At 33.2% G+C, this 142,782-nt stretch overlaps 13 protein-coding genes across 21 annotated transcripts; 7 read left to right on the top strand and 6 right to left on the bottom strand.

Annotated features, from left to right (window-relative positions):
• Positions 1-17,514: 17,514 nt before the first annotated feature.
• On the top strand, positions 17,515-20,885 carry LOC122603411 (serine carboxypeptidase-like 51). Its single transcript, XM_043776102.1, has 13 exons — positions 17,515-17,793; positions 17,943-18,037; positions 18,164-18,271; positions 18,610-18,850; positions 18,968-19,011; positions 19,171-19,238; positions 19,351-19,456; positions 19,568-19,779; positions 19,849-19,918; positions 20,001-20,051; positions 20,233-20,285; positions 20,379-20,511; positions 20,640-20,885. Exons 1-13 carry the CDS (start codon positions 17,652-17,654, stop codon positions 20,712-20,714), a joined length of 1,398 nt encoding a protein of 465 aa, XP_043632037.1. The 5' UTR covers positions 17,515-17,651; the 3' UTR covers positions 20,715-20,885.
• A 1,083-nt stretch (positions 20,886-21,968) lies between these two features.
• Positions 21,969-35,514, bottom strand: LOC122603249 (syndetin). The gene is made up of 25 exons (XM_043775907.1): positions 35,160-35,514; positions 31,793-31,960; positions 30,842-30,916; positions 30,465-30,543; positions 29,842-29,906; positions 29,571-29,660; positions 28,967-29,056; positions 28,753-28,839; positions 28,571-28,654; positions 28,140-28,259; positions 27,850-27,881; positions 27,618-27,750; positions 26,617-27,069; positions 25,995-26,470; positions 25,849-25,912; positions 25,654-25,756; positions 25,366-25,550; positions 25,059-25,184; positions 24,704-24,774; positions 24,441-24,503; positions 24,005-24,077; positions 23,689-23,808; positions 23,531-23,608; positions 23,382-23,432; positions 21,969-22,296 (listed from the first exon to the last, which is right to left on the bottom strand). The coding sequence occupies exons 1-25, from the start codon at positions 35,418-35,420 to the stop codon at positions 22,183-22,185; spliced, it is 3,261 nt and encodes a 1,086-aa protein (XP_043631842.1). The 5' UTR covers positions 35,421-35,514; the 3' UTR covers positions 21,969-22,182.
• An 8,443-nt stretch (positions 35,515-43,957) lies between these two features.
• Positions 43,958-48,665, top strand: LOC122603388 (aspartic proteinase 36-like). Of its 2 annotated transcripts, XM_043776074.1 has the most exons (10): positions 43,962-44,416; positions 45,320-45,449; positions 45,563-45,807; positions 45,889-46,116; positions 46,489-46,654; positions 46,818-46,891; positions 47,358-47,454; positions 47,569-47,635; positions 47,732-47,803; positions 48,228-48,665. In XM_043776074.1, the coding sequence occupies exons 1-10, from the start codon at positions 44,142-44,144 to the stop codon at positions 48,401-48,403; spliced, it is 1,530 nt and encodes a 509-aa protein (XP_043632009.1). In that variant the 5' UTR covers positions 43,962-44,141; the 3' UTR covers positions 48,404-48,665. The 2 variants fall into 2 exon arrangements, with proteins under 2 accessions (XP_043632008.1, XP_043632009.1); XM_043776073.1 differs by having other exon boundaries at positions 43,958-44,416; positions 47,569-47,803.
• Positions 48,666-56,039: 7,374 nt separating this feature from the next.
• On the top strand, positions 56,040-60,208 carry LOC122605716 (SRSF protein kinase 2-like). The gene is made up of 5 exons (XM_043778675.1): positions 56,040-56,495; positions 57,029-58,009; positions 58,531-58,578; positions 58,708-59,112; positions 59,875-60,208. Exons 1-4 carry the CDS (start codon positions 56,265-56,267, stop codon positions 59,101-59,103), a joined length of 1,656 nt encoding a protein of 551 aa, XP_043634610.1. The 5' UTR covers positions 56,040-56,264; the 3' UTR covers positions 59,104-59,112; positions 59,875-60,208.
• A 2,486-nt stretch (positions 60,209-62,694) lies between these two features.
• On the bottom strand, positions 62,695-66,935 carry LOC122605717 (magnesium transporter MRS2-11, chloroplastic). Its single transcript, XM_043778676.1, has 13 exons — positions 66,439-66,935; positions 65,825-65,897; positions 65,492-65,562; positions 65,034-65,119; positions 64,836-64,926; positions 64,673-64,741; positions 64,500-64,580; positions 64,242-64,404; positions 64,108-64,153; positions 63,957-64,037; positions 63,772-63,854; positions 63,462-63,505; positions 62,695-63,265 (listed from the first exon to the last, which is right to left on the bottom strand). The coding sequence occupies exons 1-13, from the start codon at positions 66,802-66,804 to the stop codon at positions 63,170-63,172; spliced, it is 1,350 nt and encodes a 449-aa protein (XP_043634611.1). The 5' UTR covers positions 66,805-66,935; the 3' UTR covers positions 62,695-63,169.
• A 1,769-nt stretch (positions 66,936-68,704) lies between these two features.
• LOC122603265 (protein saal1) lies at positions 68,705-75,842 on the top strand. 8 transcript variants are annotated; one of them, XR_006324436.1, is made up of 13 exons: positions 68,724-68,877; positions 68,984-69,277; positions 69,379-69,444; positions 69,664-69,803; positions 70,200-70,326; positions 70,430-70,584; positions 70,733-70,868; positions 71,436-71,520; positions 71,688-71,962; positions 72,137-72,273; positions 72,473-72,614; positions 72,776-72,900; positions 75,593-75,842. XR_006324436.1 is itself a non-coding variant. In XM_043775928.1 (12 exons), exons 1-11 carry the CDS (start codon positions 68,779-68,781, stop codon positions 72,570-72,572), a joined length of 1,614 nt encoding a protein of 537 aa, XP_043631863.1. In that variant the 5' UTR covers positions 68,724-68,778; the 3' UTR covers positions 72,573-72,614; positions 75,593-75,842. The 8 variants fall into 8 exon arrangements, 5 of the variants coding, with proteins under 5 accessions (XP_043631867.1, XP_043631866.1, XP_043631863.1 ...); XR_006324435.1 differs by having other exon boundaries at positions 72,764-72,900; XR_006324437.1 differs by having other exon boundaries at positions 72,764-72,900; positions 75,590-75,842.
• On the bottom strand, positions 73,013-77,295 carry LOC122603264 (putative phospholipid:diacylglycerol acyltransferase 2). Its single transcript, XM_043775926.1, has 5 exons — positions 76,767-77,295; positions 75,562-76,068; positions 74,632-74,971; positions 74,287-74,552; positions 73,013-73,876 (listed from the first exon to the last, which is right to left on the bottom strand). The coding sequence occupies exons 1-5, from the start codon at positions 77,216-77,218 to the stop codon at positions 73,390-73,392; spliced, it is 2,052 nt and encodes a 683-aa protein (XP_043631861.1). The 5' UTR covers positions 77,219-77,295; the 3' UTR covers positions 73,013-73,389.
• Positions 77,296-83,222: 5,927 nt separating this feature from the next.
• LOC122603631 (4-hydroxyphenylpyruvate dioxygenase) lies at positions 83,223-85,630 on the top strand. Its single transcript, XM_043776391.1, has 2 exons — positions 83,223-84,536; positions 85,293-85,630. The coding sequence occupies exons 1-2, from the start codon at positions 83,374-83,376 to the stop codon at positions 85,480-85,482; spliced, it is 1,353 nt and encodes a 450-aa protein (XP_043632326.1). The 5' UTR covers positions 83,223-83,373; the 3' UTR covers positions 85,483-85,630.
• Positions 85,631-86,124: 494 nt separating this feature from the next.
• On the bottom strand, positions 86,125-88,605 carry LOC122603714 (acyl-coenzyme A thioesterase 13). Its single transcript, XM_043776496.1, has 3 exons — positions 88,244-88,605; positions 87,970-88,116; positions 86,125-86,461 (listed from the first exon to the last, which is right to left on the bottom strand). The coding sequence occupies exons 1-3, from the start codon at positions 88,418-88,420 to the stop codon at positions 86,318-86,320; spliced, it is 468 nt and encodes a 155-aa protein (XP_043632431.1). The 5' UTR covers positions 88,421-88,605; the 3' UTR covers positions 86,125-86,317.
• Positions 88,606-89,263: 658 nt separating this feature from the next.
• On the bottom strand, positions 89,264-95,184 carry LOC122605205 (T-complex protein 1 subunit eta). The gene is made up of 14 exons (XM_043778106.1): positions 95,041-95,184; positions 94,615-94,875; positions 94,137-94,262; positions 93,831-94,034; positions 92,167-92,336; positions 91,946-92,081; positions 91,709-91,825; positions 91,441-91,560; positions 91,163-91,261; positions 90,980-91,069; positions 90,641-90,728; positions 90,435-90,523; positions 90,275-90,349; positions 89,264-89,634 (listed from the first exon to the last, which is right to left on the bottom strand). Exons 1-14 carry the CDS (start codon positions 95,053-95,055, stop codon positions 89,539-89,541), a joined length of 1,686 nt encoding a protein of 561 aa, XP_043634041.1. The 5' UTR covers positions 95,056-95,184; the 3' UTR covers positions 89,264-89,538.
• Positions 95,185-100,045: 4,861 nt separating this feature from the next.
• On the top strand, positions 100,046-103,495 carry LOC122605401 (BTB/POZ domain-containing protein At3g44820-like). Its single transcript, XM_043778348.1, has 5 exons — positions 100,046-100,301; positions 100,494-100,563; positions 100,710-101,316; positions 101,725-102,287; positions 102,689-103,495. Exons 1-5 carry the CDS (start codon positions 100,252-100,254, stop codon positions 103,076-103,078), a joined length of 1,680 nt encoding a protein of 559 aa, XP_043634283.1. The 5' UTR covers positions 100,046-100,251; the 3' UTR covers positions 103,079-103,495.
• A 7,255-nt stretch (positions 103,496-110,750) lies between these two features.
• LOC122603094 (AP-2 complex subunit alpha-2-like) lies at positions 110,751-123,446 on the top strand. The gene is made up of 27 exons (XM_043775708.1): positions 110,751-111,140; positions 117,006-117,137; positions 117,257-117,382; positions 117,547-117,609; positions 117,685-117,782; positions 117,871-118,078; positions 118,209-118,280; positions 118,373-118,465; positions 118,578-118,679; positions 118,816-118,913; positions 119,053-119,134; positions 119,270-119,358; positions 119,448-119,553; positions 119,658-119,723; positions 119,921-120,027; positions 120,111-120,215; positions 120,305-120,425; positions 120,525-120,701; positions 120,792-121,022; positions 121,098-121,178; positions 121,253-121,417; positions 121,487-121,573; positions 121,665-121,790; positions 121,907-121,987; positions 122,059-122,130; positions 122,213-122,292; positions 122,839-123,446. Exons 1-27 carry the CDS (start codon positions 111,009-111,011, stop codon positions 122,972-122,974), a joined length of 3,036 nt encoding a protein of 1,011 aa, XP_043631643.1. The 5' UTR covers positions 110,751-111,008; the 3' UTR covers positions 122,975-123,446.
• A 1,209-nt stretch (positions 123,447-124,655) lies between these two features.
• Positions 124,656-131,131, bottom strand: LOC122602662 (glucomannan 4-beta-mannosyltransferase 2). The gene is made up of 9 exons (XM_043775256.1): positions 130,517-131,131; positions 130,307-130,405; positions 129,246-129,498; positions 126,588-126,698; positions 126,362-126,498; positions 126,124-126,237; positions 125,825-126,024; positions 125,506-125,706; positions 124,656-125,278 (listed from the first exon to the last, which is right to left on the bottom strand). The coding sequence occupies exons 1-9, from the start codon at positions 130,847-130,849 to the stop codon at positions 125,116-125,118; spliced, it is 1,611 nt and encodes a 536-aa protein (XP_043631191.1). The 5' UTR covers positions 130,850-131,131; the 3' UTR covers positions 124,656-125,115.
• Positions 131,132-142,782: the final 11,651 nt, after the last annotated feature.

Below are 142,782 nucleotides of genomic sequence, written 5' to 3'. Positions count from 1 at the left end.
TTGATGTTAGAATGGTTAATTTGTGCAAGATTCATGACAACATATATACTGTGTGTATATATGCAAAACACCAAAAAATTCTTATTTGTTTGATTAATGCTTCATTATCCCTATATAGATATTACAAACAAAACAAGCCAGCCAGCTAGATCGATTGATATATAGAGACTGCAGAACAATTCCTAGCTAATTATTTGACTATATATAGTTTTTGCTGGTTTCATTGTTGCATACTATACGGAGTTTATAGATAGATATTTCTGCTTTTACAATATGTATGATGAACATAGTTCATTAATGGAAATAAATCAAGACAAAAATATATACCATTAATTACATATATATGTGTGTGTGCGCGCTCAAAAGAACAAATATTATTACTTGATTCATGAAACAAACAACACATGGTGCAATAATATTTCTTTGCATAATTCATAATTGTTTGTTTTTTAAATTCTATTTTTGTTACAAATGATGAATCCATGTGCTTCGGACTATGTTTTTAAAAATAAATTTATGTATAGTAGGAAACAACAAAAAAATACTGTAATTAACAAACGATATGATCGATCACATACAAATATATACTACTATAGTACTAGTATATTGATCATATACTATGACTACGCGTTTTCCTAGATGAAGATGATGAAGAAACCCTAATGGTAAATGATCTTAAAAATTCATCTACCTCATGGCGCTTTGTTTTTTCAACGAATTCCATGGTTCCATGATCATCCGACGACCTCCTTCTTCTCTTGTTAAGAGGTTTGAGTGGTGGTGGTGGTGGAAATTGTGGTGGGTGGATCTTGTGATCATCCGAGGTTGGAGTTTGACAATCATAATTACTAATGTCATCATAATCATAATCATCATCCTTTTGATGATCATGATCAGGTTTAGACATGGAATTATTGAGGAGGTTAAAATGTCCATGATTATGTTTCTTGGACATTTTTTTCTTCTTATCTTAATTATTAGCTAGCTAGCTAGATCGAGAAAATGAAATTATAGAGTGATGGAGAGGGTGAAAGAGAGAGCTTCTTTGACAATCTTCTTTGTATTACTCCGCATATAATATTATCGGGACACACATATGTTAGTTCTTATCATGTTATTTTCAGCATCCAATATATATGCATGGTTTAATGCTTAATTAATTGGATGCTCTCTTCTTTAATTTTCTTTTTAACCGCCGCCAACTAAAACATCAATATTATCATGTTCCCGATTAGGATTTTAAAGTGATTGACGACGACCTCAAGGTTGTTGATAACATCTTTAATTTCATATCAACAATCCTTTTTTATTCAATATTACGGTAAAACTACTAGCAATTTGTTTCAATAAAATAGAGGTTTTGATAGGTTGATATATTGAGTTTAGAGGTGTGAACGGGTCAAAACCCGGCCCGAAACAGGGTAACCCGTGACCCACGAATGCATGAAAAACGAAACCGTGACCCAGTCCGTGAAGATTCGGATCGGTTCAGGCGGGTCACAGGTTTTTTCACATTTTCTTTGTTTTTGACATCACCCGTTCCGACCCGGCCCAACCAACCTGAGACCCGAGAATTCAACAAAAACTTGACCCGTGGCCTGCCTGTTAGGCTTCGGATGAGTCACGGATTTACAGGTTATTTGGACGTCCCTGTATGAGTTTTAACCCAAGTGCCTTATATTAATACAAAAATTTGGAGGAAAACGGATTATAGCTTATTTTCTTCTTCTTCCGTATCACAGTACGTATGTTATTGTGAACTCTAACATGTAATTGAATTAAGTTATTTGATTTCAAATCAACTAGGATATCCATGACAACTAATTATAAAGTCGACATATGTAATTTGTTTCTAGACCGGTAAATTAACTACAACTACGTACTAAAAGTCAATACATTTATTATATTAATTATTGACTATCTATTACGGAGTATCATTTTAATATCAAAGTTAGTAATTTTGCATAAAACAGCTTATTTTAAAGTATATGAGCATATGGAAGCTTTCTTTGAAAGCTTTGAACAATAATTCTACACTGTAAAGAGACTTAATGTGAACATCTCCATCGATCTTTTGGTCTTGGCCGTTTTGGCATTAGCTAGGCATTTCTTTGGCTGGTAATCTGTTACAATAGTATTTTGGTGGCCGGGTCATCGATGATGATGCACAAGTACGTACATGACCACAATTATTATATAAGAAAACTTGAGTTGGATTTTTGAAAATTTAGCCTCATACATCAATTTCATAGTCCATCATTGAGTTTGGATAATTTATTTCATGGCCTCATTTTGATCACAGGCCCTCAAAAAGTTCGGTACGTATGACCCTGATACTTACTTAATGAAGAGTGTCTATTTCTTTTTTTTAATCATTAAATGACTGAATTATGGATAAATTAATTCAGTGTATGAAAGCTGCAAAAATACACCTAATTGTAAGTATATATATTCGATTTGTATTAGATTGGATATTGAATTGAGTTGATTGATTGATTGTGTATAATCATGTGTAGGATTTTTATGCTTGTATAAATAATATATTTTGTTGGTTGGTGATGGTGATGGGGTACGTGGGTAAAGGGTAGTGATGTCGGGTGGGTGGATATATAGATGTGTTTGTTTAGCTTATAGTATGACTGTAGTGGTAAGTGTATTGATCATGTACACTAGCTAGTGGTACGAGGGGAACAATTATAGAAGTGAAATATTCTCTCAACTATGTTATTAACTTTTATAGAGTATTATACAATTTGTTTGTGAGATTGTTTGAGATTGATGTATTTAAGGTCAAATATGTAACTTTAAATCAAAAGCTCAATCATTTCTGCTACAATATGATCCAATTATGTCTGCATATATACGGGCCGGAAAACGTATTTTTTGAATAGGAAATATTTTATTTATAACTATCAAGGTGTTGTAATGGAGAATTGATGGTGCAAAGCCAAAGATGCAAAACATGTTAGACTATCAAAACTTTTCATCATTTTTAATTAGTTACATTTTTTCACAATTGTTATATTCTGAAAAACAGTTGGACCCAGCCGGCCCAAGTTTATTTGTTTGTACCCTTATCACCTTACTCATAGTATTCTGTTTAAATCATATCCAAACACTCAAACATGGAGAGCACCACCACAAATACAATTAAAACATGCAATGAGCATCCAAGACTAAGCTGTTCCCCCTCGATCTAATAATAAAATCTCCCAATAAGAAGAATTAACCAAAGTATTTTTTTTTTATTTTTGTCTTGGTTGACATTGATATCAATTAAAATGGCTTCTTTTTTTTTTTTTTACCATAATTACTAAATCGTTAGTAAAATCATGTCATTTTTTATTTTACGTGATATACCTAATCACCTAAATAATTATGCGGATGACGTAGTGACTTACGTTAGCGATTAAACTTTCCGATAATATGCAAGTGCAATTCGGCCTTCGGTCGATTATAATGTTTTACAAAATAAATCATGTCATCGCCGATACTTAATATATGGAGGTTCGAATAATTAGCTCCTTTTTTTCTTTTTCTTTTTTCCTCTTAGATCGAGTTAAATTATCGTAATTTTTTAGAGTGCCTAGTCGGATTTTCTAGTTTCATGTCACATCTTTTCAGAAGTTACATTACTTTGAAAGTAAAATAAAAAGGATAAAATTGCATCTAAACTATATATGTACGGTAACATATACTTCGTGACACATCATCAAGCCTTTCGAAAACTACATCAAGTGTTATGTAAAGTGTCATAAAACTTGAGTGCCGATATATCTAGGCAACATTTAGTATGGTCAATGTTCTGTATAAGGAAAATGTCTAGCAACTTATAAACAGAAACCCATCCTTTTATATCTCGCTCTTACTGATCTGATTCCGGCCTGGAAAAACATCTTGAATTGAAGCTCCCAATTAAACATATATATATAGGTCTCAAAAGAACGTGTAGACTGCATGAGGTCAAGAGATCGATTGACCAATGCCAAGGATAAAGAACACGATGCTATATATATTGATCGATCATCATATCACACAAGAAAAGTAATAAATTAAGTTTGATCAACTATATATTAATTATTCATCCTATAATCAAAACATGTAATTTCCTTAGCCAGTTATCGATCATTCACCAAACGTGCAATTAAGTTTTTGCTCGATTTATATATCTCGATCTTCAATATTAGTAGTCACAAGCTAGTAAAATTAATGAAACCGTTACCAACTATATATATAGGAAATTATTATATGTATATATAATAAATTAAGGAAAGAGCATCAGAACCATAGAAGAGATAGTAAAAATTTATGTAAAATTAATCAGAGAATGGCTCAAGTAAATGATCATAGACTTCTTCTATCTATTTTTACAAACGAGCTAGCTAGTTTCATATATATACTACATATGATGAATTGATGATCATACCATGTATCAATCAACATGTACTCCCTCATAAACAAGAATTTACGAATTATATGTATACAAATGATCATATGCTATGACTACGCCTTTTTCTAGAGGAAGATGGTGAAGAAACCCTAAAGGTAAATAATCGGAAAAAATCATCTACCTCTTCTTGCCTGGTGTGTTCAAAGAATTCCACCGTAGTTATAAATCCATCATCGGCCGACGGCCTCCTTCTTCTCTTATGTAACAGCTTACGTGGCGGTGGTGGTGGAAACCGTGGTGGTTGGATCTTGTGATCATCAGAAGTTGGAGTTTGACAATAATTGTAATAATCAATATCTTTGTCTTTAGGTGTTTCCAACAACAGACGGTTTGACTTTGAAGAAGCTTCATGGTCATCATCTTCATCCTTTATTCTAAGATCACCAGTTGATTTTAGGCTCGAATGATTTTCATTTGACATGGCTACCCCTTGATGGATTGCCTGGAGAGAGATATATATTAGATAGCTTCCTTGGCAATCTACAAATTTGGGACACTTCTATTTGTTTATTCTTTTCTTATACTTCAATGTTAGATTTTAGTGTTCCTTTCAACTTTTGGCATCACTTTTTCTTCTTATTATTAGGCTTCTCCCTAAGCTAACCTCATTCACACCTCTTTCCCACATCTTTCCCACATTTTCTACAATGTCACATCAGCTTTTCTCTCTCTTCATCCACCTCTTTCACACTCACTCCCTATAACCCCTCTTCCACAACTTTTATTTATTTTATTTAATATTTACACAAAAAATAAATAATACAACATTTCTTTAAAATTATCAAAAAAAAAAACACGTTACATTTATTTTAAAAAAAAACAACACATTCCATTTATTAAAAAAAAACACATTACATTTATTAATTAAAAAAACACAATTCTAAAAAAAACTCAACGTTCACGTTGGTTTTCTGGCAAGTTCTAAATATGCTAGACTAGGACGCTTCTTAGACGGTTGTGTGTCGCCCTATCGCGTAACTCCCCTATCATACGTAAGTGAAGGTCAACACGTTCATCCCAAGAACGCGCTGGCGGCGTATCGGGAATTAGCTCAAGATCAAAAGGACTGATTGCACGCCCGTTATATTCAACGACCATGTTGTGCAACAACACACAAGAGTACATGGTGTGTTTAATTTTGTTAATACTTAATGTACGGGCACCTTGTTAAAGGATTCTCCATCGGCCTTGAAGTACCCCAAAAGCACGCTCCACGTCTTTTCTTGCAGACTCTCAGAAACGTTTGAATTTACTGGTCTTAGGATCCATGGGACATTTGAAAGACTTGACAAGTGTAGCTCATTCTGGATAGATACCGTCGGCTAGATAGTAACCCTTTGTAAACTCTTGGTCATTAGCAGTGAAATTAACCGCAGGAGCTTTATCTTGGAGAAGCTGGTCGAACAAGTCAGATTCATTAAGGACGTTGATATCGTTGTTCGAATCAGCGGGTTCAAAATAAGCATGTCAAATCCACAAATCATATGAAGCAACCACTTCAAGCATAATCGTTTGATGTCCTTTGTCACCACGAGTGTATTGGCCTTGTCATGCCGTTGGGCAGTTTCTCCAAGCCCAATGCATACAATCAACGCTTCCAAGCATACCCGGAAAACCATGCACCGCCTCGTGTTTAGCGGTCACGCGGTTAACATCTTCTTGTGTCGATTTTCTCAAAAACTCTGAGTGATATAACTAAACAACACATTTGCAGAAGCAATTCAACGAATCGGCAGACGTTTGGGTACCCATTTCGAGGTATTCATCTAACTGGTCGACAGTAGAAGCATATGCCAGTTGGCGTATAGCGGAAGTACATTTTAGAAAAATATTAAACCCCGGGCGACCCACGGCGTCGGTTGGATCATTGTGGAAGAATGCAAAGTGTTTTGGTAATGGTTCTATGACGTTAAAGGAATGTATATCTTGCACTATACGAAGAAACATTTCTTTGGGCATTCAAAAACGACTTCTAAAATAATCGGCAGGGTAAACGGGTTGCGGAGCAAAGTAATGATTATATAAACGTGTGGCAACTTCCATATGGTTTCTGAGTATGGTTCTTCTTGGTATTCTTGGTATATTTGCCATTCTCGAGCTCTCTGCTTCTTCTTCTTCATCTTCTAGGAAAGCAAAGAAAGTGTTTAACATTTCGGCATCTATTGTATACTTACGAATGTATGAAACTGAATCTTCGTCAGAACTCGACATATTTAGTGAAAATGTATAGAGTGTGTGTTGTTTTGTATAAATTTTTATGAGTGAAAAGAAGTGAGTGAAATGAGAATGGTTGAATAGAAGTTGGTTTTTATAGTGAAGGGTTTTTTTTTTTAAATTTACTAGCCGTTTGAAAAAAGAAAAAAAAACAAAACTAGCCGTTGGTCCACGCTCCTTCCTCGTCTATACTCTTCGATGGAACAAAATGATGGGACGAAGAGGGGCTTCGACGAGTTGCTATCTATGTCTTCATGGTAGATGAGGGGTCGACGACCCCTTAGTGATAGGCCTTAACGGTTATTAGTATTCCGTTATTTGATATTGCGTTTAAAAATTTTGTTATGTTTCAAATTACTTTTTTAAAATTGTGTTTTCTCAACGAAATTAAACACATATAATCGATTTTTTGTTAAACATACTTTTTATTATTTACATATACAAACACAATACCAAATAATCACTCAACATGCAATATTAAACATTAATTCTATCTGTGTAATTGGTCAATAATTTAATTTGTGAATTATCTTATGAAGAATTTAGCATATTTCTCTTATAATGATAACGACCTTATCTAAACCTACTTTATTAAATTTATAACCATTTTTATTTTTAGAAATGTTGAAATTTTTAATATGCGATATGACTCAAATACCTCATTTCTTTTTTCTAAATCATCCATTCTTTATTCATTAATTTAAGTATTTCTACTAAAATTCCTAAAATACCCTTAATTAAATAGATTACACTACCAATCCCCAACTCTTAAAATAGTTACACTACTCACTATATAAATTACATTTACATCAATAGCGTTCACTTTAATACATGATCTTTCAACTTTAATAAATGCATCCAACATATACCATCAGTTAACTTGTGAAAATCACCATCATATAAATTACATTTACATCAATAACGTTCACTTTAATACATGATTTTTCAACTTTAATAAATGCATCCAACATATACCATCAGTTAACTTGTGAAAATCACCATCTTATATACTATTAGCATAGTGTTTATGTAATGTGTCTGGAGTAAGTTTAGTCTATCAGTAGCATTTAGAGACTTTTTATGATGGTTCTCACAGTTGGTTTAATAGTTAAAAATATAACGTAATTTATTGCATTATTCTTTTTTGGGAAAAAAAAATATTAATGAAAAATGTTAGGAATTATTTATGTGAATTAAATGTGTTTGTATATGTTTAGGTAGTTTTTAAATAGTGAATTACTCGTGAATATTAGTAGAGAGATTAATTTAAATCTTTCAATTAGAAACTTCTATCACCCATCACCCAAAATTAAAAAAGAAACTCACTCAACTTACTATACTATAGTCAGAAATTAGATATATGTGGTTACCCTAAATATGCCTAGGTAGTTAAAGCGAAAAGGTTTCAATATAAGGAACTTTAGAAAGAAAAATAGTTTAAGAAAATTATTTCTTAATTAAGGATTATAGCTCAATAGTTGAACACCAGTTTTACATGGTAGAGGTTTCGAGTTTGAGACATTAGAAAAACACTTTAAGGAATTTCACAATTTCCTCCAGTGAAGCAGGTTTGACTCCTACGGATGGGGCAAAGGTTTTATCTCGGTTAAATGTCTTGCTTTTGGGCGGTTTAGTTGGGGGATTCTCCTTCTACTAGGTATTGAGGGTGAGGGGGCCCTTTAGCGTGGATCCGGTTAAGACAACGTAAGCTAGATCCCATGTGTATTAGCAAATGATCCTCACATTTAAAAAAAAAAAGTTAAGCATATCGTAAAATCATTTCAATTACATATTTACATAGAAAATGAGTAATTAATTAGTTATGCTCATTTATCAAATAATACTCGTACTAAAATAGTAAAACATCTTTTAGATAAGATCACTATAGATAATATATTTTAATGATCTAAAATAATTGCCTACGGGAAAAAAAAAAAACATATAGTTTTATTCAATGTTTAATGGTTTCATATTTTCGTTCAATCGTTCTAATCTTTGTGTAAAGTTTACATTTGAGATGACATAATCTTTGTTTTGGCCCAAAAAGCCTAACTTTAAGTATAAATTGTGCGATATTTAATAGGAAACTGACAAATACAGTATTACAGTACGCTTCAAAATATAATTATTAAAAGCTACTTCAGAATATTAAAGCTGCAATAAATCTACATTGATTTTAGGGTTAAAAGCTATTTTCAGACCACCATATTTGTTGGTTGAGGTGACTTTTCATGGGCTGTTCGATTAGACCAATAAAATACAGTAATATCCATTTAACTTATCGGCGAGTTTTTATCCATTAATAATTTTATGGATGAATAGAAACTATCACTATCTTTAACTTATTTGTTACTTTAACGAATTTGTTTATATTTTAAGCTTATTTTCATTTCGTTCGTTGCCGAAAAACGTAACGATATGTGAAATGTGTAATACGTATGAATAATAAATGATAAACGTCAGCATATGATAAATCTAAAAAAGTACAACACGAAAAAGAAGAAGTGGTGTAAAAATCTATTTAATAGGTATAAATCAACTCTTAAAATAATTACATTACCATCTTTTATATCAATTAACTTTACATCAATAACCTATACCATTTTTTGTCGTTCGTCACTGCCATCACCAGAGGCGGTTCTCTTTAGGGGCCCGTGGGGGTCCCGGGCCACCGCCGTTTTTCGTTTAGTAATACTAATATACCCGTATTTCGTCCAAAATAATCAATATCTATTAAGTCGGTCCCCAAAGATTATTTTTTATACGTTTAATAAATTTAATAGTCCAACAAAATTTACCTTTTTTTGGTTTTTATAACCCATAATTAACTTAGTCCATTCAAAATTCTATGTTTTAGCCTACAATTCACAATCCACGTAACAAGGTCTTCCTTCCATTTTTGAGTTTAAGACTCCAGGGAAAAATAAAATTTACCTTATTAGTTTTTATAATCCACAATTCACTTAGTCCAATCATAATTCTATGTTTTAGCCAACAATCTACAATCCACATAACAAGGTATTTTCTCACACAATCCACAATCCAATGTCTTTTCTCTTGGTATATTCATAAGTCTTTGTAGTTTTATGTTGGTTAGAAACTATGTATTAATAATTTGAATGAAAAACATAGATTATTAGTGTTATTTTTGTTTGACCCGACCCAATTAAGTATATTTCATGACCATAATATGATACGCGAAACATATCGATGGTAAAAAAAAATACCCCCCACCGTTAAAAATTTTGAGATTCGCCACTGGCCATTACCAATTCCACTATCGTCGTTGCATCGTGCAAACATATATATATCATTATCAAAAAGTTTGGTGGTAAATATTAGAAACAACAAAAGTTTACTATAAAGGATAGAAAGTAAAAAAATGGGTGGGTAAAGTTAAAAATTCAAGAGTTTGATGGTAAAGTTAGAAACATTAAAATAAAAGGTAGAAAGTTAAGAAAATATATATATTAACACTTAAATGGTAAATTTTAAAAACTTTAGAAGTTTACTATAGCTAGATTGTTCTAAATTGTTATATACAATAATAATTAGAAACTGAATAACTATATAGCACTATAAGTTATATTGCATTTGTTCACACTTTTAAGTCAGTGTGAACAAATTAAAAATTTTGTCACGCTTTTTAGTGTGTAAAAATATATTGAATTAAAAGTGTGTGGAAATTTCTTCACACTAAAAAAGTGTGTAGAAATAAAAGTTCACACTTCACACTTTTAGTGTGAACTTTCATAATTATTTTGTCACACTCCATTTGTATACGGTAACTAAAAAAGTTACCGTGAACAAATGAGGTGTGACAAAATAATTATGAAAGTTCACACTAAAAAGTGTGAACTTTTATTTTTACACACTTTTTAGTGTGGAGAAATTTCCATACACTTTTAATTCAATATATTTCTACACACTAAAAAGCGTGACAAAATTTTTAATTTGTTCACACTCATTTAAAAGTGTGAACAAATGCAATATTGTTTGTAGTGTAGTCCGCTCTTCTAATTTTCATATGCCAATTATTTATCATGTTTATTTGTTTTTTCTTCTTTTTAATTTGAAAATTTTGTTAGAAAAAAAAAATTAGGAACATTTTATTCTTGAAACAATGTGGTTGCATGGCATAGGATACCAATATTCCATGTTATTGCATACGAATTGCACCATTCGGGGAATAATTGAATGAAGACACAAATACAATCCCAAATGTGGCAATACTGACCCCCAACACTGTATATATGTCTGTATTATCATTGTATGTAAGTTCACATAAACTTCCAGATCGACTTGCATTATGCCCTTGTTTTTTGTTATATATGATAGTACAAGGGGAAAGTTGAAAATATGCTTGAGAATGTCGGGTCTATTAGTGACCAATCATATGGATTCCTGTTACGAAGTACTCACAAGTCTTTTAGCCAAGATTTAACCAACATTTCAAGTACCAAAGGTTTTTTCTGCTACACTTTGTTATTTATTTAAGTATATATATATCTATGGAAGTTTGAATTTGAAATTTTTTTTAAGAACATCAAGATGTTTGACCACTAGAACGGCATCTTGGTTTGGTGTTATTTGACAAGTATATATTCTTCATAATTTTGTTATTCCATAAATATAAATATATATATATATATATATATATATAATCAAATAAAAATAGTCTTAAAATAAGAATACTTAAAATAAGAATACGGTGAGAACACTTAAAAATTATATTTTGACGCATTAAAAGTCCATAAAACTGACATAGTGCAAAACTAATTATCATTATTTAAGTATTTAACAAAACATTGATCCGTCAAAATCGAAAAAATCATGTTTTTTGTTGGATGCATCATTTTGATGAATATGCATCCAAGATGGATGCACAAAACAAAAAACATGATTTGTTCAATTTTGATGCATCAATGTGTTGTTAAACATTTAAATAATTATAATTAGTTATGCACTATGTTAGTTTTATGAACTTTTAATGCATCAAAATCATATTTTCAAGTGTTCTCGCCGTTCTTGTTTTAATATATATAGGAACTAAATAAAGATAAAGAGCTTTTAGGCTATCTCTAACAAAAAGCCTTTTCTTAAGCTGTTTATTGAGGGGTCATGGAAACACTTTTGGGTTTGGACCATCTAAAAGATGTACCCTAATGGACTGATGAATAATTGCTCTTTCAGTCTTTTGGGCTTCATCAAAGCGTGTTGTTGATTGAAAAGGACAAAAGCTCCAAAACTAATACAAATTACAATGCCAATGCCATGCTAACAACCAAAGTGGTTTAGTATTGTAATTATCTTTTGCTACAAAAATGCCAATGTGAAATCCAATGTCAACGCCAGAGCCATGATCGATACTAACCAGTAATTAACCAATGGAAAATCAAATCCAAGCCAAATTTTTACTTCTGCTTGGATTTGTTTTGCATTGATTTTGAATTTTGCTTCGCATTAGTACGTCTTCGATTTTTTATGCATTCATATCAAACTCGTGGCATGCTCTACTTGGCGTTTTCGATTTTGAAACTTCTCTATGCGTGGCAGTAACATTGACAAACATGTATAACCAATGGTTCAATAACCATGTTGATCTAGACGGTTAAATCAGTAATCGGCTGGGATATTGGTCGATGCGCGAACCTTTGGAGGACAGGTACGATTCAGGAGAAAAGAGTATGAACCGCACTGTTTTTTGTTTGGATTGTTTTTAGTTTGACTAGTGACCGCATCGGGTTGATGCGGGTTTGCAGAAAAAAAACTTTTTTTAAATAAGAAATAACTTACCTTTTCAAATATATTTAAATTAGAATTGTTGCTCATTGGGTGATTATTATATTTTAAATGTTATTTTGAAATTTTAAGGTTGGCATTTTTGTTAAGTTATAATCATTTGATATTAATCTATTATGGATTATTATAAGTATTTTTTATTACTAACTAAACCAATTCAACTAAAAAACAAAGTTTTAAAATGTTATACTATATTTAAATTTATTGTTTACATTTAATCATAACAGTGTTTCATAAGTGTTTCACGCGTTTCATAGGTGTTTCACGCTTATGATTTAACAGGCATAAGCGTGAAAATGAAACACCAAATTTTGTGTACTTTTTCTTTTGCTGCTAGAGAGATCCAATAGGCAATATTGGGCTTAGTGACATAAGACGCAAATGGGCTATAAATCATATATATACTAAAAATTTATGTAAATGTATAAATGTTTTATGTGTGAAATGTACAAGTATTTTAAGCACATATTAATTTTAACCAAATTTTATTTTAACCCTTAAGATTTCTATTTTTTTATGTTTTATCCCACATCAAAGTTTTCGCTTTCATTTTCGTGACACTAAACTTTTAGGTTCTCATGTTTTTTCATCAAACAACTTTCACACAGTTACGGGTTTACCTTTAAACATTTGGTCTTTGATTATTTTCATTTAAGTACTTTATGCATGGAATGTACAATCTTTAACGTTATGCGTAGAATGTACAAGTTCTTATAGCACATAACAATTTTTACCATTTTTCATTTTAACCTCCTAAACCTTCTATCTTTTAACATTTGCCTCATATTAAAGTTTTCGTTTTTATTTTCTTGACGCTAAATTTTCGGGATTTCATCAACTAACTTTCACCATTTAGTTTTGACTATTTCTATTCGTCTTTTTATATACATAACGTTTTTAAATTTGCCCCACATCAAAATTTTCAATTTTATTCTATTGACACTGATTTTTTGGGTTCTCAAGTTTTCATTAAATAACTTTCACATGGTTACGATTTTACTTTTTAAACATTTGGTTTGACTATTTTCATCAATTTTTTTATATATAACTTTCTTAAATTTGTCTCACATCAAAGTTTTCATTTTTATTTTCTTGACACTAAATGTTTGGATTCTCATTTATAATATACTAAAAAGCTATATGAATGCACAAGTACGTTATGCATGAAATGTACAAGTTTTATATCTTTTAACTTTTGCCCACATTAAAGTTTTCGATTTTATTTTATTAACACTAAATTTTTGGGTTCTCATGTTTTCATCAAATAACTTTCACTTGGTTACAATTTTACTTTAACAGTTGGTTTTGACTATTTTTATTCGTCTTTTTATATACATAGCGTTTTTACATTTGCCCTACATAAAAGTTTTCGTTTTTATTTTATTGCCACTGAATTTTTGGGTTCTCATGTTTTCATTAAATAATCTTCACATGGTTATGATTTTACTTTTTTTCATGTAGAAAGTATATCCCGCGGCAACGCGCGGATACTATAACTCAGTTCAGCTATTTTTAACGATTCCTACTCTTAGTAAAAACTACGAGTATCATTTAAATATTGGATAAACACATGCCTAATATAATTAAATTCTTATTTGATTTTTATATAAAATTTGATGATATGTATCTAGTAGGATTTATAGTATTTGATACGTACCATACATACTTATTAAATTAACAAATTAGGATATAATAAATAATTTATGATATGTGTTGCATGCGATCTCTTAGACTTTCACCATTAAAATAAAGTTAACATTAATTTGAATTAGTATAGGATGATTAATTTATCTATCTTCTATTTATATAAATACATATACATATGCCTCCGTATCATTAAGGGATTTTTAGTACAACGGATTTTATAATCTACATTGTGTATGACAATTGCCACATAACAGGTGCTTCCCTGACCTCTTCTTCTTTTTTATTATTATTATTTTTTTTAAGCAAGGTGCTATACATTCTTAATCACATGTATTTGTTATGTTTAACTTTGTTTCCGTTAATCCTTTATTTTCTTGTAAGTTATTATACTTAAATTTATAGTGTTTATTCTATTTGAACTAACAATGAATTCTCCATTTATCAACATGCATGGTTATAAATATATAATATGACAAACAAAATTTTGTTTATATGTATATGTTATATATTCTCTTTTCTCTTTATATTACCTTTGATTATATTATCTTTCCAAGAGTATTACAAATACTATTAGTTCTTACAGTCTTACAGAGTAAATATATATGATATTAAACAACTGGATCTTCTTTGGTAGGTGGTTATTAAATCTATCTAAAATGTGAAAGTGAAATGATATACTAGCATATTAGGCAATAATGTGGTTTCATTTGTTTTATGCTTTATAAAATTCTAACAAAACATATTTGTTAAACTTTATCGACCAATAGCAACATAACTACTATATATTAAATGATACATATTTTTAATTTATATTCAAGATTCGATATATATATATATATATATATATTTCAATTTTACTTTTTATATAAATTATCATTATCATTATCCTTATCATAATATATATATATATATGGTAACACTCCAGTGAGAACACTTTTAAAATAAGAACGGTGAGAACACTTAAAAGCATCATTTTGATGCATTAAAAGTTCATAAAACCAACATATTGCATAACTAATTATCATTATTTAAATGTTTAACAACACATTGATCCGTCAAAATCGAAAAAATCACGTTTTGTGTTTTGTGCATTCATCTTGGATGCATATTCATCAAAATGATGCATCCAACAGAAAACGTGAATTTTTTATTTTGACGGATCAATGTATTGTTAAACACTTAAATAATGATAATTAGTTATGCACTATAACAGTTTTATGAACTTTTAATGCATTAAAATATAGTTTTTAAGTGTTCTCATTATATATATATATATATATGGGGGATGGGAATATAAGGCTGTCGGGTATCTAAGTTTAGGTGTGGAACACTCACATATTGTTTTTTTAATCTATAAAAATCATGGGGGCCCATGCATTTATTCATTAAACAACAAATAATAAAATATTAGTATGTGAGGGGTTCCACACCTAATCTTAGGTGCCGGACATCCTTAATTCCCTTTTCCCTATATATATATGAGGATGATAATATAAGGCTGTTAGGTACCTAAGTTTATGTGTGCAACACTCACATATTATTTTTTTAATCCATTAAATTCATGAGGGCTCAAACATTTATTCATTAATCAAGAATATTAAAAAATTTGTATATGAGGAGTTTCATACCTAAATTTATATAATTAATAATAGAAGTCTATAATGATATTCATTATTCGTTAATAATTAATCATGGCCAACTACGGCCCACCTTAAGCAAAGCATGTGATAATACTTTTGTCCTTGTCCGTAAAACAGGCCGAACAAATTAAGACGGGGTGTCACGTATGACGGGTTCATATATGGCATGTGACCATGGATCATTTAGTTTAGTTTATTACCCTCAAATCATGTTTTTCCTCCTTCTAACTTTTTCCATTTAATTATGAAAAATGATAATGACAGCTCTAAGGGCTGTCACTAACAATATATTACATGCTTAAAAACTTGTACATTATATATTAAAAACAGCCCCCTGATTTTTTTAACAGCAAGGCATAAATAATAATAATGCACCCAATTAGTTTTTACTGACAACCCTAAAAGCTGTCAGTAACAAAACCCATTAATTATATATAACCAACTCACACAATAAACACGGTGTTGCGTGTGACTAATTATCATACCCGCAAAAATAGTCTAAATTCACAATATTTTCCTTCTCTTTGTTTAAAAATAATTTATGGAAGAATTGACACGCTATATACGAGAACTACATTTTTTTTTGTAAAGTGTATACGAGAACTACATACATTGCTAAAAACTACTACTCCGTATTATTATTATTAGTATTTTAATGTAGTTACGTTTAAAGATTTTTACTCTTTTTTCGAACTTATTAGATAGGAGTATAATTTAGTGAAGGAATGCATGATGACTTTCTTACTGTAGATGGATTTCAGTATGGCTAATAAAATGTTAAAAAAACTCTATATGTTTATCATCAATCACAATCAGTATTATCTACAAGTCTACGAGTACATATAAATTGTATTGTTGTATAACATATATACGACTATATGAGTACAATGGAGTAACTTTCTCCTATCAGGGCTGACAAGTAAATTTTGACGTCTGTGTGCAGAATCAAGTTTTAAAATAGGGCCCATTTAACAAAAAAAAGATATATATATATACACACATATATTTTACGATAAATACACATACAAAATCAAGTTAGTACTTACCAGTTTTTTTTCATTCTTTGTTGAATTCTAGTATTTTTTTTATAAAAAAAATGCATTTACTCTTATTTTTAATATCTATAAATCCTTAAAATAATGACTTTAAAATAAATGTTTAAATTATTATAATACATAGTTAAGGGTTTTTTTTTTTTTAAAATGAGGGCCGTATTAAAGTCGGGACCTGTGCACGGGCCTATATAACACTTGTCAAGATCCTCCATCGTCTACTATCTACATATTACAATTATTATTATTTTATTATGTATAGATAATTTTCACTTTAAGATATTCCGGGTTAATAAAAATTATAAGCGAAGCAACAATGTACTAGTGCTGATTCTCTCTGATCCGTCCTTTTCTCGAACAAAACTTATCCCCAAATGCTTCCTTTTGTCTTTTCACATTTAAAATGATACTAATATAGAGCCGGCTACGTTTAACAGAATTATTCTTCATAACTTAAACGTAATCACTTTTAATATATACGGACTCTGATACATTGTATAGTATCCTTGGAAGCATATATATTTTTATCATTTTCCATCCTTAGAAGTTAAAATCTTTTAACATGTTGAACTAAAATCAAGGGAGTTTGGATTTGTTTACACGTTAGGTCAAAGATGTAATAAGAGTTACTACTAGTACAACCATACATGCTGTCAGCAAAGTTAAAAATTCATCCCATATTTTTTGTTCAATTCAGTTATATAACACTCGATCTAGAAAACCACGCCTCCAAAGTCCCGTCCTTATCATATTTCACTTATTATTCCATGCATATATAAATACTACATACATATACATAATTCACTTAAATTATTCTCCTAACAGACTCACTTGTTTTTTTACCAGATGGATAAAAACCATTTTACTGTTTTACTCTTTGTTTCTACAATATGCATTCTTTTAATTCCACATTTTCATGGAGGATTGGTCATGGCAAAAGGCACCCAAGATGGTTCAGAACATTGGGGTTATGTTGAAGTCAGACCCAGTAAGATTTCACTATTTTTTTTATATAGTTTTCATTATAAAGCGTATGATAAAAACTTACTAAATTAGGAAAGAAAGAATACCCATGTTACAAGATTGGATTTTTGGTTTTGGGTTGTCTTGAATTTGAAAATTCTTGTGTGAAAACAGGAGCCCATATGTTCTGGTGGTACTATAAAAGTCCTTATAGAATTGAAGATCCAAACAAGCCATGGCCAATTATTCTTTGGTTACAAGGTGGACCTGTAAGTAGTGCTTGTATACATACATACATATATACATTACCTATATACATACATTTTCTGGCTAATTAATGGTGTAAGATGCTTTAGTGTTGACTTTTGCTTTTATGGTCAATCATCGAAATGCAGGGTGCTTCAGGGGTTGGAATAGGAAACTTTGAAGAAGTAGGACCATTGGACACTTTGTTAAACCAAAGAAACTCAACATGGCTCAAAAGGGGAGATCTCTTATTTGTGGTATGAATTCTCTAATATATAGTTTTGGATTTTGCTAATCACAACTCTTCCAGCTATGGTTATGCTACTGACGTTGTGATTTGTACACCACCAATTTTTGATGATACCACTAAATGTGCTTTAAGCACATTTAATGTTGTATCGTTAGAATATGTGGCCTACAGATTGTTTCCCTATGCTAATACATTGTACAAAAAAAAAAAAATAACTGCCCTTAAAAATAATTATTAAAGTGTACATTACATTAATGTGTGTTAACCATAGGCCTAAAAATACTTCATTATTTTGGTTGAAATCTCTTCTCATTTATTTATATAAATATTTTTGTGGGAATTTAGGATAATCCAGTTGGAACTGGATACAGTTTTGTGGAGGATAAAGAGTTATTGGTGAAAACTGATGTAGAGGCTGCAAGAGATTTAACTACATTGTTGATTAAAATATTTAATAGAAATGAGACACTCCAAAGAAGCCCTCTCTACATTATTGCAGAGTCTTATGGAGGTAAATATGCAGTAACTCTTGGATTGACAGCTCTTAAAGCCATTAAAGCTGGAAGGTTGAAGCTCACTCTTGGAGGTATACTTTTAATATGAATCTTGGAAATTGGCATATGTCATTCAAGATAAAAATAACAAAAAAAATTTACAGAAAAGATTTCAACTTTTTTTTTTTTTCCTTTTTGTGGGTATCTAGGAATTGCATTGGGAAATAGTTGGATGTCACCATTTGATTTTGTGGTGAGTTATAAAACTATTTACTGTAATTTTTATAATTTTTTTTAGCCGCGGATAATGTCTACATCTTATCTTCCTCATACCTGCTTAAGGCGGGATTGGCTTTTTGCTCATGGTGGGATGGAGATTCTTTAAATACTTGAAATTGAATTTCTTTTTTAGGCTTCATGGGCTCCTCTGCTGAAAGATCTTTCAAGGATAGACACCAGTGGCTTAAAGAAGTCATATAGGTTCATTTTCTACTTGACCAACTGTGTAAATTATTTTGGTGAAGTATGTGTGTATGTTTTGCATTATTGTACTAGGATTTCTGTGATCTGACAAACCCATTTCAGGAAACAGTCTAGTTAAAAAAATAGAGCACCAAATGAGTAAAGGACAAATGAAAGAGGCCACTAAAACATGGGGTGATCTTGAAGGAGTGATCATGGACACTAGTAACTCTGTTGTATGTTTCTTTTCATACTTTTTTCAATAATGGACCTTCTCACATTTATTATTCTTTCCAATTTAAGTTGTTTATATACAATAATGAAAATAATTCTGTTTTTGATCATAGGATTTCTACAACTTCTTGTTGGATTCGGGGAGTGGTGGAGGGTCAAATATGATAACGACTGAACTATCGAGAAAAACCCCAACGAACATATACTCACGAAATCTTGATTCTTTGAGAGTTTCTCGAGTTTTGCCTGGTGGAGAGGGTGATCTAGACACTTTGATGAATGGTGTCATTAAAAAGAAATTGAAGATTATCCCAAAAGATGTAACGTGAGTCTTTGTCCCCTTTTACTATTTTTTTTAATGAAAAAGTTTCCGTAATGACTTTGGTTTTCTCAGATGGGGAGGGCAAGCAGATCTTGTTTTTGAGTACTTATCAGGCGATTTCATGAACCCAAGGATCAATGAGGTGAAATTTTTAAGAACTTATGACCATACTCTTAATTTGCGATGAGGTTTTCATTAACATTGCTTTCGTTATTCATGTATAGGTCGATCAACTCTTGAATGCCGGAGTTAATGTGACAGTGTATAATGGTCAAGTAAGAAGACTACTACTACTCTAATGCTTTTTAAATATTTTGAAATTGTACATAGATAAAAGTTAATACTTGGTAGCAAACTAGCAATGTTGGTTTCAACCATCAATGCACAAGTATAATTAACTTATATAGTAGATAATGCAATTGTGTTTATTAATTCTGTTGGTTGGCTGGTTTGCAGCTTGATCTTATATGTGCAACAAAGGGAGCTGAAGCATGGGTTGAAAAGCTCAAGTAAATTAGCCTCTGATATTTGGTTATTTATTTTAAAAATACTATATTACCCTTATAGATGGTTTCATTTTTCCAACTTTTTTGTTGATGTAGGTGGGAAGGGCTAAATACATTCTTGAGCATGGATAGAACTCCAATGTATTGTGGAGGTGACAAAAAAACAAGAGGCTTTGTCAAATCCTATAAAAACTTTCACTTTTATTGGATTCTTGAAGCTGGTCACTTTGTAAGTCCCAAAATTTTAAACCAACACCACCTTCACATTTCATATATATGCAGTGGAATCATAATGCTCAGAAACTTCCTAAAGTCCAAAACTATAATTCATATGACAATGTTTATTGTGGCATTTAGGTGCCGGTCGATCAACCATGTGTAACATTGGACATGGTGGGTAATATCACTCAGTCGCCGTTAACAACTTATTAACTGACGACAAGGGAAAGAAGAAGAAACGAATAAAGATAAGGACGTGAGAAGAAGCCATTAATTTAAAAGAAATTTAGAGCACAATTGTATTGTTAATTGAGATTTTTTTTCTTAATAGAACATTTGGATTTATTTTAATCATATAAATATCCCAAACATCATATTCTTAAAGTTCTATGTTCAACAAGCGATTGATCTGTACCGAAATTTAGATTCATCAACATCATAGTTGAATTTTCGGCATCGTGTGAATTAAATGAACAAAGGAAAAGTATAAACACAACATTGGATTGAAATTGTATAATACATTAACTATGACTAGTCTAAGTCCCGTTACTTGGTGGTTCAACTTTTTAATTAATACGAACCATAAAATCAGAAATAGTGATTTAAATAAATAAAAAGTACAAAATACCAGAATGTACAAATAGTTTGACTGCCACTGCACCTACACCTGACCCTGCCATTGCCAGTCATGTTTACTTGTTTCCTTCCAGATTCATATGGCACGTGACTTCCACGTTTACGGATGATATATGCTAAAAGATGTGGGTTTAGATATACGGTACCGACACAACCCTCAACAAAGTTATACTAGATTCGTTTTGTTCAATAATACTCAAGATTTGTTAAAATGAATTAGTTACCGATAATGAATAATAGGCCTATTTGATGTGCTTAAAAATAGGCTTAAAAATAAGATGATGACGCATTATATGATAAATGATAAAGCTTTAGAGACAAAAAACTCATGATACATGTATCAAACATCTAAAACATTAGACCTATCTTTATGTCTATTTTAAGTCTATCAATCATTTTCCATTAGTTACATTTTTTTTAAGGTTTTCGATCTTTGCATTATAATGTAGTAATAAATTTGTCAATTTGTAAGCATTTGTTAAAATGAATTAGTTACATTTTCTTAAGGTTTTCAATCTTTGCATCATAATGTAGTAATAACAGTAATAGATAAACCGTAAATTAGCCGTTATATCGCTTTCATCTTGAACTCAAGATTAGCTTTTTATCCAGAGTGTCTAAAACAGTAAAACCTGTATACACGATTGAAACCCTTTAGTCCTTTACACATGTCAACACAAATGAACAAAACAAAACCCACTGTCATGATAAAATGTAAAACCTGTATATTCCCTTCTTGTTACAGAAATTTGAATCAAAACCTACTCTTAAAGCAAAAATGACAATTACAACTTAACCAATTTTATAGCTCTAAATTGCGTTTAAACTGAATTTTGTAACAATATCGACGTATCACTTCATTTATTTCCGCTCAAAATTTATGTTAATCAATAACTCAAATTATATAAATTGTACATTTTGAACATATAAACTACTTAAATTGACAATTTAGCAAGCCCTAAAAAGGGAATCATATACTACGATCTTTGACTTGTGAGGTTCAATTTACAGAGAACAGATCAATAACAAGGGATTTACAAGCTAATTACATGCCTGCTGCTCCTATCTTTTCCAACACTTCCAATCTGCTTTTCCTTTTCCAACCTTGCATCGTAGCCACAAGGTTAATTAGCCCTGCTAATTGGCTTTTTGTATATTCCTGCATAATCATTCAGAACAATTTAATGGTTGCTTAGTGTAGATATAAAGAACCTTTTTTTTTTAGAATTTATCCATATATTGTTCTATTTATTAGGTGATTTAGGTCATTAGAATATGGTTTCGAGTCCTAATTAGATCATCCGGTAACCTGATAACTTGAAAAAGTGTTGACGTTAAGGTAATAGGTGGTAGGTGATATGTAACATTGCGTAGCATTTTTACTTTTGGTAGTTTTTAAAAATAGATGACCTCAAATACCCTCCTCTCTCTTTCATTTCTTGGTGATGCCACACGCCGTCAGAATCTTCTCTGGCCACCACCAGAGTATTCCTCAAATTAGTTTTTCAATAATATGCTCTTCTCGTGTTACCCCTCAAAGTCAATAGCTCCTTATCCCCCACCATCACAATTTGTACCCCGGACATATATAAAATAAACTTTTAGTAAGAGATTTTTGCAAATTGCAAGTATAGATATAACATACATAAATCATAACCAGAAGAGATGTTCCAAATCAAATGTTTAGTAAGAGACTTTTGCAGATAGTCAGTATTTTTTTATGTAAGCATAAATCATAATCCCTTTTGTTGGTAGGAGGTGTCGTCAGCATCTAAATATGTTCAATTGGTTAAGAAATTGTTCTAATGTCTGAAACTGAATCATTATAACTGTTCGTTTTTAAAAGGTCCAAATAGTCTATTCTATCATTTATATAAAAATTTTACAATTATATTCAAGAATTAAGAGAAACAAAGGCGAGTAAAAAAAATTATGGGAAGATCGAACTTAAGATTTCTTATAGGCTTTGTTCATATTTTTAAGCCACTAATATTAGATTATTAGTTAATATTATAATTTTTTATATAAACCTCTGTTTTCTAAGCTTTATTATTCAATTAATGTAATGTATTATACACAATTAATAGACACTCTTTCACAATACAATTAGTTGTTTTTTTTCATCACATGTGGTTTTAAATATAGGTATCAGCTATGATAACTGGCATTCTGATATAATTGTCCAATTTTGGAAATTTCGCAATTCAATAACTAGATAAGTAGCATTGAGCCAGAATATGTTACCGGATGAGCACGTGCCCAGTGCACATATTCAGTTTCTGGAAGATAATATGCCTGTAAGAAGAGCAGAGCAGACACAGTAAATCAATTAACTCCCGTCACAGGCAAAACTTTCACAAGTAAATATCTTAACCAAATCATCATTCAGTTACCTTGATAAACGTTTCGACGGTTTGCAACTTCGGCTTAACATTAACGGTGACAAAATGCTGAAGGCCATTGATCAAAACCTGGAATTGTAACAGAAACATGAATTTTGTAGGCTCTGACATCTCAACAAGAAAAAGCAAAATATAGTTTCAAAAAAGACCTGAAGATCCAATAGCATTAGGGCGCGGCCCTCATCAGAACACCGTTTCACTCTTGAGAGACCTTCAACGAGAACGTCAGAAATATTTTCAAGTCCGTACTCTGTTAAAAGATCTTGAACCTGGTTTACAAGAATATTCTTCAATGATACAGTTACCCTTTTGTAGAAATGGTTCCTTTAACCCCAGAATAAATACAACTTTACTGTTAGTTTCAGTTCAAATTTTTACCCTTGACCCTCTAGAAACCATTACAAATTTTATCAGTGTTTGGCTTTAGTTCAAAATGGGCATCATTAAGAAAGTTTGTAAGCTTACCTCCGTCCTAATACCTCCATGAGCTAGTCTTGTTTTGTAGTGCTTAAATTCTCCTAGTAACAGGTCAACATACCTATAATCACAATAGGTTAGCCCTCCAAAGAACAGTTTGTAAATTTACACAGAAAGATTGGCAGGTATCAAGGGAATAACATAGAAATACTCGCAAGATTAAGTAAATGCTTCAATTGGTAGGCTCGACTTGAAAAAACGAAAACCTTAATGCAGACAAACATCTAACTAAATTTCTTAATATAGATGACTAACCAGTTTCATTTTTCTTAAGATAATATCGAGCCAAATACAGAATACTGTAACAGAGTAACAGCACATATAAACTACTATTTTTATAATTTGCATTACAATTTTGACCAAGTAATTGTATCAATAAATATCAAACCATGGTCCTAATGGTGCTATTGCATAAGATGGTTACCCATTATGTTCCATTCCAAGTTCTTTAACCTCCCACTTAGCACTAGCAACTCGATCAGCATACCTGTCATTATGTCAAGGTTAAGCACACAGAATACAAAAGATTTAAGAACATAACTTGTATACAATTGATAACTGTTTTTTCTAGGTAAGAGAATGATTAAGTTGGTCGTATAAGCATTTAAAAAGCCAACAGTTGACTACAGAATACAAAGAACATAGTATAAAAGAAAACGAGCAAAAGATGTGACAAACATGTTTTACCCATTAATATGAAGAAGTGACTTTGCAGTCGTTCTATAAATTTGCTCTATGAGATCTGGCACAGAATCCACCTGTAAATGTTGAGGATTAGCATACTGAATATTCTGAAGTACAAACAAAAAGATTATTAAAATGCTACTTGATGTTTATCATATACATTTAACAAAACTCGAAAGAAAATTACGTTACTACAATACTTTCTGGGCTTGAAACAGAAATATTACAACTTCTGGTTTTGTTTTTCAGATTTTCATTGTTTGCTGAACCACAACCATATTGCTAAGTATTTAACTTAGCCATCAAACAAAACTAAATATACTATTAAATTAGAATATATAAAAACGTAACAGCATACCAACTGCAAATAAAATTCTTCAACCACTGTAGCATTATTAGTCAGGAGGACTGATTGAAGATGAGCCTTGGATTTATACAACAATCGAGCAACAAGAGATATAGTGTCAGCTCCTGCACATCTTTCCTGCAACATCACCAATGAAACTAACAACGGTTATATTAATAAGCCAGATAAAACTCATACTATATATAAGTACGAAGCATTTGGAACAATGTATAAGCATGCAACTCAATGACACAACAACAGATAATCAATCATTAGAATATGAGAGAAGTATGAACCAATACGCTGAACGCAAGATTACCTTCAAGCCTAAAGTGGTGCTGGACAAATGACTAGAATTTGAACTGGGTGGAGTGGGTGTGATGTCCATGTGAGAAAATTGCATGTTTGTAGTTGCATGTGAAGAGTAAGAGCCTGAAAGAGATGGTGGTTTTATCCATTGATTGCAATCTTGCATAATTCTGGATACTGCTGTTTTCAGACGATCTGGGAACCAAACAGAGTACAACTATAGATTATAATTTCATAAAGCATATAAAGTGAGCGCCTAAGAACCAACGATACAGAAAGAGGAGCCAAAAGAGTTTACAGTTGAGAGCATCACTATTTGTCTTCCCACTAGGATTAACGTTCTGATGACCAAAGCTTTCAAACACGTAATAGAAAAAGATTCCAAATAATTGGCATATCCCCTGTAAGAACTCAGATTGTTTAAACAATGTGCTGTAATTCAATGACTTAAGATGGAATGAGTAAATAACAAAGAAAGAAGCATAGAACATACCTTGAAAAACTCAACATTGATGATCTCTAATCTTTGCATCAGCCTTGCATATTTGTCCATCAGCCTAGTTTGCATATATGTTAAAGTCTGGCCAGTACACTTGAAACACTAGGTAGTTAAAAAATCTAAAGAGAAAAAAAATTCACCTTAGCACACAAACTGATGATCCTGTGTGTGCTGTCATATCTTCATCCATCCAAGATACAGAGGAAATTTTTAAGTGTTTAGGCTTAGCAATACGGCTTGGCAGTTGACTATCCTCATCAATAAAATCTGCAAGAAGATCTTCATTTTCATCTTCTGATGTATCAGGATGGCCATTAGTATGATTTGTATCACTGTTATGTGAAGAATCATTCTTGTGAAATACCCCATTGATTTTTTCTCTGGGAGAACCATCATATTCCTTAGGATCATGATTTAGAAAAAATGGATTCCCACTTCTAATCCAATGGGAGAATCCACCTTGCTTAGTACCAGTTTTTACTGAAGCAGGTGACTTGTGGCCAGTTTGACTTAGTAATGCAGCTCCATCACCAATAAGGCCTGCAAAACTCACTACCTGAATCGTCTCTGGTGGCATGGTGACCCAACTCTCTTTTTCCAAAACCATTTTCAGAGCCTGAAAGATGGAATACAATCTCATTCGTTCACAATAAAAAACTATGGCATTATATTTTAGGCTAATGTTATATATGTCAAAGTCTTCAGTGACACAAGTTGAAGGTTTATTCGTATAAAATAAAAAGACCCCATAAGCCAACTTACATGTATATTTTGTCTGTGAATAGCAAGATAATAATTTTCACAGATAACTCTAACTTTCTGCCTGAACTCAACTGCTTCCGAACCACAAAAAGCCTCACCAGCCAAGATAAAGATATTGAGATCTTCATATATTTTTAAAAACTGATGAATACTAGTAGAAGAAACTGCGGAAGAAGAGAGCAATACTGACAATCGGCTCATTGTAAGTTGCCAAAGATTCTTACGACCTCTCTGTAATGTCTGTGAAACAACTATTGTGGCATCACTTCGCAGCTGAAACCATGGGGAGCCACTGCTTGAAGCTCCACTGCCATCATCCCTTGATTCTGAACCAGATGGGTCACCAGGGACAAAGCTGCCACTTTCACTCTCATCAGAGTGTTGAACATTCTTGGAGGATCCTGTTTCATCACCTTGGTTCTGTGAATCAGGTAATAACTGACCCATCGAGATCTGACAAAGATATTGAAGAACCAGTTGTAATTAGTAAGCATCATGACTCCTGGAGAAGAACCAGTAGTATCTGAACCACAACCACCAACCAAATGATGCATCACAGACAGTTTGGTCCTTGACTAGGATAGGAATAACAAAATTCAAAAACTTAGGGTGCGTTTAGTTCAAGAAAACTCCCCAGTTTTCCATTTTCATTCTCCTAGAAAACATGGAAAACAATAAACGCGTTCAAATTGTATTATTCTAGAAAAGTTTTCCATGGAAACAGAAACATTGTTTTCCACTTTTCTATGGAAAACTAGAAAACACTTTTTTATTGTTTTCCACTTTTCCTTTTCCATTTTCTAAATTTTAAAAACCTCACATTGTTTTCCATTTTCTGATCTTGAACGCGTTTTCAAAATTTTAATTTGTTTTCTAGAGATGGAAAACTCCTTTCATTTTCTAGAAAATTAAAAATGGAAAACAAGAAAACATTTTCCGCAACTAAACGCGCCCTTAATATCTATCACCACAACTATTAATATAAAAATAAAAAAACACACCTTGCACTCTGAATGGAAGCTCATAATTGCATGATACGAGCCCATCAACTTGAAAAGGGCAGCTAGAGTTGCCAACAAACATTGCCTAAACTCAGATTCAGGTATCCGAGTGCAAAGATCACTGTATGTAAGCCTGAGATATAAAGATAAGTTTATAGCGATTAAAGTAAAGCCAGAATTAGGTAGGATAATTAGTATTAATTAAATTACATAAATTACAAGAAAACTACACCTGGTGCTTTGAATATCTGCCGCTTCTGGATCCTGCCACAGTCAATTAGTTTAAGAATCTTAGATCAACAAGAAAAATGAATAACAATAACCAAAACAATATAAAAGCAGCATTGCTGTTCAGATTCTCCCAAAAAATGCAACAATTCCTTTTCTGAAAGGTTTCTAGTATGTGCATTAACCACTGTAACATGATATTGGTGAGAGTGACTGTGGTTCACAAATTTATCACTTCTTATCAAAGAAATATTTAGTAAATCTATGATTCAAAGTTGCTGATAGTAAGTGTACCTCTAGCAGAATGTTTTTAAGGACTGCATGGGTTTCAGATATAACCTCCTGCATAAAGAAGCTTTGTATCTTTTCAGCAAGACCAGAAACATCACCAATCAATGCATAAGCGTCGACCACCTGCAAGGATGGAAACAAATTTTATATTGTGCAAAGTAAGAACAGAAAAGGGCATACAGATAGATACAAACATGAACTGAACTGGTAACCGAACTACTTTTCCTAATCAAAAATAAAGCAGTCTATAGAATTCAAATCAAGATACAGTGAACTATTTTGGTGTATGACCAGAGGCTTGCTCATGAGTCATAGCAAGTTTGGAAATGAGATTTAATTGAAGTTAGTAAAACAATAACATGACGTAACCAAATTACATATCAGTCCTATCTATCTGACAATCTGACAACATGGAAACGGCTCAACGTACTCACAGTCAAAAAACTTGTTTCCTTGAAGTCTTGACACACTCCTAATAAAAGTGAATCCAGCTTCTGTAGAGTTCTTCCCAGCCAAATCTGAATGTAATGTGTAATGTGTATATTGGAGCTGAAAGACTAATGACAATTGAAACAAGGAACAGTAAAAGGATACCAGCTATCTATAAATTTCTTACCTCCACACCACGACTCATCTCCTGTATAGCGAAAAGCTCAGATAAGCTATCTAGAAGTTGAAGATACTCAGACAGGACCTGGAATGCCTGTACAATGAACCAGTCCAGCATAAAGCTGCATTCTCGAATTGAGATATCATAACATGTAAAATATTCAGCCACGGAAATGGCTTAACTGCATGACACAAAAGGACTTCCAAAAAACTAGGTGCACCTTAAAGAAATTTTCTTCATTAACGAGGGTTTCAAGTTCTACTTGCATGTCCTTTGCACGAAGAAGTGTTGCTAGAACTTGAAGCATGTCCTGCAAAATTATTTTACATTTTTAGTGAAATGTAAAAATATCCTACAGTAGCTGTCTTAAAAGTTAAGCAATTTCAAATATTGTTCATTTCAACAATGTGTATGATCTCTTCATACTTGGAGCTTTGTAGCACTATAATATAGGACCCAATCTATTTTCACCCAAGCAACTTAAACTCATAATTATGAATCTAAACTAATCCCTTACAGTTCACAGTTTTATTTGAGAGGATTTGTGCATTGATATCTATGATAATGAGTAAATGTCTGTCTATGGTGACAACATAATTCGATCAAATGAATAAAGATGTAGGAAATAATGATGACATTTTTTCACTTTCTTAGTGCTCTCAGTTCATTCTCCAAAATATTGTTGCAGTTTAGCAAGGGCTGAAAGTTGGCCTAAAAGGTTTACAAATTACTTTTATAAAGCCTATAGTATGTCCACAACATGTGCAAGCAAATTAATTTGACAAAAAGTAACATCTTTAAGAGTCTAAGAGGACAGGGAATACCAGAAGAGTCTGTTTCCTTCTAGAACTCGTGTTAACAACAAGGTCTCTCGATACCTCATTCCTCGAAGAAGTGAGGTGTCTTCGTCCGTTCTGAGCAATTAAAAAATAAACATACATAATGAGTTCTGAGCAATAAAATGGCCAGCCTAGATCAACTTATTTACTTTACATGGCTAGATTAGTTCTAGGCTTCTAGCTATGTGTAGGTTTATGGTTTAGGAAAATTTAAACATATAGACAGATAAAAAAAACAATCAGATCACATACTTACCATGCAAATGACATTCGCAACCTTCAAGTCCTTCTCCAACTCGCCTACCAAATCCATTCCTTTCACTGGACGAAAAAATTTGTAATGCTTCATCACCATGTGAAATACTTTTACTCAGACTAGTCAAATGGCAGGTCAGTAGCTACTTAAGATACAGAGTCAGCCACAAGAACAATAATGGCAGTCTCATGGAATCAATATTTTCCTACCAACAACATGCATGATGTCCTTATAACCTGAATCCTGATAGTACAAAGATAGGGATCCCTAATGCCCTATACTTTTGCACTAACTTATCGGCTGCAATACTTCGCCACTAATTCCTGAATTACTAGGTACGGAATAATATTATGCAAAACTCAATGACTGATATGCCATGCAAGCTCAACATAATGGATACCTCTGTCTATAGAAGATAAGGTAATCACAAGTCACAAATGACTTTGGTTTCTAAAAGTTAAGGTTCAATTCCCCATAACCAATTTTTTTTAGTATTTTTTTGGAAAGACAAGTACTACACACATCCACATATTCATACTTTGTCCACCATTATAATATGTAAAATGCAGTTGTGATTAAACTCATTATTGTATCTATTGAACAAATTACAGCATTAATCTTACCCATTACTTCGTGGTGCTCCATCACTTGGCGTGACAGACTTTCTGTTACTTTATCCAACTGTAATAATCTAAGAGCAGCCTGTAAACAATTAATTGCAAATTAAAATGATGAACCTTTTACCACCTCTGAATAATGGAAAAATATTAAATCAATTTAAATAACCCCCAAACTCTATATTATTCTCCCTTCAATACGAGGACTAACAGAAAAAACATGTTACAATATATCAAGTAAGAGGATTCCACATTCTTCTACAGATTATGCAGTATGCTTCCACAATAAGAAAGCTATAAGATGCCTAATGAGAGAGAAGGAGGTACCAGGGGTAGGGGACAACAAACATAACTTGACACTCGAAGAAAAAATACCAGATTACCTTCCCCTCAAAATATGCAAGATCACTTTCTTCTGATGGAATATTCTCTAAAGTGTGTCGAACGGGATCAAACTCCTATGTACAAAATTCAATAGCATTAGCAATTGCAGAATACTTAACAGCAAAACTGAAATTTGTTATGCACAACTATTAAGAATAAACGCAACCACCCCAAAACAACATAGACAAGTATTCCCTCTGTCCCAAGAAAATTGTCCACAAGAGAAAAGCAAACAGCTTAGAAAAGTTCTATCAGATAGATGTTGCTCAAATGACAGTTTTACCCTTCTAGATTTATATAATTCTTCTTTGACTTTTATAATATAAACTTCAGTAATATGAGAATATCAATCAATAATACATAACCCTTTTTAGAAGTTGACAGTTATTTTGGGACAAACTAAAATAGTAAGGTGGGAAATTATTTTGGAATGGAGGGAGTAACTAAGGAGTACATATAAAAAAGAAAGGAATACATCCAGCACAATAGAGCCATCCATCCCATGGTAGTTGGTCTCTCTAAGAACAAATTCAACAAAGATGATAAGTACTCTAATCTAAGCATGACTAGAGGAATTACATGACACTTAAAAAACGGTCAAGTAACCAAGTCACATCACTACATATACATATGAAGTCGGGAAGATATATGACCTTGACTGGTAATTCCACATATTCAAAATTTGTGATTCACTGACCCAAATTTTAATGGGTATGCATATCAGGTGTGAAACTTTTCTACAAGTATTCTTCTAAAAAAACACATTAGCAAAACCAAAATTTATAATAGCAAGGGTAGCATGGTAATGGTATCATAACACTCGAGCATGAAGAAAGTGCTCTATTGCGCATACAGTAAAAGATGTCTTGTGATTCATTTGATTTGAATAAACATCATTTACATAGCATCAGTAAAAATTATGATACACACTGAAGGGATAAATGCCAAACCTCTTCATAAAATTCTTCCTCCAGTTTTTCTAGTACTTCACCACCAGGTTCGCTTCCATACATAGAACTGAGCTCCTCAGAGCTTGAAGATATATTCTGCCTCTGATGTGGAGGGATTGAAGCAAGTGCACGAGCTATGGCTGCTGCTGCTGCAGCACGTTCTGGAACCTGTCAAACAATTAGTTTACAACAAAATCATACTGCAAAATCCTAATGAAAACCCATACTGATATCAAGAAACCAAATCAACAAAGTTATTCCACAGAGCACTAAAAACAGAAACTGAACAAAGAAAGTATATTTTACCTGGGTAAACGCTTTACCCAAAAAAAAAGTATGAAATCTCAAGAGGAAAAGAAAAAATCAATCAACAAAAAAGCATCTGCACTCTGCAGATTACACATTAAAACTATCTTGAAAAGAAAACAAATTCATTAATATATACAATACTTACAAATTAAGTTTACATACCAATTTAAGCATAGCAAGAATAACCACAATATAGATATAATAAGACCCTCAATGACACCTCCGCTAGAGTGGACAATTTAACTGTAGTCAATCATGGAATTGGCATGTTATTCTCAAAGGACTACAAACTGTATTTCAATGCGACTATGATCCAGAATATTGATGTATTGCCTTCAACATTGTAGGGCCTTCAGATATAAGTCATTACACGGATATGAATTCTACCTCCCTACTTCCTTCATCCCTTTAATCTTCTCTTTTCCACCTGATTCTTTTGCGTACCCTTTTTATAGTATGGTAGATAGTCTAAATCTGGCAACAAGTTTCCATTACCAACAAAGTAACTTTTGATTCTTAGCTGAGGATTAATATAACTTGACTAGCTAATGAATTTTCAAAAATATAAATAAACTTGGCTAGCTATTGAAGTTTTCAAAATAGTGTATACTCTTCAACAGATCAGACTTTGGCATTCTTTTGGGGTTATGCTCTATAAGACAGTATATCCTCTAGCCGGGAATAAGACCCTACAAGCTAATAGATTATAAATAAATGAAAAGCAAGGTTATAACTGTTTACAGCTCTAACATCTCTGTTTCTGCTTCAGATATCATCCTGCAGGTTGAATGTTGGGTTTTTTTGTGTGGGCACACACTAAGGTACATTTTGTAAGGCAAGTGAGCAAGCTGTATGGCATGATCACAATACCATCTCTTTGAACTTATCAGAGATTCAGACACTAAAACAAGTAATCCCAAGCATTATATTATTCATTAATGATGATCATGATCCCTCTATTCATTAATACAGATCATGTCAACAATAAGCTAAAACTCAAATAAGTTAAGGCTTTCATATCCGGCTAAAAAACTCCAGTAATTTAAACATTGTCTACCTTATTAACCACTCCGACTAGTACACACCAGTTGGTAAGCTTCTATTCTGAAACCAAAATTACTTTTTTCTTGGTCTTTTAAACCACCAAGCTGAACTTCTCTTGGTCTTTTAAACCACCAAGCCAAACCAATCTATGTACTACATTTTGGATTACCGTCAAAACTTATAATGAGGAAAAGCCATAACATGATGCTTACACCATATTTTAGTTTATCATCAGCACTAGTTCAGAAGAGTTGAACCTAAACTTCAACCCTTCAGTTGAAAGTGAGAATCCTACTTGCGCAAAAACCTTTATATCCAGCAGTACCATCGCAACCCTATACCCGCTTTCTCCAAAAAACCATGATATAGTTTTGCAGTTAATTTACTACTTCTAATCAATTTCCAAAACAAATTCAGACCCGATTATCGAAACTTTGAACAATTACTAAGATTTTGACAATGTAAAGCCCAACTTCACTGAAGTTAAAACCTCTTCAGCAAGTTTCACTAACAAAACATACACATTTCCGGTTAGAAGATAGTTGTAAAAGGTGTGGGGCACACTCAATGCACAAAGACCTCAAATGCGGCCTTGGCAAGATGCGCAAATAAGCGCAGGCCCGAGAAAAAAAAAAGCACTTAAGTAAAAAAACCAAATGTCATTTAAATTACTAAATTCCATTCGAAAAACCATAAATCATTCAGCCTAAAACCTCATAACAAATTATTCATAATTTGAAAACAAAAAACTTCAAACCAAAAATTCATAATCAAGAAAAATTCAGTTAAAGAAGGTACCTTATGTTGAAATCATCGACGGAGCAGCATATAGAAAAATATAAAGAACATATACACTACCAAAAACGAAAACATACACAACCAGAAATAAGGATAAGAAACTCCTACGGAAACTGGTTTTCACACAGAAGTTAAAAACAGGTTTCTTTAGCCCTAAAAAGTAATAGAAACCCCTATGGAAACTGGTTTTCACATAAAAACCTCTCCCATACAAAGTCGGGTCAACAACATGTTTCTATATCCCATAAAACCGGTTTTCTTTCTTTTGTAGGTTTCTATGTCCCTTATAACCGGTTTCATTTCCCAACATTGTGCCTTTCACATTATGGACTTGGGCTTAGGGTATCTAAGCAACCTTATTTGGCCTCGCCTGCGCTTTGTGCCTAGGCGCATGAAGCGCTTACCTTTGATAACTATGGGATATAAGCCACCTACCCACCTCCACTAGTTTCAAAACAACATTAATAGGTAAATACAACATAAGAGCATCTGGTATGGAGGTGGATCACACCGTAATATGCGCCTGATTACAGCGTGATCCACTTTGGCTTCGGTATGGTGGCAGTGTAGTGATTTTTATTCCACTTATAAAATATTAGTATGATCCATTACACGTATAAAATCAAAAGATTCAGTTTGATGACAATGTTATACTGATGTGGTGATGTGATCACATTGTGATTAAGGCTCAACTCCTAATGCTCTAAGTATCATACACAATATTATTATATCAGAATAGTGTTAATGTGAGCTCACGATACAGTTTACAATAGGTTATTAAAATGACATATTAGCGTACACATATTCCTATTCCTAATATAATAATTTGTATGAACAAGAGGTGTAAAGCATCAAACTATTTACATACATAGACCAAATGACGGAATGCATACATGAGGTAGGTATAAACTAACATTTCCGCTAATAATATCATGATCTAACACTCTAAGATTTTAAGCTACTACGCATATTCCTATCATAATCTCTAAAAACATGAGCTGTAAAGCATCAAATTAGTTACATAAGCTATCGAAAATGACGGAATCACAAACATAAGGTATGTGTCAACTAACATTTCCACTAATAACCTCATGATCTGTTACTTTTAACTACTTCAACATTACCAGTTCACACTACAATATCAATTATCAAACAACTGATACAGATATATACATATATTAACATACATATAGTAAAAAAAAACTCTGTATATTACCTCGGGGCGATCGGAAGTAGCCGGAAGGAAGCCGAGAGATCTAGCGGACCGGACTGAGCTGAGAAACTTCTCACCGACCTTGGAGAAATCCATACCGTCGTCGTTTTCGCCGGTGGCGGAAGCTGGAGATAAAAGAAGAGAACCTAAAAAGAAAAACCTAGAAAGTTCGAAACCTTGAGGAGAGAAATCTCCGTGATTTGATAAAGCAAGTGGAATTAAAGCAAATGGAGATTGTATTGTTGAATAACTGTTTGGCTGCATCTCAAATTGGAGATCTGAAATCAAGGAATTGATTAAATTTAAATTGAAATTGAAATTGGAATAGGATCGCCATTTTCAGTTTTTATACGTAACAATTTAGAAGATCAGTTGTGAAGATTAATATGATGAGATCATCATTTGGTATGAGTGTACACATATGAGTTTGCTGTGTATGTGAGTGATTTAATTGACCTTGACTTGTATAGCTCTCTGAATCCGGGTATTGTTTTCTCTGCGTATTCCTTTTTTAACTGTTATAAATGTTGCACCAAATTGAACGTCATTTAACCCGGTGTGGTTATGGATTTGTCAAAATTTGGTATCGTCACACGGCTAGTGATCGTTTGTCATGTGGTTTTGCCAATGTCAAAATTAGAGTCTTATAATAAATATATCTAATTTTTATAGGCTATAATCCCTTTGTTTTTGACGTAAATAATCAAATTGATCATTATATATGTGGTTTCCCACCATTAGATAATAGCATGGCCATATATTTATGTTTTGCATTATCAACATTGACAAATTTGTCATGTGGTTTTGCCAATCCGTGTCAAAATGTATGGAATGATCGGCATATACATTTAAAAGGTGAGTAAGTGACGAAGGTGGTCATAGATGTCAACGTTCACTTGGATCGTTATCATAATGTTGATCTGACTAATGCATGCCGCATATATACAAATTGATTGTTTGATACCAAAATGTAGGAGGCGGTCATGCCACATGCCAATACGTGCCGATATTGCATGTTGATAATATCATGTCGATCATACCTTTCATCCTAACTGCATAACAATAACATTTATCGTGATATTTTTTATGAACTTTATTATTTTATGATAAAAATTTTACTTGTATCTTCACAAACACATCCACATCAATAGTCATTTTACTTGATATTAGATTTAGCTTTGTTGTTATCATAACAATATGTAAAACTTCAATTAACTTTTGAATTTCAATTATTTGTAGTACCGTTATCCATTATATATGGTTTCCGGCCTCAACTTGTTTGCTTATGAAATGTATTCACCTTTGTTTTTTTCAGACTAAAATATTCGTTAAATTAATGGAAAAAAACAATTGGTTTCTTTCTAAAAAAAGTCACGGATAATTTGAATCATGATAATCAATCTTAGTCATCTCTAAGTAGTAAGGTCTACTAAGAAGCAAACAAGTAAATAAGTAAAATATTTAGCTTCTAGTAAGGTGGAGACATTTTTATATGCTTAATAGTAAATTTGATTACTTCATGATTTAAATTCATATAATTAGTTGTTATCATTAAATTTTTAACAAACATGCTACTATAATTCATATTTACATAACAGGTTATATGAAGAAAGATTTCAATAGAACGTGATGAAATTTAATACATAATAGTAAAAAAAAAAATGGAACAGTGAAAGATTTCAATAAAGCATGGTGAAAATTAATAATAATTACTTGCCTAGAGGTAACAAATGACAATATATGATTACAAGAAATAATGATCTAGTAGTTTGAACAAAAGTTATTTATATGGTTTAGTGATTTTACTTATAGTGATTTGTTAGATCCATTTTGCTTTTAGTTATTTTTAAAAACCAACTTGCTAAGAAACATAACCCAAATGATCCATACATATATTTACATGAGTTGGAATTCTCCCTCTGGTTTGGATTTTTGTCTAATCAATTTATTAGGTTAATGATCTACAAGCGTCTCTTTAATCTCAAATTGTGGCAAAAGTATAAAGATGTAAACACACGTTATATTAGCAACGCCATTTTAATGCTTATTACTCGTCATAAGGTGATTCCTATATTTATTATTCTTTCCATACTGCAAACCCTAAGGTGGTGTTTGGTACAATGGAATGTAAAGGGTGGAAAGGGAATGAGAAAGACTTCTTATGTTTGGTTGTAATGGAGAATGAGAAAGAAAATCGAGAAGTGGGAATCGATTTCATTCCCTCCATTCTCTATAAATTGTAGAGAATAGATGAGAATGGAAAAAAAAAATTTGTTTTTTTGGTTTTAATGATGTTATTTGTATTAAATTTAATATTTATTTAAAATTTTGTATTTTTAATATATTCATTATCTGCTTATACCAAACGACGAAATCCATTCTCTTTCCAAATACTCATTTTGTTTCCCATTATATGTATTCTCTATTAGATTTTCATTCTCTTTGATTCACTCGTACCAAACACCCCCTAATGACCTAAGGTGGGTTTTCCTAGTATTTTGTGACATGTTTCGTTCTTTGTCTCTATGTTTTTCCCTTTCATTTTAAATGGTGCATATTTAGATACTGCTAATACGTCATGAGATACCTAATAATCTAATGTGTTTTTGCATGGGCCCTAAGTTACACACTCTCATTATGAGTCACCTTGGAACAAAACATGCCTTTAATTTATACGTTGTAGTTGTATATAAACAATTACAACTTGACATTCCATTTTAAATCGTCTTTTGTATTATTGATGAGTAATTTTACATATAACTTGACACTCCTAAATATGAACATATTCCCTTTGTGGATATTACGGACTGTATGCAATTTACAAAATTCAACGTGATACTTTTGTATTATTGATGAGTATTTTTACATATAACTCGAGAGTACCGTGCGTAACAGACACCCGAGGCTGACATTCCAATAGAGGACCTTTGACAAACTCAGCCAGTGTAACCTCTAAGAAGAAAAAAAAAAAGAGAAGAAGACGAGGAAGTCATGATAAGAAATGTGAACCCAAGATAAAATAAGTAAAGGGGAAAGTAAAAAGACACTTACCAGCGCCCCTAACACAAATTCTGGAATCAACTCCCTCGGGCCACTGCTTCAGAACACCAGCCCGATGCAGAACAACATCAGGATAATGGTCCAATTTGACCGGCATCTGCAGAAGACGGTGATACAGGGGTAACTCAAGGGCATGAGGGGGAACAACTTCCTTAAACTTAGTTGGCTTCTCACCAACCATCAACGTTTCATAGGCTTCAGGAATCACGGAGCACTCAATAAAAACGAACTCATTCTTCCACCCACGTACATCAGTGCTACCAGGAAGAAATATATCAACCTTGGGTTTCTTTTGAATCGTAACCCAATCACCAGCATCACATAAATCAAAACAGGTAGAAAATAGATCCACGGTTGGTTCGCCATCAAGGGCACGACAGAGGATCTCAAAACCAATAATACGGGCAACACCGTTGGGATGCATATAGGAGAACGGACAGTTGTAGTGGCTAAGGACATCAAGAAAAAAGAGGGACAAAGGGAATCTCATGTTCCCTCGGGTTAGGTGGGCAACATACAAACCCACATAACCCTGAGGCGGGTTTGCAACAGTTTGACCAGACGACGGTAACTGAACCGTCTTATCACAATCTGACAAATAGGTGGTGCAAAACCACCGTAACCCCTCAAAGGTGATAACGGAAGAAAGATCACTACGCCCTACCTTTGCCATTTTTACAATGATTTAAAAGGAAAATTACAGGAAAAGATACGAGTTACCTGGAGATGGCGAAAAAATTAGGGCAGAGCGAATGAAGCGATTAGGGAAATGACGGATCGGATTCGCAGGTAAATGTAAGGTATTTTCCTTTTGCTATTTTAATTTTTCATATTTGACCCTCGAGATGAGTCTAACAAAACAGTGAGTTGCTGCCTCTTTCCTTAGACTGTAGGGCTTGATGATATACCTATACGGAGCTCTAGCTCTGTATCCGAAGCGGGAGCAGAATACGAAGTCACCCTCGTACAAGTAAACCCATAACGGAGCCTGACCTCCGATTAATATGACTATCTCAGAACTCCGAAGGTAACGAATACCAAGCTCCGAGGAAATATACAATAAAGATCGGGTAAAGATCTTTTCCGCGATTAAATATATATTAAGCTCCGATATACTCAGACATAATTAGGTAACAAGATTACCACAAACCTCCTCAAGAATGAAACAAGATATTCATAAAGGAGAAAGAGATTTACCCTAGGTCTCTTACCCTCCTCTCCAAGTTATCTACCCTCTATATAAATAGAGGAGGAAGCCTCACGGCACATGATCATATTCATTCATCATCATACGAACAATATACAAAACCCTTACTTGTGATTTATTCAACCTCCGAATAAATCCCTAAATAAACCCTAAGTCGAACAAATCGGCTTAGCCACAAAACCATCTGGCGTAAAGCGGTCTCTCCGACCCTCTGACCGTAAGGGAATCGTCGATCAACACCCATAACCCAACTCACACATCCGGTTGAGCCATGGTGTGATTATTTGATCAAACAAAAATGTAGTTTAATTTAAATGTAATGTTTTAATTATGTACTTTGTTTGTTATGTTTTTCTTTTTATATTAATGTAATGTGTTTTTATTTAATGTAATGAAATGTTTTTTAATAAATAAAATTAAGTTTGTGTTTTTTATTTTGATATATTAAAATAAAATAAAAGTTGAGGAAGAGGTGAGGTTGGTAGTGAGTGAGGAAGATGTGTTTTAGGAGAGAGAAAAACTGATGTGAGGAAGAGCAAGGAAGGTGTCGTAGGTTGGCAGAGGCCTTAAACAACTCATTGACCTTAAAAAAAAAACTATCAATAATATCGTTAACAAACTTAAAATTTTGATTGGCGGGTCGACTTAACAACTTGAAACTCAACCTGGACTGATCCGAGAAATCATGTTGGTAGGTTAACGGGTTGAAAATCTCTTATAGTTTCAAGTCGGGTTTCAAGTCGAGTCAATTATTGACAGTGTGACTATTGTTTATAAACAACTTAATCATACATTTACAACATTTTAATGGACTAATGTATATAACCCCTATACATACACAATAGTTAATATTTATTAAAATTATTTATGGTAAATTTTTTCAATAATAATATTTTTAAACTATAAAAGGTCATAAAACCCTCTTTATGTATATCAAACCCATTCTATATATATTATACTTGAAATTGTACAAGTGTTTAAAGATTATCTTAAGTGTATGTTTGATTTCATACTAAACATCATTTTTGGTATATGAAAAGACGTATATTTTTTGCAATGCCTGTTATATGTACATGTTAATATGTAATTTTTAACGACCGGGTATTAAACTATGGCGGGTTGAAATTTGAGATCAGACACTTCAACCTGGACCCGACTCCAGTCAACCAGACTAATACATGGGTTGGCGAGTTCACATGCCCAACTTATTTTAATTTTCAAATAAAAATAGCAAATCAATTTTTTTGTGGTTTATAAAAGGTATGTAGATATGTAAATAACGATCATTGTTAGTAAAGCTGTCAATGAGTTCGAGTTGGCATGTTGATGGGTAAAAAACCTGTGACCCTGACCCAACCCATTAAAAATTTCATGTTAGAAGTTTCAACTCTTACCTACAACATGTCAACCCAAACCAACCCATCAACTTAAAAAAAAACTGGTTTCGCGGGTTAATAGGTCGAGTTTTGGGTTGTCGAGTCAAATAGGCTGGTGGGTTGACGGGTTGGCGAATTAAGATTAGGTCAAATAGGTCATATGAAATATGGGTTTGTGGGTTGATTTCAGGTCAAATGGGTTGATGGGTCGACCTGTCAAAAAAATATTATATAAACTTAAAAATATTTTCACGTTGGAAGGTCGACTTGTTAACCCAATAGATCAACCGCAACCTAACTCGAAAAATAAGGTTAGTGGGTTGGCGGCTCGAGATTTCACAACCCTAACTCAGTTATTTTCATGAGGGTTCCAGTTCTGGTTTCGGGTTGAGTCGAGTATTGACAGCCCAAATTGTTATGGTTGTCAATTGGGCCAATCTGTATCGAGTTGGCTTTAGGTCAAGTACTCAAGTGGGTTTGACGGGTCAAATAGGTTGTTTTCGGGTAACCTTGTCACCGACCGGGTAATAATCTAGTAAGATATTATGCAATGAGTGAATGACCAATGTTTATGTGTTCACTTAGAGCCTGATTTCTTTAGCGAAATAATATTACTTATTAAATAAAATATTTAGTGCCGTTTAAAAAAATAAATAAATAAATAAAATATTTAGTTTGTTTACCCAAAAAACAACCCACCAAGGCACCAAATAAAGTTAAAGATGTGTTGACAAAAAGCAAAAATGGGCACTTGGCTTTTTGGCAAAGTGCACAGTCAGAGGATATGGATTTGCATCCATAATTGTTTTTTTAGAACGTTTCCATAATTGTCTTATAAATCCTTTCAAACCATCCCATTCATAAGTATGTGAATCTCTTAAACAACTTTAAAGCTTTGATGAATTTAAATTGAATCTTTTGCTAATAATAATAATTATTATATGATATAAAGGGTATGCCACGTTTAATATTAATAGCGACTTCATTTTGGACCTATAGTAAGCATTTGCCATATTCTTATTCTAGATTATCGAAAAATGAAGAGTACTTCATTAGATTAGTAATAGTAAATACCAACTTTCAATTCTTCACGCAAGTTTATTGGTGAACTCTCATTGTTACACAACAACTAAGTAAAGAAATAATTTGATTGATACCTTTTTCTTTGTTAGAACTTAGAATAACCTATTAATATATTTTTATAAAAACTCAAATTCAAACAAAATTGAAACAATTCCTTTATTTCTTTGTTAGAACTTAGAATAACCTATTAAAATGTTTTTATAAAAAACTCAAATTCAAACAAAATAGAGACAATTCCTTGTATATCAACTCAAGCCCTTTATGAATAAAATCTTCGTAACTCGAAAGGTTTTGAAATCTTAATACAATTTAAGACGTTTGTATCTTTGCAGCTATTATTATTTTTGCGTTAAATCTTAAATTTGAATTTTAATCTGGGGACTCTGGTTTACTTGTTAAAAATCCCTCTTAATAATTGTATCATAAAGGGAAGAGATGCAGGTGGCTTCTATAAAGTTTATCATTATTATTACATGAACCACTGATGTAAAATCGATGTTGGCAAACAATGGATACATATTCACCTTACCTTAGTTTGTGGGGACAACCCACCATGCTAAGTAAAGTTACAAAGAGATAATAACATGTTTAAATACATAATGTGATGTGATGGCTCGTTTTTTTCGTTTACATGTCATGATTATTTCTACGTAAATATATAATCACATATTCTATAGATCATATTATAATTTATATAATTACTATTCTCGTGAAAGTGTTTTATACCAACAGTCCAACAGAGGATATATTGACTACTTCTTACAACTATTTATATTAGCTCCAAATGGCAAATGCATGTATCCAATAGGTTTCACAATCACATAAAAACGCGTCCATTTACAACCTTAGATTTGATGCATCGTCATCATGGTATAAAAATAAAACTATATAGTCAAAATCCCAAAATGATGTCGAAATTTTTAGGAAATTACATTTTACATTATATATATCTTGCATATAATTTAGTCAAATGTTGGGGTTAGTTTACCAACTTTGCTTAAAACTCTCTGGCCACATAAAGGCTAATGAAACTCATTTTGATTACATATTTACATTAAACAAACATACAATTTACCAAGTCAAAGTCAAAAAGAAATTAAATTGCAAAGAAGATGTATTCAAACATCTAGTAGGGTACAAGAGAAAAAGAACATGGTACTACAGATATTGAATGAAAAGATTTGCATTTTGGGTCAAAACTCAAAATCAAATGGGAAAATAGGCGTGCATCCAAGTGAAGAAAGGGGCGGTGTACTACACGTATATGATGATGCTGTGCACGCAATATAAAATACGACATAAATCATTCATTTGGGGTTCTATGGTGTAACCTTGTAGTTGTAGCCCTTTACTTTTCATAAATCATACAAATGACCCTATATATTTTCAAATGATATTTCTATGCTCAGCTTCGTGGAATGTAATGAGCAATCAAACATAATATTATAACAACTCATCTAGTTTCAAGACTTGCCATTGTAAGAAAGAAAAGGAAAACATGCACAAGTCTAACTAACTTATAATAGAGAGTTGTATAATGCGGTTATAGAACAAACAAATCTAATTAAATTATAATAAAGTTGTATAGTTTTAACATTTTTCATTATGGTTTTAATATAAACTAAATATAAAGACGAAAAAAAATTCTCATGTCTTGGTTCTGATTCCGGTCTCAAAAAGTGATACCAAATGGAAAATGAGTATGAGACTGGTACCCCACTTTTCTTAGAGTAGTATCATCTATTTCATAAATTTGATCTAGATCACTATTTTATCAATAAAATCAGTTTATATTTATGTATCATTATCAAAAAAAATTTCCCATTCATTTTTTCATTTTCTATTCCTTCCCCTACCCCCGTCCCTATTCCCATATTCTAAGACTTACAAACCTGCAAATGTCTGGACGTCATAACAAACTATTGTCGTCGTTGTGACTGTACACAAGTAACGTCCTAGTTTGATGAAAACAAGTAAGTTTTCCCATTGATAAAGGACCACATGTGTAACTATAAAACTAAAAATATAGTTATATATCTAATCTATGATTAATTTTTTGGTTTATAATATCCAACCGATATTCCAGCGAAATACAGTTTTCAAACTCCCCTGTTTCCATTCTTCCTTTCTGCCCCTCCAGATTTTATTCAATTTCCTCCCAAAAATAAAACACTCTTAATTTTTATACAACAAACCCACTTCTATATATACGTACTTGTGTATGTATTGTATATAATTAATCTTATAATATATAAAGAAATGCCGGTTTCTTTACATGGCAGAAATCCGGTTAGTTTGACATTTTCCGGCGCCGTCCTATTCTTGTGGCTAAATGCGGCGGCTGTTATTTGTGGGTTTCCGGCAAGTTTGACTTTGGAGAGAGCTTTTCCGGTGAACCATAGAATTGAGCTGCATAAACTTAGAGATAGAGATATATACAGACACCGTAGGATATTACAACAAGCTTCTTCAAGTGGTGGAGTTGGTGTTGTTGATTTCCCTGTTAAAGGCACTTATGACCCTTTTCGTGTTGGGTAATTCTAATTCCTTTTTAGATAAAGTTTTCATTTTTAAATAATTACTAGTAGTTGAATTCTGTATATATTTCCATACTTTTCTTTGGCCATCCCAAACATGTTTATGTATGAGTTATGGTCTAGACACTAAGAGAACATGATTTTGTTTTTTTTTTTTCCTGAACGGCAAATTTGGGCTCATCGGCATGCCTCTTCACATATCGAACTCTAATTCGAGAGGAAATTTATTATGGGAAAACCCTTGTCCCCAATCATGAGAGTATTTGCTCACACCAGGATTTGAACCCTAAGACCTCTAAGTCTCAGGCTCCCTCATGTACCAATTCATCTATCGATGATTGGTTAGTAGGTGACCTAATATGGAAAGTAGAAAATTAAAGATTGTTGCTTTAATAATCTTTTACTACATTTTTAATGAATTATAAAGTAAAATAAGTGTGTTATAGCTATTTGTGAATCATATAATGTTTGTCAAGGTGTTATATGTTTGGACGGCTGTTTTGCAAGAAAAAAAGGATACTCACTTTTTTCAGGTTGTTAATCATTACGAGTATTTCTAGATATTTGTTTTTTCCAAAAACGATATAAAGTGATATGTACGGAACAACACGTACACAAGTGTGTACAACATAATGTTATTGTGTGTGGTCAACTCTTATATCACCTCGTTTTGTTAGATAATTATACCTAAACGCAATCTCAGTTACCCTCTTATGTTGCTTATGATGATGAATTTTGAGTCATGTAACTTAGGTTATATGCTTTTACTTGGAGGTTGTTTGGGTTAGCCTTGATTTGTAGGTTCATCATTTTGTTTTACTTATAATGGATTTTGAGTTCTTTCTTGTTTTGTTTAACATTTTGGAACTAATATATTTTAATTTTGGAGTATCTTTGTAGGCTTTATTATACAAAAGTGCAATTGGGATCTCCTCCGAAGGACTATTATGTACAAATAGACACCGGAAGTGATGTGTTGTGGGTCAGTTGTACTCCATGCAATGGGTGCCCAACTTCAAGCGGATTACAAGTATGCTTTAATCGTTTCTTAAGTAGTATTCTTCAGAAAAAGGGTGGCTTTTCTTGATACTGTAAAGTAATGAATTGCTTGCAAATTAGTGATGTTATTTATTTTTTCAACAGATTCCACTTGAGTTCTATGATCCTTCAACCTCACCGACAAGTGTTCCGATCTCTTGTTCAGACCAACGTTGTGAACAGGCTAGCCGATCTTCTGATTCTGGCTGTTCCAATAATCAGTGCAGTTACAGATTCCAATATGGAGATGGTAGTGGGACGACAGGTTATTATGTATCTGACTTGATGCATCTTAACATGATTGGTCTTGATTCGGAATCATCAAACTCTTCAGCCAATGTTGTATTTGGGTGAGTTATTGGAAAGTCAACTTTTTACAATCTTTTCGATATAACCATCATTGATTTACCGAGTTGTGTAATTTGCAACAGATGTAGCACATCTCAGACTGGAGACTTGACTAAATCTGATAGAGCAGTTGATGGGATATTTGGATTTGGTCAACAAGGTTTGTCCATAATTTCACAACTTTCGGCGCAAGGGATCGCTTCGGATGCATTCTCTCATTGTCTTGTTGGAAGTGATGAGGGGGGAGGTATCTTGGTCATTGGTCAAATAATGGAGCCAAATATGGTTTATACTCCGCTTGTCCAGTCACAGTAAGTTTTCTTTCTTTTGAAATTTAGTTTCGGTGTTATTAAATGAGCTGATAGCTGGTTTTCCTTTCCTTTTAATCTTGAGTAGAGATGGTAAAGTAAGTGGGTTGGCACTTGGCAGGTTTGGTAACGGGCCAAATTGGATAATGTTATATGGTTGAAAGGGGTGGGGATGGTTGGCCCATTGCACTTTCTGATCTTTGCACTTATTGTTTCTGATCAAACTACATTTTTCATTATGTGACCTTGAATGCTTAAAGAACCATGTAATAAGGTTATATGCTTGTTTGAGATTAATATTCTCAAATTAATATTCTTATAAATTTGATTGCTAGAAAGTAGACCAACTCTTGTTTCCATCCTTGTACGTTTCAGGCCACACTATAACGTAAATTTGCAGAGTATATCTGTCAATGGCCAAACGTTAGCCATTGATCCATCAACATTTGCAATTTCGGACAACCAAGGAGGAACCATAATTGATTCAGGAACTACTCTGGCATACCTTGCTAAAGAAGCTTTCAACCCTTTTGTGGATGCTGTAAGTCAGTGGCTCAAGCATTTTTCTTATTCTACTGTTACAATCATATAGCTGAAGATTTTCCAATATTGTAGCCTTCTATCTGAAATATTAATCTAATTATTCTATATCACCTTATGTTTTCTGATTATCTTAATGTTGATTTCACCTTTTTTTGTTGCAGATCACACAATCAGTTTCACAGTCTGTACAGCCGCTTATTTCAAAAGGAAATCAGTGTTATTTAATTACATCAAGGTCTTCCCTTTACCCAACAAGCTCATAGTTCATCTACAACTTTAGTCGTCGTTCGAATTTTGTCCAATATACCATGGTGTTAGACTTAAAATGCTACAAAAGTTGAATATATTACTTAAAAGCTTGAAAAGTTCCCATTTAATGGTTATTACTATAAACTTAGGTTCTTTAATAATTCATGCATGTATACTGGTCAAGTTTTTGAACCGCTTTTATGTTTTCTTATACATCATATCAAATCAATTTGCTTACTTGATTGGTATATCTTATTAGATATTTATTAATTTTTAACTAATATATATTCCATCATAAAAAGAAGTTGTTAGTAGAAAATGTTATAATGTTTTGAAATATACCATAACTAGAAAAGTCCATATAAGGTTTGGTTATACATGGTGAAACTTGAACAGAAGTTGGAGTTTAATTTTCTTTAATCTATAACTTAGGTTTAATAATGCTATTTCAGTGTCGCTAGCATATTCCCGGCTGTAAGCTTAAACTTCGCTGGTGGAGCTTCAATGCATTTAAGGCCTCAGGAATACCTTCTTCAGCAAAACTCCATGGTATGTCATGCAATGTTATTTAACTGAGTAAAAAAAGTTGTCTCAATATATATCATTATATCTTTTTCATTTGGATCTTTGTTTGCTTTTACTTGAACAAAATTGTGCTTGTAGGGTGGGGCTGAGGTGTGGTGCATTGGTTTCCAGACAATTCCAAATCAAGGAATTACTATTTTAGGAGGTATAATATTCATAATAAACTTAAATTCACTTCGAATTTCTGACTGTTATTCTCTTGTTTTGATTGATGTTTGTACTTGCCTACTTGGTGATGCAGATCTTGTTCTTAAAGACAAGATTGTTGTTTATGATTTGGCTGGTCAACGGATTGGATGGTCGAATTATGACTGTAAGTTCTTTTCAATGTTTGACTACTTTCTACATATTATTTTGAACGATACAATTTTTATACAATCTTGGTCACTATTCGAAGGCCTATTGGACATTTGAAGTTTTGAACCTTAATACAAGAGGTGCAAAGTGGGTGGGTTGGTCAAGTTGGTTAACTAGCCAAACAGGTTTGGGTCAAATCTGGTTGACCCGACTCAGGTTTTGTCAAGTTTAAATATTAATTTATTTTATGAATTTGTTTTAAATGATTAAAAAAGTGTATAAATACGATAATAACCTAATCGTCATATGCATTGAATACATCCATTTAACCCATTTGTAATAAGCTAGTAACCCGAATCGACCCATTCATAAGTGAATGGCTTGAAATTGCAACCTCTGATGATAATGTATTCTGTATGTGGTGCATATCATGTTCGTAGGTTCAACATCTGTAAACGTCTCTTCCACCTCAACTGGCGGCAGAAGTGAAGTCGTAAACGCTGGTCAGTTTGGCAGTAGCAGTTCATTGAAGATTACTCGTTATGAACTAATTCCGATTCTTATTCTTGCATCCATACTACACTTGGCAGTGACATTCGTTGGTTTTTCTTTCTAGCATCTTGTGGCCCGTTTTATTTCATTCTTTTTTCTTTCAATTTATTTTTCCACTTTAAGTGGCCACATACTTGCTAGTATTCACATTAGGAGTTTAATTATGGCATCTTCTGTTTCCGCTTGAGCCTTATAATGTTACACACTCTAGTTATCTAGTTACATTGTAACATTTCCTGTTTATAGGCACACATAGTTGATACGTTGTACTCGTATATATAATGAAATACAAGTTGACCTTGCTATTTGAGCAGTCTTGCAAACTATTTTTTACCGCCCATTGTTGTACCTTTCATTCTATGTTTTTGGTGTAAACTCGAGGAGAGATCGTGCCACTTGGCTTTCACAAAGGGTGCACTCATGAGTCGGTGGTCCATGGTGGATCAACCGAATATTAATTTGTGACTGGATTCCATGAACAATGAGATATCAGATTTGAACCCATGACGTGACCAAGAGATCGCAGGTATATACCATACTTGTTGTTCAAACCTTGCTGCAGTCTGCAGACATAATCTAGCAATTGTTTAGAATCTAGAAACTGAGATAATTAATTGATTATGGATGCTAGATACTAAGATAGTGTTTAAAATTTGTTGGGTCAAAATTAAGGACATTCAAAGGTGAGTGGGAGCACATGAAAGGGGGCTTTGGACTTTTGTCAGACATAAAAGCCGGTCAACTCTAACGTGGGTGTGATTGTTAATTAAAACTGCAGACTTTACTTAAGTTAATAATCCATCAAGAATGCATACCATTGGATTCGAATATCTGACATTCACAAAAGGAACTCCTTAAATGGAATGAGGTGATTATGGATCTATGATTTTATGGTACATTTAAATTTTACTTAATTCGAAAGTAATTTTCTGTTAATTATTGTGTATTTAATTAACTTAGAGCCATTAGGCAACTAGGAGTCTCACCATTTTTTCCTATTATTTTCTATTTTTCTCCATATTTTCTTCACTTACGAGAAACGTTTTACCGTTCTTTCCCATCTTTTCCTCACATAGAAAAAGACAAAAAAAAAAAAAAGCAAAAAACAAAAGGGACAATAAAGAAATAAAACGAAAGGTGATGAAGAATGCGGGGATAGCATCTACCCGTTTGTTCCCATCCATCAGGTGCCGGAAGTTGTTCCATTAGGTAAAAAGTGGTGACCGGTTTTTTCCCCGTGACATTCCATGTGCCCTTATAATAATATAAGGATAACTAATAATAATATAAAGTGTAGATGGTTGAATTATGAAAATTTGTAATAAAAAGTGGATGATTACATTTAGACAAAATAACAAAAAATAATGTGGACATTATATGTTTAAGCAGTCAAATTTTCGAATTGAATCCAAATTGATAGTGGTACAATGGTGGGTAGTCGAATGTTTTAAAGGTCTTGCTCGTTGTCTTTTGATAACCTTGTAAACTTTTTTGCTTCTTGTTAGTTATATCTTTAAACTACTATTTTTAGTTCACTTATACCAATATTTTAGCTTTTCAAAAAGTTTAGAGATGAAGATTTGAACATGACGATCTGTTAAAGAACTAAACATGTATTAGAAATGATGGTTGCTTCTTCCAAAAGCCATCTTAGTTGCATTGTTCTCCAAATCAACATCATTTCTTTGTCTTTTCACCTTAAAATACATTTGATCTTGCATTGGATAATCAATTGATCCAAATCCCACTTGAATTTGTTAAGACTAAAATGAAATCTTCTACCACCACCGAGTCCAAGACCATCATTTTCACCATTAAATATTGAGGATGGTTAACTTGTCTATAACTTATGTCTAGAATATGTATAACAAAGAAATAGATATACGCCATAGTCAATCATTTAGACTATGATTCTATGAATATCATCGAGTTCGGGATATGCATCATGACTATTTGATTTTTATTTTTTAACAATAAATCTAAGTTTAGCAACATGCTTTTTCATATACTTAAATCTGATTTTAAAAGAAACTACTATTAAAAAACCCTTATTGTGCATTTATAAATTTTTATCCACATTAAAATTTGAACCCCAAAACCTCAAAGTCTTAAGTTCATTCAAATATCAGTACATAAATTTATACCCCGACCGTAAATTTACAGTGGTCGGTGAGTGGTCATATTCTTACAATCATAAATTAAATTTTGAGCCTTTTTTTTTGTTTTAAAATCTCATAACACTTTGTTAGTACATGTTTGATATATAGTCTAACTAATGCTCAGGGACGTCCAATGGACGGGTAGTCTCAAAATATATTAATTAAAGTTAAAATTAATTGGAATTCAAGTATATTAAATTTCTATGACCAATATCAGAATTTAATCAATACGAAAACTAAAGAAGGAAACATATGAAAATTAACTCCATATAAATATTGGTTCAAGTTTATTCTTTTTTTTCAACTTTAGTTAAATAAAAAATTTGCAGTTTGTTATATCTAAACCTACTACAAACACAAACAACAATTTTAGACTAAACGATTTAGAGTTAAGCTCAACAAAAAGTGTAAAGTATATAATTTAAAAAAATACATATCAATTCATCAACAAAGATCATCTCGAATGTTTTGATTTTCTTCGGGTTGTTCCATTCCGAAACAGTCAATACATGCACAACACGGAGTTGTAGATGATGGTTAATATGTGTTGGTTTAAGATCTTCAAAATGAACTAATGTAGTCTTATTTTTCGTTGTTGGAGAAGAAGTCATAATTAACATAAAATGGACAACAAACTAAACTAAAAGAAATATTATAATAATAATAATAATAATTTAAGTTCATAATATATTAAATTTCATAAAGTGATGATCTTTAAAAATTAAAAACATATATTACCTCTTATAGGAGGAGGTTGAACCTTTTGGTAATCGACTTTTATTTTTTAGGTTTGGTCGTAGGTCTCTTTTTTGTTGAGAATATGTGAGGGTAAGAATAATGGGAAGGGAGTTTTAGGCTAAAGGAATGGGGTTAAGGGTGCCAATGTACCCCAACCTCTTATTTTAATTATATTATTTATAGATAGATTATGCCAATATGTATAGGGATTAGTTTTCTGGAATGTAACTATTTTTAACCGAATGTCTATAGTAGGAAAAAACTAAAGTTATGTGTATTGTATATAAGCAACTCGAAAAAATGTTTATTGTATGTAAGAAAATATACGTGGCAACCATCTACAGGTGCCACTTGTCAGATTTTAATTGGTTGACACGAAATTCTTACATATAATAAACATTATTTCAAGTTGTTTACATACAATACACACAACTTTAGTTATTTTCTACTATAGACATTCGTTCAAAGTTTCTTACATTCAAGAAAACTAATCCCAATATGTATATGTATTGGTGTATAAAGTGTAAAAAAAAAAAAGTCCGAAATTTGAGAGACGTTACAACTTGGTCTGGTTGGTGCATCATGACAATTAAATTGATAAAGGATTTTCTTACTTGTACCTTGAGTCCTTGAATGCGTACATGTGTGTAATTAATTTATAGATTTAGAAAAATGAAAAAACAAGAATCCAGTTAGAAACATGCTATTTTTAAATTTTTCCCTCACTAACTCTCTCCCTTTGTTTTCACTTATGTGAATATAAATCTCCTCTACCCCTGAAAATGGTAAAAGTATTTGTTACCCCCTTAGAAAAATATATCTATTGGTGCGTTAATTGTAACCTTATATGTGTCGTTAGAGCACAAATTTAAAAACACCTTAGCAAAGTAAAAGACATCTTCCATTTTCGTGATTATAATCATTATAATATTACTTCGAAAAAAAGGTTCAAGCCTATATATAAATATAATAAAAAAACTAACACATATCAAACATTTGTATTTTTTTTTTGGGTGAAAGTTAGTTGCAACATCAACAATACCTAATTGCTCATTATTACGTATAAAAGGCATGAAATGTATTCAGACATACATTTATTTGATGATTAAAATACTATGTGGAAAAATATATCAAGTAGATATATTACCTATTTTATGAATATTCTAACTAACTCTATCAAATCAAAGCTTATATATGAAGTTATTATTATTATTACTATACTATATATGATGAAAGTTTAACGAGTGATAATCGATCATTTTGTATCACTGTGATTGGATTTGGCATTTCACTCTTATGTAATCAATGTTTAATATGCATTTTTTAGTTAAAAATAGTATCAAATAAGAATGGATGAAGGCAATCTAATTACATGTGTACTTTTAAAATCAAATATGTTCGTCGCGTTTGATATTTCTTCACCACTGATATACATGTACTTGGTAAGATTGGATATAGTTGTTATTAGTCTATTACCATAACTGAAAAAATATTACTCAGTAGTTATTTAACTTACTTACCAAAACAATTTTCGATGCCGACATTTAAAAATTTTAAATAAAAGAACATACATAACAATAATAATAATAACAATAATAATAATAAGTTGGTAACAATCATAGATCAGTAGTAGGTCCACTGAAATCAAGCAAATTTGAGAATAGAGCTGGCAAATTTAAAAACAACAATGTCAACCATATTAATCGGTTTAATGTAATAACTTTAATTAGCAAAAAAATAATAAAAAATGTTAGGCATTATATATTTTGTAAATGTTTATTGCGCTTAAAATACACAATCTTAGGTGTTTTAGACCATTATTGAAACTTTCTCTTTACGAAATAAACTAAAAATTAAAACTTAGGCCATGTTTGTTTTCTTTAAGAGTTTTGTATTTGAATTTAAATACTGCTTCTAAATATTAACAAGTGGTTCAAAAATCTGAATAAATACAGTTGTTTGTTTTTCCAAATATATCTTAATACTCATAAGTCATAAATATCTATTTCACCATTTTATTCGTTAGGATGTTAACATTAATACATCATTACTTAATTACGAATAAATGTGATAAACTTATATATTTTACAGTAGCTAAATTATTAATTGATTTATACATTTAATAATTGAAATGAATTGTTTATATATTTTTAAAAGTTCAATCTTGAATGAAATGCAAAACCAATTTGATGATATCCCATAAAAGTACAAAACTATTTCTATTTCACAATCTATCTCTTTTACATTTTCAACATCCCTCAGCCTATTGTATATTTAATTTTTCTATATCTACTTTTCATCCATTCAACTTTAAATTTTCTGCTTTTTATCGTTTTCAATAATCATCCACTCACAACAAAGGTTAAAATCGTGGGTGGCTTGTGGGTATTGTAGAATACAACCACAAGTTGTGTGAATCCGATGTAGGGGTAAAGGTCGCGATCGGAAACCTGCAAACGGTGTCTTTGACTTGTGACTTGTGTGAATGAAGAATAAGGTGGGGGGGTGAGTGGAAGGGATAAAAGATAGGTCTGACCGTCTGAGTATTCTCAAACTTTTTTTATTCTCTTAGCGAATTGGATGTTTTCAGATCTAAAACATCTGAATAGAAAAGAAAAAACAAACACCTTTGGATATGGAAACCTCTGACCGAATCAGAGGTCAGAGGTTGTTAAGAGTTTTTTAGGAAAAACAAACAAGGCCTTACTTTATGAATCCAAAGTTCCAAACACATGTAGAAAAAAATACACAACAAACGTAAACACTTAATTCTAAATCCCAAACACCCCTATATTTCAATAATGCTAGCGGGAGTAAAGCCCAAATTCTAAACTCTCCAACAAGGAAAAGACAGTCACCAAGTGAAAGGCATAGGAGTTATAAATGACCACGCACAACCTCGATCCCAATGCTTGAAACACAATTGTTTGGAGTTTCAAACCAAACAACTCTGGACACACAATCTCACTAAGCGGTGGTATTGCCAAAAGTAAGAACGGTTGAATGTGAAATACATGAGGATCAAATACCATCAAAACAAAATGTTGTGAATTAAAAGACAACTACTAACCAGTCAATTTCAACCCTTGGCAAACAAACACTCAAGACGCGTTTGAGTTACTCGAGTACATATTTGAGTCAAGCTCGGGTTTCATAATAAACTCAGTTTTTAAAACGAGTCTTATCAAACTTATATTATTTTATAATTTTATTCTTTATGTCTATGATAAATGAATTATTATCTAATCATGACGGGTCGAGTCAAGTCAAGATGCGCTTAAATGATCAAGGTTATCAATCAGTTCTTCAAAACCGAGTTTAAAGATAAAAGGATCAATCAAGTTATTGTTGAAGCTTAAGCAATTCAACTTCATAAACCTCTTACTCCAAAATATCATACTACATTTCATACATGCTACAGTACATAGATTAAGAATAAATTGCATGTAATCAAAGTTATCCGAAAATGATTGTACTATAACTCATATGGGGTGAGTCGATTAGTATCCAATTGTGATATCGCGGTTAAGGTCTTCCATTACCTTTATTTTTTAAGTAGCACCTAACGTAAATGCTTTTTAAATACGAATTTATATGTTTGTTTAAAATATTTGAAAAACTGAAAATATAAACTCGTTTAATACTTTTGCCTAAATAATACTAAAATGCTATTACCCTTATTTTTATGAGTTTTGTTAAAGACAGTTATTTTGTATTAGTTATTTGTGTACATTAAAATTTGTACTTTGTCATGTGAAAATTCAGGGGATGATTTTTTATGTATGAAGTACTACTTTTTATGCATGTAATAAAGTATTAATGACAGTCCTAAGTGCTGAAGGCTGTCATTATCATTTTCTTATTTTTATTTCTTAAAACAAATTTTAGCCCCCACCCCATCTTTTGGAAAGAAGTACCAGAAATTTAGTTTGAAAATGATTCAATTACCCTTAATGAAACCCTTTATTTTAAAAGTTATATTAAGTACTTAATTTGCTACTACAACAAAAATGTTATTTATTCACACTTACTTTAAACAAGTGTGAAGAAATTTCTTAATTTGTTCACACCTAAAAATGTTTAAAAAGTATTCATATTTAAAAGTGTGAAAAAATTTGAAAAATCATAAATTTTTCACACTTATATATGTGAGAAAAAAAGTTCACACATCAAAGTGCCTAAAACTATATCAATTGTTCACACTTAGAAGTGTCAGGAATAATTTGTAACACCAAATTTTTTAACACAACGAAGGTGTGGAGAAATTATGTGTTACAATTTGACTTTCACACTTTTAAGTGTGAATATATTTGACATTTATTCACACTTTTAGGTGTGAATTTTTTCTTTCCACATATATAAGTGTGAAAAAATTATAATTTTTAAAAAAATTTCACACTTTTATGTGTATGTATTTTTTAAACATTTTTAAACGTGAATAAATTAAAAAATTTCTTCACACTTCCTCTGAGGAAGCGTGAATAAATGAGATTTTTTTTGTAGTGTGCCCTTATCTTCTAATTTATAATTTAAATTCTTATTTTTTAAAATATTTTACATCAATTACATATTCATTAACTTATACCAATCGATACCCAATTACCAGCAATAGTTGTCGCCTTTACTACCGCTCGTCGTTACCATCAGATCGCCGTCGTTATATTAAGCGGATAATGTATGAAAATATTTGGTGACTTGTAAGAAAGATTGTTGTCTCTAATTTTAATATTTATATTTTTAAGCGTAAAATTTAGCAACCAACCTTCCCACTTCTATATGTATGTACATGTACAATATACATATAAGAACAAAAAGAACCACCAAAGAAGACTATCTAGAGAGAGAGAGAGAGAGAGAGTGTTTGTTTAGTTCAGAAACCCTAGCTGGTTTGAAGCTTCCAGATACACACACTCACACTTACAAACACATACACACTCTCTCTCTCTCTCTATATATATATATCTAGGGTTTCAATTACAGATCGATTTTTATCAAAGTGTTTGCTATTTGCTTCAGCTGTAATATTCGATGGCGGAAGACAATAACAATAATAGGAGAAACGGCGGCGGTGAGCGTGATGATCGGAGTGAAACGAGTGATTACACATCGGAAGATGAAGGAACAGAGGATTACCGGCGTGGTGGTTATCACGCTGTTCGTGTTGGTGATAAGTTTAAACATTCTAGATATATTGTTCAGAGTAAGCTCGGTTGGGGCCATTTTTCTACTGTTTGGCTCGCCTGGGACTCTCTCAAATCCGTATGTTATCTTCCTCTAATTTATTATCATCTATATCTATATATATGTATGATCTGTGTTTTTTGTAATATAGGAGATTTAACTGATGTTATGTAGCTAATTAGTCGGATTCCAGCTTATAAGTAGGTCATATGAGGTTTAATTGGATTTTTAGAAAAGTTATGTTAGAGTGTGTATGTGCGTTTGGTAATCTGGACAAAAAGGCTTAATGATTTTAGTCTGCATGTTGTTTGTTTACATGATAAAAGTTAAATGCATGAGTTTGTACGTAGTAGTGTCTGTGTCGGGGTGCGTAACGTAGCAGCGGTAGCTAAGAGGAGAAGATGGTTGAAGGGAGAAGGTAGATAGTATGTGTTGTTGTTTTGATGTGGGTTTAGGATATTGGGGGTAGCGATTTCTCCGTCTTAGTTTAGAGGCCATTTTGGGGGTCTCACAAGATATAATAGTAATAATATTGATGTTATGTTTGTGGTGGTTTGATGTTTTGGTTAGATGAATATGAAGTAACGGTTTTGGTTTGGTTGGTTTTGTAGAGGTATGTAGCTTTGAAAGTACAAAAAAGTGCTCAACACTACACGGAGGCTGCTATGGATGAGATTACGATATTGAAGCAGATAGCCGAGGGGGATCCGAATGACCAAAGAAGTGTGGTGAAGCTTTTGGACCATTTTAAGCATTCTGGCCCGAATGGGCAGCATGTTTGTATGGTTTTTGAGTATTTGGGTGATAATTTATTGACGTTGATCAAGTATTCAGATTACCGAGGGATTCCTCTTCACAAGGTTAAGGAAATTTGTTTCCACGTTTTAGGGGGTCTGGATTACTTGCATCGTCAGCTTTCGATTATACATACGGATCTTAAGCCAGAAAATATTCTACTTTTGTCTATGATTGATCCGGAAAAAGATAGGACAAAAACAGGTGCACCCCTCATTCTATCGTCCAGTAAGGATAATAACTTGGCCACTTCCGGGGCACCTAAAGAAGTTAAGGTTTCGAATGGTGATCTTACCAAGAACCAGAAAAAGAAAATTAGGAAAAAGGCTAAGAAAGCTGCCCAAAGTGTTGTCGGTAAGGAAGATTCTGAGGAAGTTGAAGCTGATAACGAGACAACTGGTGGTGATTCTTGTCCCACTGAGAAATCAAATGGAGACTCCCTTGAAGAGCATGGCACTTCTTCGACTGTAAAAGACGAGTCCGCGAATCATTCTGAAGGAAGGGAGACTCGCCAAGGAATTCAACTTCGTGGAAGAGGCAGCCGCTCAACAAGGCAGAAACTTTTGGCTGAGGTTGATGTTAAGTGCAAGTTGGTGGATTTTGGTAATGCATGCTGGACTTATAAGCAATTTACTGGTGATATCCAAACCAGACAATACAGGTGTCCAGAGGTTCTTCTAGGATCCAAATACTCAACTTCCGCGGATATGTGGTCATTTGCATGCATATGCTTTGAGCTGGCAACTGGAGATGTTCTCTTTGATCCTCATAGTGGTGACAACTATGACAGAGACGAGGTATATTTTACACATAAGTGCCACTCTGTTTCCCATTTAATAGTACAGTTGCTATGCTGATTGGTTTTGGTTTCTATATTATACCCTTTTGCATATAGAATAATTTGTTTCCTTCCCTCTACTTACATCACAAACATGTGTGTGTATCATATACTATTCAAGATCGTCCCTAATACTGCAACACAGAACTTCTTGTTTTCAAGTTCAAATCACACTTATCTCTTATTCAAGTTTTTTTCTTTCTCTGATCACGTAAAATAATCAATCTTAGCTTGTATGTAGCCCTTTGTCAGGATATCTAAGGCTTTCTAGGTTTAATGACCATGATCTCTGGTTTCTTGTCTTTTTTTTACACATATCCTAATGTGCTAATGTTTTATTTTTCATTCCTTTTCTTTTTAGTCTTTCTGAAAGTTCTATACGACATGTGATCAGTTATTATATTTCTCTTTTATTTGTCTCTTTACATAAGTGCTTTGTTTAAAATCCATGCATTATTAATCTGTGTTTCTATGTTGCAGGATCACCTGGCCTTAATGATGGAACTTCTTGGAATGATGCCTCGAAAGGTTAGGCATTATTTTTTAGGTTCATTCCCTTTATAATCAGTTTTGCAATCATTTGATGAAATGGATATAAATTCATAAAACTTGAAAGTTATTTGCTGAGTTTATAACATGACACGTATTATTCTGCAGATAGCTCTAGGTGGGCGTTACTCTCGTGATTTTTTTAACAGACATGGTGATTTAAGGCATATCAGGCGATTGCGTTTTTGGCCCCTGCATAAGGTGCTTAAGGAGAAATATGAGTTTAGTGAACAAGATGCAACAGAATTGGCCGATTTTCTTGTTCCTATACTTGATTTTGTCCCCGATAAAAGGCCAACAGCCGCTGAATGCTTGAATCACCCGTGGTTCGCCGGAGGACCGACTCGACATCTTACTCCTACCAGTAATTCTACTCCGGAGGCCAATGATAATAAGACTTCCGAGAAAACTTGTGAAAAAGATGAGAGGGAAGCTATGGAGGCTGGAGTGGGTAACATTGCTATTGGGGGAGTAACAAAGGCACCTTCAAAACAAGCTTGCTGAGTTTTATAGGTAGGTTTCTTCTGTCAGTTTACTTTTTGATAATGTTACCTCATTTCCAAAAATAGAAAGGAGTTAGTGATATTTGAATGATAGCTAGGAGCCTAGGAGTCTTCATTTCTTAAAACCGGGCTCAAACCCAAACAGATATTGTACAATAAATGCGACCAAAATCTGGACCAAACTTATTTGTTCAGTACAAGTCCGGATAAGGTTTAGAACAGGTTCAGTTCCAACTGTCCCATGAACCAAATACAAACTTGTAATTTTCTACTCTGAAACTATCTATATTTATACTCCTATATAAAAGAGGAACCCCCTCCTCAAATCTCAAATTACAACTCCAAAGTACCAAAAATACCCCTCTCCTTTATTCATTAATTTAAACATCCCCACCTAATATACCTAGAATACTCTTAATAAAATAATTTGCAACATAAACTTTCAATCCTTAAAACAACTACACGGCCTCCTTCAACATCAATTACTTTTACATTTACCACCATTGCCGCCCCGACCACCCATCACCGCCACCACCTGTTGCTCCCGCCACCCCGCGCCGCTACCACCATTGCCGCCGCATGGCGCGGGCATATGACTCGTAGATATAAATATGTGACCAATTTTATCAATTTTGGGTCATCACTACAACTTGTCTGTCCAAAAAGTCGCAATGCGTCTCTAAATTGGAGTCATGAAGTGTGTTACTGAGTGTTTTATAAAGGTGTGTAATGCTTTCCAATTCATTTATTTGTTTTCTTCCTCTTCTTTCAGCAATGAAGTGCACATGTAGCGATTCGTTTTTGTCCGCGGGCTTGTTGCAAAGGGAACCATCGCCTGACTGGGGAAAGGAGACGTTGACAGTTTTCTTTAAGTCCTCATATTCTTTGTACAATTTACAAAAGTTTCTGTAGCTGGGGATTTATGTATTGGGGCATTCCTTATAGACATGGTATTGCAACTGGTTTTGATGTGATGATCCCAATTGTGCATCTTATTGGGTCCGTGATTTTTTATCTGCTACCAAACAAATGAGGGAATGAATGTCTTATTTTGGATTTTATTTGTTATTGCTGTTAACAATTAGCTAGAAAACTTTTTGATTTAATCTGTGCTTGTGAATGGCAAATTTATGCTATTTGGTGAAAATCCTTTTTGTTTCATATGTTCATGTGGCAAATTTGTGCCATAATACCTTGTATTTGTTTTAGCTTTCTTCTAATTTGTGTGTTTATTTACGAGGTCAAGGAACTTGAATGTATAATATATGCTAGTACTGTATTTGTTTGTTGGTCAGTGAAAGAAGAGATAAAGATAGCTAAAGCATCGAAGCAGGTTCTGTGATAATATACCTGAAGTCTCAGAACAATGAATGGTACTTTTAAATCTTAACAATTGATCTGAATCACCTCAACTGAAATGCATCTCATATTGTGTCATCTTGCTTAAGTTCCTGTATGCTTCACCTCATATTATGCTCAAGAGATATCCACACATACGTCTCACTATGAATTATGATTGCTCTAAAAAGGTAGGGTTCATGTTACTAATGTCTCATCTCTTGTCAGTATATTAATAGGTGAGATTCGGTTATTCCTTCTTGTAAGTCGAAGATGATTATCAAGTGGATATGGTTAATGTACTCAAAATTAGAGTAGCTGACAGAGTAGAAGGTGGGATTTTATATGATATTCGCGGGAACTGAAGTGTTCTCGGTGCTCTGAGGTATGTGTTCATGAAGAAAAACACCATTATTGGACCAGAAAAAACCCTCCAGTTGTGAGCCAAAATGCAAACTGCGCACAAGGGAGAACTATTATACAGTTATGAGATTATGGACCACAAATAAAGATTTATTAAATAGGGGAAATGAAATGATATTATGTTGTGTATAGATAGTATGTTCATACAACAAAGCAATCCATATCTACTAAATTATGACCGTGTGATAGACGGGTACTGTTAAAAACCAACATTCTGGATAAATTGATAGGAAATGTGCCAAAAGGCAGATTGAATATAAGCTTATGCCTTTATCACATATGAACTTCTATCACTTGAAGTCTTGAATCAATCCGATCCACGAGTATTAAAAAAGAGGCAATAGCCCATAGACTGAGATATGGTGCCTTTATATATTGAAACTTCACTCATTTGGCCCGTCATCAACAGTAAGGTAAACAATATTATTTCATTCAATCAAACACTTCCCTTGCATGTAAACAAACACAACCTACTAAAACCAGACAACTATATGTGGATATACCAAGAAGCTAAAATAAATTGTGCTTAGTTGAGCAGAATATGAGATTAACCAGCTAATAGTATTAGTTCTTAAATATAATAAGCCCTTATATGTAGTATAATAGTATATAACTTCATCGACCTTCGGACTGATAACAGAAAAAGCGTTTCCATGTACGACCAATGAAAAATGAACCAGTTTCTCCATGAATCCAAGATTATCAATATAACTTGAGTCGGGTTCGTATGTTCCAAATAGAATGAGAATATCTGTCGTAGTTTTGTTGTGTTTCCATTATAGGTTGACCTGTCTTCCTACATCCTAGTAATGTGTTTTGACTAATCTGATAGGTTAATAGTGTATAGCTCTGTACAAAATCTAATAACACCCTGCATCATCATCATCATCATCATCCATAAAAAACAAACTGATACTTCTTCCTGGTATTCAATTATATCCTCATTTACTGCTTCTTTTCCATTTTTAATGCTATATTTATTTTCATGTAAGGTCATAGCAATTGTAGGTAAGATATCATAGGGTAATTCCCCTCGCCACTATCTGGTTTGAGATCAGTGTTTCATATAATGGATTTGAGTCATTAATAAATTTAAATTATTTCATTTATAAAAAGGTTTATACTTGATTTTGGTTGAGTTTTGGAAAATGGTTGGAAGCTGGAAGATGCGCCCAACCAGCCTTGAGGTGTGTTACTGAGGATTTTATAAAGATGTGTATGCTTTCCAATTCATTTATTTGTCTTCTTCCTGTAATTTCGGTAATGAAATGCAAACATATCAATTCATATTTGTCCGCAGGCTTGTTTTGCGAAACGAACCGTCGACTGACTTGTGTAAAGGAGACATTGACAGTTTTCTTGAAGTCCTCAATCATATTCTTTGCACAATTTACAAAAGTTTATGAGCGGGGGATTTATGTATTGGGGGCTTGGGGCATTCCTTTTAGAAATGGCATGGCTAACTGGTTTTGATGTGAAGATCCCAATTCTTATTGGATCCGTGATTTTATATCTGCTACTTAACAAACGAGGAAATGAATGTCTTATTTGGATCTTATTTGCTATTGCTGTTGACAATTACCTAGAAATCTTTTTGGTCTAATTTGTACCTGTTATGGCAAATTTGTGCTATTTGATCAAAATCCTTTTCGTTTCATATGTTCATGTTGCAAGTTTGAGTAATCATACCTTGTATTTGTTTTAGATTTATTCTAATTTTTGTGTTAATTCACGCGGTTTAGGAACTTGAATGTATGATTCGTGCTAGTATTTGTTTGTTGGTGAGTGTAAGAAGATATAAAGATAGCATAAAAAAATGAAAGATGGCATAGAGATAAAAATAGCACTTTATAATGGACAACCAAGAATGTATCTGCTGTCTTTAGCTAGAGAGCAGGTTCTGTTATAGTTGAGATATCTAAAATCTCGATTAATGAATGGTACTTTTAAGTACTAACAATTGATGTTCTGAAATACCTCAAATAAAATGCACCCACAGCTCCACAAATAGCATCTGACCTGTTGTGACAATCAGACGGTTGGCGACACTTTGATTTGGATGTACCAGAGAGGTGTGCCATCTTGTTAAATACCTGTATGCATGCCCTCATATTGTATTCAAGGGATATCCAAACAAACATCTCAATCTGATTCCTCTCAAAAAGTAGGCTCATGTTCCTAGTGTCTTCATCTCTCATCAGTATACCATATTACTAGGTGAGATTGGGTTATTCCTTCTTGCAAGTCGAAGATGATAATCAAGTGGATATGGTTGATGTACAAAGTGTTTTAGATACTCGCGGGAACTAAAGTATTTTCCTTGTTCTGAGGTATGAGTACATAAGGAAAAATGCCATTACCGCGCCAAAAACAATCCCTCCAGTTGTGAGCCAAAATGCAAACTGCACTCGAGAAAATTATTATTACAGTTATGCCTTCATCACTGAAGTCCCTCCACATAACATCATAATTAGATAAATACAAGATTATTGTAAGATCACAATTCAGAACTCTTCACTGAAAGTGGCACATTTCAAGATATGAAAAAACAACATTGACATTCAAAAGTAATTCTTAAGGAACTTAAAAAGGGCGTACCACATGTTCTTCAAGATAGGATTTTAGATTCATGCCAAATATACCTAGAAAATACAGAAAATATAACTGAGCTTTGCAGGAGAAAGTGGATGATAATGAACGTCAAATCCAAGGATAAAGCTAATATGGAACGTAAGTGTTTTTGATTTCATAACTCAGCCAATAACCTCCATGCATTGTATTATAGATCATGGTTATTAGTAGGAATGTAGGATTATGAGGAAGTTACAGTTGATATTGTAAGAGAATAATATATGGGGTGAGCAATCAAAGATGATTAGTGGCTACAGTCTAGAGGGTAAAAGAAAACCTGCAACTAGAGCACCAACGGCAACACAAAAGGTCCCAACCTGAAGAAGTAACTCAAATCTGCTTACTTCAAGCCGCCGAGAGCTGTTAAGAAAACATGCCACATTCATACATAGATATCAATGCATTAACAATTATGTTATGCCTCAATTCTCAGAAACTTGAAGTTAATAAATTTATTCAAACCTTAAGTTAACAGAGATCGAGTCTTCCATTTCTCTTGCTGACTCAAGAAGCCTTTCGGCTTGATTATGACATGATTCACATCTGCAATCATAAGAAGACATAAATCACAACTGATTCAGATCTTCACGTGCTTCAGGGACCATGAAATTACCTTTGAAGATAATTTTCAAGCAGCATTTCAATTTCTTCCTCTTCTTCTGTATTTAAAAATCAGTTAAGAATTAGCATACTGAATATTAAGAACACACTTTCTGCCCTTACCCTCAGCAATAAGGCCACACTTACCCTCAGCAATCTGCTTTTCTTGCGGCACAGAACATTCCAGATCATCGTTTCTACGCAGGATACAATTTCTGCCCACGATACAGAGGCGACGAATTTCATGAGAATCCTCGAGTATATCAAGCAACATTTGTTTGAGTGCTCCTGCTTTCGATCCTAATTCAACCTTCCGTGCATACAATCATAATAATCAAAGGGTTACCAATTTTCAGTTTATCTACACAACAATATGTACGTATCAATGTATGGTTGATGTGATACCAGGGTTTGTTTGCTAATGCGAAGCTGCTCCAATATGTCAGCAGTTAATCGGTTTGGCAAAACTTCAAGTAAACCTTGAACCTGAAGCATAGCAAAAGAGGCTCATTATAACCAATGAACATGTGTGGTGTAAAAGGTAAATTGTATATTACTCACTATGTTTCCATACTCACACGTGGGTCTAAATCCATAAGTTTATCCTCAAAGCGCTGTATTCGTGAATGTAAGGCAGCTTCTACTACCTGAAAAATCAGGTTGAATTTCTTGTAAATCCAAAACTAACTAAAGAAATGGATAAACCAGATAATCAAAAAAATTACATAGACATGAGTCAACCTCAAGCTCAAATGGCATTACAGGACCTCCATGCATGTTTTTAGGATTTAACCGAGGTAATAACGCGTCAATAAAAGCTTTGCCTGCTCTCCTAAAGCCAACATATATATTATATATAAACCAAGAAAAAAACATGTTCAAAAACAAGCCTTTTCCAACCGCATATATGAAACAAGATATTCAAGTACCAGTACTTACCGGTTGTAATTAAATATAAACACACTATCTTGCATTGCAATCGCCCGTAGTAAGCCTAGATTCAATAATATTGCATTTTCACGAACCTGTAAATAAACAAAAAATTCTTATATGAAATTTGGTCCATCAATCAAGGATCCATTTAGTTTTTAGAATATGATAAGATAGAAGCCTGTAACTTGACAATGATGTTTGACTAGATCCCACCCATAACTTATCTTGAAGTTTCAAAGTATCTATACACAACAAAGAGAAAGCCTTCAAAGAATGATGTCTGACAACTATATTTGACCATAATGTATATAGATACCCTAAACGCATGAAATAACTAACAAAGGGAATATGCCACAAATTATGGAATGGCATGCAGGGATCAAAACCAAGAAACGAGCTACACGATTTTATTTTACCAGCATCAACTAATACAACACACAATGGTAACTTGACTTGATCCATACCAGCAATGAAGGCATCGTGTTGGTCAACCACAGTGAAGGATCAACACTCCGGATGTCTCGAGGGCGAAGACCTGCTATCAAACTTTACTTAAGAAAAGAAAATGCACACTGATCTTAACTCATTACTGGTGTGTGCAAATACAGTAAGAAACGTCAAGGACTAAAAAGGAAAACTATGTACAATCAGCAGAGTATGCACGTTCACACGAACTTTAATACTTAAGGCTTAAGATTTATAAAACGTAATAGGATTGCTGATTTCAACACTACCAAGAGATACTTATACTGGTATCATTATTGTTATGAGAACACGGAAATGAACATTTCACTCACCGCTTGACTTGAGCAGATGTCGTCTACTAATTTTTCTGGTCGACACCTTACCGCCTGAGCTTACTTCCACAACCTTAAAAAGAAGAAAAAATACAATAACATGTTAACAACACTATCATAATATATGAAAAGATCGTTTTTGTGGGTAATAATATAAAAGTTATACGACTTAAAATCCGTGTTCAAAATAAGCATGTTATTGTAACTCTAACAAATTAGCAAAAAAAAACTATAAGCACTTAATTAATTGATTAGCAGTCAAAATAATGTCGCAATGAATTGAATTTCAACCATTGACTCTACCAATAATATTAGGAAAATGATTAATAGCCTAACTCATATGCCTAAAAATCAAGCTAAAACCTTATTTGATAGGTGGATTACACTAAATCTCTTTCCTAATTTTGCCCCTGATTTTTCCATATGTCTATCATCTTACTATTAGGCATATTTTAGGGACACCAATTAGGTAGATTTATCCTTATCCATAATATTAATATCCTTATATTTATTACGAGTATTATATAACCAAATCCACAATCATCAATAGATATATATGATATATTAAAAACGACGTCGTATTGATAAGGAAATGATCAAAAACTAAAACAAACCTCATAAACAGGTTCACGAATGCCTAAATTTAAAGTATCAGACAATAACGAAACATTGCGTCGAGAACCGCCGTCGTCCGTCTTATCCACGTCATCATCAGAGCTCCGGTGAGTTTCTTCTTCACGATAATCATCATCGTTAAACGTCTCCGCAGTTATCTCCTCCGTGGATTTGGTACAATACGTCTTAAATTTACTAGCAGTGGATGTAACCGGAAAGAGATGATCGGAGGAGTAACGTAGAGTGATGAAATGCTGACATTTTGACCGGACGGATGAGTATCCGGTGACCGGAATGTTAGGTGAGAGATGAGGTGGATGAAGCAGTGGTAATTGAAATAACTGTGAGGACGATGAAATCGCCATTTTTTTAAAACCTCATGTTAATTAATTATTTGGATTAGATAAATCTGGTTTTCCTTTTGGTTAAGAGGATTGAATTCGCGGGCAAATTTTGTGTTGTTTGAGAATGAGAGTTGTTGTGGTTGTGGTGAGATGACAGTTGGTGTTCTGGTTATCTTCTTTCCACGTCATTATCTTTTTTTGTTTTAAATAGATCTAAATTAGACTAAAATAAATTAAAACTTTCATATCTAAACTAACAAGTTTTATTTAGAGTTATTGTATCTATGTTTATATCTATCTATGCTAATCTATTCAGCATATTATAACATAAATCCTCCAAAGGAATCATATTAACCCCTCTTACATCAATTAATTTACAATTCACCACTATCATCACCGCCGTACATCGCCGCCACCACTGTCGTCGTCGCCACTCCGAATGTTTTGATTTTCTTCGGGTTGTTCCACTCCGAAACAGTCAATACATGCACAACACAAAGTCGTAGATGATGGTTAACATATGTAATGTGGTCTTAATTTTTGTTGTTGAAGAAAAGATCATAATAAACTAACTAAATTAAAAATAATAATAATAATAATAAAATAAGAATTTAATGTTAAATAATAATAATAATAATTAAATATGAACAAAGTATATAAATAAAAAAAAACTTTTTTGGTAGTTTCTAAGTGGTGTATATATATATAAATTATAATAATACAGATTTCTTATTAAAGGTCGGTCATTTATAATTAAATAAATATTAAAAAATAAAAGATTAATAAGGATGGGGTATTAGGTTAAAAGAGGAGGATTAAGGGTGCCAAGTGTACCCCCAACACACACACGCATATATATATATATAATAAAGATTTTTTTATAATATTTTTTTTAAAGGTCGTCCACTTATTATTAAATAAATATTAAAATATAGAAGATTAATAAGGAGAGAGTATTATGCTGAAAATATACCCCAACCTACTCATTTAGTTATACCATAGATTAGGGGTGAGTAAGGTTCGGCTTGGTTCAGTTTTTTACTAAAACCGAAACCGAACAGTTATAATTCGGTTTTTGAAAACTAAAACCATTGGGTTTCGGTTTCGGTTTTTTTGGTTTTGGTCTATTTCGGCTCGTTTTTTCGGTTTTAGTTGGTTTTTAACCACTTGTGGTTTTGGTCAAATTGAGCTTCAAAAGTTTATAAGTTTATACCTTATAATTACACCTTAATTAATTTCAACAAGTTTTCAAAACAATATTAGTAACAATAACACTACAACAATGACAACAAATCCATAAAAGTAAGTTGTACAAACTTCAAACAAATTCTATATATAACTATTTATAACTTTTGCGCGTTGTTTAATTACACAATTATTAAAACAAATTAATTTTGTTGTATATTTTTATTTGAAACATATAGATGATATTATTATATACACCTAAAAATGCAAATATAATAACATATTTATCAAAAATTAATAATAAAATGATATAAATATAAAATAAAGTAAAAATATATATATTTGGTTCGGTTCGGTTTTGGTTTCTAATAATAAACCGAACCACAACTCTCGGTTTTTAGAAAACCAAAACCAATGGTTTTGGTTTTTTCGGTTTTCATGATTTTTGCTCACCCCTACCATAGATGATGTTTTTCTCACAAACTTATACTAAAGTGAGTTGTTTAACATACGTGAAAATTGATATAAATAAGCATCATGATATTAACATCATATAACATTTTCCAACACTTATATGGTATTGATTCTTAATGAATTATAATTAAACTTTTGATTGATTATTTTTATTTTGAATCTTAGTAACAAAATTCAATAAGTTTGTAAAATTTTAATGAAAAAGAATTATATAACCCATCCGGTTCATTGATGACGAGACTCCGGTTTTTTTTTTCCTATTAAGAAGTAGTAGTCGGAGTTGGAAACCCCTAAACCAAACCCCAACCTGAAAGAAAGAAAGAAAGAAAGAATTCAATGTCACTACAACGAACAGATTCAATACAGCCCGTAGAAGAAGAAGACATAGAAATTGAACAGCCAACAGCTCAAAACCCTAATGCCCCGCCCGACGAGGTATCCTCCCTCGCTCCCTCCCTCCCTATTTCATTTCAAATAATATGTATATATATATATATTATGTATATATGCTGAAGTGTAATATGTTTGTTGTGTGTGACAGTTATTTGACATCTCAACCACGGTCGACCCTAGTTATGTTATATCCTTAATACGGAAACTTGTTCCATCCACCATGAATGCTTCTTCTGACATCACAACAAATGGAACCTTGGTATCACAATCCCAAGATAACTTTATTCAAAACAAATGTCAGACCATAGACAAGCAGGAAGGAAGGGATGCTGCTGATGATGTTTGTAATGATCGAAAAGCCGCGGTTGGAGATGATGCCTGGGAAGAACATGGATGTGTGTTATGGGATTTAGCTACAAGTAGAACCCATGCTCAACTTATGGTACCTGACTCTTTTGTTACATAAGCTCGATCGTGTTGTCTGATTTTATTTTTATGTAACTAGTTATGGATGTAATTTATTTGTTTAAAACGCAAATGTAGGTTGAAAATCTGATTCTTGATGTCATATTGGCTACTCTTATGGTTTCCCAGTCACCTCGTGTCACGGTTGGTTACATTTCCATGAGCTTCCTAATTATATTCATTGACTTGTAGTTAGTTGCCTAGTTTGTTCTGTTCAGATGATTCCTTAATTTTAGATATAGTGTGCAAGTATGCAACAAAAAACATATCGGAGTTTCAAAGTGTTCAAATATGAGTAGTTTTGTTTGCATAAAGTTGCAGAACCAATCGACCTAAGTTTTTCTGAACTTATTATGTTTTCAGGAGATTAGCCTTGGCATTTTGGGGAACCTTGCTTGCCATGAGGCATTACGAAAAGAAATTGTCTCTGTAAAAGGACTGGTTGAATTAGTTGTGGATCAGTTGTTTGTAGATGACACTCCATGCTTGTGTGAAGAATTCAGGTAACACCTTGCTAAAATTTCTTTACTTGACGTATCATGGAAGATAAATGCATTTATGAAACCAAAAAGTGATTATACACTGCAGTGGGCACAATATTTCTGGGCCATCTATTTTTGTAATGTACAATGATGATTATTTAGAATGAATGTTAGTGCCTGAGGAGGAAAGGAATATATTAGGTTTTAGCATAAAAAGAGATTATTTCTACCGATCATTTTTATTTATCCAATTTTCCATTATGAGTGATTGTCATGTTTCTTTGTCGTTATTAAGTTATCAGGCCAATAATGAGTTGGATCTGTTGCACATTTCAGATGAAGTATGTACTAATCGAATGGTACTGTAATAAATAACCTGTGAACGTTTATCTGATTAGTTTTTCATATATATTACAGGTTGTTAACTTTATGTCTTCAAGGTAGTGAAGGTCTAACTTGGGCCCAGGCTTTGCAGCCTGAGAATGTCCTCTCTCGTGTATTATGGGTTGTTGAAAATACTATGAATCCGCAGCTTATAGAAAAGGTATCAGCCAATCTACGTTATGGTTTATCTATTTATTTTGTTATTTGACTCTTTGTTCTGTGACGGATTGTCAATATATCTTACACAAACTGCAAATGAAAAGAGCGCAGGTTTTCTTCTCACTATATCAGAAAGTCAGGATGATATAAGAGCCAATCTCCTCCCCCACTTGTTGAAATTAGGTCTTCCAGCCGTTCTAGTTAATCTCTTGGCTTTTGAGATCAGCAAACTGGTGGGAGATGAGAGACTGCCTGAAAGGTATACTTCTGTCTATCCAATGGTTCACCGTTAGTTTTAGTGTCATACCTGCAGCCGCCATTGACAGGATTGGCTATCGTTGTTGTCACTGTTGTTGTATTCACAGAGGGTTTGGTGTGTGGTAATCAAATGTTAATTATTGTATCAGGTACTCTGTTCTTGAGACTATTCTTCGGGTTATTGAAGCACTCACTGTAATTGACAGTTGCTCCCAAGAACTTTCTTCCAGCAAGAAACTTCTTCACCTACTTGGCACTCTGATAAAATTTGCTGATAAAATTGAGGTTTGTAGTTTAATCAGTTCATATTTATGCTACTGCTGAAACTGAGAATGAGCAAGGAATTAATGTACTCCAGGTGAGTATGTTCATGAGCATCAGATATTTTAAGGTGGCTACATGTTGCACACATATTAACTTATGAACTTCAGATTGGCACCTTTAAACTATCATAATTCCCCTGTCCTAAACGGAGGCCACTTTTGATATGAAGTTCAACCTGATACTTCTTAAATTCAAATATTTTTTTATAAAGCATTTATCTTGTGGGCTTAAAATTTCAAGACAATCGTTATTAAAGAGAGAGGATGTCAACCAATCTTCCCTTATACTGTATTTAATTCATTTTATGATTATATCAACTCTATGTTATGTAAGACGTCAATACAGAATTCCTTAGGGATAGGATTAGCTTTGAAGATGATCTTGAGAAAATAATGCAATGTTACGATGTGAATACCTAAATAAATTTATTAATTTTTAGTAAGATTCCTACACAGCTTAATGTTGATGCAACTTGTGTGGATGGTGAATGCGAAGTGGTTTATATATTTTTATATTTTGGCAAGGCAGGTGGCCACCTCATGTGTTACTGCTGCTGTTCTAACAGCCAATCTTTTGAGTGACTTCGATGACCTGATTTTAGAGATATATCAAGGTAAATATCGTAGTATTATTTAAGTATTGTTTATGAGACAACACTGGCTGCATATATCAGGTTCACAAGTTATGAAATTCTAAAGTCTCAAGTTCTGTTTCTCCCACATAACTTTGTCATAGTCAAAACTTGGATGAAATTAGCAGTGACACTTTAGATACATCCAGATCTGCTTTTCTTACAGGGTTTACTGGATATCTTCCCTTTTGCTTCGGATGATATTGAAGCCAGAAATGCACTATGGGACATAATCTCAAGATTATTGACTCAAGTTCAAAAGGGGGAGACTAGCCCTTCAAATCTTCATCAATACACATCAATTCTAGCAAGTAAATCAGACTTGATTGAAGAAGAGCTCCTTGATCACCAGTTAGCTGCTTCAAGTAACAATCAAGAAAATTCGATCGCCTCCTGCAGGAATCTACAAATAAGAACTGCAGCGGTATCCTATATAACATTGATTATTATAATACCGTGACAGTAAAATTTACATATGACCTTCCCAGGTCCATCCAACCATAAAAAGATATTAATTGGAAATTAGTGTTTTTTTTTTTTTTGTTTCATTAACGGGTGGATTTTCTTAAACCTTGTTTACCTTGATCATTTGCTACAGCTAAAAAGAATTGACTCTATTTTAAGTCAGTGGTTGGCATCAAAGGATCAGGTTGGCACTACCAGTTTTGTGATGGAATATCCAGTTAATGAACGAGATCTTGATAGATTAAAGGACTGCTGTCGTAAATATAGCAAGTAAGACATTTTCTCATAACCCTCTCTCTTGTATGTGGGAAAGGTCCGAAAGGATACCAAGGAATTATCATTCTTTCGCATAATGCGACTCGTTAATTCAGGATTCTGACTAACCCTTCTATTTTTTTTTTCAATTCTTGTGTGAATATTAAAAATGTCTTTTACTTATTCTCCGACTCAGTCACTTATGAATTAACAGTGCTTTTGGGCCGAGCTGCATAGAGGGTTTGGAGGAGAGGCAGCAAGCGCTGCGGGCGGAGCAGCAAACGCTCATTGTTCATGGTCGCCTGGGAGACTAGAATTGATGCTGCTATTCCTGTGACAGTTTCATCAGCGAACAGGTGTGATACCAATGTCCATGCTAAATTAGTATTAATCTCTAGGTTAACCTTATGCTTTTTGGTAGTTCTTTTGTTTGAGACCTGACTACGAAAACGTAAGGGTATTCTGTTTATCTTTAGCTGTACATTGTACTGAATTCAAGTTTTAGTAGCAGTAGCAGGTTTCTACTTATCTTTTCACTGGAATTTGGTCAAATGCATTCAATTGAATTCGTAAACGTTCAAAATACACCAGAGTTCTATTTGAAACCACCAAATGCTAACGCTTGAGACCACTAAATTATATGTAAGTGCCTTTCTAGGTTAATGCTCTTTAAGGATGTAAAGTTTTATTTGAGTAATGACACATAAGACTAATTGGTAGGCCTATGGTTAAAGCCAGTTGTACCTCCTTTGTATATTTATCTACGTACTTTTCATTTTATTTTCAGAAAGTAAAACATTTTATCCTACAAAAGATGGTATTCAACAAGGACAAACCTACCCAAGCTAAACAAGAGGAAATTTTAAGATAAACAGCCAACCAAAAAAAACAACACAGAACAAAATGAAGGCAAAATTTTGTGTAGATAGAACTACTACCTATCATTAGACCTAAAAGACGTTTTTCTTTCTTGGAATGATCATCGTTACGACCACCCTAAACTAAACTCATCTTTTTAGTCACCCTTCATTGTAGCTCTCATCCCTTGTAGTTCAGGTTGCACGGCTGAAGGTTGCAAAGAGCATGTCTCGCATTTGGTTTTATTCAAGTACCAGACTGAAAAACTTGCACCTATAGCTTGATGTTAACTCTGTCTGACATCTTTAATATATCTGAATAGATTCGATCACCTCCAATTTCTTCTGCGGAGGCCCCTGCAGCCACCCTCAAAACATCCTCAATCAACGCAGCGTTACCCATAATATCGACATGGGATCCACTTTCTAAACCCCTTCCTTCCAGCAGACTTACTGGTGGTTTATGCTTAAACTCTCGTATATAAGTAGCACTTCCTGATGGATTAAATCTCGTTTTTCCTTTCCATCCTTTTGCACACATGAAACCCGCACTTAAAGTTGGTATAGTTGTATCACCGTCAACAAAATGAACCCCTCCTTCTAAGCATCCCCCACCACCTTTACCTCCTGCTGCGCTATCGATCCTGAATGGAATGCTGTTGCAGTTTTCTGACTGTGAGAGTTTATACACATACGATCTTTCTGTAGGGATCCCAACCCCATACAAACTATAAATCTCCATATCTGGAGCCTCAGGCAGCCTGGATATATATTACACAAACATTGATTAGAAGTGGATTTTCCAACTACTTACATACATTGATACAAACGAGTCGATTATGGCTTTGTTATATTTAAAACTTTTTCAACATGCATGTCAAAAAAAAAAGTTTTAAGCGAGGAGAGGGAAAACCTTCTAAATATTATTCAGAAAGTTAGATTGTCCAAGTAATAACTTTGTTAACTGTAATTGACATGCTAATATTACTTTTTTTAAGCAAAAAGTATTTCGTATATATTCAACACGATCCATTATGAGCTGGAATTTTTTACCCATCTTGACCCGTAAACCAACTTTTTCAGCACCTTCACTTTGATTTTTGAGAACCAACTAATCTTAATTTAAAAACGTGAACAAATAAAATAAGTTGGAACACATGAATCGACTTACTTGGTTTCTAAAGGATTCGACCAGTATTTGTAATGGCCATATTTCGGATCATCAAGATCCTCCGCTATGCCAAGGGAGAAGTGAACCTCGGCTCGTTGCATTGTCTTTGGAGCCACAAACCGGAGAAGATCAATCAAAGTTTCAGCTGTGTATGCTTTGTTATCTGCTAGTCTCTGAATAATCTTTCTGCTAATCTTACCATACTCTGTCCAAACGTCTCCACAATTTGAACTAGAATTCAAGATCTTATTTGCTTGCATCAATTCCTGTAGATCACAAATAATTTTAGAGGGTTCATCAACTGTGGCTCAAAACCATGGACCATTTGACCAGAAAAGTGTGTACCTCTGAAACAAAGGTGGGAAGCTTTGAAGAATGTTGTTCGGAAGCCTTTTTACCAAATGCGATTATTCTTCCGTAGTTCGTTTGTTGTTTAATTTGGAATTGAGGTTTTGCATCTTTGTTTCTGCTGATATTTTCTCTTGAATTCATTTCAACATAACCTTTTGTCTCGAAATCACACTCGTGCCCATCTTCCGGGGATGAATCCAAATCGCCCCAAATCACTTCTCCACCCTTGGGTAGTAAAGAAATCACAGAGTCCCATGTTCGAGATACACGCATCATATGTTCCATTGTTTGGAGCCCAAGAACCCCCGACTCTAGAAAACCTGGAGCCATAGCCCTGTAAAATCAACTCATTAGGTACATAGTTCGAGACCACAATAGAGATAAAGTTTGACTATAGGTAGCTAAATGGAGGGATAGACAGGTTGGGTAAGTGGAAAAACGGGTTCAGGTCAACTGGGCAATCCATACCGACTAGAATGAGCCTAGGTGGGTTAGCCCAATACACATGTTATGCTTGGACATCTGACATCTTATGATTCATGTTTCAAATACGATTACAAAAGTTAAATTTTCCGCAATGATAATCAGATCTTTTAAACAAAATGATTCAGGAGGTTAATTTATTAAAAATGCAGTTAGGCAAAATTGACACATCCAACCTGGTTCCTTTTTAAGTTTTTTTTTTAAACCATTAAATAAAACATAATCTAAATGTAACACTTCACAACTAAATAGGTCAAATTTAATAAATTGCCCTTGAATATGAGTTTCTATGATAAATAGGTCGAATCAATGCCTTTAGTTTGACTTTCCACATTCTAGGTTAAATTTACCTTGGTATCAGTCAGAAACCTATTAAAAACAAAATATTTCTTTACAACTCATAAAGTGCCTCATAATCTTGAAGTAGAAACTTGGACTAACCTGACCATAGCAATATCTTTGGCTTCAGCAGATAACAAACAACTAACTGCCTTCGGAATACCCAGAAATGCTGGTGCAATGTTCATGATTGCTTTGATATGCTTGGCACACCACCCTGGACCGCCACCACCGCCCATTGGAGGAGGGGCTTCCACCCATTTAAGGAAGTGTAAGAAGTAGTTAACACCCATCGAGTGTGGAACCACAACCACTTTATTGTTGCCATTTGTCACATACATTAGCTCAATGTTGATTTTCAGTCTAGTAAGTGTTTGATCCCTTACCTCAGTATTCTGAAATGAAAGCCTCCAGTCGTAAGCAGCCATGTACATGTTTTTTTGATCATAGCCAATTTTAGCCAAGTTCTCTATAAGAACAGCCCAAACAAAATATCCAGGAGCAAAATAGTCTCCTGCAACCAGTCCCGAAATTGGCCTGACTCGAATGCCTGGTGGGTCAAGCCCTGTTTCGCTGTCCAACGATAAATGCTCCAACCAACACAAAGGCCTAGTATCACAGTTTACATAAATAAGTTCTCAAGATGTGTATACTACCTCTATAGGACCATATCTATGGAATTGGGTATTACTATCATTTTGTTTATGTACACATGTGTACAAATAAATAAGTAAAACCTTGCAAGATGTTAGAGATTGCATCGACATAATTTGATGTAATATACTCGAGCGTTGCTCATTTTTGCCACAAAATAGAAGAAAAAAGGCCTAAAGTTCAAGTTACCAAGATAAAACTCTGAAATCCAAACCTATCAAACGCTAAATCAGATAAATACATCGACTGTACCATGATCACAGTGATCATATTCTTGAACTGTCACTGCCACAATTGAAGAGAAAAAGTTCTATTTTGTTTTTAATAATAAAAATGGGTAATCATGTAAGCCATTCCAAAATCCAAACACAGGCAGAATGTGTTTGTAATTTTGCTAAAAATGGAAATCATGTAAGCCGAATCCTTTTCGTTATGTATTGAACTAGTTGGTGTTATTTCATCTGAAGCCATTGATTTCCTTTTTAAACAATCAGTGAATTTGATCAAATAAAAGCAAGCAAGATAATGTATAATACATGCATACTTCAAGCATTTTAAGCACTAGTTCATCAATGCTAGCAGAATTTACCTTGCAAACTGTAAACATATCAAGTTTTGTACAGCTAGAAAACCAAAATGGAAGATGGTCAAACCTCTTAACGATCTCAGTAAAGCTACCAACCCAAAGACGTTTTCGAAAAAGCCCTTCGGAACAAGGCTTTCCTTCCCATAGCTCAAGCCCACTGGTGATCATTCCAGGGATGAATACCACAGGGTGCAATGGGGTTAACCCTTCATCCTTGAGCCTTACACCAGGTGGTTCAGGGCCTGTTAGCACAGCCAAATTAGCTGGCAAACAATGGTACAAAAACAAGAGTAGCCACCATGTTGTACACAAACATCCTATGAACCAACAACAAGAATTTACACACTTCCATCCTTTTTTCTTTTTGTTCTTGTGGTCTAGAATTGTTTGACCTTTTTCTTGTTTTCTGTCATCTTTTTTACTGTCATATGATTGTTTCTCATCTTTTATGCAATCATGTGATTCATAGCTTTTCAATGTCGGCTGACACAGCTTTCGAAACCGAAGAATGGAACTCATTTTCAAGAATCACACTTAAAAAGAGGTCAAAGTTGATACTTTTATGCAAAATTAACATAAACAAGAACTACCCATGATTGGAATTAACATACTGAAGAATAAAGTTTGTAACTTTGCTAACAAAAATCACCAAACAACAAGAATTACACTCAAAACAGAACTAAAATAGCACAAAGTTTGGATTTTTGTGTGAATTTAGCATAAGCAAGAAGTACCCATGATAGGAATTGACATAAAGAAACATTAAAAAAAAAATCACAAATTGGCTTACAAGATCACCCTAAATCGGTAAAATTGAGAAAGATCGGAAAAACCCAAAAAAGGAAACTCAAAAACAAGCTAGATTTTTCCTTCCAAATTTAAGATGATTTTGTAGGCGGTGTTATATGGAAAAAGGTGATGCCTAGGTGTCAATATATGTATATGCATATTGAACACATATACAGAGAGAGAAAATGAAGCAGTATAGAGAGAGACAGAAATTCTGCTGTTTCATCAGCAAAAAGAGCCACTTGTCAAGTTTTTCTATTGAAATTTCAATGCAAAACCTTCTTCAGCTGCCACCATTGCAACCCCTTCAAAGCTTTCTTTGCATTTCTCTTATAAAAGAAAAAAGACCATTTTGCAAAGTGGGCCATAAACTTTCAGACAATATAATACAATCTTTATTCAGATGGTAAATAAATCATCACATTTTGTTGTAAAAATTTACAAGATTTCACAATATAATGTATGTAAAAATAACACGCGAAAGCATAGGATTCTTATACATAACCTTCATCTATATAATTATTATTTATTTGAACCACCGCAACAGAATTCTAATGTTTAAAATAGTTTGATGTTTTATAGAAGGTCTTATCTACTAAGATTTTTAAGAAATAATTCAAGAGTGACGTACTAATAGATAGATATAATTGGTTCGGAAAAACACCTCGAAAAGACCTCAATTACGATGGGTACTTTTTCAAATTAAATTATCTTTCACTGTTTACATAAACTTTTTCACCAACCAATAAAAATAAATAAACTCATTATCATAGTACAAAATGGTACGCATAAAACTATAAAAGTAGCACTGATAAAAATGAACGACCAATATTTTAAAAGTAAAAGAAAAATATAAAATTATTGTTTTTTAATATAGTATTATATAAATTTATAATTTGTTTAGTATAGATTTTAAAACTTACTTTTAATTTTTATTCTATCAATTTGATTTTATAACAATAATAAAAAAAAGGGGATAAAAATAGTAAAATACTAGAGGACAAATGTAGAAAGAGAATAAAAATCAGCACAAGTACCAAAGAGTTAAATTAACGGTGATCCTTCAACTATGGACTCTATTCCCACTTCTGGTTTTTTCCGCAGAGTTAGCAGCAAGACAAACCATAACTTACCAATAACTTTTGTACACACTAAAATTATTAATCATTCTGTCTTTTTGACTCGTGTATTTTTGGGCACATTAATCAACATATGAGAATTTATTTATTTTTCTTGAAAAAGGGAGCAACAATAAAATTATTATTCAATAAAAATGTCATATACACCGCACCCGACAAGATATAAAATGAGATGTATTGTGATAAATGTTTATATTCTTTGTTTTCGCCGTGAATTTTGGATATGAAAATAGTATTCCCTCTAAATAATTAATCTAACTAAACTACAGAAGTGTGACACACTAACATCTATAATCCAACTATTTTTTTCCTTACCACATCTCTTAATATAACCTTGTCTTGTGATTTTGTTGTTAGAAGGATAAGAATCTTGTTATGTTTTAAGAAAATATAACATTGCTCATAAAATATACAAGGACTATTAAAGTTGGTTGGAAGTTGGAAACTTAGAATTCTTTAGTGTGACATATAACTATTGTGTACTTCAATAAAAGATTGGTTTAATGGGATTAGGTTTGTTTGGTAAGGGGTTTTTAGAGGTTTTTAAGGGCTTAAAAGCCCTTAGCTTATAAAAATAAGTTCATTTAAAAATTATAGCTCTGTTTGGTAATACATAAGAAATCAAAAGTCTCAGTCCTGAAAAACTCGTAAAAGGTCTTTAAAATAAAAGCTCGTAGAAAGAGAGTTGAAAAAATAGCCTCAGCCCCCAGCCCCTACTTTAAGCTCCAGCCCCTAACCCTTAATTATAGCCACAACTCCAAACTTTTATGTCAACCATACCCTTAATGTTTGTATGTTTGTTCTAAAAACAAATATAAGTATTAAAGTCATGCCTTGTTTTTAACTTCAACAATGAGCCAACTTTTTTGGTCTTTAGCATAAACGATCATGTAGAAATTGCTAGAAAGGAATTTGATTCCACAATTAAAGATCCTTTATTACTTCTTTTTTTTTTTTAATTCAATCTTACATTAACTATTTTAGCAACATGGGGGGCAAGGGAGCATATTAACCTAGATTTTCACTGTACTAGACAACTATGCAACATGCAATCAATCAAAAAGTCAAAAAGATATGTGAATTGAACTCTTGGAGATTTTTTTTTTAACAACAAACTTTAAATTACTACCCTATTTAAATACATCCATAAACACCATTGTCAAGGTTTGAATCTTAGTCTTTTTCCCAATAAGCTAAAGCCTCTACCATCCCACCTAAGTGGTGATGGCAAACAGAAAAACATAAAAAGAATTTTTTTTTTTTTTACGGTTTAATACTGTGAGTTAACTGTAGTCTTAAGTTGAAACTAATAACATAATTGCTATTCATATTGATTTATAACCATTAATATATTGTAAAAATCACTATCCAAACAATCATTCATAATGATAATCAAAACAATATATGACAAGTTTTGAAAGTTTGATACGTTAAAATGTTAAATAGATGCAGTCATGCAGTGAATGAATGGGTCTGAAATGGGTCTGAAATGAACAACTGTATATATTATTGCAACTGGGTTTGAAACTATGGGTCTATCATTCTACCATCTATCTATGGGTCATTAATTAGTTATCTTGGGCCTATTATTTGGAAAATACAGACATATATTATTACCACATGACTCATTTATAAGATGTAAAATAAAGTTACAAAACAGCCACTTGAGATATGCAAAATAATAAATGTTAACTATTTTTTTGTAAAAGGAATCAATAGATAGATGACTAACATCTCCACGCGGATGCGTCATGCGTCCATACTTGTTCGACTCCTAACAATGCCATAAAAGATGTGTTTCCCATATGTTAGATGCATATAATATTGCTAAAGGCCTCTCATCACATTTACATAGGAGAGGATTCAAACCTAAAAACTCTAAAAGAAAATTACGCACATTGTAAAAAACCTCCGGTGGGCTAACACCCCAATGACAATAAATGTAAACTATTGACCAAGAATGGTCTTTTGACAACAAATCTTCCATTATCAACACAATAATTTCGGGAGAAGTTCAAATACATCAACTCCTTTCATATTTCTCACGTTACAAGCAGCAAGAAGAAGAATTATATGATATTAATACATATATGTGACAATCGTAATATGATTTGGTCTCGTCCATTGCTATGCGATTTTCTTGTGTTGTATTCTAACAACCAAAATAAGCAGAAATTTGGTTGGGTTGTGAACTCGTACGTCTTAATACGAACTCGTGACTAACTTTGATGTATCAACCACGTGGTACTGCGGTGGTAGTACTGTACATTAATACAACCAAGGACCTCTCTTGCATCATGAATATGTTCCAAGTATCAAATTGAAGCATAAACATAAGAATATAAGATATAAACTCAAAATCAATTTAATAAACTTTCATTTCCTATATATATTTAGAACGAATAAATATTCCTTAAATATACTAATTATCTTATCAAAGATGATTTTTGAGTTAAAATCGACAGTGGAAACCATATATTCTTCTAATTTAGCATGATAACAGTAACAACTTTTGAGTCGGATAAACGGATTCGTTTCTCCTTAAACACCTCGAAAACAATATTTCACGAACGTGTTAACTGTTTTTTTCATAATCATCATTAAAAACACGAATGGGCTAGCTAGCTGATGAATTTAATGTATATATGTCTTTAAAAACCACTTTCATGGGCTACTTGTGTTTTTGATGAGTTTTTCAACATCATTCTCATCTTACCTTCTTACAATGGTTCACCATATTGCTTCGTTTGTCGTCTCCTGCATGGTTATCGAATTTATTTTTTCAAATTATATTACTATTATCTTTTTGTTTTCTGATTTCTCACATGTAATTTACATTATGAGTTTCACCATCCGTATGTAAATTGTAAAATAAATCACAAATTTGGTTTTTAACCATCAACTAAATTCATTGAAATCCTTAAGTTATAACCCATTTGAGGTTATAGATTATGAGAGTAGATTCCTATTTTCTCTTTGGCTTATGTATCCTTAATTATGTTTGAATTGATTCTAACTTTATTATATTTTAGGAATTACTTAACTTCAAAAATCTCAACACGTCATATAATGCTTTTTGTGGATGGATGCTTTTGACCCATTTCGTTGAAAACTTATGTCGACACACATATCTGACAAACTTGTACTCGTATATCCTTTATCGCATATGCTATAGTATAATATTCGAAATTTAATCTCAAGATAATTTTCCCAAAAGGTCATATTAATTGAATTGAGATTAATTCCTACCTAACATATATAGATATATTGTGTTGGTGTTATCCTCTTTGGAGTTTTAGTCGCGCATGTATTCTAAGAAAATGGTAATTTTGAACTTATATTGATGGTCTAAATTTTATCCTATCACTAAAATTTCAGTCATGTTTCCTAGCTAATTAATTTGGGTTCAATCCAGGTATTCTAAATAAGTTTTGTAAATACATGTCTATTATCATAATGAAACATAGAAAAACCCGTAAAGTAAAAATGTCTATATTTTTAGTGGCAAATTATTAATGTTGCTATAATGAAAAGAGAAGATTCAACCTTTTGTACATCATAAAAAATGTTATTCTACATTATGCTAATTTTACATTAGACTTCATAGTTTTGAAAACTTTCAAATGAAGGGACTTAAATTTTAAATTTAAAGATGATGTCATAAATTAGTTAGATAAAAGTTAAATAATTAATAAGAAAAGGTCTAATGATACCAAATAAAATTTTCTTAAAAAAGTATTAATGTCATTACAATTTTATTTTATTTATATAAGAGACGATAATAGATTTTCTTGTATAAAAAACTTACCTGTAAACTTCTATATAAACTTTTTAGAAAAATAATTTAAAACGGTCTCAAATATCGTTATTTCCGAACATACAAAAACCCAAAACCTAATCCATTTAATTATATTGTAAGACCTCGATTAGCTTAATTTATTTTGAAACCTATTTACAAATGAGTTTGGCATGATATGAACTTTTTTGCATTTACATATGGCTGTAAACGAACTGAACAGTTCACGAACAATTCATGAACCGTTCGGCGGGAGGTTCGTTCGTGTTAGTTCGTTTAGTTAAATGAATGAACATGAACAAAGCTCTCGTTCGTTCATTTACGTTCATGAACGTTCGATAGTCTGTTCGTGAACTTTAGTTCGTCTATGTTCATGAACTGTCGTTCGTGAACAATAATTTGATTATGTTCATTTACACACACATACATAATCAACTGTACTATAAAAATAGTTTAAATATAAATATTTTTTTATATAATATATATTATTAATATCTAATTATTTAAGAAAAAGTTTAAATAAAATACTTAACTTATAAATATTTCGTTCGTTTGTGTTCGTGTACATTTGTTCATGAACACAAATGAACGAACATGAACAAGTCATTATGTTCGTTTATCTGTTTGTTAAGTTAAATGAACGAACGAACACGAACAAGGTCTCGTTTGTGTTCGTTCGGTTCGTTTACGGCCCTTAATTACATGTGAAGTTAATAAATAAAAATAAAGTTCATCAAAATTAAACCTATGGTTGGAGATAAAACCAGTCAGCCTTACGTGTGGAAACTATCCTACTCTACAATTAATAGCACCCAAAGAAAATAAACCACTTCCGTGTTCTTCTTCATCTCCATCATCCAACCCCTCAACTACTTGTACTGTATCTATATCTATCATTCTATATATCTACTTCATATTTCTATCTATACATTCAAATTAATAAAAACAAAATGGTAACTGAAGCAGCAAACGGAAACACACTCACCGGACAACAACAAACCACTACCACCACCTCCGCCACTTACAAACTCGTCGGCTTCAAAAACTTCATCCGTCAAAACCCTAAATCCGACAAATTCACCGTCAAAAAATTCCACCACGTCGAATTCTGGTGTTCCGACGCCACCAACACCGCCCGCCGCTTCTCTTGGGGTCTCGGCATGCCGCTTCTTTACAAATCCGATCTCTCCACCGGTAACAACACTCACGCTTCTTACCTTATTAACTCCGGCCAGCTCAACTTCCTCTTCACCGCACCTTATTCCACCACCATCTCCACCACCGGTTCCACATCGTCTATTCCTACTTTCTCTCACACTGCTTGCCGGAACTTCACCGCCACTCACGGCCTCGCTGTACGGTCTATCGCCGTTGAAGTTGAAGACGCTGAAATCGCTTATTCTGTTAGTATCGCTCACGGTGCTAAACCGTCGTCAGCTCCGGTCACTCTAGGAAATAACGACGTCGTTTTGGCTGAAGTTAAACTGTACGGCGATGTCGTTTTGAGATATGTTAGTTTTAAAAACACTAATTATGATGTTACTACTAATTTCCTACCGGGTTTTGAGCCTGTGGACGCAACGTCGTCGTTTCATGAACTTAATTACGGAATTCATAAGTTAGATCACGCCGTAGGAAACGTGCCGGAGCTAGCTCCGGCAGTAGACTACGTGAAGTCCTTCACTGGATTTCACGAATTTGCTGAATTTACGGCAGAGGATGTAGGAACGAGTGAGAGCGGGCTTAATTCGGTTGTATTAGCGTGTAATAGTGAAACGGTTTTGATACCGATGAACGAGCCAGTTTATGGAACGAAAAGGAAGAGCCAGATACAGACGTATTTGGAACATAATGAGGGAGCTGGTGTGCAGCATTTGGCGTTGGCGAGTGAGGATATTTTTAGGACTTTGAGAGAGATGAGAAAACGGAGTAGTATCGGTGGTTTTGAGTTTATGCCGTCTCCACCGCCTACTTATTATAAGAATTTGAAGAATAGGGTCGGGGACGTGTTGAGTGACGAACAGATTAAGGAATGTGAGGAATTGGGGATTTTGGTTGATAGAGATGATCAGGGAACTTTGCTTCAGATTTTCACCAAGCCTGTTGGTGATAGGTATGTCTATGTTAACTTTATCAGTGATTGTGCATTTGTCCATTTTGTTGAATTCGTAAAACATGAGATTAAATACCTGCAATATGTTTTGCTTACATTGAATCTAGGCCAGGTTTTCAGTGAACAAGTACCATAAATGTATAATGTAGGTCTAGTCTTGTTAATGATCAGTGATCAATAGTGCATACATTGAATGACGAATTGACAACTAGTTTCTAATAGAATGTGAAATATAAAGTGAATGTCACAAAAGCTGTTATCTTATCTATTTTAGTTGTAATGGACCAATGGTTGGACTGTTTGAAAGTGTGCTTACAATCAAGATTCGAGATTGTTACTAGGATGCTAGCGCTAGGTATATATCATATGGTGTCTGAGCTCTATGGTAGTATAAATTGTGAATACACTAAACATCTCCCAAAAATATTTGAGTAACCGATCAATCTACTAGTTATTGCAATGCCAAACATCTCTTTAAACAACTACTTATTGTAAAGCCATACTACATCAACACACCAAAAATCTATCTCCCACAACCCCCGTTTTACTTGGGTTATGAACTTAGTATAGTTATTCAAAATAATCACTTTCAAAATGGATCCAACACATCTGAAACTGGTCACATTTGAGTTCTTATCTTTCAAATAATTTGTAATTCATATCAGGCTCAGCTTCATGGGGTCTGGCCTTTGTCTGTGTGTTTGTGTTGTGTCTTTTCTGGTGTGATCTAATTCGGTATGCATATTGTTTGAGCAGGCCAACTATATTCATAGAGATTATTCAGAGAGTAGGGTGTATGCTGAAAGATGATGAAGGCAAGGTGCAACAGAAGCCAGGCTGTGGAGGATTTGGCAAGGGCAATTTCTCAGAGCTCTTCAAATCTATTGAAGAATACGAGAAGACGCTGGAAGCACGAAACACCACTGAACCAACTGCCACTGCATGAAAACTGCCTATGTATAATGTTTATATCTTCTTGACTCAAAGAACATGATTATCACCATATGTATTTGTGGATTATGTACAATTGAATGAAACAATGCAATACCATATGTGATGTGATTTATATAGAATAACAATAGATGTCATTCATATATGCCGTTCCTGTTTTAGTAATTGTGTGTTGGTGGTGTGTTGCAAGTTCCAATCAGCTGTATATAATGCCTAAATATTCAATTTGACCTCCATTAAGGATCCATTGTGCAGATTCTTTGTTTCTGTCTTAAAAGTGTGGGAGACTTGAAACACATCTGTAAAACTGAACCAGATCTGAATCGAGCTGAATGGAAGCGGCGCAGGTCTGCTCTGTGGTTCCACTTACAACAAACAATTGTTCATGGTACGTCGCCTCTTCATAGCCAGTGTTTATTGTAAGAAAGCATTGTTTAGGCGAAAAAGGAAAAGGTGATTTATGTAAGAAAAGGTAGTGCTATTAAGGTTATGTTCCCCATGAACAAACAGGGTAAATTCATACAGGATCAACTTTTAAATGATACTATTAAAGGTCATCTACTTCTGTTTCCCATGCTTGTGCCAAGCTCAAATTTAGACGAAACCAAAACAGGATGAGAAAACTAATTAACACATATTTTAGTAAGCAATTACAGCTATATATCATACTATCATTAACAATTACATCAACAATCTGAAAAGTTGCATACAATTTATCGTTTATTCCTGTCAAGTGATGACATGAAAAATACCATTTAGTTTACACGTACTCAGATATGCCAATAATAGAGGGACTTTTTCTATATGAGAACATACATGATGTTCATAATTCATAATTTACTTGATACGGCAAGGTACTTGGTATGGCGTCCTTGTGCAATTGTTTTTCCAGTCTTTTTGTTCCTTAATTCAACGGTCACAACAGCAATAGCCTTCCCAACACGCAATGTTTTTGCCTCTATCTCAATCTCGTCCTGTAAGAAAATTGCATCCTTAACAAAATTTTACTCAAAGACGCATCTATGGTACGAAGTGCAAACCAAAGATTTTCAGTAAGTCGTGCAAAACCTTTATGCATACTGCAACTACTCAAACTTCACATCTTATGCCTAAAATCAAAGACCCCAAAGAAGCCTTGAGTTCAAAATCCAAGAATTTCTGTCAGCTACAGGGGACAGGTTCAACCCATTTACATACAAATGGGTCAAAATGGGTTATGTTATTCTGTGTTTCTGCCAAACCAGACCTGGCACGTACTAAAACTCACCCATTACCCAACCCACCTACCCAGCCCCCCTTTTTACCAACATGCATTTTGCTTTTGCAACCCTGTTGCTTCAAGCATTCAACTATTCAAGTAGCAAGATCGAAAGAACTTATACAAAAAGTTGCCATTTATGATTAAGTGAAGCCTTAATGACACCAAATCAGTTATTATAGCATTACAATGGGAGAGCTTCAACAGAAAGGTTATCAAGTCTTCTCCAACAAGATCATGAGCTCATTTTCAATTTTATATCAAATGGTAGCAATAACGAAAGTAAATCTGGTGGCTCAAGGTAAAACCTCATAACCTTTGATGGCATAATAACTTCCAGACCAACTAAACACCAAGGTGGAAGTTATTACTTTGTGCTAATGATAGCGGTTACAAACATAAAAAATCTGGTCGGCTTCGTTCAGTTTTCTGAAATACCAATATCGTCTGACAAGGTGCCATCTTCATATTCAGAGTCACTTCATGATCAACTCTTGTGGGGTTTCAAACTCAAGAACGTTTTAAATACATTCATTTAATATTTTTATCTCCAGAATACTACTCAACACTTTCCTGTAAGGTCTTCAATTTCAGGGGGAAAAAAACCCAAAATTCAAGGAACCCTGCTATTAGTGTATCGTTTCTTGATAGCAAAGCTTTCATTTACAATCTCTAACAACATTTTTACTTCAAAATTTAATAATAATGCTCTTTAGGAAAATGTTGACGGTATGAATATGAGATCAGGATATCAAAAGAACAAAATATTTATTTTGTTCTTAAGTTGCAAACCGCACAAGAGTTGATCATGCAGTGTTCGCGAATTTGAAGATGGCACCTTGTTAGGCGACATTGGCATTTCAAGAAACTGAACGAAATTGACCAGATTTTGAATAAAACATTTCAATCTCTAATGCACTATGTTTGTAACTGCCAGCATTGTATAATTCTGATTCCTATGATAGATTTGAATTCAGTATGAAAACCAAATGAGGCCTTAAAGTTGTGGAGCACAAATAACATTCTATATTCGTCTATACTTGTATGTCTTTTCAAAATTCCTATAAGTTTTGTTACATTACTTAGAAAATTTCCATTCTATACTTGCGAAATGACACCAACTAAGTCTTGTAACACAAAGCAGAACTAGTACAAACCAAAGCAAGTGACAACTAACAAAACGATAGAAGAGGCATGTATATAGATATAGAGAGAGATACATACACCAACAAAAGCAGCATCCAGGTAAGAAACATTAATCTCAACCGAAACACCAGTTGTTTTGGCATTAGGCATAGTCAATATAACAGATGATCCCACCACATCCACCAAAGCCGCAGTCGCTCCACCGTGCAACGAATTCGCCACGTTCTTACATTTGACAAAACAAAACATCGATCAATTAGTTACTACTAGTCAGTCACACCCATAATTTATTACTGTAAATTCACACATACTGTATTAAAAAATCAATCAATTATACAGAATAAAAACTAACCAATAAACGACGAGGGACTATCATGGAACAGAGAACACGGCCACGTTCGATGGATTCAACTTTGAGACCGGACATGATCATGGGTTCGAAGAACCTAAAAGGCATCGAATCTATTTCACTTGATGATACCCCTGAACTTGGTTTCTCCAGGTAATTTTTCACACTTTCGAAATCCATCCTTCTTTGTCTCTATTTGTGTGTTTCTTTTCGGATCTTTTGTGTGATCCAAGTTTCTGTGGTTTTGTGTTAAATAAATAAAAACCTTCAATTGGGGCTCTATTTAGATTAGAAGATTACAGTTAGGTGGATGAACTCAGTGCCCGCTGTTGTTGACTGCTTGGTCCATGAACCAAGACTTTTTTAGTACTATGTGTTTATTGCCAAATGACTCGATAAATTATAAGTCAATATAATTTTTTTCCTTATCGAATAAAAAAAACAAACACTTTTAATAACTTAATAGATTAAATATTTTTGATTGAATCATGAGTTTTTAATTAAGAGACTAACCAAACCGTACCTTAGGCTTGTTGGCATAATTAACACAAAATAGAAGACCAACAAGTCTTCTACATCTGGTTAAGAATAAGTATTTCTTCTTTTAGTTTTACTATCTTAAGTGGCATAAGATAATAACACAAGTCATAAGCTGTTTTTTTAAAAAAGTTTAAGCCAAAAAAATAATAAGCTAGGCCAGATGTCATTGTTTGTTTTGTTCTCAATGGGACTTTTGAACCAAAAATATAGTCCAAAAATATCAATGATACACAATCTAGATACAATATTAAGTTTTACGTGTAACGTCTGTACCAAAACTACTGAGTTTTGGATATTTCTTTTGGATTACAGAATAGTGATCAATTCAAAACTTGACAAACTCAATAGAGCTTCGTATTTTTCTTATACTTATTGTTTATCTTCTTGTTTAGGCAAGCTCTGGATCACAAGATCCTACTTATACAAGCTCTGAATCCACTTCTGTCAGCTACCACTTTTTAATCTACTTATAACTCACGATCATGAACTACAGATTTTTTCATTTAAGCTCTAAAAATACAGGTCATGTGAACAAAAAGAGTAACTTAAAACAAAGCTCAAATTAATAATCCTATTGAACCCCCAGCTACTAAACATAAGATCCATACAATTTTTAATACAGCAAAAATCAAAGCAGCAAACATATTGGAATAAAATCTTCAAACCAAAACCAAAATTTCTTCCATCCCACACTAGAGGCTACGTGTCCCATGCTCATGCCTATGCTCAAGTTTAAATGAAACTGAAACAGGAAATGTTCAACGTCTACGCATCCCTCTTCCACGTCCACCACGCATGGCACCGCCACCACGTCCTCTACCCATCATACCAGCTTCTCCTTGTGCACTCTCAGACTGCAATGCAAACAAAGATACATGAGAACGAATATGATGTGTCATCATCCAAGATAATAAATGTGTTTATTAGGATGGTAATTTGATGTTGCTGCCTAAACTACCCATCTTACGTCACTTCAATAACTATAACATTAACTGAAACTTGCAAAAAGCATCATTTTGTAAATTATGCAGTGCACTTGTTACGAGAAGCAATGCTAGAGCATAACGGCAGATATGGGTGGATGAATCTATTTGGGTTCTATTTTATCCCAAACAAGCCAGATGGGTCACAACAAAAAGGTTAGCTAAGAGAACACTGGTCAATCACGTTGAAAGTTGCCCAACGTCTATGTGTAATGTATACAACCTCCTATATCGTTTTATTCAAATGTGTAATTATACTATATATCATGTTATCATTATTATTTAACAATGCCTTTTTGTGATCATTATGAACGCTTTATTTATGAAAAAGTTTTAGGATTTGTATACAAGATCATGTAGATCAAACTCTTCCCATTTCCCTTTGTTAAGATACAATATATATGAATTTGCTTTAAGATCCTATATGATGATCAAACAACACACAGAATATAAATCTAGCAGTCTAGTATGTTCAAGTAATACTACACAGCCAGGGACAGACTGGTATTACCTTTGGGTTCTTTACTGTCTCATCGACACTCAATATAAGGCAGGCTGCCTCTGTTGCAGCGTTTATAGCATTAATCTGTAGTAAAATTCAAGTAAGCAGACTTCCCACGAGTATCGACAAGATCAACAATGGAACGGCTAAACAAGCTTTTAACTATTACCTTTACAACTGCTGGCTCCCACACAAAGTTGGCAAAGGAATCAGAAATTCCTCCAGTGTTGATATCTACTCCATAAAGAGAACCCTCACCTGTTTATATAACATATTGCAATACAAGTCAAATAAATATAAACGGGTACAATCATGCATTCATGGGTATGATACATAAACTAAAAAGAAGTAAATAAAATAGTATAGAAGACCAACCAGAAGGAAGTGCATGTTTTTGTCTGAGTTTGTTGAGTACATCAGTTGCATCAAATCCAGCATTATCACAAAGTTGTCGTGGAATAACCTGTTAACCAAATCCAGCATTTCACAAATACCGTCATTAGCCAATACCATGAGTTCTATATTCTATGTGCTCGTTACACAAGAAAGACTGCCCCTAGGCAAAAAACTTCTAAAGCTCAGCATAGATGCATACAGCAGCAAATATCAAGCAAAATAAAAAGATTCATATGATTATAGTGTTAAAAGTTGATATATTCCACCTCCAAGAACCAAGAACAAAATATTCTATGCAATTTAGGAAATCTGATATACCTCAAGTGCTTTGGCAAAGGCGTTTATAAATAACTGGGACTTTCCAGCAATATTCCTTGCATGTTGCCACAAGTACCGGCTAATCTCCATCTATAGTTAAAAAATAAAAAAAAAATGTACAATCATGACACCATATACAACCGAAGTAGAACGTTACATACAAAGAAGTAGAGGCAAACATACATCTATCGCACCACCTCCAGCAACAACTGTAGAATTCTTCATGGCCCTTCTCACAATCATGATTGCATCATGTAAACTCCGCTCTGCCTCTTCAATAAACTATAATAGAATAGAGGTAGCATTATCAGTGCCAATGAATATCCGGGAGTGAAACACAAACAAAAATAACTTTCACCAGGTCCAAAAAAGAACAGCCATTTTCAAGAGATGAAATTGTTGTCCTCATAATATCAGAAATCAAGTAAGAGCAAAACTTTGAAATGGTCTATGAGAAGAACCTGATCAGCGCCACCTCGGAGAACAATAGTGGCTGTCTGGCCAGACGGACATCCACTAAATATATTAAATCTTTCGTTTCCAACTTGTTTTTCTTCAAAAACCTCACAAGACCCAAGAACCTGTTCAAAGTATCAAAAGTGAAATACTTCAGACAATAGAACAGAAAATCAGAACATAACTGTTGGACCAAACTGACGCACGATATTAACCATGATGATGACAGGCATTTAACTTCTAATTAGAGTGTTTAAAATGAGAAAGCCTGACCTCCTCTATAACATTGTTGACAGATGTCTGCACAGCACTACCAGTTGCAGCTGCAACACGATGCAGGTCATCTTCAGCAACGCGACCAGCACAAAATATATCTCGGTCTGCAAAATACTGATAACACAAAAAAATCACTCTCAAATCAGATGTTGGGATTCTGAGAAGCTACTGACTAAACAAAAATGTACGACAGCTTTGTTTATTAAAAGATCAAGTTCCATTACAAGTCCGCACCTGTGTTGCCAGATCACCAATAGCCAGACGCGACAAGACAATTTTGGCACCACTCTGTACACATTTATCCAACTTGGCATATATGATATTCCATTCTGCATCAACTATGGATTGATATTGCAACGGGTCCGAAAGTCTGTTAATAGTAACACATATAATGTCAAAACATGATTAAAACAATTCAAGGAAACGATAAGCAAGATAGATAACAAACTATCTACCTTATCTCCGCATTTTCTTTTTCTGATTTTAGTTCTAGTTCAATGTTCAATAGTAGAATCTTTGGATTCAAAAACTTCTTGGGTTGCTGCTCAAACCCAGCATATGAAAAAGTCTTCTTAAATGCAACGCCATTTACAAGAAATGAGTCCCGCATTGTACCACCGGGAACCTATAAAGAAACTCAAATTGTGGATTAGAGATATAGAAACAGAAATGGGTCATTCCTGGTAACAGAGATGATCATGCCACAATATTTCAGATAGGTAAATAATGTCCTACTCACTATATACTCTCACACTTTTTTCCAGAAATGACTGAGTGTATTACGTTAACTGCAAGAAAAATATCTCTGATATACACAATATCAGACAACTGTTCCACTGTCAACTGTGTCTTGCTTCATAAGTTTATTCCTTTAAATATGCAAGGCCATTATAAATTGCTTAAATGCCTCAACTACGTTTAAAGATTTCCATGAATAACCTTTAGCAGATGCTCCCCGGTACCTCTCTTTTGTCAAATTTTAATGTGGGCAAGTACTATCTTAAACATAACTAGATCCAAAAGGTCCATGTTCATAAAATTTTTCACGAATGGTGGTCTACTGGTCCGTATTCTCCTTTTAAGGGGCTTTAAATGAAATTCTCCCTGCTTTACCTTACTCTTGGTTGTCTAGTAAAAACTATTATTCAATTAAAAAAAAAAAGAACAGCATCAATGTCTACTGTTAGCCATTCCAAAAAAAATGTCTACTGTTAGTTTGAAGTATGCATTTCACTCAATGAGGATGTAATTAGCATTTAATGCCATAACATTAAACAGCTCCCTAGTAAAAGACCGAACGTACTCTTGAACCAAACTTATGCAGAACAAAATCACTGAATTCAAGTATATGACTATATGAGTAGTTTGTATCTTCTCATATACATTTACAATTATTATAGACGTCGGTTTATGGTTTTCCTAGTTAAATGGTCCCGCAGACTTGATAAAACAGGTTTTCTATCTCAAACTAGTTACAAAAAAAAAACACATCAACAATTAAAAGCAAAACACATAAAGCCCGGTAGCATACTATCATAAACAGCTTAATAGTTTATTAACCAATCCACTACTCATATATGCTGTTTTAATTTGTTTTCCATAAATATAATTTTACACAGTCCAGAGTATTGCGGCATGTTTGTGTCCACTACTTGGTCAACTTGGTGTCGAGTTGAGGTTAGGAGTTGTGCCAGATTAGTATACCGAAGAAGTACCGATCATGTCTTTTGGTCTAAAACCTTAAGTTGAAACATGATTGGGCTTAAACAAGAGAGTTCTTTATTGTGGTAGTCCTACACAAAGCTTGTAAACAACATTTACTGATATCTAATAAAATAGGTAGCACCCTCATTTACCCAATAAAAACACTCAGATTCTATTCAAGTAGTAATAAGCCAAAACTTTGAGATAGTAGTGATACAGAGCACACTTCTTACTCATGTATGCCATATGCGGTTAGATCAACTACTCAAAGAGAATGAAAAATACATCCTAATGTACTGAATATTATACTATTGGTACTTTACCATCGATAAAAATTCACACGGCAACTTTTAGGCATTAAAACTCCAGTAAGCTAGTAAAATCTTAGACATTTAGATTCAAGCGTTAAGCATACCTTTTTTATTCCAATCATATTCAATCTATCATCATTTCCGATTGAGATTACAGCATCCACGACCATTTTTGCAAAAAACTCTTTCTCTCCTCCTATTAACTTAGATGAGAGTGTTGTAGCCGCACATTTAGCTAATAAGCTTCTCTTTTCATCTAAACTTTTTCCCTCTATGCTTACAGCCAATTCTTTAATCTTCTCAACGGCCTGTATCATAAAAAAAACTTGCATAAGCCAAAAATTAAATAAGAAATGAATATCAATACACCATACGTGGGATATGACACATAGAGCAATCAGAAAATCTACCATAAAGGAAGCCGTTCTGAAACTTCGAATCAGATTTTGAGGATGAACACCATCTTCAATGAATGGCTTGGCCTCTCTCAAAAACTCTCCAGCAAGAAGAACCACAGTAGTAGTTCCGTCACCAACCTGCCCCAAAATAAGAAAAAGATTACATTTTTAAAGTATTGTAGCAAGTAAATATTCATTCGATTCAAATGTTCGTTAACATGATAGCGCACAAACCGTCATAAACAATCAACAAATGTGGCCAAATACGAAGGACATAATACTTACTATTTCCAACTCAAAGACAAAACATCATGAAATTCAACTATACTCGAGAATATTCTAACCGAAAAGCTAAAACTATGTCTCTATTGTACTTAAGAATGAACTCATTTTTAAATGCTTGAATACTTCAATTCTCATTAACATATACAATTAGAAATTGTACAATTTCAAATACAAACTCAATAAATGAGAAAAAGATATAATATACCTCGGAATCTTGAGACTTGGCGATATCGACAAGGATCTTAGCGCCGGGATGAACAATATCGAGCAGCTTCATAATGGTAGCACCATCGTTGGAGATAGTGGTGTTACCCTTATCATCATGGATCAATTTATCCATACCTCTAGGACCTAAAGTCGTACGGACGACATCGGCTACGGCCATAACCGCATTAATGTTGCTAATTAACTGCGGTTTTCCTTGAGAAGTATCTGTACCTTCTTTCAGCAATATGATTTGTGGTTGCTGTTTTTATTTATTATTTATTTACAAAAAAAAACAAATGAAAAGAAAAATGGATTAAAACATTTTATTTTAATTCATAATACTGGAGTATCGTGTAATCATTCATGGCAATAATAAATCTGAAAAGAATATATATAAAGTGGAAAAGAATAGAAATGAGATTACCATCATAGAGGCCATTGCGAGCTAAGGATGAAGAGATCGAGGGAGAGAGAGAGATAGAGTGAGTTTGTGTTTTAGGGAGGGGAGAGTGAGGGGGTTAGGGTTTGGCAAAAACAGGTCGACTGTGAGGTAGGGTTTGAAATGGAACAGCAAAGTTTAATTAATTAAAAGGAGTGTGTTTGGGTTAACCCCTGTGTATATCAAGGTAATCTAGAGCAGAATAATCAACTTTTTATATTTAATTTGTTTCTTTTCAAATAATATGTAGTATTATATAATGTTTATAAGTTTACATACTCCGTATGTTTTATTAATTTTAATTACTACAATATTTGTTTTCATTATTTTATCCTTACTTTGTGGCAAGGTTATGAAACTCATAATCGATTGATGAGGATAGAGTCTAAGATTTTTTAAAAACCAAATCGGATAGGAAAAAAATTTAGATTTAGTTTCTATGTGTTAATATAATAATTTTATAATTATATGTAATCAAAAATTAAAAAATCCAAACTCAAACGTAATTGACTATAAATAATAATATAATTCTTTAATATAATTAACAATAACATAATTTATTAAATAACTCTTTTATTAAATAAAAACAATGTTTGATTTGTAAAAAAGATAATTAAAAAAGTTTGACTTTCTTGACCAAATCCGATACAACCGAGTTTTACCAAACTTGACCCGAGGTTGTGAAGTTGACAGAATTTTAGTTTGACTATTACAAATTCGTCTCGGCATCCTACCAATACATGAGCCTATTCGGAGAAATCGACTATATTTGCCGACTTTTACAAAATTGCCTTTGTAGTATGTATAAGTCGATACCTTTTTATCTTATTTAACTTCAAATTTAGGTCTCAAACTTATTAAACTATATAATAATAAAAAGAAATCATAAAGTATGGTATTCTCTACAATTAAAGATGACCTAAAACAAATAATCTTTTATTATACTAAAGCACAGTTGCTCTAGTAACTTATTGACCAATCACAACTTTTGATTTCTTAATGTTGGCTTTTGTTTTCAATTTTGACTTTAATTTACACTTTTTGATTTTCCATCATAAATTTACACTTTTTACCCACTAATTTTAATATAATAAATAAAGCTAATATATATCCGATAAAATAATAACTAATATATATGCAATAATATGTTCTATCACATATATATAATTAATTAATTATAAATAAATAATTTATTAAGATTTTATTTTAATTTTAATATACACTAAAAGACAGTTGAACTAATGACTTATTAACCAATCATATCGCTCGATTTTATCAAATTGATTATCGCTGATGTCATTGTTTAGTTTTTTACATAATTTTATTTAATTAATAAAAAACAAATAACTAAAATTATTTTTTTTACAATGTTATTAAAATTGGATTCTATCTACAAAACCCGTTTTTCACACACGAACAATTGTACATTGCAGTATCTCGAGTTAAGTCGAGAAAGGGCTTTAGGGTGTTAATATGTGACACTTAAACAACTTTCGTCTAAAAAGAAGTGTTTCAAATGTTCTTTTATTACATAAGTTTTCTTTTTATTAACTTAATATTTTTGGCATTTGAATTGAACATTTATTATCTATTTATATTTCAACTTTGAACTTATAAGAGCATTAGGTATGGTGCACTTACCCAGAATCATCCAGAACGCAATGTCAGTGACACATCAGTTTTTATCATTTTATTAGTTTTAAGGCGTTATGGATGCAGAACCATACATAACGCATAACACTACTTTTTTCATTTATTTATTTACTTTTATAAATTAGATAAATTGAAATTATTTTCTAAACTATTCTTGTAAACACTTTTTACATATATAATAATTAATTCTATCTATTCTATTAGGGGGTGTTTGGTAAGAGTGAATCAAAGAGAATGAAAATGTAATAGAGAATGAATATAGTGGGAAAGATAATGAGTATTTGGAAAGAGAACCGATTCCGTCGTTTGGTACAAGCAGAGAATGAATATATAAAAAATACTAAATTTTAAATAATAATCAAATTTAATACATATAACATCACTAAAACAAAAAATAAAAATAAAAAAATTTCCATTCCCATCAATTCTCTACATTTCATAGAGAATTGAGGGAATGGAATCGATTCTCTATTCTCGATTCTCTTTCCCATTATCCATTACAACCAAACATGAGAATTGTTTCTCATTCAATTTCCACCATTTCTATTCCATTGTACCAAACACCCCCTTAGATCCAACCGACTTAATTGATTTTAGTGTAGAATCCAATGATGATAGAAATTATAGAAAATGTTAGTGGGTAACAAAAACTGAAGACCAAGGACAAAAGTCAAAACACTATAGGTAAGGATTTCCTCAAGTTGAGTGCTTAACTTGAGTCAAGTTGGGGAGATTTTAGCTTTTGAATAAAAATCAATGGTCAATATTCAAAGATGATCATTGAATATTGGCATTTGATTTCCATCCAAGGACCAAGATCATCCTAACATGACTAGTCATGTTAGGATCAACTTGAGGGAATCCTCTCCCAAACACTATACTGTATGCTATATTTTCTTTTATTTTCATTTCAGTTTTACCCATCCTTATCTCTCATCTCTCTCTGTGACTTTGTGTATGCCAATATCTATATCTAAATCTATATATTTACAGTAGTATTATAGATACATGTAGAAACGAACAAACAAGAAAAAGCAAGACCATATATGAACCAACACATCCAGCTCCAATTTATCAAGCTAGCTTGCTCGGATTATATAGATGTGTCATCAAATGTTAAATCAAGTTTTATGATCCCCCATCAATCATTGTAGCAGCCAAACTTGTATATTTATGTGTATATATATATTATTTTAATTCCAAAGTGGATATTGAATATTTAATGCATTGTTTAATATAACTAGAAAACAAAAGAAAGAAAGACCCCGGACATCGGCGAAGAAACAAAGAGCCCCGATGGTTGGTCGGTGCCGAATGGGGGAGGAATGGATAAGTGTTCTTTGTCGGTTGCCATGTCACGTTCGGGGTTTGGCGTCAGTTGCTCATACCTCATGCTCTAAACTTTTATAAGTTACATGTATTAATATCTAATATTAATAATGTCGTAAGTCTCGTGTCCAGTATTGGACACGGGTTTAAAATCTAGTTCTATATGAAATTGAAATATAATATAATTGGGTTAGGGACCTAGTCAGTAATTTGGGTCTAGCATTACCAATAAAAACTTCACGGCTTTAAGTTTGGGTTTGTAAGTAAGTCAAATATACTTAAAATACCGGATCTGATTATCAGTATTGCATTCATTACATTAAATATCATATCATATATCACATATAAATATAAATTATGAATATAACATAATACATTTTCAATATAAGAACTAATAAACCTTTATTAGTTTATGTGCAATCAAGGTATGACTAATGGGTGGTGTTGGTTTATTAACCATTGAGGCTTTTACATAACCCTTGCAAAAAGAAAAATAAAAATAAAAATGGAAATAATTAAATTCAATAAAATTGGATTGAGCAAGTGTTCAACTCATTTCATAGGCCGCAAAGTCAGGCCCATATATCACACAATCGGTAGCACTATCAGTCTATCACTCTATCGGGGATTCATGGGCTTGTATCAAAGTTATAAGTTGGTGTGGCAGCACCGCGGCAGTGCAACACAATTGATGTTTATAAAAGCAGAAGAGATAATAGAAATAGAGTAATAGACTATTCGAATGTTTGAATAAACAAACTTTAAAAAACACTTCTCTTGCTTTCCATGTTTTCTCGATTATTGCAACCACCCTATTCGACAAAAGCCATCATAACCCATGTTTTTATGTCTTCTCTACTCATCCACATGCCTTGCATTGCATCTATCACCAAAATCAAATTAAAATTCTAGTGTAACCATATAAGAACATTTAAGGTGTATGGTTTGAAATTGCTTATTGCCTTGGAGATAAGTACTTTTTAAATAGTGCTCGATGTAACCATATTATATCTAAAAGAATTTCCGTAGCCATACTACTAAAATAAATATTATAGTCATAGTCAAACATGAAACCGCATTGAGAAAATTTTTGTATATTGGCGTGTTTTGGTCGGAGATCCTTTGAGAATATATATAGTCTCTTTAATTATCATCATGTAAGGATAAACCCGTTTATATTTCGCCTTTTCATATTCTTGTTCTTTACGGGATCTTATAAGGTTGTTGTCATTGGTCAATAGTCGATATTCACGAATATATAAACAAAAGGGAAAACAAGATAAATGGTGTCATCCACTACCTGGAGACCACACGCAACGCACCACGATGACATTGGTGATGGCACGGTGAGCGGCACAATGATGTGATCCACGCCGAGATCACCTAGCCACACTAATCATCCTAAGGTGTTCTTAAAAAAAACTCTTTGTTTTTCTTCAAAATATGCCAGAGTACACAAGTTGGTTTATATATCCAAATACGTAAAGCTGTTTGCTACCTTAAAAAAAAAGCAATCAATCAAAAGCATTTAAAATATAGTCAATCTCAAACAAACATCCTCCTAAGCTGAATAAATAATCTTCAAATCTTTTTACATATAGAAGAAAATATTGTTGGCATGTAGAAACTAGAAAGCATACAATTTGCATTATGGTATACACATGAAAACTTAAAAGCTCACTCATGGTAGGGTCATATATGACCCAAAAGTATATCAATCTTGAAAGTTTTTCCTTAATTCGTTCATTCTTGTAGCTTTAATTTAATTTCATTCCTTTTTTCTTTGAAATATTCATAATTTAAATGATGCATGGGACCAAATTGGTATCTAGTGAGATGAGTTGTTGAGTGACAATGGGTTGTCCTGTGGCACCCAATATTACCTTTTTATGAGGGAATAAAGCCCACCTCACCTCACACATTGAACAAGACACATTTTATCAACCTTTTCTTTTGTCTGTAATTATGCAATGGTCCAAAATAATGACCTTACTTTGACTCAGTTGATCACTCAGTAACTTTGTTTATATATGGTTGCCGGCTATATATTCCGAGTCTTGTGAGTTTAAACTAAAGTTAGGAACAAGACACAGAGATATGGTTGTAGCATATCCAATATCGTGCCTTTGACGGGACTAGGTATCGTTGTTGTTGTTGTTGTTGTACATGGGTACAAGGTTTTGATATTTGAATGTGAAAGAAAGATTCACATCCATGGCTCCTGCAGGGAAGGCTTTAGGATTCTATAATGAAGCCAATGACTGGTAACCTATTACTCTTCTTTTTCTTATACTTGTTGTAGAGAAACTAATCATGTATTTACCAGAATTTAGCAAAGTAGGTGTGTGTATATATATTAATGAATATACTTTTAAAAGCCAGAAGGGTGTTTGGTAAATATGTGAAGACTTGTTCAAACTTCCAACACTTGCTTATTTTCGGGTTTTTTGTGGCAGGTTTTGCAATGCAGAATTACCAAGTGACCTTATTGTTATCATAGATGGCGTAAATTTCAACCTTCACAAGGTAATGTTTCTTATGTAGTTGTAAACCAGACGTTTTAATCGTGTAAACTTGTGTTATTATATTTTTTTCCTAATTTATTTTTTTTGGCACGTATTATGTTATCAAATTAGTAACAGTTGCTATTTTGTAATGAAATATTTATGCAGTTTCCTTTACTATCAAGATGTGGGGAAATAGAAAAGTTGATCAAAGAAACTCAAGATAATGATAAAGGGACTTGCATTATCTCCCTAGAGGACATTCCGGGTGGTGCCAATGGATTTTTGGTTGCTGCCAAGTTCTGTTATGGCGTTCATGTGGAACTTACACCGAGAAATATAGTTATGGTATATTGTCTTGCAGACTATCTAGAAATGATTGATGAATACGGAGATGATAACTTATTCTCCAAGGCAGGGAATTATTTCTATAAGAATGTACTTAAAAACTGGAAAGATTGCATGGTTGCTCTTCAAAGTTGCGAGATTCTTGAAACAAAAATTGATAATCTCAATATAGTTGGTAAATGCTTGGATGCCATTACGGTAATGGTTTGTAGAGATCCCAGCTTGTTTGGATGGCCAATGATGATGTATGGCCACTTACAAAGTCCGGGAGGTAGCATTTTGTGGAATGGAATCAATACTGGGGCAATAATCCAAACCCCAGAAACTGATTGGTGGTTTGAAGACGTATCACATCTTCGTGTTGCTTTATTTGAGAAACTTATAAAAACAATGGAAGCTAAAGGCATTCAACCCGAAAACTTAACAGGTGTAATTTTAACCCCTTTTCAACTTTAGGTTTTTTTTTTTCTTGTTTTTAGTATCCTTAACCGTACGTCCAAAAAGATAGAGAATGGAAAGGTCGTGTGGATTGGGTAACAAGTCACAATGGGTTTTTTGCCTTTTTGTTATGGGTCGACCAGAACACTATCTATCTTCTTACTTTTTAAGTTTTTATGTATTAATTCTTAGTGTGTCAAATGGTTTATGCTTATAAATTACTCTGCTAAATTTTGACCCAATTCCATTAAAGTTTTTTGTTTTTTCCCCGATTGACCTGTCATAGACAAGATCTAATCCGACTGTCAAGGCTAAAGAGTAGAGACCATGACTTGGAAGCACCAAGATCTCTTCCATCAAGTTTAAATTAAACGCTATCTTTTAATACCTTTTGCAGGAGCTGTTATGTATTATTGCGGAAAGTGCCTTCCAGGATTAGGCAGATGGCAAGGTGGGCAAAGTAGATCAGCTGCAAGCCATAGCAAAGTAAGTGATATAAATGATCAGAAAGCTCTGTTGGAAAACATTGTAGAACTTCTCCCGCAAACAAAGGGCAAGTCAATCTGTCGCTTCTTGTTGGGACTTTTACGAGTTGGTTTAATATTGGATGTTAGTGATAAATGTCGAGACTCGCTAGAAAAGAGGATAGGAATGCAGTTGGAATTTGCTTCACTGGATGGTCTAATGATTCCTAGTTATTCTGATTCCGATACACTATATAATACTAACTGTGTTCAAAGGATGATTGATATTTTTTTAACTTCTAAACAAAATAGTAAAACATTGCCATCCCCTTTACCCTTAAAGAATGTTTCCAAGCTTGTAGATCGTTATATGGCAGAGATTGCATCAGATGTGAACTTGAAACCTGAAAAGATACATTCACTCGCAGAGGCTCTCCCACAATCTTCAAGATCTTTGAACGATGGACTGTACAGAGCTGTGGATATTTATATTGAGGTCTATTTCTTGTACCTCCACATTATTTTAAAAGAATGCCGGTGAAAAAATGGGTGGGTTGGGTAATGGGTCAAAGAGGGTCAATCTTTTCTTACTATTGAACGGGTTGAACCGAAACAAAACGCCCTGAAAAAAAATAATAACATATCTTATACTCTTTAATAACTAAAATACTTCTATTATTTCGATATTAATCTATTGTAAGCAAGTAAGAATGTTTTAGGAGCTTTTATGCAATAAAATTAACACTTTACACGACTTTTAACCCGTTTGACCAGGAAGAAACAAAACATAAACTATTTCAACCCATAAATAAGTTTGTACATGAGTAAAAGCTATCACATCTAAAGAAAAGTTTTGAAAATAGCTAGATAAGTTTGTTAACTATATGATTCATACAGGCACATCCATGGTTGACCGAGAAAAAAAAGGAAGACCTCTGCAACATCATCAACTGCCAAAAACTTTCCATTGATGCTTGTGCTCATGCATCTCAAAATGAACACCTCCCGCTGAGATTTGCCCTCCAAGTGTTGTTTTTTGAGCAGCTGCATTTAAAAACAGCTCTAGAAGGATACCTTAATTTGTTGGATATTGAAAACAACCAAACTGATCCGATGGCTATTGTTCCACATGATAGTCATAGATATGGTTGGGTTAGCCTGGTGCGTGAGAACCAGGTAATAAGAGATGGCATGGAAAGGATGAGAACTAGAGTGCATGAACTTGAACAGGAGTTCAATAGCTTGAGGCAAAAGATTAAAATGATGAGTCAAGCAGTAGTTTTGTGAAGACCACAATAGTTTATCTTAATGACTAGAAGTGGTGGAATTGTCAAGAATGACATAACATTCTATGAAACGGCAATACAAGTCATGTATGTAGTCATTTGGTTGGGTACCGCCAAAATCCATCCAAGATCAGAAGCATTATAATTGATTTTGAATGGAGTTTCTTGATTCCTTATATGCTGGTATTTTCATCAATGGTTGTAATGTAAGGAGAGATTAGCCATGAAACTCTATATCACAATACATTGCTTAACATATATAGTCCATTCTTGAAGCATGGAAGTTGGTTTATAATCCAAGAATTGCATATAGTTCAGTTTAAACTTGGGGATATTATTGTACACTAAATGACATTTTTGAGCAGACATTTACGTGTAAGCTTCAAATGGGTTGTAATCTAAATAGTTCACTTATGAAGTCTGATGGGCAATCATCATGGCCTGTTTAACTTCTTTTTTTGCCTTGCCTTTTGATTTATGCTGCTTCATTTTGTGGACTTTTTTTTTTGTCAGAACTAAGCCCAAGATAAATGACACATTTTTATCAAGCCATCGATCACCACCACTATTATGCTCATGAACCAACATCTGTGTAGGGGACAATCACAGCATGGTAGACTCCATAGAATCAAGACCTCTGGGGAGCAAGAGAAATCACTACAGAAGCTAAATGCAACCTATTGTCCATACTCCATCTATTGTATGATAGAGAGTAGAAAGTAATTGGGATTTGATTTTAACAGACTACTAACTGAGGAGTTGATGAGAGCCATAACAAGGGGTGTCCAGTAGCCTAACGTCAGACCTGGCAGTCTTGACCGGAAGTGTTACAGGTAGGTCAATTTGGATAACAATTACAACACATTGGATTGATCTGACCAGGCTACGCGGTGTAGAAAGTATTTCGGATTTTGATTTCAACAGACCACTTTCCCACCAGGAGTCGTCGTTTAGAAAAGTTGGTGTTTGCCATAAAGAAAGTTATACTGCAGATTTCTGAAAAAGAGACAAAATGGTTTAAAGTGGGTTCATGCATATTGATCTTATGGAACAGAAATTATCATAACAAAGTGGAATAAGCTAGTACCCTCAAAATCCAGGTATTTCCCAATCACTGATCATTTAACAACACGAACTATAAACAGTTGCAGAGCTTAGGAACGATGTTTGTTTAAGTGGTGTTTATTGAATAAACTGCTTAACTGCTATCTGATATAGTGATATTGATGCAAAATTGCAAATCAATGGCTTTTCTAACCTTATGGTCTGACCATTAGCAGTGACTCAATTTGAATACAAATGGTACACTACATCAATGGGTGTTGCTGCATTTATCTAATCCGTATGCTGTTGGAGCGTGATTATGTTAAATAATAAACGCATGTCCGGAAATAATTTAAGCCTACGGGGTCACACGAAATGACACGGTAACTCTATATTATTAATTAGTATATTAAAGTAATATATTAATTAATTTGATCACGAAATGATTAATAAACTAAATTATAAGATAAATATGTTTATTAATTAAAAGGAGAAGGGCTTAAGTGATAATTAGAGTTGGGCTCTAATTAATGGTGAAGGGGGCCGAACCATTTAAGGGGTTTTAGGCCTTAAACTAAACTTGTCCATCAAGTTAAGTAACCCTAAACCTAAGCCTATAAATAGAAGATTAAAGTTGGGGGTTTTTCATAAGTTCACAAGGTAAAAACCCTAAACAATTATCTTCTCTATTTTCTTCTTTGGTTCGGTCGAGAAAAAGAAAACCAAACTAACAAGTTGGTTTTGCTTCATCCATTTTAATATACATAATTAATGATATAACATTAATTGTGGTAAGCTTTGTTCACGGCAACAAAGGTTTTATATTTCGGGTTTTGACTAAATCAAGTTACACAACGGGTTTGTGTGTTCATGATCGGAGTACTAGCATACGGTATAAAGGTGTCTAGTGTGCGATCGTAGAGGGGTTTTACTTTAAACCCTAATCATTAATAATAATCTTGTTATTATTATTTTTATTGGAGCTTGCATAAGGTACACGACTCAATTCTAGTCTTTGTTAATTAATTTGATTGCATATATATTTCGATTTCTTCCGTTGCGCTTACTCGTGATTATGTATGTTTATGCATAAAATTCTAACAGTGGCATCACGAGCCACATATGTGATCTATTTATTACAAAAATCAAAACTTGAAGGGGGGTTTAAGGGTTGGTTGATTTTAATTAATTGTTAGATAATTAAAAGGTTGTTTTTCTTATTGTAATTAATTAAATCGGATCTTGATTAAATAAAAATTAAGGTTTTTGTTTAATTATAATTTCAACCTCATTCAATGGAGATTGAAACCCTCAAGCAAGTTTTGAATTGTGAATTGACATAATTTATATGATGAATTGCATGATTATGTGTATCTTGATTATTTAAAGTTGTTAAGAAATTCATGCAAATTTTATTGTGATTTTACTGGATATATAGAGATATATTTTGCAAAGCATGATGATCCAATAATTAGGGTTGATTATTAGATATTTATGTGACAATGTGAATTTTTCGTGTAAATTTCCTGATGTGCGACAGTTTACTAAAAAATTCATATCAATTGATCGGTAATGAGCTAGAAGCCCAAATTCGAACTGTAGATTGTCGACTCATAGGGATACAACTTTGTAGTTCTGGTCGAAAGATGAATCGGACCAGAAACAGGCTTAAACTGGTCGTGAAGCTACTGGAAATTTCCAGTCAGCATGTTTTATGTGTTTATGTGCTAATTGTTAGTTATTTTGTTTAAAGGCTTACGCAATCAAGGTAACTTGATGCATGTGGTCCTCTTCTTCGGAAGGGGGAGCCGGGTTTAAACATATGCATGAACCATAGTGACCATGTTTAAGTGGCCTACCTTAACTTGTTACTTGATTAAGTAGCTCGGAAATTAGTAAGTTTATTAATTTTTGTATTGTTTATAAGTTGTATAAAAGTAATGCAAAAATTGGTTTTTGAAATAAACTTGACTAAGAACTATCGAAATATAGATTTCATTAATAAAATTCGAGTCTTGCAACCTTGAGATACACCGGCTCACCCGTTTGAACAAACTCTAAGAGAGGTATAAGTCGGAGTGCGCTAGCCTTCTAAAAGGGCGGGTTTTTAATTGCGTTCATCGCAAAAAACTCTAGCTGGACACATGGCAACTTTACATTTGATAAAAAAAACTTGTCAAAAATTGTCAAATTTTGAAAAATTGACACTACATCTTTGCCCTTTAATGATCATGACATGCCAATGTCTTTTCTTTGATTGAAGTTTGTTTCACATTCAATACAAACGAATGTCTTCATGAGTACGCTAGATCATTATTCTATCTTTTACATGTCGATGAAAAGAAAAATGGTTAATTTTTCTAACAAAATAGCTTAAAAACCTCTCAACTATTATATGATAACATGTGTAAAAATAGAAAGATAATATTAGAAAAGAGATTTAGTGAAATCCACATGTCCCTATCTTAAGTTTTTTGAAAGATTTTTATGCTAATTTATAGAAAGATATATCATTTCTCATACAAGAAGTGATATTTTAATACCACTCATTTGATACATCAACAGTTATATACAATATATAAAACGGACTGTGCAAGTCAATAAAGCATATAACTATCACTTCTCGTACTATGTATGGGGGGTTATATTCACACAACAACTTTTAACCATTCACAACAATTTATGTTTTATACAGTTGTACGTTGAGTTATGAAAATCTTAATACCCACAATTATGTGCTTATTTTCTTCAAAGAAAATGTTTGGATGTCTAATGATCCACCACATATGCCCACAATTTGGAATATGAATAGTTAACCTCAAGAAATGATTGTGAAACTTGGTCTGTTTGGCCATTTTTACCCTGAGTACGGTTACCTCGAAGACCAACCGAAGCAAATTAGCCAAAATCCGAGTAAGAAATTGGGCAAAGAAGTCAACAGGTCAACATACAAAAAAACACCAAATATCACAATAACATCACAAAATATTGATTATTATATAAAGCCAACGCCAATTGACGTGTAAATATAGTCTTAAACCTTAAAGAATATATATCTAGCTACCGATTACTAGACTTTCGAGGAATGTAACTATTCATAAACAATATAGACAAAAAAAATATTAGAAAATGTATGCACGTAATTTATTAAAATACATATTGGGCCAAAAAAATAAAAAGGCTAAAGTAAAACCCTAACTGAGTCACCGGGCTATATAATACTCGTAAACCAAGCCATCATTCTTTAACAACCCTACACAAAGCAGCCGTTGTGCCGAAAAATCCCCCAAATATCCAAAAACAGCCGCCATAAATTAGGGGTGAGTACGTTTTGGTTTGGATCGGTTTTTGAGTAAAACCAAAAACCGAACCGTTATAATTCGGTCTTTGAAAATTAAAACCATTGGTTTTCGGTTTCGGTTTTAGTCAGTTTTTAACCACTTGTGAGTTTGGGCCAACTTGTGCTATAAAAGTTTATAATTTTATACCCTGTGATTATACTATAATTTCAAGAAATCTTTCAAACAATATTAGTAACAAGAATACTACACTAATTACAACAAATCCATCAAATATGTTGTACAAACTTTAAATACTTATTTCAAACAAACTTCATATAAATCTTTTTATATTTTTACGCATTGTTTCAATAAACAATTAATAAACCTAGTCAATTTTGTTGTGTATTTTCACTAAAACATATAAATGATATTATTTTATACATTTATATATAAAAATATATTTACATGTTTATTAAAAATGAGAAATAGAATGATATAAATATAAACTAAAATAACCAATATATGTTTTTTGTTCGGTTCGGTTTTTATGGTTTGTTTTTTCGTATGAAACCAAAACCGAACAATAACTTTCGATTTTCAGGGTGAACGGAGTGGTGCGGGGAGCGAATAGGTACCGGTCCGGTACCTAAAGGAACACCGTCTCGTGGTACCGGTACTTAATAGGTGGGGAGGAGATTGGAGAGGACAATCCCCGGGCTCTTCTCAATATATTTGACCATTTTCTTCTTTTTCAAGGTTTTTTTTTTTAAACTAACCGCCATTAACATCGATATATATATATATATATATATATATATGTTTTAAGTAAAATAAAACAAGTATTAAAGTAAAACAAATAAAACAATAGGTTTTTCTTCAGTGATAATCACCGTGCATCATGAAAATCATCATACATCAATTGTTCCATGAATCTTCGTGCATCAATTTAACCATGATCTAATGGTCAATATCTTGTCTTATTTGTTTTACTTTAATACTTGTTTTACATTATCCAATATATATATATATATATATATATGATATGTGTGTGTGCAGGTGTGTGGTGGCAGGGGAACGACGCCAAGAGTCAAACTTCAACTAAAGGGTTTTTAATTTGAATTTACATTATAAACCTTAGATTTTTTTTTACTATTTATTAAATTGACACAAAATATTTTCTATACATTATTATTATTATTATTATATATTTTTATAAAAACATCTCTTCCATTAAAAATAAAAATGATTATTATTTTATTAAAACTTTAATTTTTTTAAAAAATGTAATTAGTTTTATAATATGAAAATTAAAAAAAAAAATAGAATAGGGTGGGGAGGGGCGGTGAAGCACTCTCCGTGCATTTAGGGAGTGGGCGGGAAGGGAGTGAAAAACCGGGAAAGGGAGGGAACGGGTGGTGAAGCACTCCCCCCCCCCCCCCCCCCCCCCCCCCACTCATAAAACCAAAACCAAAAACCATTGTTTTTTTTGGTTCATTTTTTTTTGTTTTCGGTTCGGTTGTTGCTTATCCTTAATTAGCACCTATCTAAATAATAGAAAAGTCATCATCAAATGGTCTAGTGCGAATGATACTTGTTTCCTCATCATAAGTTTTCGAATCTTATCATAAACATATTCGAGGATAACCACACATATATATAATTTTCATTGACGTTGATCTAAGTGAGTTTTCATTCAAACTTTTAGATGATAAGGGTTTACCACTGAAAACTTTAAATTGGAGATATATCATGTTTCTATAGTGGACCATGTTAAAACGCTAGACTTCTCTCTATATAACTAAGAGATGATAGTTTTTTCTATGTGACACTCATTTTTTCTCGCCACATCAGCTTTTTTTATATGTGTCAATTTCATATGATTTTGTCTAGATTTTCCTCCTTAAGATATTCACATCATTTCCTACGTCTTAAAATAAAACAATTTAAAAAGCATATATCTAAGTATTGAACCTGCGACTACACAAAAGTCCTTAGCAAGTGTCTATCCATTAAACTAAGGGTTAAATCCATAAAAAGGTAACCTATTTACACGAATTTCCTATTAAAGGTAACCTATTTTGTTTTCGTCTATTTAAAGGATCCTATTTTCAAAAAATTCATAATAAAGGGTATCTCGTTAGTTTTTGACAGACGAAACTCGTTAAATGCCACGTCATCGATGTCATGTCATCATTTTTGCTGACGTGGCACTTGACTTGACTTCGACCGGTCAAAGTCAAGTGCCACGTCAGCAAAACCGATGACGTGGCATCGATGATGTGGCACTTAACGAGTTTCGTCTGTCAAAAACTAACGAGATACCCTTTATTAGGAATTTTTTGAAAATAAGATCATTTAAATAGACGAAAACAAAATAGATTACCTTTAATAAGAAATTCATGTAAATAGGTTACCTTTTTATGGATTTTTCCCTTAAACTAATATTGTATTTGTTTATGTTTTTCAATCCCAAAAACTATATTGTTATCACCATCATTTCCATAATCGTGAACTTATATTTTAGTAAAAATAAATAAATTCTTTATATATAACTAAGAAATGATATATTTTTTCATAGATGACTTTTTTTTAGCTTTTTACCACATTGGATTTTTAATGAGTTATCATTTTCTCATTTAAGTTGTTATATTTATTTTGCCATACATAATCTTATTCACCAATTATAATCATCAATCACTAGCACGTTATCCGCGTAAATACGATGGTGGTTATGGCGGCAACGGTGTGGTTGTGGAGGCGACGGTTGGTGGTAGAGGCAACGTCGAGTGATGTAGATGATTGATGATGTAAATGGTTACTGAAGATATTTTTTAAGACAAAGGACTCATGGTGTAATTTAACCATTAAGGGCATTTTAGATAATTATCCCCATGTAACTTTCAACAGGGGGTTATTTTATTTATAATATATTTTTTTTTACTTTCTATATGAGTACAAAGATGTTTTTATATATCAAACTATGTTTTTTTTAATTAATTCAATGATAATTATCTTTTTCCAAATGAAATTGTTTATTATATTATGTTTATTTTTTTAAAAAATATTTATTATATTATATTTAATAAATTAATAAATATATATCATACAAAAGACTTTTATGATTTATAAATATGTTTGTATCATTAGTCATGCTTTAATATATTTGCCGTACATCAATTTATAAACTATAACTTTATTGTTTACGTCAGTTGAAATTTTTTTTATATTTATTTTATTTTTTGTTTAAGTTCCCCGCATACGTGAGTTTAATCTAGTTTTGGTATACGTGAGTTCAAAATAAAAAATCTAAACAATAAAAAGTTTGAAAAAAAAAAAGGGAAAGGTAAACGGGGAGTCGTAGTCGTATTGTGTATGTCTGTCACAAGCTGACTGACGGTCCTTCCCGAATTTTGCTCGGTCTCACTTTCTTCCCCTCTCTCTCTCTAGATCATACACTCTGACTTATATACACAGTCTTCTGTATCTATATATTAAATTTGATTTCACATTGATTGATCAACTGACTGCATTTTCCGATTCCAATTGGATTCCTTCCGATCCACACACCAATAGTATTAATAACACTGGATCTGCTATTAGCCGGAGATGGCGTTGTCAGGGATGAGAGGTCTGTCAGTATTCATATCCGAAATCCGAAATTGCCAAAACAAAGAACAAGAACGCCTTCGTGTTGATAAAGAGCTCGGTCATATCCGTACTCGCTTCAAAAATGAAAAGGTCTCTCTCTTTCTCTCCTTTCAATTCTCCACATATATATACACATATACATATACATATATTATATACATACACACATTTTATTATCTCTGTGCACTTGTGAATTTTGCTTGTTTAGGTCTAGTCAATTGAAATCAGTAGTCTCTACATTACATTATGTCTAAGTTAAGAGCCTAAGTTATGAGATAAATGAAATTTAAATGTAACTGGATGAATATTGAATAGCACTTGATGTTTTCGGAACGAGTGTAGTGAGTAGCGACTGGTTAGAGTGTATCTATATATTCGCTTGATGGCCGAGGATGTAATGACTGGCAAATAGCAAGGTTCTATTACATTGCTGGTGGCTGGAAATGATGCAATTTCCCTTGCAAACAAGTCAGTCTAACCAAGAACACAAAACAAAACTGGACTCGGATTTCATTACTTCTCAAAGATCAAACTAAAAAACTGTCTTGCAAAAGAAAATAAACCCCATATAAATACTAACCCTAAGCCTGGAGATAAGGACCAAAGAAACTGTATCTTTTGAAACAAGTAAAAGATAATGACAAATAAAAATAACAGATAATAACTAAATATCCAATTCCAGCCGACTATCAAAAATCCCATTGACTTCGGCTTATCCTGGGTCATTGACTTCTTGCTGCAACAGCCCACAGCCCATAAGGAGCCCACGAGCCCCATCTGAGCTAACCGCATCATTCTCCCCCTCTTCGGAAAGACTCGTCCTCGAGTCAAACGGATCATCTTGTTCAGGAAGATAAGGAGAAAGATCTGCTACATTAAAAGTTGCTGAAACATTATAGTGTCCTGGTAACTCAATTTTGTAAGCATTGTCATTTATCCGCTTCAACACTTTAAATGGTCCATCAGCTCGGGGTTGCAACTTACCAGCCCGTCCCCCGGGAAAACGCTCCTTACTGAGGTGAACCCATACGAGATCACCCTCATTGAACACCACTCTCTTCCGCCTGGTGTTAGCCCTCCTTTGATACACAATATTATTATTGATAATTTTATCACGAACCTGCTGATGTATGAGCTTGATTTGAGCAGCCCGATCTTCTCCCTCTGCACTAAACTGAGTAGTAGCTGGCAGTGGTGTAAGATCCAATGGAGTGAACGGATTGCGTCCATAAACAACCATAAACGGGCTCATACCAGTAGACCTGTGGTTAGAACGATTATAAGCAAACTCAGCTTGAGGTAGTACCAGATCCCATTGCTTTAAGTTAGACCCCACAAGGCTTCGTAACAAATTTCCTAAGCTTCGGTTGGTCACTTCTGTCTGCCCGTCACTCTGCGGGTGATGAGCACTACTAAAATTAAGTCGAGAACCCAACCGCCTCCACAATGTTCGCCAAAAATGTCCCACAAACTTAACATCGCGGTCGCTAGTTAAGGTCTTGGGTACCCCATGAAGCCTTACAATCTCAGCAAAGTACAAACGAGCAATCTGACTAGCGTCATATGTTTTTGAGCAAGGAACAAAGTGAGCCATTTTAGAGAACCTGTCAACAACAACCATAACTGAATCTTTTTGCCTTTGAGTCTTTGGGAGTCCCACAACAAAATCAAGGCTCACATCTTCCCATGGACCCTCGGGAACAGGGAGTGGGGTATATAAACCTTGCATTCGTATGATGTGTTTTAGCAATATGGCATGTCCGACACCGATCAACAACGCGATGCACATCTGAACTCATCTTGGGCCAATAAAAACGTTCCTTGACAAGTTTAAGAGTTTTGTCACGCCCAAAATGGCCTGCCAAAGCTCCCTGGTGTCCTTCCAAAATGATTGCGTCCCGCATAGAACACTTAGGAACACACAGCCGAATTCCTCTGAATAAAAACCCCCCATGTAGAGAATACTCGCCCATAGGATTAGCTCGACAATTAACCCAAAGAGAAGAGAAATCAGGATCATCTGGGTATAATGTAAGTAAGTTATCAAACCCACTCACTTGGGCTTGTAGAGACGTGAGCAGCCCCCTGCGTCTACTTAGGGCATCGGCAACTGTATTAGTGGCTCCTGACTTATGTCGAATGACAAACGAAAAATCTTGTAACAACTCAACCCACTTTGCATGTCGAGGGTTCAGTTTACTTTGCCCCTGAATAAATTTTAAGGCTTGATGGTCTGAAAAAAGAATAAACTCATTAGATAGCAAATAATGCCGCCAATATTCTAAGCTTCGAACTATGGCGTAGAACTCTTTGTCATAAGTACTATATTTTTGTTTGGCCTCACAAAGTTTCTCACTGAAGAAAGCTATTGGGCGCCCCTCCTGACTAAGAACACCTCCAATACCAAAACCCGAGGCATCACACTCAACCTGAAAAGTCTTCTGGAAGTCTGGAAGTGCAAGGACAGGCGCATTTGTGACACACTTTTTTAACTCCTCAAAAGCCCGGGTTGCGGCGGGTGTCCACTTGAATGACTGTCCCTTCAAACAATCGGTGATAGGCGCCATGATAGAACTAAAATTTCTTATGAACCTGCGATAAAAAGAAGCTAAACCATGAAAACTGCGAACTTCGTGAATAGATGTCGGAATGGGCCAGGTGGTGATTGCCTCAATCTTGGTTTCATCCATCCGTATTCCACTACCTGAAATAAGATACCCCAAGAATAACACTTCTGATGACATAAAACAACACTTGTCACTGTTGGCGTATAGCTTTTGTTCCCGCATAATTAAAAAGACTTGTCGAAGATGATAGAGATGTTCATTAAAATCACGGCTGAAAATTAAGATGTCATCAAAATATACGACAACACAATGACCAATCAGTGTTTTGAATGCATGATTCATTAAACGCATAAATGTACTAGGAGCGTTGGATAGTCCAAAGGGCATGACCATCCACTCAAATAAGCCGTCCCTAGTTTTAAATGCAGTTTTCCATTCGTCGCCCGGCCGCATTCGAATCTGGTGATACCCAGATCGAAGGTCAATTTTAGAAAACACTTTGGCACCATGTAACTGGTCAAGCAAATCCTCAAAACGTGGAATGGGGAACCGATATTTAATTGTAATTTTGTTGACCGCCCGACTATCAATACACATACGATATGCTCCATTTGACTTGGGTACAAGAAGTGCGGGGACAGCACAGGGACTCACGCTCTCCCGGATTAGACCTTTGTCAAGGAGCTCTGTGACTTGTCGATGTAGTTCATCATACTCTTTGGGACTCATTCGATACGCGGGTTTATTCGGGATACTCGCTCCGGGAAAGAAATCAATACAATGCTGGATATCCCGCATAGGTGGCAATCCAGCTGGAATCTCAGCGGGGAAAACATCCTGGAATTCAGCTAGAAGCGGTCTGATCTCATCAGGTTCGGTGGTGTTGACTGGATTAACTTCAGAAACTACCATGGCAAACATAATGGCTGGTTTTGTAACCCGCGTAAAATCAAGGAATGCTGATTTGCTAAGTATGAGAGCTTCTGTTCCTGCCTCTCGGATATCAAGGGGCGCTAGTGTGACATTCACCCCGTCCTTCTTAAAAGAATATGTATTATGAAACCAGTCATGTCGCACCTGTCTGTCGTACTGCCATGGCCTTCCTAATAAAATGTGACATGCGTCCATTGGAATTACCTCGCACCAGATCTCATCAGAGTAACGGGTTCCGATACTGAACTGAACCAAGCAACGTTGAGTAACCTTCACTACATTACCCTTTTTCAACCATGTCAACTGATAAGGCTCCGGATGTGGTTCGGTTTTCAATCCTAACTTTTCAACCATTGTCGTGGCAACCATGTTTTCACAACTGCCCCCGTCAATAATCATGGTACAAACCTTACCTTTGGACGTGCATCTCGTTCTGAAAATGTTATGTCGTAGCCAAAGAGTATCATTACCGGTTTTTGTCGTTGAAGTACTCAAGACCCGTTGAGCGATGAGAGCCTCACCCTTATCCGGATAAACTATCTCAGACGGTTCTTCCCCTGATGGGTCTTCTTCTGTATCATAAACAGGCGGGTCTTCAGTGAGGGTAACTAACTGAGTGTTAGGGCATTCTCTTGCTAAGTGACCCAACCCCCCGCACTTGAAGCACCTTGGTGCTCGAGGTGCTCCTGGAGAGGCGTTAGAGGTTGTTTCTAGTTTCGTTTGTGTCTCGGTTTTGGTAGGGGTGGACCGACCTACTGAAGTTCCCACATTTCCCCGTGAGAAATCAGACTTTAGAGGGTTGGTTCTAGTAATTGTTGCCTTACTCTTCACCTTGAGTTGTTTCTCAACTTTCAATGCTAAATGACAAACATCATGAAAGGTCCAATAAGGTTGTAATTGGACTATGTCAGATATTTCAGGCCGTAAGACCCCAAAGAAACGGGCAATGACCTGCTCTTCTTCCTCTTCAGCCCCACACCTCATCCTCAACCTGTCAAAATCCACAATTAACTCCTCAACGGTGGATGACCGCTGGGAAAGATTATGATATTCCAGATAGGCCTCCTGGCGAAAATTAGCGGGTAAGAACTTTTCACGTAATAATTTTCGCATTTTATCCCAAGTTGTAACTTTTGATCGTCCATCTTGGGCTCTCTTTTTCTTGACATGTTCCCACCAAAGAGAAGCATATTTGCGAAGTTTTATGGCTACTAATTTAACTTTGTACCTTTCGGGAATGTCTCTGAGATCAAAAATTCGCTCTACTGTATGAAGCCAGTCAATGAATTCATCAGGTTGAGCCTTGCCATCAAATTCTGGAATTTCTACCTTGACTCCCAGGCTACGCAATGGATCTGATCGATCTTCCCGTCGTGCAAAAGGGTTCCAACGATCATCATATTCAAACGGATTACGAGGACCAATCCCTTCATCCCGGATGACTGAATCAGTCTCGGTTTCCTCACCATGATTGTCGTCCTGCTGCAGCTCGAGATCCCTGATCCGTTGTTGCAGTCGAGCAATCTCCTCAATATCTCGTGGGTCTCGCCTATGATCCTCGTTGCCTCGGTCGGCGGATCTACGGGGATGTCTATAGAAGCGCCCCCCACGGTCACCCATCTACAATCTTGCTGAGCTCTGATACCAACTGATGCAATTTCCCTTGCAAACAAGTCAGTCTAACCAAGAACACAAAACAAAACTGGACTCGGATTTCATTACTTCTCAAAGATCAAACTAAAAAACTGTCTTGCAAAAGAAAATAAACCCCATATAAATACTAACCCTAAGCCTGGAGATAAGGACTAAAGAAACCGTATCTTTTGAAACAAGTAAAAGATAATGACAAATAAAAATAACAGATAATAACTAAATATCCAATTCCAGCCGACTATCAAAAATCCCATTGACTTCGGCTTATCCTGGGTCATTGACTTCTTGCTGCAACAGCCCACAGCCCATAAGGAGCCCACGAGCCCCATCTGAGCTAACCGCATCAGGAAAGCTCTCAGGTGGAGTTGAATAGCTGATGAACCGACATTACAATATCGAGGAATCGTTGTTTAACCTACAGTTTTGATCCGAGTATGGCTTCTTATGACATTCTATTGTAGACTTGCGGATTAGTTATAGTCAACTAATTATCTAATGATATCTTGGTAGTATTTTGAAGGTAGACATAGGCTAGCTAATGATCAATGATGCCTATAACTGCTCGATATAGTATTGTTATTACTATACGTGCAACTATGGACTATCGTTTTATGAGTTCAATTATTCTGACTACAAGCTTCATGGAGTTTTCAGTTTAGAGTATACATGCTTATAATTTTTATTTGACGTCCAAACATCTCATGGACAGTGATCATGTAAAGTTGCATGTGATTTTAACATTTCTTGATGTGTTGGCTTGCCATATGTAAATGAATGTTTATTTATTTATTTATTTACATAGGGGTTGACACCATATGACAAGAAGAAGTATGTTTGGAAAATGCTTTACATATTTATGCTAGGATATGATGTGGACTTTGGTCATATGGAAGCCGTTTCTTTGATATCTGCACCAAAATACCCAGAAAAGCAGGTAGACATAACATATTCCTATTTGTTTCTAAATATTGTTTCATGTTATGTGTGCTGTAAAGTTGTTTTGATCTGCCAATTAGTTATTGGTTTTATATCCTGATGATGCATTTTCTGCAGGTTGGGTATCTAGTGACATCATGCTTGCTTAATGAGAATCATGACTTTCTAAGATTAGCAATTAATACAGTTCGCAATGACATTATCGGCCGTAACGAAACTTTTCAGTGCCTGGCATTGACACTGGTATGCATACTTGTGATCTCATAATTTGCAAGTCAGGACTTGTTTTATGATATTGCACAAGCTATTTGTGTTTTGAATGACAGTTTGTAGCATTTCTACTACTATGTGGTGAAAGCAGATGATTTAATAATAACTTCACTAACCTTTCCGTTCATGTCTTACAGGTTGGCAATATAGGTGGTAGAGAATTCGCTGAATCACTGGCACCCGATGTTCAAAAGTTACTTGTAAGTCGATTGACTTTTGGAGTTCAGTATACTATATATAAAATAAACAAGTGATCAGTTTTCTTTCTACTTCAGATCTCAAGTAGCTGCAGACCTCTGGTAAGAAAAAAGGCTGCACTTTGTCTCCTACGGCTGTTTAGGAAAAATCCTGATGTTGTTAATGTAGATGGCTGGTAAGCGTGTTTATATTGTACAGCTTTTCATGAATATCTGTAGTTTTTTATATTTTTTTCGTAACTGTAGTCTTTGATAAATATGCAGGTCAGACCGGATGACACAACTTTTAGATGAACGAAATCTTGGCGTTTTGACATCATCTATGAGCTTGTTTGTAGCTTTGGTGTCTAATAACCATGAAGCATACTGGAGTTGTCTTCCGAAGTGTGTTAAAGTTTTGGAAAGGCTCGCCAAGAATCAAGATATTCCTCAAGAATACACATATTATGGTATCCCTTCTCCCTGGCTTCAGGTTTGTATATTTTTCGCGTTGAATTCTTTTTCATTGAGGGATAGATGGTGGTTGAGATCTGACAGTGGATCTTGATTAAATTAGTCCCGGTACATGTAACAGCTTGTATAAGAAAACCTGGTATTTGCAGGTTAAAACAATGAGGGCCCTTCAATATTTTCCAACTGTTGAAGATCCAAACACAAGAAGGTCATTGTTTGATGTACGTGTTTAGAGATGTTTCTTCTTTTATATTTTAACTCCAGTAAGGTGTTAACAGGAAATCACTTATGAAGCCTCTTCCTTGTTTGATAGGTTCTTCAAAGAATACTTATGGGAACAGATGTTGTGAAAAATGTTAACAAGAACAATGCATCTCATGCTGTCTTATTTGAAGCTCTAGCTCTTGTAAGCTGTATATCAACATAATCTTTCTGATAAAAAGCTCTATTGAAGTTAAACCTCAATGATGGCCATCAAGGCTTCTATCCTTATTTTCTCTTCAACCACCCTATAACAGGTAATGCATCTTGATGCGGAAAAAGAGATGATGTCTCAATGTGTAGCGTTGTTGGGGAAATTTATTGCTGTTCGTGAGCCAAATATTCGTTATCTTGGTCTGGTAAGTAGTTTACATAATGAAATAGGTCAACAAGTGTGCTCATCTGAAATGTTGATGCTTTTGTTACAAAGTATCCAGGCATTTTGTCTTCTTGCTATGGTCTGATGGTGTTATTTGGTCAAATTGGTTCCTGCAGGAGAATATGACTCGAATGTTGATGGTCACAGATGTTCAGGACATAATTAAAGGACATCAAGCTCAAATTATAACCTCCCTGAAGGATCCTGACATTAGGTGAGACTTACTGCTGTTAAATTAATTTATCCTTTCATTTTTGTGTGTATCTTTTTTTGTGTTGATAACATTACCTTTTTCTGCATGAACCAAAATTTCATATTTATCTTTCTCTTTGAATTTTTTTGCTCAAATATAGCATCCGGAGACGTGCATTAGATCTACTTTATGGTATGTGTGATGTGTCAAATGCTAAAGACATAGTTGAAGAACTTTTGCAGGTACCAAAATTGGCTAAATATGAACTGTCATAATTCTGTTTCATTGGACTTGTTTTCCTATAGTTGTGATATAGCAAACTTAGAACTTTTTGTAGAAGCTAATTTAGTCTGCTTCTGTTATACATATACTTTCAGTATCTTGGGACAGCAGACTTTACAATGCGTGAAGAGTTGGCTTTAAAAGCTGCAATTCTTGCTGAGAAATTTGCTCCTGATTTATCATGGTATGCTGTTTGTACGTGATAAATGATATCTGCTGCAGTTATTTATAATCACTGTTATCTGTTTCTTATGTTTCATTATTACTTTTCAGGTATGTGGATGTTATTCTTCAGCTGATTGACAAAGCAGGAGACTTTGTCAGTGATGACATTTGGTTTCGTGTTGTGCAATTTGTAACCAACAATGAGGACCTCCAGGTTAGATGATATCTTACTAAATTTGGTTTATTTATTTGGCTTTGTGGTTAACTTATCGAAGTTCCTACACCTCACTAACTCACATTCTTTGGATTATCTATTAGCCTTATGCAGCTTTGAAAGCTAGAGAGTATCTTGATAAGCCTGCTATACATGAGACAATGGTGAAGGTAACTTTTATAAATAGTTTAAGTAGTTAAACAATCTCATATACTGATTTTCTCCCTTGCCAATCTTGCACTCTTTATTTCTAATGTTGTAAAGTAAAAACTGAAACTTTTCTTGTATCTCGGTAGACCGGTTTAATTGTGCATTATAAAAAAGAGACTGATTTGATGACGATTATGGGGGCTCTGCATTTTAACAGGTTAGTGCATACCTGCTTGGAGAATACAGTCACCTTTTGGCCAGGCGACCTGGGTGCAGTCCAAAGGAAATTTTTGGCATTATACATGAGAAGCTTCCTACTGTTTCGTGCGTAAAGAATTTCCATTTATTACTGCTAGTTCTTTTTGTGATTATTGTTGTTCCATTATCTAAGATCCCTAGTTTTCCAGGACACCTACAGTTTCCATTCTTCTCTCAACATATGCTAAGATTTTGATGCACTCACAGCCACCAGACCCTGAGTTGCAGAAATCGATTTGGGCAATATTTAGCAAGTTAGTTTAGTATTACAATTTATATTTTGTTTGAGTTACACTTGTTGCTTAATGCAAAATTAATATTTTATACAAATTGCAATGCTCAGATATGAAACTTGCATTGATGTCGAGATACAGCAAAGAGCTGTTGAGTATATTGCTTTGAGTAGGAAAGGTGCAGCCCTTATGGATATATTGGCAGAAATGCCCAAGTTCCCAGAGCGTGAGGTATATATTGCATTTGAGCTGTATTTATTTATATATTGAAGGGCTTTATTTAATATACACTCATGGTGCTTGCTGTTGACTTTGAATACCTTTTTGAAGTCCTCGTTGATCAAGAAAGCCGAAGACACTGAGGGTGATACTGCAGAGCTAAGTGCTATCAAGCTGCGAGCACAACAGGCCTCTAGTGCTCTGGTGGTGACAGACCACCGAGCAGCAAATGACCCTCCACAAGTAGGCCAACTTTCCATGGTCAAGATCCCCAGCATTAACAACATGGTGAGGTTTAGGCGGATTGAAATATTATTGACATTTAATAGTCTCATTTTTGTTATTGCACGTTGATCTTTATTTCGAGTAAATTTCTAGGAAAATAACTATGGGGACCAAGAAGCGACACGAGCCAATGGGATTTTTGGTGAAGGTGAGTCACAACCTCATCCTCCAACAAATGGTCATGCTCCCAATGCTGAGATTCTTGGAGATCTCTTAAGCCCATTGGCTATAGAAGGACCTCCTAGTGTTTCTGGAAATGGAATTCTAAGTGAAGATGATGCATTGGCTCTAGCACCTGTTGGAGACCAGGAAAATGCAGTAAAGGTACTGTTCATTTATTTGCACATTTGCTATCCTCATTGATTTTGAATATCATGTATTAAATTTTTTACGTTGCAGCCAATGGGAGATATTGCAGAAAGATTTCATGCTTTGTGCCTTAAAGACAGCGGAGTTCTATATGAGGATCCATATGTGCAGGTACTCTTCTCTAAAGTTTGTATGGATTCGAATCACATGATCTGATTATTTCTGATTAAATATTATTATACCAGATTGGTATAAAAGCAGAGTGGCGAGCTCATCAAGGCCGCATTGTCCTTTTTTTGGGAAACAAAACGACGTCTTCCCTAGATGCGGTTCAAGTGGCGATTCTGCCTCCATTCCATCTGAAGTTGGAGCTCTCATCAGTTCCCGAAATCATTCCTCCACGAGCACAGGTGAGGTACTTTTTGTTTGAAATGTCGAATTCCAGCTTGTATGGTTGAATTTGTTATTGTGTTGTTTAGGTTCAATGCCCACTTGAAGTGGTAAATCTCCGTGCAAGTCGGGATGTTGCAGTTCTTGACTTGTCCTATAAGTTTGGAACCAAATTGGTATGTCTTTGTACTTTGTTTTTGCCTTTTTGGACATGTATGTCTGCAGCATATCGCGCCAGCAATATTGATTTTTTACTTATGGATACAGGTTGACAATAAGCTCCGGCTTCCTGCAGTACTGAACAAGTTTTTTCAGCCAATACCGGTGTCGGCAGAGGAATTTTTCCCACAGTGGAGATCACTGGCGGCACCTCCTTTGAAACTTCAAGAAGTGGTCTGTTAATTTGTTATGATATTACCTTTTTATATTAAAGTGTTGTTCTCTGTCATCTTTATATCACTGGAAGCCTGGAAGGGATATTGCAACTTCTTCATGTATTAATTGAACAGGTTAGAGGTGTAAGACCAATGTCATTGGGAGACATGGCCAGTTTGTTGAACAGTTGGAGGCTTATTGTTTGCCCTGGACTGGTAAGTTGCTTTATGATCATTGTAAACACAAAATTAACAGATGCCTAACTTACAATCCTTGTTATTTTCAGGATCCAAATCCTAGTAATTTAGTTGCAACCACAACATTCTATTCTGAAACTACACAAGCCATGTTATGCCTGGTGTGTTTTCGTTATGGTAACTTTTTAAGTAGCTTAAGACAACCGTACCTTACAAACTCTTCCTTCTTTCTCGCGCTCTCAGGTAAGAATCGAAACAGATCCTGCTGACAGAACCCAACTCCGCATGACAGTGGCATCAGGGGATCCCACACTAACATTCGAGTATGTTTTTTGGTTTCATATCAAAGGGAATATATATATATATTATATTAGGGTGATCATCAAATGAGAACTAAATTAAAATAAGAACAAATAAGATGCATTAAAAGTCCATAAAACTAATATAGTGTATAACTAATTATTATTATTTCAGTGTTTAACAGCACATTGGCATGTCAAAATCAAGAAAATCATATTTTTTGTTTTGTGCATCCATCTTGGATGCATATTCTTCAAAATGATGCATCCAACAAAAAACGTGATTTTTTCGATTTTGACGGATCAATGTGTTGTTAAACACTTAAATAATGATAATTAGTTATACACTATGTTAGTTTTATGGACTTTTAATGCATCAAAATGATGTTTTTAAGTGTTATCACCGTTCTTAATCTAAAAGTGTTCTTACCGGATTGTTACCCATATATATTATATATAATGCCGTTCTAAAATATACATAGATACACATATATATATACTTATATATGTATAATATAATGGTAACATATGCAGTGTTTTTTATGTACATGTCACTATATGCCCACACAGGTTGAAGGAATTTATAAAGGAACAGTTGATAAGCATTCCCACTGCCTCTAGGCCAGCTGTGACTCAACAACCTCAACTCACTACTCCACCAAGTTCAGCCTCAGATCCTGGTGCTTTACTTGCCGGTTTGCTTTGAAACACCTTGTATTACAGTTTAATTGAATGTGTCTATATCCACAAAAAAAAGGTAGAATTTGGTATCATTATATACAATCCCTGGGGACTGTAAACGGAGTATTACATTGCTTGTGTTACGGGATAACGGGATTAAGGTTGAGTGAACGGCATATTATTGGATGTGAAGGTCCTTAGAGATGAGGGTACTGAGGAGATTTTTGTGTAGTACAATAAGATTGTATCTTTGCAGATCGAGTTTCATTAATTAGTCATTCTTGGTGAGGGCTTTCTTTGGTTTCTAAATTCTTTGAAACATTTGCATCACAAATAGTGGGAAATTACATGATGTAATGTAGATAGGAGAAAGTGAAGAATTGGCGTATGCAAGATTTTATTGGATTGGTTTGACAATGCACATATATACATATGTAATTTTTCAAACACTTTGGAAAAACACATCTATTTGCTTTATGTAAAAATATGAAAACTGACATCTGGTGTTGCTTTTCTGAACTCCTAGTCTTATAAAATGAATGTTTACTTGTTTGATTCATCCATCCATTTCAAAACAAACACTGTTGTAGAGTTCACATCTGCTTATATTTCAAGTCATTTGTTCTGACTTCTGAGCATATTAAAAAGTGTAAAGATCAACGTTGTAAAGATCTAAGCATGATTTCTTTTTGAAAAAGCAAATAAAAATGTGATTTTGCTGTCTGTTTGGCACTTTGGCGGTTATAAACTTGGTTTATCAAGTACATGCTTGCATTCTTGCCTTTTAGCCGCTTCCTCTACATGAGTTAAAAGGAGGGCGATATGCATATATGAACGGTATAAATAAGCTCTTTATCTCGCACTTGGTTTTACCTTGGAGATTAAGTTTGAAAAGTTTTACTTAAATTATTAAACAATGTGTAACATTGTACAATTATGGGAGTGATCAAGGAAATTGTCGGAACCAGTGATGGCAAAAAGACAAGGTGAAGTCGCTACATTCGAGTCAAAAATGGTTCACCATCCATGGGTAACCCACACGAGGAAAACCTTCTCCATTTAGAGGCGCCTTTTCCCATACCCCTGATCATGTCGCACCCTAGTTTTGTCTTACCTTCTTGTATTTCCACCAGAAAGCATTTGAGGCTAAATGTTGAGCTTATCCTGCCACATTCTTGTTATGTTCAGGTCTCAAAGAGAGCAACTGAATCCGCAGATAACCTTTTTAATATTTTGTTACTGTTTTTTCAACTGGTGTTTAGTATCAAATTCTAGTTCTTATTCAATCCTTTTCCAGTTTTTTATTCAGTCTATGATGAAATATGCTTTAAGGAAGATGCACATGGATTCGAGTATGATCTTTATGAATCGATATCAGATGCTCATATTGTCCCTACAATACAATCGAGTATATCACTTATATGTTTTACTGCACGCTTAACATCATGGATAGTTGCCTAGTTGATTCATGTGCCATTGATCGTATGACTCAATACAAAAGCTCCAAATTCTATCGACATGCCAAATCCAAGACAAACATACTTTTAGTGTGTGAAAAATTCAACTATGTTCAAGAGCATCCAAGAACGTTGTGAAAAATATCTAGAAAACTAGGCTTCTATTCCATGTTTCATGATTACACAAACTCTGGTTCTCAAAATCACATCATAACACATGTTTGAACAAAACATACAAATGCAACAAAATGAGACCAAACATTTGTTTAATTTAATGGTATGAAGTTGTTGTACTACAATACATGACTCCAAACAAATAAATAAAAAAGGAAGAGTAGAATACAATAGATGGCACATTGTCTCTTCCTATTGCCACCATATTATTCCTCTCCACAAAACATAAATCTAAAAAAAAAACAACTCAGCATATATTTAAAAACAAAAGCAACTAGGAATCAAATAAAAACATCTTCTTCATTTTAATTGTATACTATGCTCTAAAAACAACCTATTTTTTTTTCTTCTTATGTCTCCTTACCTTTTCACAAACAGATCCAAAAACTCCAACCCTTCAACCTCTTTCACGTTTCCCTTCTCAACGCGATAAAACGGCATGTGTTTCAATCACACAAAAGATTTGTATATACTGAGAAGAGAATAAAGATGTACGATTTTGCTTGTTGAATATCAAGTCCCATGCGGGAGTTTTTTAGGAGCTCGGGACAATGGTACCCACATACCCAAACCCAACGATCAAGAATGTGAATGTCTGGAGGAAGATGTATATGAAGTAGTTATGTTGTCCGTACATGAAATCATAGCATCCGGTGAAGAAGAGGAATGCAGCGAATCCAAGCTCAGTAAGATGAATTCTATATCACCAAAAACATACAACTTGTCAAACAAAAATAATATTGAAAACTATAATTGTAACAAACACCAGGTATTGTGTAGTTAGTGAAGTAGGATTTGGTCATATTACCAAGTACTAGACTAAAAAAGTCAGAATAAAAGGGATTTGGTTTAGTTTGAAAGTTTCAAAAAAATTTTAAACAAATCAACCCAAAAAAAAAAGTCAAGGGAAAGTGATAATATCTACCTGTCGCCGATATTAAAATTAAAATTGAGCTTGAATTTCTTTTTGGAAGCTGATTTATTCTTAAGAGCATCTCCTAGTTTCTCAGTGACAACCCATTCATTAGATCTCTTTGCATCAAGTAGACCGATGAATGTGGCCTTGGTACGGTGTAGTGACATCACATTCTCAAAAAGAATCCAGTAGAACAATAGATGTATGGACCTGAAAATTTTTAAGTTTGCATAAATGAGATCAAAATCATAACCAGTCACTTCATACAAACGTCTATATATAGATAGTACATTTTTCACTTGATAAAAGTATATGAAAACGGTCATACCTTGGAGTTCCTACTGAATTCAAGGTGGTGATGATGCAAGGGATGTAAATGGCACCCCAAATAGGAACCTCAACTTCAGGGATCAAGATTGTGAGGGGGAGAACGACACAAAAGAAGAAAAATGTCACCATATGAGCGATGATCTTCCTTACAAAGAAGAAACTGTAAATCACATACAACTTTTTCCACACTGTGACTTTCTGCAACCATCATAAAATCAAGATTAATACCAAAATGCCATATAAAAATAATAATAACTTCCCTAGAAATTGATTGAAATCGAATGTAATGTAACTAACCTTGTTTTTAACAATCTCCATCACCATTTTCCTGAACAAATTGGCTGGACCACAAGACCACCTATGTTGTTGATAACGGAAGGCTTTGAATGTACTAGGAAGTTCGCTTTTTACCTACACAATTTCATCAACATTACTTCTTAATTCACGAAATAACACTAAGTATCATAATTCCTAATTATATATAGAGTTGTACAATGATCTCAGCCCCTTTTAAAAATCAACGAAAATGGCATACCTGAAGATCACCAAGATATAGAAATTTCCATCCCTTGAGACCTGCTCGGACAGCAAGATCCATGTCCTCCACAGTGGTTCTGTCCTTCCACCCTCCCGCTTCATTAATAGCGGCAATCCGCCACACACCACCAGTTCCTGTGGTAATCAAATGTTAGCCCTTATTGAGAATGGAAATGCTAAAAGTTGGTTGAAGAAGCCGGAAGGTCATTAAATTTAGTTTATACCGTTGAATCCGAAAAATGCATGAGTAGCTGATCCTACTTCTTGCTCCACTGTGAAATGATAATCTAGTGACATTTCTTGCATTCTTGTCAACAAGCATTCATCAGAATTCACTGCAAATGACCAGTGAAACATATTCAGTAAATAAACTTTTATCCTTAAATGACAACTGCAAATGACTAAAAGAAAAAAAAAATTCAAGTTAATTACTCTTTAGTTTAGTTTTAACTAAAGATTATTCACATAAATTATAGATAGTTAAATAATAAAGAATAAAGAAAGTAATAATATTTTATTATATACTGAAATGTATATTTGACTTGATATTATTTACATAACTCACTAAATGACAAAAGAAACTATTGAAAAAAAAAATACACATTTGTGAAAGAAGACTTTGTAACTCTTAGAAAAATAAAAATCTAGAATCCAAATGGAGTTAGACAAAAGAAAGTGTATAAAGTGAAAAGTTTAGGGAGGGTGGGGTCATGTATTATTTGTCTAATTGGAACTACATTACACATGTCTCTACATCACAAACACAACACGCCATTTAGCACATGAAAACCCAGCTTGTTTTTTGTCACTATCTCACTACAATACATACTAACTACTATCAACCACATATACGCCACCTCAACCTCTACACATTATACACATACATTCATGTATATCTATTTGTTAGTAATTATATATACATAAATATCCCTACACACACCATCCACACATACTTAAAATCTTACAATAATATAAAATTGAATGGACAAAATAATCTTGATTTTAAGTGGTCCTAAACATTACATTATAAGTTTTCTTTACAGGGAAAGAATATTTCTATCACAAAGATTAATACATGTATTGCTGATTTGTTATACATTTTGATAAAATTAATCAAAAAAATTGTGGTAGGTTCACCATTCCCTACATACATAAGAACTTTAAGGGTAATAAACGAAAGTGTTTAGAGAGAAAGGGATTAAAATGTAAAATGAGGTATCTTTTTTTGAGTGTCGGTAGAGCAAAGTATATTCCAGCAGGTGTACCAACGACAATGCACACTGTACAGCAACGAAAAGAAGCATAAATGCACGTGGACTACAGACCACTAAATTTACTGCTACTGTGAACTTATATTTTTTAAATAAAATAAAATAAAATATAAAATCAAGGTCGCTTTCTAAAATGATTAATAAATAAAGATGATAAATTTTAGAATGCCGAAACTATCCTTCTGTACCACTGACATTTATGATTTATGCCGTCATTTATGGGCTGACCCATAAGTTATTTCAACAAGTTAACCTGTTTACGTTAAAACAGCAAATTCACATTCCAAATTTATTTTATTTTATTTTATTTGAATTTTATTAGCAATCACTAATGCATGTAAAACACCTTTGATACAAGAACTTTTAAAAGTGACGTGTTCTGATGTAATTAGTCCACGTGAACAGCCACGCGAGCAATGTTTTTCTGGATTTTGGAACAAAACAAAAAAACATTGCTTATACTGGAACAAAATAAGAAATATTGAAATTCATCGCTTAATATTTTTCAATTTTCATAATAAAAGTTACAATTTATTTTGTTTTGATTAAATATATAATTTTAAGAAAAAGCATTTTAGATTGACAGAATCTAAACATAAACATGAAATATGATGTTAAACAAACCCAAGTACAAGTCAGTTACCACTTACCACAAGGCATACTATAGTTATATGTAGTAAAGATAAAAAAAAAAGTGTCACGTCGGACGGCTAGGATCCCGTGATTGGTGGAGTTAACTGGGCCCCACAGTTTTTTCAGTAACATGTAATTTGTAATTTACATGTTACCTCCTTGTACTATACTTCTTTATTTAGAAGTGCTCCTTGTACTTTATTTTTATTCTCTGTCTAACTTTCTAAACTGAGGTTATTTTCCCAAATGCCACCAAATAGACAAAATGAAAGAATTTTACACAAAATTCATGTTAAATCTTTAGAAGAAGTTTTTACATGCAAATAGATGAACTCTAATCAGACATATAAAAGTCAAAAGTTCATGTAACAAATTCATTGTATTTACACTAGAAATAGTATATTTCACACATTTTAAAAAAACTCATTAGGTAGATGTATCAGAGCTTGGAAATGGTAAATGGTTGTTGAAACATTATATCAAGATATTTATCATATATACTACTACTTTGGATGCTTGATTAATGAAATTAATGTTTTCAAGTGGCTCTTTTCTCCATCACCAAATAAATATAAATATAATACAATGCAATGCTATAAGTTGTTAGTATGTCTTTTTATATGCTTCTTCATTGGATCTTTAATTTGTTATATTTAAATGAATAAATGATGGCTAGAAAATTCAACAAATAATTATATATATATATATATATATATATATTTTTATCTTGTATTCTACTTTTAATAATTATAATGCCGTAAATAATGAGTAGAAATATAATTACTAAAATAAGGGGGAGACCACCGACACTTCTGCAGTAAACTTTAATAGCAAAGTGTACTCTTTCTTTTCTTTTTCCCTTTGATTTTATCCACAATTTTTATATTGGGGTAAGTAAGGAAAAATAATCGACTTTTTTAGTTAATATTCATTTGAATAATCAAACATTAGAATTTGTCAATGATATAAAACACTTACCAAACCGCCACCGTGCCTGAACAAGAGCGATTTGAGGGTTGAACTCGAGGAAGGGGATGGCCCGTCGTAGAAAATCGGGCTCAGGTCGAAAATCAGCATCGAAAATGGTAACATAATCACAATCTTTAACATAATCATGCTTTAATCCTTCTTTAAGAGCACCAGCTTTGTAACCTCCTCTGCTTTCTCTAATTTGATATCTAATATTAACACCTTTGCTTGCCCATCTTTGGCATTCTTTCTCAATCAAATCCTGTCAAAATTATAATAATAATAAAAGTTATGATGAGTAAAATAGCTATCCTTATTCTTAGTGTTTACTTAGCAAAATTCTATGTTTCTAGAAATATAGGAAAAAAAAACACACAAACAATCTACACATGAAAACTTATGTGTTACATCAAAATTCAAGTGACAGATAGACCAAAATTAATGTTACTAAGTGCTAATAAATTGCTACCTATTTTACAACAAAATCTTAAAGTTAATAATATGTGAAAGCAACGGCCTTATGTCTTTTGGTGATAGCTCCAAGTAGGTTGACAATTAAAATCAGTAAGTAACAAAGAGTTTATTTAATAAAATCCAAAAACAACATAATAAACTCATAAAAAATTATATATATTCGGAATTATGCAAGTAAATAATATCATTCCAATTTATGAAATAGATATTATTACATACATAGAAAAAACTATTAATGGAAAATTAAATCCCACATTAATTATTGGCAAATGCTTTTGTGTGAAGTATGGATCTTGAAACCGTTATCTTAGTTTACAACTTATAGCCAAATTTTGCTAATAATATTTTTTAAAAAAATTGTAATCATTTGTACAAGGGCAAAAAAGTTGAATGTGAAACAATGATTGATATCATTTTTTATACTTATTTCTTTACAACTTATAGAGAGTATCATCACATAGGCATAGATATCTAATATCAACAACAATAACAATATCACGATCAGAATCAAAACATCAATATATATGTATAGATAGATACATTTACATTACATATACTTGTTTATGTATATATGTGTGTATAAATAGTTGTACTACCTTAATAGCAAAATCCGTAGAGTCATCAAGTACTTGAATCACGAGTCTATCGGAGGGCCATGAAAGATTACACGCAGCCCCAATTGAGATCTTGTATACCTGTGTGTGACGTCATCATTAAATAATTTCTCAAAAAAACACATAAATGAACAAGAAAAAAAAAACACACACACACACATGATTAAAGATGGAATGGAAGACAAAAATTACCTCTTTCTCATTAAACATTGGGATTTGAATAAGAACCATAGGGAAAGCAGAATTCCCGATTTCTAGATCATCACGAATAGGTTCCCAATTATATCTTTTATCTGGTTTTTTCCAAAATAATTTAACAAGAATAATAACAATACCCATGTAAAGCCTCTCAAGGAAAAGCATTACAGTCATTGCTAAACAAATATAAACAGCCAATTGTAACAATGGTACTATTAATGGTGCTTTTATTAGGTCCCATAATAACCCAATCTGTGCCGCCAAGTCAACTGTCGCTCCCGGAAAACTCTCCGGTATCAGATTCTTACCGGATATCACGTCCCCCATTTTTTTTATACTAATCCAAACAAATCAGATCTATATATAGATATAGATTTGTAATTATAGAATAGAATGTGGGTGGGGGTTCCTTTTTCTTTTCCTCCTCTGCAAAGCCAAAAAAAGGAGAATGTATTCTTCCGCTGCTTCTTTATTGTGAGTTTTTTTCTTTTCAATAATAATCAAAAAGAAGCAGAAGAATGGTGTGGCATTGCAGAAGGAAGAAGAAGAGAGGAGGATAGGGGGGGAGTGTGCTCAAGAGAGGGATGTGGTTCAAGTGAACAAGAGAGAGAAGAGATTGAGGGTTTTTTATAGTCATTTTTTTTTTTATCAACTTTTTTTTAAAAATTATTTTTTGTTATTTGGTAATAATTCTATTTTCTACCGACTTTCCAATTTTACCTTCCTTACTTCTTTCTTCCTTTATATATTGATTATTGACTAGCACGTTATCCACGCAATGCAAACGGTGGTTATGATGGCGACAATGTGGTGTTGGAGACAACTGTTGGTCGTGCAGTGGTGTAGATAATTGATATAAAATTATTTGATGTAATGATTATTGTAAATATTTTAAAAGATTAATGATTAATAATATTAATGAGGTAGTATAGATGAAATATTTTAAATAGTGCTAAACGAAAAGTATTACATATTTTTTAATACTTCTAAAAATAAAGTGTTATCCTGTTTATAATATAGTCCTTCCGTCCCACTAAAAATGTCATATTTTGAATTTTCAAAGTCTTAACACTTCTAACTTTGACCTTAAAAGATTTTTTCCATGTTAGATAATATTTGATGAAAGTTGTATGAATTAACTGTATTTAAGAGGTGTTTTTATTAGTATAACTTTCATCAAGTTTTATATAACGCAAAAAAATATATTTAAGATCAAAGTTTAAAAACATTAACTTTGAATATTCAAAATAATACATTTTTAATGGCGGAGGGAGTAGTATAAAAACATAGATTATTAATTATTGATTAAATCTTTTTCTAGTTTTTTTAATTTGTGTTTATATAAGTCTTTGTAGTTATCTATATTTACAGTTTTGGTAGCTTTTATTACTTTTATCAACTTTTGATTGTTATAGGTTTTTTTTTTCCCGGACAATAAAAAATAGTATTAAACGTCATCTTATCTTATCCTAATATTAACACCTTATAAAATAAATCTCTTTTCCTCCCTGCTAAAAAAATCAGACAACTTATCTATTTTACTCTTTTTCTTCTTATTCATTAATTTAAACATATATAATATATCTATAATATACATAATGAAATAACTTGCAATATATGTCACTTAACTCTTAAAAAAAACTACATCAATTATTTTTACATTCACCATCACACCGTTACTATCACCATCACATTGACGTCGCTACTACCATCGTTGTATCGTGGGTAATATATCTAATTGATTTTTAAAAGTTGGGATCTTATGTATTGTTTAAGAAGGTTAAACAACTCAAAACGCCTTCAACTATCATTTTTCTCTTTTTCTTTTTGACGAGAAGAGTTACACAATAAACCATATAAAATTTCCTAAATATTTTTAATGGAAGTCAATAATTCATGAAACAAGTAATAGGTTACGCTCACCATCATTAAGTGATGTTTCTTTCTTTCATCTGTTTTAACAATAGAATGAAATGTGTGAATATTGGGAACAGCACTAAACCTTTGTGTACCAAAACATAGACGCACTTAAGGGAAGTTTATGATATGTTAAAAGTTAAGGAATTAATTTGTAAGGTTTTGAGAGTGCAAGGGCCATAATGAAATTTAGATAAATTGATTAATACGGAGGAGTCAACGGCACTCGGCTACACTTCTAATTTCTAAACGGGGTAGTCTCGGTAAAGATATTCCGACGGTTAAACAATATCCCATCCCGGCCTAATATAAAAGATTTTGCACATTTTAGAGGTAGAAAGAATAACTTATAGCAAGGAGTAGAAAATTAATAACGATACAGTTTTTATATAATATAAAAAACAAAAAAAATTAGGACGTGTTTACTTGTAAAAAATGTTTTCTAGTTTTTCAATTTTAATTTTTTAAAAAATGGATGAAGTTTTGATTTTATTGAAAACATATAAAAAATTTTGAAAATACATTTAAAATTATAAAATGTTATTTAATATTAAAAAAGAGTGATAGGGGCCAGGGACAAAGGCGTGCGAGGATAATTAATATATATATATATATATGAGGTTTTTTAATATTAGAAAATTAAAAATGAAAAGTGGAAAACAATAAAAAATGGTTTTTAAGTTTTCTATAAGTTAGTTGAAAACAATGTTTTTTGTTTTCATGAAAAATATTTTTAAAAAACTAAGATTTGAACGCGTTTCATGTTTTTCATGTTTTCTTAAAAAATGAAAATGAAAAACATGGGGTGTTTTCTCGAACCAAACGCACCCTAAATCACTAGCCATTCATCATTGGTTTATCTCAAGGGGTCTTAGTTTTGATTTTTTTGAGTGACAAATCTGTAGATTTTTTTCTAAATATCAATTACAACTCCTAAACTTTTAATGGGTATCGTATTTAGCTTGGATGAAGAACCACTTGTATGTTACTTTTTAAACATAAACACGTAATTTTTGTTTTTGTTTTAACACATTGTAAAAGTTAATATGTGAATAGTTTTTCATATGCGGATGTGGAACGATATCATATATATATATATATATATATATATATTAGAGTATTATGTTAGAGTATGTACATTACTATTAATATTTTTATTTTAATGGTTAGTCGAGATACGACATTAATGAACACCTCAGCAAACGGTGAGACTTCAATTCCCCTCTTTTGACATATTTAAGATGAATCAGTTCTTTATTAGTTTTACTATATCAGTGTCTTGTCAGTAACTTTTTATTGAAGTATCCTTGTTAATAATACGTCATCTCTTTATTTTTTTCATTAATTAAACACGATAATAAGAAAAATACTTATTTATAAAGACAAAAGCATTATCTACAAAATAACAAAATTAACCATAATAATAACAAAAAATGAGGCTTATATATATTTGGGAAAGAGTTATGGTAAGCCGTCATGATTGCAAGCTATCGAAGGTTGTAATCCATATCTTTCTCCAAAAACTTAAGACAAATTTACTGAACCTTATATGTCTTTTTTTTTATGGGGGGTGGGGGTGGGTTTCATGCTAGAAAGTTCACTTACCTAATATATAGTAGGAGGGAAAAACGATCTATTAATTCGGCCAAAGGCACGACGACAATTAATAGTAGTAAACTTTGCTCCTCGGTACTCAAACCGGATCTCCCTGAATCCAAATTTTCATTGGAAAAACTTCCTTTTGCCACTAGGCTATTAACCCGCCGTTCGAAAAAGGAAAAAAAAATACCTAGGCTATTAACCCAATGGCAAGATGAACCTTACATGTATGTCATCATAACTAATCTGTATAAGCAGATCTAAATCGATTGTAATCATTTCGTGAAGTACCAAATTTGCCGCCATATAAAATTGTAAAGGCACATCATCTATTGAAATATAAGTAGTCAAAATAATAATTAAAATATAATGTTTTAAGAAAAACCACTATGATACATTATGTGTTCGATTGACACAAATTACCCTATATGGAATGACGTTTATTATTATATGGTGACCTGAAGTTACGATTCTATTTTTAAAAAATAAAATCAAAGTTCAAATGTACATATTTAATGGAACATGTTCATGGGAAAATTTAATGGAGCCATAAATAAAAAGTCGTGGAAAAGTTCGAATGCATGAAGCATCATGTGAAAACAAACACAAAAATGTGGCATGTCATCTCAAAAATATAAAGTAGATTAGTTATAATAGTTATTAAATACAATAAATTGATGGTCTCATGTGATGTAATGAATTATATTGCACATATATAACCATAAATATAAATATACTTAATAAATGATAATACATATATACTTTAATGCTATCTATATTACTTAATAAAAATAAACATCTTGAAAGTTACAGTTTATAAGGAAAAATTATCTAAAATATTCCTTACAAAGCCTCCTCTTATTTGAAAGTCTTCATTTAAATTAATTGTCCAATTATAATGTTTTCGATAATCACTATATGAGACACCATATTAATGGTATCCGTCGCAACGCATGAGTGTCATGTTAGTTTATAATAAAAATTATAAGATAATTGTTTTATGAATAATTTACTGATATAGCATGTAAGACGATAACTAGTTTTGTCTACATAGTAACAATATTGATTTTTGTTTTGAATGGAACGGAAGATCCAAACTATAATACGGTTATTGTATCATTGAAATTCAACATTTTAAAGACGTTTCTTTGTGCCTTTATATTTGTTCCTTTTAAAGACAACTAACATGACTAGGACATATTTAACATGAGTCATTGTATTGTTCAGTTAACTTAATAGTGAAAAAGGAAAAGTTTTTCTTTCGAATAGCTTCAAAATTGAAGGAAAAAGTTTTGAAACAAAAAACAACTACATTTTTCCTTCTAATCCTCTCTACTTCTTTCCTTTTTCACATAAAAAAACTTAAGAATGGATTAAATCCTCTCCATTCATTTTCTTTCCACACTTAAAAAAATCGAATGAATTTTATGATTTCCTCCTCTCATCTCAGTTCCTTTCCACCCTTAAATAAACTAAATAATACAACCGTCCATGTTGACGGCTTATTTACTATAACTCAAGAGTTAAAGCTCTTGTATTCACCTTTGCACGAAAATGGTTTAAATTATATCTTTCATCTCTAATATCTAATAAAATAAAAACCCTGATATATAATTGAAAAAAATTAAACCCTTTAGATAAAGTCCAAGTTTTACTTAAAGTTATTAGATTAAAATAATGATATCATATATCTTTTTTTTTTAACTTTTTATATTTAATTTTAATTTAATAAATTATATTATGATAACTATTTATAGATAATAATACTTACATTTTATAATTATATTAATTACTTACTCTAATGATATAATTATGAAAAATAATTCTTAAATTTTTTTGTTTAATGGTGTACACTGTTACGACTTTACATAATTATACTTTAAATATAAAAAGTAATAAATATTGGTTATAATTATTTAGTTTTAAATCATTAGTATTTTATGATATTTAAATAACAAATATTATCGATATGTATAAATTAATAATCATTTACTATATTGATAAGTAATAAAAACAAAAAAAAACATTCGTATAAAAAAATCATTCACATATGATCACAAATAATATTAAGTATGGCTTCATCTGTTCATCTTTTAACGAATATGTTTGCATATACTATTCATATATGACCATGAAGTTATAATTTAAAGGTTCTCATGGTACTTCCAATTCAAATGGTTATCACGTGAACATTTTTACATATAAGTTTTAGATAAAATAAAACAAATAAAATACAGTAGGTTTCTCTTAATCGAAAATCATCGTGTATCAATATATATATAAAATATATATATATATATATATATATATATATACGAGAATGGTACCCTCGCGTTGCGGCGGTGATGGAGGTGATGGCGGGGTGGTGATGTAATGGCGGCGGTTATGGTAGGCGATCTACCTGACGGAATCCGCCCTCGGATTTAAAAATTCGTCGAAAGTATATCGAATGACCACTCTAATGAAAGAGCACAAATTTTTAAGAACACCCATATAATTTTTATAATTTATTGATGTACGGTTTTTGAGATAGAAGATTTTGAATGAATTAGAAGAATGAAATGATTTATGCAAAAGATTTGAGATGAGAGAAAGGGTATTATAGTTATTTTAGGTATATATAAAATAGATAGAAGGGACATTTTGGGAAGGTGCTTAAAATCAATATTGAAAATTTATGTTCAATGTTGAAAATCTAATGGAAATCTAGTTTATAATATAGTATAAATATATATTAAGTATGACTTCATACGTTCATATTTTAACGAATATGTTTGCATATGCCATTCACATATGACCATGAAGTTATAATTTAAAGGTTCTCATGGTACTTCCAATTCAAATGGTTATCACATGAACATATATATATATATATATATATATGTCTGATTGAACACTATGAAAATCTTTCATTCGGCAAGAGATTCAATAGAAACTGGCATCCTTTCTAAATATGCTCTTGCTTTCAAGGTGAGAGAGACTTGGGAAAGAGGCGGCGAAGATCAAACCTTTCGGAAAAAGCGAGTCAGTGTAGATGTACCCAACTTGGGTGAAAAACTCTTCACATCCCAATATTTTAATATTTTGAATAAAAGTTTTCCCCCCAATGATTTTTATGGTTTAAAAAAAGGTATGTGAGGGATTTTTTACCCAACTTAGGTGCCTAACAGCCTCATATTCCCTTCCCTCTCTATATATATATATAGGAGAAAAGTGAGTATGGGGCTGTTATGCACCCAACTTGGGTGAAAAACCACTCACATACAAATATTTTAATATTTTGAATAAATGTTTGGCCCCATGATTTTTATGGTTTAAAAAAGGTATGTGAGAGGTTTTTCACCCAACCTAAGTGCCTAACAACCTCATAATCCCTTTCCTCATATATAATTTGTAGGTTTTAGATTAAATAAAACAAATAAAATACAATAGGTTTATCTTAATCGAAAATCATCATGCATCAATATATATATATATATACACTTGTGTTTTGTGAATTTTCGTGCATCAAATCTTTCATAATCTAAAGATCAAAACTTTGTCTTATTTATTTTACTTTAATATTTTTTTTACAATATATATATATATATATACTAGAAGATATATAAGGAAATGATGTATTAGGAATCCTCAAAAAATGCATGATCCCTTAAAAATCTTAAGATTATTTACTATATAATTATTTATACATGTTCATATGACTATTTACGTATATTTGATCACTATCTATCTAATGAAATATTTTTTTTATAAAATACTTACATACATATGCTTATAGCACAATTTTCATCCTTTTATTTCCAATCGACATAATAAATATTCGTCAGATCATAAAGCATATTCATGGTTTTTTATTTTATTTTTAGAACGGCGGAACACTTAATGGCATAACAAACTAACAAAGTACAATTACAAAGGTCCCAAGGAATGAAAAGAAAGCTTACAAAAAATTAAGTGGGTCTTGAAACTACTCATCCCGTGAAACACCAAGCTTCCTACATTTATTAGTAATCCACAAATGAGCTGAGCCACAATAAAATCAAACAGAAACTCTGAGCGATGTTGACCCGGTGAGAAAGCTTGATCATTACGATGTTTCCAAATAGCCCAAATAGTGGAAAACATGATGCCTTCAATACATCTTTTCTTGTTGCCTTGTTAGACGAAATGTGCATGTTGAGCCAACAAAAAACCAATTTCCACAATCTGGAAGCAAATTGAACACATAGAGAAAAGATGGAGAGTAGTTTGAACTTCGTTTGAACGTAACGGACTTATGAAGTCCAAACCAAGATATTCACCTATTTTGGAACAAGATTACTCCAACGAGTTACCAAAAAAGTATCAGGTAACAAATGATTATCAACATGCCATCTAACATCTTTGCCAATGAAATCAGAAGTGCCGGATAAATCCCATCGCCATCTATCAACATTTTTGGTCATGATCATATCTTTCGGTTATGAAATAAGTAATTGCCATTCACTTTCCTCTGCTCCTCCCCTTATAGGTCTTCGCCAATGTGACAGAAACCGTCCACTACTCCATCGATCCTTTACCTTGTAGCCTTTACTTCGTTCGAGCCTATATAGACGAGGGAAACGGTTTTGAAGGGGAACATGACTGACCAAGTGTCATGCCAAACAGGACGTCAAGTTTCCATTACCAATCTTGGAATTAAGCGCATTGAGGGGGATAATATTATGCTGGTGTAACTCAATAGCCAACTTCGAAAGTTGAAACCAAAATCCCGTGTGTCACGCACCCCCAATCAGTCCAAGACCAAAAAGATGATGGTCTATGAATGTTATTTAAAACTTTTACCCATAAAGTATATGGGGCATTCACATATCACCATCTCCATTTAAAAAGAAGACTCTTATTAAGAGCATCCAATGATTCGATCCCAAGACCACCACAAAACTTACTAGTCATAACCCGATCCCATTTAATCTAATGCATCTTTTTGACCTCTTTATTACCACCCCCAAAAAATTTAGCACGTAAAGCTTCAAGTTTATTTTTAACCATAACCGGCATACGAAATAAAGACATGAAGTAAGTGCGAGTGCCTAAAGATCTCAGAACTGACGACACCGGGGTAGATCGACCACCAATAGAAAGAAGGTTTGCCTTCCATTTAGAGAGCCTTTTACAAAACTTATCAACAACAGGTTTCTAAGAGTCCATCTTAGGCATGTTCACCCCAACAGGAATACCCAAATACACAAATGAGAATGAGTCACTAGAAACATGAGCAACTCTAGAGAAGTAATCAATATCAGATCTCCTAACACCAATACCATAAAGTTTGGACTTTTTCAGGTTGATTTTTAAGCTTGACGCCAGATGGAAACACGAAAATACCATTATAATATTTTGAAGGTTATCCACATCCCAGTCACCCAACATAAAAACATCGTCAACATATACATGTTTACTTATTATTCATATACAATTCTACTTCAAATTGATAAAACAACGATTTTATAACTTTTTATTTTTGTTTGTTTGTTCTTTATATTCTTTCTTGTTATATTTACACTAAATCTATAAACTTACTTTTAACTCTGTCATTAGTTTAACAAAAAAATGATTAGAAAAAGTTTGATAAATGAAGCCATGAAGGCACATGGGGCCTTAATGTTTCCAAAAGAACACAAAGAAAAGCCACGCCGCATTTTATCCTCATCGATAACCCAAACACAAGAAGCCTTTGGAAATTAGGAAATATGAAAAAAATTGGAAAACTTACCATTTGTCCACCACACTAACTCCCCTCGCCTCCTGATTTTATGCGAAATTGTAAATTCGTAATGCATACATCTTGATTGGAATACTAAAAAATGTCGACAGACCTTTGTATAGTTCTCCGATTATTTTATGGGAGGCTATGTAGCACCAAAACGGATACGAAAAACGGGCATGGGAATGATACGAGAACGGGAAACAGCAAAACTGGAAAATTTAGGATACGGGTACAGCAAAGATACGGCAATAAAAAATAAAAAAAATATATTGATTTTATATAGAGAAATGGTGACCGGTGATCACAGATTAAATTTTTACTAAGCTTTTTTGGAATTAAAAAAGTCTGAAGGTGATCTCAATTGTATAATGTGGTTGGTGTTTGAGGTATGCATAATCGCAAGATGGCAGTCGTTCTTGGAATATAGAAAGCTCATTGAAACCCTAATATTAATTGATACGACATGGAAGCTTCACATAAACGTTTCGGTATATATGGAAACTTCAAGGAAACGTTTCATACGCGTTTCGTACGAGTTTCCGTTCCGATGGAGTTTCCGAAACGGGAACGGCTACTTGTTTAGAGTTTCGGTGAATCATAGATGGGAGGACATTCATTGGTTTTAGTTTTTTACTCAATTTTTTTTACTTCAATAATCGATACCATTGGTCGCCGTTTTCATCACCAACAATCGTCCCCACTATCATACCATCTTCATCACGACCACCGCCGTTGTTAAAAGAAATATTGGTAGTTACTCATTCCCAATACCGTTACTATTTAAAAGACAACGACAACATATAAAATAGAACCGAAAAAAGGGGCAGAAAAAGAGGTGGGCAACGGAGAATGAGAGATATGGCTTGGTGTTGAACGTTGACTGGTGATGTGAACTTTAGCTACTTTTGGTTTCCCTCCCTTGATCCAAGCTCTAATTTGCGTCGATGAATACAAAATAATCACTAAAATGTCAATATTAAAAACATTAAAAATCAACTTGCTAATACGATATCAAAGGAGCAAATCAAGTAAACTATAAAACTAGTCAAAAATCGTTGCATGCTTATTCCTTTGTCTAATCCTTCATTTTCATTCACACTTAATTTATTTTACTTCATTGATATTGATAGTAATCACTATTATTCTCGATAAATGGTAATCTTAAGAATATGTAAATATACATGGTGAAGATAGTCGTTGCACTACTATTATTTATCAACACTATTATTTAATTAATCGTGGTATTTATAACTTGTAAGGTATCTCTTAAGTTTATAAAACATTACAAGAGTTGACAAAAGATAATTAGCTATATTGATTTTGATAATATGTCAAACATTCTTAACTCAAAGCCTTGTAATGTTTGAGTTATGAACTTTTGAGTGGTAGGTTTATGTTCGGTTGGTGTTGTAACTTTATTAGGAGCATGTTCAGTATTGTCGTTGTAAAGTCAACGTAATTCCTAAAATATTACCACATTTTATATATTTTACTTTTTAACAACTGTGATTAATAACAATATGTTTCGGCAAGACGCTTAAGTAGGCAAACACGTACATAAATACTTTACAATACAAAGGACTCATTTCCCACCTTTTATTTATCGTTTATTCAATATATATTAGATATATCTAACACTAGCTCGTAAGTTAAAAACAAACTAAACTTAGTTGAGTCTATGATGGCTAGAACAGGGACCACAGTCGAGCATATATATATATGGTCATTACTATTAGTCGTCTCATGGATCCTATTACAAATTTACAAGTAGAACTGACATATGTACATATACATTTCTCACTTGATGATTTAAAAATGAAGATGTCAGATGGTAAAAAAAACTAGCTATATCTCAATCTTTTGAAAAATACAGAAGAAATCTTTTGACAAATTTAACTATCAATAATCCAATTTTCCCTTTCATGAGAAAAGCTGTAGCAATTCCCTCAACATGAAGAACTTTCAAAAGCCAATTAGATAACTTACAAGCTAGTCTTTTCCTTATTTAGAAAACAAAAATATACCTTCCTTCCAAGTTCCAACTACCATAAAACATCTTTCTAATTAACAAGTTATTTAACTGATTATTCCTGTTAATTTAATGTTTTGAATTGGATAATAATAATAGGGAAATGCTAAATACATTTAACGTGCATAAAAAAACTTGTATCATGTATATTAAAAGTCCGTCCCTAATTTTTATGGTAAATGTACAAACAATTTATGCACCTTAAACATAGCCCGTACTTAGCAAACCCCATAATAATAAAATAATTAGTTGAAATAATGTATACAAAGATATCATTTTCTTAAATATTATTATCAATTTTGTTTTTGAAAAGTTATGTTACCCAATACCCACAAGGCCACAACATAGATCAACTTTATGATCACGACTTTTTTACATGATTCCCATTTTTTTTATTTTTTCAACAACCAATTTTATTGATGCGTTCCCAAAATCTTACTACTATCTTCGCTTCAAATAAAAGAAAAAACGAAGAAAAAAAAAAAGAGAATGCTAATTATGATAAATAATCTTTGTTTAAATAATTAGGAGATTAAAAATTATGTTAAACAATCTTTGGATTCTCTAGTGGTTGCTTGCGTATGACCATTTCCGAGATGCAAAGTAAACCCTGCTTTCATTTTTTAGCTTTCGATAAAGAAGTTTTAACACATTTCATATGTCACCTTATAATATGTTCATCATATAGAGAGTGACCCATTAACAATGCCTGGTCATTTTTTTATATTGAAATTAAATAATTTAATTTGGGGTTATCCTACATTACAATTTCTTAGACTATATAAGGTAATTTCAACAATAATATATAATAGCTTGGACAAGAAAGATGATTTCTTTTACATTATTTTCGACTACAAAAACGCTTAATTATACATTGTTACATCCGGATTACATCAATACTATTTCTTAAAGATTTGTTCGTATTCACCTAAAATGCATTTATCTATAATTTGGGACGACTTTTTG

This window comes from Erigeron canadensis, chromosome 6 (assembly GCF_010389155.1).
Source record: "Erigeron canadensis isolate Cc75 chromosome 6, C_canadensis_v1, whole genome shotgun sequence".
NCBI lineage: Eukaryota > Viridiplantae > Streptophyta > Magnoliopsida > Asterales > Asteraceae > Erigeron > Erigeron canadensis.
Note: the sequence above shows the minus strand (reverse complement) of the source record. Positions and strands in the feature narration are given on the sequence as shown.

Bases quoted from the DNA above. Each gene is read 5' to 3' on its own strand.
- LOC122603411 (XM_043776102.1), top strand. From the start codon at position 17,652: ATGGATAAAAACCATTTTACTGTTTTACTCTTTGTTTCTACAATATGC. The intron at 17,794-17,942 runs GTAAGATTTCAC...GTGTGAAAACAG, and splicing joins TTATGTTGAAGTCAGACCCA to GAGCCCATATGTTCTGGTGG. The intron at 18,851-18,967 runs GTATACTTTTAA...GTGGGTATCTAG, and splicing joins GTTGAAGCTCACTCTTGGAG to GAATTGCATTGGGAAATAGT.
- LOC122605205 (XM_043778106.1), bottom strand. The intron at 94,035-94,136 runs GTAGATTTTCTG...TTTATGATACAG, and splicing joins TCAGAACGGCTTCCTTTATG to GCCGTTGAGAAGATTAAAGA. The intron at 91,070-91,162 runs GTATGTTTGCCT...TTTTAACTATAG, and splicing joins CTGGAGGTGGTGCGATAGAT to ATGGAGATTAGCCGGTACTT.
- LOC122603265 (XM_043775928.1), top strand. From the start codon at position 68,779: ATGTCACTACAACGAACAGATTCAATACAGCCCGTAGAAGAAGAAGAC. The intron at 69,445-69,663 runs GTTGGTTACATT...TTATGTTTTCAG, and splicing joins CCCAGTCACCTCGTGTCACG to GAGATTAGCCTTGGCATTTT. The intron at 71,963-72,136 runs GTATCCTATATA...CATTTGCTACAG, and splicing joins TACAAATAAGAACTGCAGCG to CTAAAAAGAATTGACTCTAT.
- LOC122603249 (XM_043775907.1), bottom strand. From the start codon at position 35,420: ATGCAGCCAAACAGTTATTCAACAATACAATCTCCATTTGCTTTAATT. The intron at 30,544-30,841 runs GTAATCTGGTAT...AATTGTTTACAG, and splicing joins TTGCATATTTTGAGGGGAAG to GCTGCTCTTAGATTATTACA. The intron at 29,907-30,464 runs GTAAGATTAATG...TTTTTCGTCCAG, and splicing joins GGAGCACCACGAAGTAATGG to TGAAAGGAATGGATTTGGTA.
- LOC122605717 (XM_043778676.1), bottom strand. From the start codon at position 66,804: ATGGCGATTTCATCGTCCTCACAGTTATTTCAATTACCACTGCTTCAT. The intron at 65,898-66,438 runs GTTTGTTTTAGT...CTTCTTTTTAAG, and splicing joins TTCGTGAACCTGTTTATGAG to GTTGTGGAAGTAAGCTCAGG. The intron at 64,742-64,835 runs GTTGACTCATGT...CTGATTTTTCAG, and splicing joins TAATGCCATTTGAGCTTGAG to GTAGTAGAAGCTGCCTTACA.
- LOC122605401 (XM_043778348.1), top strand. From the start codon at position 100,252: ATGGCTCCTGCAGGGAAGGCTTTAGGATTCTATAATGAAGCCAATGAC. The intron at 100,302-100,493 runs GTAACCTATTAC...TTTTTGTGGCAG, and splicing joins TATAATGAAGCCAATGACTG to GTTTTGCAATGCAGAATTAC. The intron at 100,564-100,709 runs GTAATGTTTCTT...ATATTTATGCAG, and splicing joins TAAATTTCAACCTTCACAAG to TTTCCTTTACTATCAAGATG.
- LOC122602662 (XM_043775256.1), bottom strand. From the start codon at position 130,849: ATGGGGGACGTGATATCCGGTAAGAATCTGATACCGGAGAGTTTTCCG. The intron at 130,406-130,516 runs GTAATTTTTGTC...CGTCACACACAG, and splicing joins CAATGTTTAATGAGAAAGAG to GTATACAAGATCTCAATTGG. The intron at 126,699-129,245 runs GTAAGTGTTTTA...GGTCATTTGCAG, and splicing joins TCAGGCACGGTGGCGGTTTG to TGAATTCTGATGAATGCTTG.
- LOC122605716 (XM_043778675.1), top strand. From the start codon at position 56,265: ATGGCGGAAGACAATAACAATAATAGGAGAAACGGCGGCGGTGAGCGT. The intron at 58,010-58,530 runs GTATATTTTACA...TCTATGTTGCAG, and splicing joins ACAACTATGACAGAGACGAG to GATCACCTGGCCTTAATGAT. The intron at 58,579-58,707 runs GTTAGGCATTAT...ATTATTCTGCAG, and splicing joins TTGGAATGATGCCTCGAAAG to ATAGCTCTAGGTGGGCGTTA.
- LOC122603264 (XM_043775926.1), bottom strand. From the start codon at position 77,218: ATGAGTTCCATTCTTCGGTTTCGAAAGCTGTGTCAGCCGACATTGAAA. The intron at 74,553-74,631 runs GTACACACTTTT...TGTGATCTACAG, and splicing joins TTCCCACCTTTGTTTCAGAG to GAATTGATGCAAGCAAATAA. The intron at 73,877-74,286 runs GTAAGTCGATTC...ATATATATCCAG, and splicing joins TCGAATCCTTTAGAAACCAA to GCTGCCTGAGGCTCCAGATA.
- LOC122603631 (XM_043776391.1), top strand. From the start codon at position 83,374: ATGGTAACTGAAGCAGCAAACGGAAACACACTCACCGGACAACAACAA. The intron at 84,537-85,292 runs GTATGTCTATGT...TTGTTTGAGCAG, and splicing joins ACCAAGCCTGTTGGTGATAG to GCCAACTATATTCATAGAGA.
- LOC122603714 (XM_043776496.1), bottom strand. From the start codon at position 88,420: ATGGATTTCGAAAGTGTGAAAAATTACCTGGAGAAACCAAGTTCAGGG. The intron at 88,117-88,243 runs GTTAGTTTTTAT...GTCAAATGTAAG, and splicing joins TAGTCCCTCGTCGTTTATTG to AACGTGGCGAATTCGTTGCA. The intron at 86,462-87,969 runs GTATGTATCTCT...ATTTTCTTACAG, and splicing joins TGGATGCTGCTTTTGTTGGT to GACGAGATTGAGATAGAGGC.
- LOC122603094 (XM_043775708.1), top strand. From the start codon at position 111,009: ATGGCGTTGTCAGGGATGAGAGGTCTGTCAGTATTCATATCCGAAATC. The intron at 117,138-117,256 runs GTAGACATAACA...CATTTTCTGCAG, and splicing joins CAAAATACCCAGAAAAGCAG to GTTGGGTATCTAGTGACATC. The intron at 118,914-119,052 runs GTGAGACTTACT...GCTCAAATATAG, and splicing joins CTGAAGGATCCTGACATTAG to CATCCGGAGACGTGCATTAG.
- LOC122603388 (XM_043776073.1), top strand. From the start codon at position 44,142: ATGCCGGTTTCTTTACATGGCAGAAATCCGGTTAGTTTGACATTTTCC. The intron at 46,892-47,357 runs GTCTTCCCTTTA...ATGCTATTTCAG, and splicing joins TGTTATTTAATTACATCAAG to TGTCGCTAGCATATTCCCGG. The intron at 47,455-47,568 runs GTATGTCATGCA...TTGTGCTTGTAG, and splicing joins TTCTTCAGCAAAACTCCATG to GGTGGGGCTGAGGTGTGGTG.